The sequence below is a fragment of the Vitis vinifera genome, chromosome 19 (assembly GCF_030704535.1).
Source record: "Vitis vinifera cultivar Pinot Noir 40024 chromosome 19, ASM3070453v1".
Lineage (NCBI taxonomy): Eukaryota > Viridiplantae > Streptophyta > Magnoliopsida > Vitales > Vitaceae > Vitis > Vitis vinifera.
Genome location: NC_081823.1, coordinates 1,669,397 through 1,813,575, shown reverse-complemented (window position 1 = coordinate 1,813,575; position 144,179 = coordinate 1,669,397). Strand labels below are relative to the sequence as shown.

Genomic DNA, 144,179 nt, shown 5'->3' with positions numbered 1-144,179 from the left:
GTAGTCAGGTTTAAGATGACGTAGAATCTTGTTGAAATTCATGGTGGGGGAGTTTTATTTGATATTTGTATGGGTGAATTTAACTTGAAATTTAAATTGGGAGAGTTCAATTTGAAATTTGTCTAGGGTGAGTTTAACTTTGAAATTTGTTATAAGATTTGGATGCTGGACTTTCATCTTGGCAACAAGATCAGTTCATGGGAAAGTTTTCTTGGCTAAAGTGAGTCAAGTGCACATTTTTGGAAAAGTTAGCACTGTTCATCTTGAGGGTGTTTGGCAAATCAACTTAATGACTTAAAGTGACTTAATAACTTAATTAAAGTTATTAACTAGATTAAGCATGTTTAATAAAATAACTAAATATTACAACTTAAAGTTAAAAACAACTTTAAGTAATAAGTCAAAATAGTTAACTTATATTTAATCTCAATTTTTTTTTATCTTATTTGCCCACATCTGATGAGAATATATTTAACAATCACGACTTTGCATTCATAGGTCATTTTTTATGGTAATTTATTGCTTAAAATTAGTAAAAATAAATATTAGTTAAATTTTTTAATAATAAGTATTAATTATAACTAATGAGGGTAAATATGTCAATTTAATGATTTAAAATAAATTTGATCAAACAATCTTAATAGTTAAAGTAAAAAATAAGTAATAAGTTTTAAATTACGACTTGAGAACAATTTAACTTAAAGTTAACTTAAATCATTAAGTAATAAGTATTAAGTTTTACCAAACACCCACTTGGTCTAGATTCCCTTATAGTGTGACCCATACCACGCGATCTTGAAAATTTGCATTGACTGATTCAACTGTGCAGTAATGTGGTAATCCCAAGTCTTATTCTATGAAGTGCATATGAAGCCCTTTGGCTGCATTTTGAAGGTATTTAAAATATTGAGTGAAGGAAGTTATCAAAGGGTATTTTTGTGCAATAGTTACATGTTCTTATGAGTCCATCATTAGGAGTATATAAGGTCTTGGATATTGGTATGGGAGGTTGAGGTAAATGGGAGAAATGTTATAATTTGAGGCAATAAGTTATTCAATTGACTTCATCGCCTAGTTTGATCAGTTCACTAAGCAACCCAACTTATTGAAGAACAAATGCAAAAATCTCCCACACTGCCAAATCTGAAGCTTTCATTTGGTTGAGTGCTCATTACTGAGAATTGTGGACAGAGCTCTTCTCTTTATACCTGAAGTGCCAGTTGCCTCAGTTGCAACACAGAACACAACTTGGAAGGTACCATCCCTCATGCCACTTTGTGCTGTCATTATCATGTTGGCTCACCTTTTGCTGTTAATGATAGGCATATTTGGCTCTACTGGAACAATCATGTGTCTCATTGTATAAAAATCTCTGATTTCTACCATCTTGGCCCTATTCCTAGGCCCTTACCACTTATATAGATGTTGAAAAAATTAAGATCACAGTCACCCCTTGGAAACCTTGGAAAGACCTCTATTAGAGGTTTTCAAATTGACAAGGAAAATGTCCATATTGTTTTATATGGAAGTTGGGAGAAAGTACAAGATTTATTGCTAAACTTTGGGATCTTCTTGAAGGTTTAGACCTTATCAGACAGAAAGGCCCAGTAGTCACTATTTAGTATTTACAACTTATTATTTGATAGTTTCCAATCCTTGTTATTATTATAGTTGAATTACTGTCATCTCAATTTTCTTGGAAATAAGTTATCCATTTTGAAGAAAGTGGTGAAAGAGACCAAGCGCTTTCAACTTACTAGAACCTTGTATTACAGGTTGGTGACTTTGCCATTGATAACCGGGCAGGTATCAGCCGGACGTTACACCGCATAAGTGCTATAAGGAATCGGAAGGGTGCAATTATTGGTTTAACTTGTCGTGTTGGTCGGGCAATATCAGGAAGTGCCAACTTGTTGCAAGATTTGGTTAAAGATGGGGCTTCTTTGTTGCTCATTGGGCCTCCAGGAGTAGGAAAAACTACAATTATCAGGTTTGTTACTTTGATTTCTGATGGTTGCAATCTTGATGACAAGATTACACTTGTTTTCCCCTTGTGTTTTAAGTAAAGTAAATTATCCATGTCCCCAATGATGATACTTTCTTCATTCCTACACAAATGTTAAAAAAGGTCTATATTTCTATTTTTCTGTTCTAATTTCCATTTTTTTTTTTTCCTCCTGAATTGTCAAGGTGCAGTTTCATTATTATTATATTTGTTTGATAGTAAAATTGCATTCATCATGATTTTACTAGGATGTTGAAAGGACTGGGTTAGATTTCTGTTGTCACATTCTATTTTCACTTTTCTTAATTTGCATTGTCAGAGTTCTATTGCTATAACATCTGCTTGATGATTGGGTCCTTGTTACAACTTTTTCTATTTTTGACCATTGCTTGCTACCATGGAGATGTTTTTGTGAAACTACATATAGTTTATTTGTTCGTTTTGTTCATTGGGGCTAAATCTTTTAACTGCAGACATATCTCCCCATAATCTCATGTAAAGAGTTTCTCTAATTTAAATTCTAGAATCTTATTTTACATTCATATTTTTCATTGATTACAAAAGTTGATGCCATATGACATGGCTGAAGTGTCTTTGATTGACATTCTGATTCAGTTAATGCTCTTTCCATGTGACATCAACAGGATGAATGCTTCATGATGATGAAAATAGTATGGTCTATGTCGGCCAATGGATCCCTAGGACAAGGATCCTAGTGGTCTTTTGGGGAATAAATTATAGTTAATGCCTTTTTGTAGGTGGGTTGGCAAATAGAAGGAACCTTTGCTGCTTATGCAAACAGAAGAAAGAAATAACCAATCCCATCCTTATCATTATGAATGGACTAGTAGGTAGTGGTCTTTACTTTGCTCCCCTTTAGAAGTGAGTTGGGTCTGTCCTGGAATGGTCAAAGAGCTTTTGCTTGGTTGGCGTGGTAGCTCCCTGGGCAAGAAGCACAAAAAGATGTAGAGGGTGGCTCCTTTTATTCTAGTGTATATGGAAAGAGAGAATAGAAAGGAAGACCTTGAGTATTCAAATTTGGCCCCTAAAGACCACTTCCTCAAAATATTTTTCTTTTGGTCTAGGGAAGAGTGTGTGAATATCACTCTTCTTTTCTAGACCCCATCGATTGCTTGGGAATGGGTTAGGCTCTATTTGGGCATTGTAATTTTTCTTGTTCCTTTTCTTGTTTTCTGTGCTGTGTTATTGCGTGCCCCCTTTTTTTATCAGGCATTTTTTAAATAACATTTCAATTTGCAAAAAATAAAAAAATAAAAAAAATCATGTAACACCGGGTAGAGTATCATAGGTTGTACTTAGCTATTCTTTAAGATAACCTGCATTTCCCAACTTTGTAGGGAAGTAGCTAGGATGCTTGCAAATGATTACAAGAAACGTGTGATGATTGTTGATACCTCAAATGAGATTGGTGGGGATGGTGATATACCTCATGCAGGAATAGGTAATGCTCGTCGGATGCAAGTTCCCAACTCTGATATGCAACATAAGGTATGAGCTGTGCTTTACTAACAGTGTCCTTAATATGCTTAGGTTGAGATTCCTTGATAATGACTTTGATTATCAACTGAATATTACCCTAGTGGATGATTATATGCAATGCTTGTTGTCTCTGAAATACTATCCGAACAGATGAGTGTAAGTGACTATTATTGAAACCAAGTAATAAGAAATATTGGGAGTTTGCTATTGTGATTTTGGAAGTTGGATATGGCCTATACATATCCTATTAATATGAATAAGTATAGAATTCAGATAGTTATATCAGTGATTTTAATGGGACTGATATATAGAGTATTGGTATAGTATCTTTGTTTTTACTTGATTATTCAGTAGTAAATGAGCAAATGGTTAGATGAAGATGATTTTTCATGGTTTTTCCTTCTGATTATGTGGATTTTGTTATGACTAATGTTTGTAGATTATTGTATGTGTAAATACAAACTGCAAGCACCATTCAATTTATATGTTGTTCTATCCTAGCAATATCATAAATTCTACTAACAATATCATAAATTCAACACCTTTTCATTACACTTGATCGGAATGTGCCAACTATGTAGGAATTTTGAATATTAAAATGGTCTGAGATAGGGGATTTTCATTGTATTTAGTTCTGCATAGGATACATTATGTTTATATCCGATCATCTTTACTGATATTCTCTTATGATTGTTGCTTTTTCAACTAAAGGCAATTTGATCCATTGGACTTATTCTTATTTGTTTTGTTACATTTGATTTGAAACCTCTTACTTTTATTTCTTGCTAAGCATTTCTTGATTAGCCTCAATGAATAAATCAATTTCTTTGATTTCTTCTATAGAAAGTTTAACAATTCAGTCTTTTCTATAGAGACCAAAGCATCATGAATGTGGTCACTTTCCATAAGATTTTGCTCCTATCACCTAAAACCGAGCAAAACCAATCATCTGTGGGAATACCAAATAAGAAGATAATTCGAAGTTGGATAATGTTAAGAAGTCCCTTCTGGACTACATAAATTTGACACAATAACCAAAGCAACATTTTCTTTGGACACTCTGCTTTTGTATTTATTGCAGTGTGTTAGGAGCAAGATGAATCTGATAATTTCATTCTAAAATTTTCTTTTTGTGAAACAAGTTCTGTTTTGATTTTTTTTCCCTAGTCTCCATGAGATGTCAAGGTTAATATTTCTTACTGTACTTCCTTCATGAGAATTCTTACTGGTGCTTATTATGTGGGTATTGAAGATGTACTGCATCTTTCTCTCATTTTCTAGAATAATTTATGTCTTCTATTTATGAGAATCCTATTAAATTCAGTTTTAATTGGTAACTCTTGGAAATTTGTCCTTCAACAGGGTAACATTATCTTTAAAAATTTTGAAGGCCTTGCTGGTTGGTGGCAAGTTTGACATAATAAGGCTCAGGGCTTTAACGTTGAACTATGAATTTGTCGAAACCTAGTATTAAGAATCAACTTTGCAATTTGTTAATTTGTCTCTGATAAAAGGAAGGCTCATTAGAGGCTAAGTCCAATATTTTTGAAGTTTCACTAGTGGTAAACATGGTATGATTATTTTATAGGCTTTGATAAGCCTTTGGTTTTTATTTTTTGTTTTTCCCATTAATTTCCTCAATCATTCTTTTGTTTCTCCTTTACTTTTCATTTCCTTCCTCAAAAATGCTTTGCCATTTCCTAGCTAAAAGTTTAGGATCAATCCATCTAAATTGATCAGGTGTTCAAATTGTACCCTATAATTTGTGTGTTGAGCAGACAAAGTTTGATTGTTAGAACCATTTCCCTACCTCATATTAGAGTTTTTTCATTGATAATTTCCTATGTATAGACACACTGACACATTTAATAGTTGAGGTACTAATTTGAATAGACCATGACTTTGTTACAATAGTAGGTAACAAATACTTAATATCGTTTTGAATTTCCACTTGATTTTTAGTTTTATGCTACTTGGAACATGTGTATCTGTTGAAGAATGGTTGTTCTTGATAAAAATGTGAGAACTATGTTTCATTATATATATTTTGTACTCCATTGTCTACAAATTGGTATAGGATGCTCATGTTTTTAGTTCTACATTATCAGGTACTAATAGAAGCTGTTGAAAATCATATGCCTCAAGTGATTGTAATTGATGAAATTGGCACGAAGCTTGAAGCCATGGCTGCTAGCACAATTGCACAACGTGGGATTCAGCTGGTTGCCACTGCTCATGGAGTAACCATAGAGAATTTGATAATGAATCCTTCTTTAGAGATGCTTGTCGGAGGAATCCAGGTGAAATAGTATTGGATTTGAATTTTTTTGTTTTGTTTTATTTTTGCTTGTTTTGTTTTGTTTTTTTTTTTTCTTTCTGTTTGTTGAATCTAAAACATACGGGGAACCTGTTTTTCTTGTTATAATGTGGACATTGCCACAAGTATTGTTGTCTACTTACAAGCTTTTCACCATGACAACCTCAAAATAGTATTAATGGCCACTTGGGTGCTGCTGACAAAAATGGTGAATGATGCACATGGATCATTGTGATAGACATGGGAAAAATTGCTATGCTAGGTTTTTTAAATACTGGAGGCACTGTTGTTGATTATTTGGTAGTTTCAGATAAGAATCACATTTTAACATGTCAGCAACCTCTTAGTTGTCTTACAAGTCAAACAACATAGATCTATTGATACAGGGATTATTTTTACTTCATTCCAGTTCTTTAAATTTTTAGAAACCCTTTGTCAACTGTGTTCTGGGGAAGAATTTGTGCACGTTTATTCTGAATAATTGCACGAATGCCTGCATTTTTCAGAGTGTAACACTAGGGGATGAAGAGGCAAGCCGAAGGGGGGTACAGAAGACAGTGCTTGAGAGGAAAGGTCCCTCAACATTTAGTTGTGGTGTGGAGATAATTTCAAAAACTGAGTTGCAAGTTCATCCTAGCTTAGAAGCTACTGTGGATGCTATCCTTTCAGGTGTTTTCTTCTTGTTTAAGGGAAAAAGAAACACCAAAAAAAGAAAAATCTTCCTATTTTGTTCATATTCCAAATAAAAAATTTGTTGAATCTGTCCTTATGGTTTGATTTGCTATTACTGTTCTGTTTTTACAGGTCGATTCCCACATTTTGAAGTGAGGAAGATAAACTCTCAGGGAGTGGAAAACAAAGTACAAAGTGAAGCTTTTGTTCACAATTCATCTGATGAGAAAAATGAGGTGGTTGAAGATGGTCTGGAGATGAATGAGGAAAGCAGTACCCTTGATGAACTCATTTGTGAACCTCCTCCAGACATGGGGGGGAGTTCTGCTCAAGATACATCACCTGTCCGAGTATTTGCTTATGGGGTAAAATATTTTGATCTTGCAAGTCTGAAAAATTAATTGAATCTAGATTTTCATTATACTTCAAAGTTCATTTATCAGTTTCTGTGTTATCTGAAGGGGGAGCATGGAGATTACTGGTTCTGCTTCTCTCCCTAATTTTGCTTGACCTTCATAAATGTTAACCATTTGACCAAAAAGCTTAAACTGAATGGGCCCACTTTGCATATTAAATTGATTCGGGCTAAAGCCCGAACACCCTGCCTCACCAGCAATTTTCTTTGAATTTGCACACTGGCTCAGTAAATGGGAAAAAGTAAACATTGGTGAGGTTTGAACTCATCTTGTAAACCAAGACTGGTACCATGTTAAGCTACCAATTTGACCAAAGAACTTAAAGATGTTATATAATGAGCTTCTTCTATACATATCAAACTAACTTGGGCTAAAGCTCTAACAGTACGACTCCTTCTGAGCCAAAGTCTTCTAGATAGTCCACCTATGCTCACTAATATCACTACTTGGAAAACTATATAGGATATTGGCCAAGGAAGACATAATGAAGTACACTTAAGTTTCCAGAACAGAAAATTTGAAATTGTTCCACTGTTCATGTTTGAAGTTGAGTGACAATGTTTATGCATGGATATAAAGATTTGCAAGGATGATCATATTGGGGCTAAGAGTAGGAAACCGTCTTTTTCTTGGACTAAAGATACATACATGAAGATAGGAGTCCTTCCTTCCAATTTCTTGTTAGTATGCTCGGTCTTACCTACATTAGATTGTTTTACTTTTCATAAAATGCTAGCTTTAATGAGATTTCAGTATTTGTGAAGCTGTTTCACCTACATGGCATGCATAGACCTTTATGTTTTTATCAACTTATGCAGTCGAGCTGAAATATGCTGACAGGAATGGAAATATAAATGAACATTAACTGCTCCTGAATAATCCCCCTCTTTTGAATGCCTTTTCTGCTGATACTGTATTTGAAAATCTTTTCCTGCCAAAAGTTTAAATTTTGAATGTATTAAATCTAATCTTGCTTCAACTTCCTGGTTAAAATGAGTAAATCCTGAGTTTTAGAACTTAGTTGCTAATGCATAATAAGAAACTGTTGGATTTGGAACTTATAAGGTGAACAGTTTTTCTAGATCCTGGAGACAAGCGTGATTCAAGGGATTAAACAGTTGAAAATGAATGATAAAGTTGAATTAACTGATAATATCAGCGAAGCAGATGCTCTACTTGCCTTGCAGTCCAAACTCAAGAAGAATTCACGGATTCAAGCTGCTGCTAAGTCTCATGACATACCCATCTATGTGACAAAGGTAATTAATTGCTCTTTGCCTCAACAATCATTTTCACTTATTTTCATTGTGTAATCCCTTTCTTCTTTTGTAGACATGCTCATTAGTGCAGATAACAAAGGCTGTTAGAGCAATACTGAACGGTCATGCAGATGATTTAAAGGATTTTGGATCAGAAGACAAAATAAATTTGTCAGAGAGGATTGATGCCCTGGAGGTGAAAATGGATTTTCATTTTGGCTTGCATTTTTCTAGATTTTTTTCTTTTTCCTAAATGGAATGCTTTTAGAAGGGTACAACTCGCATTTTCTTTTTCTTTAGATTTTTCTAACAGGAATATCTTTAGAAGGCTATTGACTCCTATTGCGTTTAATGCCTTGCCCTATCTCCTCTAGGGCATCTAACAAGCCAAACATAGCAAACCTTTTCCAGGCTCTGCTAGGCACTCTTAACTCTAATTTTGAACAGGCTTGGGTTTGTTCTTGCTCTTCATGAGGCTCATTTTCAGCATGTTCATCAGTCATTTTGGGCTACGTTGGCCTTAGCCCAACTGTGTAGTTGAGTCAAAACCGGCCAATTACCTTAATGCCATGTGCTCAAACCTCCAACCAGAAAATAAGTTCACAGTTATAAAATATGGTTTCAGCAAAGAACAGAGACTTCCCAAGTTATGGTTTAGCCTGTTAAGCTAAACAAACTTCCACTGGAACTCTAGCCCAGTCAGGAGCCTTAAAATTTAACTCTGGCATGCATTCTTTAGGGCCAGTGACCTGACTTGGCTTGTTCTCAAAACTCTAATCCTTCAAATTTTGTCTGGAAGGTCTAATGAGCACAAAATAGGTTTAGGAACATCAAATATGGCTCTCAGAATATGTTTAAAATCATAGATAGTGTCCATGCTAGAATACGTAAAATAGGACTAGAACATGAAAAAATTCTGAAGTAAAACCACTACTCAGGACAGGGAAGGGTGTTGATAACCAGGATATCTCCTATAGCAGCCATTTTCACTATGCCAGCTTAATCGTTTGTGAGGAAGAGATGAAATTAGGCGTTTCTATAGCAGAGGTGTAGTTCTTTCTATAAACCAGTAGCAAAATCAATTACTTTTTTTGTCTCCAAAGGGTTAGTGAACTTTAAAATATAGTTGTTCATTAAACTGGCATATGATTCAACTCTAGTTGTTCTCCCTTTTACAGGAGGCTAGATTGGCAATTGAACAGGTAGTGATCCCCAAAGGGGAACCTGTGGAGCTACTCCCAAGGCCATCCCATATTATGCTTCTTCAGAGGGACCTTATCCGGAAATATAAGCTACAGTCAGAGAAAATTGGTACAGAGCCAGATGTGCGACTGCGCATACTTCCATTTCAAACTAGGACGGATGAAGATAGACACACCAGTGAATCAGATGGCCTAGATAGCGGGCTTGATGACTTCATCTGCAGCAAAAATGGCACAATTGGTACACCCAATACTGTTGATAGATTACCTCTCCTACCTGAATAGTCATTAGAATTTGTCTCGGTACATTATCTTGCTTGTAGTTGACATACCAGTCTTACAAAGCTCTTTCTATGCCTGGTTTTGTGTACTGCTGGGGCATTAGACTCTTGTAAATAGGCTTTCTCAAATTCATGAAATATTCACAATCCAGTAGGGGCTAAATTGGAAGACCCACCTACCAAATTGGTGTGGCATTTTACACTCTTTGTTGCAAAAGTTTTAAGCTCTACATCTGCTGTTGTTGTTTGATTGGCAAGAGAGTGCCCTGCCAAGGATAAAACAGCCAGAGGGAGAAAACTTCACCAGGATACCCACTTTGTATTGTGTTTATGTCTTGCCTTTTCAGTCTCTCATCAAAGGCAACCTTGTAAGATTGTGAAACTATCAAATTCTCACAGTTGTTAACGTTATCACTTGATCCATCTTCTATCGACTCATTTGTACCTATTGGTACTGCTTTAGCTGAAATTTTCGAAGTGTGATATTGATATTATAAAAGTTTCATTCCATAATTTTTTGCATAAATTAAATTGAAGTTTCAATAAAAGGGAATATTTTCTTCAATTTTATAATTGGTTTTTTTTTTCTAACCTTTTTAGTAAAATTATCTTAGCAGGTATTGAAGCTCATATCGAACTAAAAAAAGAATCTTTGATTTTAAACTAAATAGAGAAGTCAAGAGGTTTTTTTCTAACCTCAACTATAACTTCTGAATTAGATAATTTTATTAGATGGTTTTTAGCTTGAAAAAAATCTTAATATAAAAATTAAAAAATTGTTGTTACTTGTAAAATCCTTAATCATTTCTTCTAAATTATAATTTTTAAATTCAACTTCTTATTAAAATAAATTATTTTAAAAAGTTCATATTCATGGCCTTTCATTTCATACTATAGTTTTAGATAAAGTCTATTTTAATGTGCTTATGGTTAAGACATAACCACTTCCTAATTATAGCGTTTGCTTGTCAAGACATGTGTCTTATTGAAGAGGCATGTTGTGTTGAGTTTATTTTTTCTTTTTAAATATTTCTATCCTTGATATTTTTAATTGTCTATTGAAATTTGTATAATTTCATTATTTTTATTTTTATTTAATATTTCTTTTAAACGTTTGAAATCTTAAATTTTTTATTGATTGAATAATATTTTAAATTATATTTTATAAAATTGATATGCATCCCAAACCATATTTCACTTTACTCACAAGTAAGGCACAACACAAAGTTGCATAGTGTTATTTCACATAAATTTGCTTTCAAAAATAAATGAGAAAAAGTAATAGAAATATTTTTGTAAATTTATTTTTGGGGATTTTTTGTAAATTTATTTTTGTAAATCGTAATAGATTAATTTAAAAATAAATTAATAAAGGATGCAGTGTCTTTTACTTTATTCTCAGTACAATTATCCTTCCTTTAATACTCAAAACACTATCCACCCAAAAAAAGTGGTTCTCAATAATGCTTATTAAATATGGAAATCTAAGTACTCTAAAGCCAATATTCATATGAAAAAGCAAATTTCTATTAATTGGAGAAAAGTATACATTTGACAGATAGATTATGGAGAATCCACTAAATGCTTTCCTTTCCATTTTTTTTCTCTTAATTAATTCAAAATGCCACCCTAAAAGCAAGATGCATATTGGATATGGTTTTTTAATACGTATTGACCAACCATTGGAAATTGAATCGACCCATTTTTAATTTTATGATAATCATAAGATTAGTGGCTAAAAATCGTGTTTAATCACTAACAAATCAGGGGTGTTTAGAAATTAATTAATGAAAATCTTAAGATGTTCAAGTGCTTATCTTAAAAGCACTTCCCTAGAACTAAGATAAAAAATAATGAAGTCAAAACCTTAATATATATAGTAAGCATTCTGCTAACCCACACAGCTGAGTCACTGATGCACTCATGGTTGACCACACTTTCATAGTTTCAAAAAGTATAAAAAAGAAATCATCATAATAAGTTATCTTTAAAAAATTAATTAAAATCCAAAATAAGTAGGTTTAGATATAGAAAAGAACATAATAGAAAATTATATTAATGAAAATGAATTTATGTTATATATATATATATATATGATGAGAAGTAATGCTTATCTAGTTGCACAATCATGAGTCTATAAAATATAATAACTCTCGGTTTGGTTTATCCATTTTCTTGATGTCATGCTTCGCATAATTGAATCTTTGAAATAGGTCATGATATTGTTTTGTATCTAAAATTGATACTTTTCATTTAATCGTTATTTTTGTCCAACTTAATTGAAATCTTACTTGCAAATGAATGAAGTGTTAAAAATGGTATCAAAACTTGATTTGATGGGAGGTTGTAGATTTGATGGGAGCTCATAGGTCTACCTATAATTTGCATGTTCATTTCCCCATTTATGGCTCATCTCCCTCTAATTTGCAGTTCTTTGTTTAGTTTAGTATAGTATTAAAACTTTGGTAGGAAGTTGTGAGTTTGAACCATCTTTTTGTAATTTGCATGTTTATTTTCCGATTTAGTATCTTCCCTCAATTTACAATTCTATGACATATCTCCATGGGAGATCCTATACACTATCCATTGACGCCTAGTATGGGACCGCATGTCAAGGAAGGTGTTAGGGAGAGCATCATTAATGTATTGAACCTTAATCCTATAAGCTTAAATTTTTAGGAAAATGTGTAGTTTAATATAAACCATCATTATCATTATCATTATCTATGTGGTACCATTTGTCTTTGTTTTATTAATAATTTTGTTGTGATTATCCTCAACTTTTTGAGATAATCGACGAAGATTAACAATATGCATTGGTGATGCTTAGTTGGTTGAGGAAAAACTAATTGGATCCATGTGAAAAAAGTTATGGATGTCACTATCGTTCTATTTCCTACCTACAACCAATTAAAGGTCAAGAAAAAGATAAACTAAAATCTGGTTGCACTTTGAGAATTGGGTGGTTTGGACGGTTAAAGGGATAACCGAAATCTAGTTGGACTTTGAGAGTTTTTTCAATTTGTACTCCTTAAATAAGGCCCTAATTCCTTAGCACATTCATAGAGTGAAAAACAAATGAATTTAGATGGCTTTTAGAATTGGAGGGACGCCTCTAATTTTAAATCTTAAGTTACAATAGTGGTAATTATTCTTCTTTGAACACCCATGAAAAATGATAGAAAAATGAGGGGATAAGGTTTATGATTAAACTAATAGATTATCCTGCATTATTGACCTACTATTATTTATTGATTTAAACTTTTGTATCAAATTATAAACTTAATATAGTATTAGAGGTTTGGCCTTTAGAATCATGTACAAACCTAAAGAAAGTTATTCGAAACGATCGGGTGTCAAAACTGTTGTAAGCTCATGACGACAGGGTAGCTAAAGAACGGGAGTAGTTGAAAATGGAGGGAGAAGATCCTATTATAAATCAACACATATCTTGAAAATGGAAGGAGAAATTCCAATTATATTTATTGAAAATGATTTAAAAAAACGAATGAACTTTGTTGGAGGTATATGATTAGGCTAATAGATTATTAACTTGTGATACTAACCTACTATTACTGATTGATTTAGAATTTATTTGACAATGCTTTTAGAAAATACTTCTAACCTAAAAAAAATTCTTTAAACAAAAGTAAAACATTTAACAAATTTTAAAAAACATTTTTAAAAATTTGAAAAATCATCTATAGTGCTTCATAGGAAAGTACTCAATAAATAATTCTTTTAAAAACACTTCTAAATAAAGTACTTTCACCTAAAACATTTTTGATAAAAATATCATCAATTCGACACTCTTAATTTTTTTTTAAACTGAATTTATTAATAAATTAACATGGTATTAGAGGCTTGGTTTTCAGCACCACATGCAAACCCAAAGAAAATTACCGGAAGTGGCCGGTGCAAGGCCGCGTTAATTTAAATAAACTTATGCACTAACCCGGGGTCATGACTACACATGGTGGTTAGAGAAATTGGATTAGTTGGGAATGAGGGAGAAGCTCCTATTACAAATCAACACATAGTATGACACAATGGTGGGAACATTATCTTGGTGAGAAAGCGAAAATGGCGGCGAAAAGAGCCACGGTTAGCATTAAGAAAAATGTGGAAAAGGGCATTGGGACGCATGCGTCGACATTGAATCTTTTAGACAGTTTTTGTGGTCAGATTTGCATTACATAAAAGGTATGTCATTCCCATCTTGGCCCCTACCATAATTCATCTTGTCAACCTCCAAAAATCCCCATGGATCTTCATGGAATCTTCAACCCCCCCTTTTTTTTTTCTTTTGAAAGTTCAATTATCATTTTAGTTCACACTTAGAAGCAAAAACCCTAATGATATGTACAAAAAAAGTAGAGGAAAAAAAGAGGAAGATGGCTATGAAATATTTCATGATAAAAACATGGGGCAAAACTTGATCCTTGATCTTTGATCTTGAATGCATACATTCATGAACCAAAGTTGATTTATAATCTAAGTGCGGAACCTCCCACTACTATATAGGGCTGTCCCATATTGACTCCATTTTTATATATTTTTTAAGACTATGCTCTCTCTCTATATATATTACTATCCTTGGTTTGAATGTACACACTACACTCTCTGCACACTAAGTATGGCTAGTTCAAGATTCTTCTTCTTCTTCTTCTTCATCATGATGATCCTAGTTTTGTTTTGGCTTTCGAGTTCAGAGGCTCGGGTTTTAGGCGTAAACTCGAGCAAGATGAACATGAACACTAGCTTAAGTGAAAGTGCTAAAGAAGTATTCAAGGCGGGTATGCCAACCGGCCAGTGGCATTATGATCAGTCAAAGAGAGTGAGCCCTGGGGGCCCTGACCCCCAACATCACTAGTTCATCAATGGGCCGGGAGCTGTGACTGCATCTTCAGCGTTGAAGGTGGCCATTGATTGGGGCCATGGAGGAGAAGTTGAAGAAGAAGTATAATCTGGTTCTGTTTTTGGATCCATGTATGCTTGTTTGTTTGTGGATCTTATGGAGTGTAAACCATTGATGAACAATGGATGATGTTTTAGCATGTTAATTTCTTTATAGTTATGGAGCAAATTAAAAGAGTATTTTTTAGGAGAAAAGTGTTTAATTTTGTGTGGTAGGACTTAGAAGAGCTCATATATGCTTATGAGTATATCAATATAATGGCTTATCCTCCTAAGACTTTAAAGCAATCCCATCAACTTGAAGTGGGACTCCATGAGGACCCTGCATGTGTAGATAACTATAAAGAGAATAAGATATATATTTAAAATTGTTAACTTCAAGTTTAAAGCTGAAAAATAAAATGCCCTTTTGATTAATGAATCATGGAGATGCAGTAAGGTTTTTGGCAGAAAGAAAATTTAGTCAGCATGAGGAGCTCCATCCACACCATGTGGTGGCAACCACCATCATGGGGAACTCCATCCAAAAATTTTCAAAATGGTAGGACATGGAGTTTCATGTCCAACCTTATCCTCATCTATTCTGTCACCAACTATAGCCTATATATATATATATATATGAAACTAAAAAATTAACAATAATTAAAGCTTAAAATATTTTCATAATTGGATGGTAACAATTTTTTTTGGGCAAAAATCCTTTTAAAATAATTAAAAATAAACCTATGAAATACATTTGAGTTAGAGGTATGGTATCTTGTATGCATATGTAGGGCTCCGTAGTAGTCTGTATTTCACTTTAGATATCGTCCCTTTTGTTATTTTATCCTTCTTTCAAATTCTTGACGTAGATAAGACATTTTCTTTTTGACTCATGGATGATTAGATTCTGTATATTTTTTTCACTAGGGATTAGTTGTAATATCGATCATATCTATGATGACCCATTTAGATATATATTGTCTGACTTAGCATCTTTGTCTATTAATGCTGTTAAAATATTGATGAGCTTAAAGTGGATAATATTTATATAAATTGTTTAAATAACTTCTTTCTCATTTTTTATATTGTTGAAAGTTAATTATCACAACAAACCCCTCTAGCAATGTCACAGTTTTGCCGTACCATTATCTTTGTAGGAATCTAAGTGTGAATTCTATTTTCAAATTAAATTTATTTACAATTGCACTTGGGATTAGTGGCTTGGTTAAATTGATTAATAAATTAGAAAACCTCTCAATTAAAGAGGACTTTGGCTATTTCCAAGTGGCTTATTGGATTAATACAGGCCTTTAGCATAGCAAGGAAAGGGTCCTTTGCTAGTAACCATGACAGATATTCATAGGCATGGGCAAATTAGTTCATTTATAAGTCATCTCAAAGAGATTGGGAGTTCAACCAATCTAGTATTGGTAAATGCACAAGAATATATTAATATCTTAGAATCCAAAAATATTAGGCGTTAATTTATGGCACTTTAAGTATATTAGTCAAGTTTTCCAACATTTGTTATCACACTTGAAATCTATATCCTAAATTTAAGACAAATATAGGATTATTAGGAGGAGAGTATGAGAGTAAATATTCTAAAAGGCCAAAAAAGGGATGTCTATCACATCTAGGGTGAGTTTGATATATAGGAGTAGAGAATGAGAATTAAAAAAAATTATTTTATTTTTTATTCATTATTATATTTCAATTACATATTACAAAGGGAATAAAATTAAAAAATCAATATAATGAAAATTAAAACCTGCCCATTTTTTTAGGGATTTTGATTCATATCTTTTATATGATGTTTTAATTCACCTTTATTTTTATTTTTATTATTTTTACCATTTGTACTATTTTAATGTACCGATGCACCCTCTAAGAGGTCCCTCTCATCCAATCTCCCCATATAACCCCACATCATAATTGGTGTGTCCTCTCTAAAGTTCTAAACCAGCTAGCATGATTGTTGGCTTTGGGATAAAAAAGATTAATGATGGGAAACAAGACACCATGAAATCATCCTTTAAAAAGTCCAAAAGTAGACGTGCATGTCCAAAGTGAATATGCTGCACCCCCACATTTTCATTTGCAATTAACATGTCCTACGTGAATGAGACCTATGCTTAGTTCTTCGACAGCATCCAAGGCTGCGAATCACCTAATTAAGGCTAGGGTTAAGAGATACGAGTGTTTACATGCCCAAAATGAATGTGTAACGCAATTTTCTCCTTTTTAAATCATCTCCGAGTAGGTCCATGGTTAAGCTTGTCCCTCTTTCTCAATGGTGCTAGGTACAATGTATCATTCTGTTCCCATGACGCAAATGTTGGAGTGATGCACACATGCATGCTGTACGATATCTACTACAAACATGGTGGTGATGGCTCGTCCCCTACAAAACTACACTAGGATGAATGATTATGGGCTTGATGGCTACGCCACCCTAGCTATCTTTTGGTACCAAAAAATAAAGCATGCTTGATTAACTTGCATCATGAGTGTTTTGTGTCAGCTTTGATCTCATTATTTTGTATCTTGATCCTATTGTTTGTAATTGATTTCATTATTTTTGTATCGATCTTTGTTTTATTATTTCTACCTTTATTCAAATGCATAGATTGTTTTTAATGATTAAGATGTAAATTTTGATACCTATACAATCGATGCTTTAGATTTTTCCCTAGAATTATACATAAATAACCTTAGATGGTAAGTGAATGATTACTATTACAGTCGACAATGGTACAAATAGGTTTTGGGTTCCCACTTAATGTTCCCATGATAGAATGAATTTCAGAAAAACCTAAACAGGTTTGCATTAGGGGGCATAAATAACTTTAGATGGTAGGTGAATGATTACTATTGCGGACGACAATGGTACAAATAAAATAGGTTTTGGGTTTCCATTTAACGTTCCCATGATAGAATGAATTTAGAAAAAACCTTCATGAGTTTGCATTAGGAGTAGGTCCTTTTTTTTTTTTTTTCTTTTTTCATTAAGTTTAGTGAAAGTTTATATAAGTATATGATTTAAAAAAATGCTTAATATGAAAGTCTTATTTAATAAAAATTTTATAATATTGACCTTGTCCTTTAAAAAGTGACTTTGACTTCAAATTTAATTTTTAATTAAAGCTAAAAACTGGAAATTATTTCAAACGAGGTCTATATATATAATTAAATAAAACAATCTACTTTAGTTTTTTATATTTCTTTTTTAACACGATAAAAAATTATTTTTTCATACAAATAAATAATTTTTTTATAATATTTATTAATTAATAAATTATATTTATTTTAATACAATTTAAACTTTTTAAAAAAAAATAAACAAGTATGGAAAATTCCTAACCTATCTTGACTTGCAAGGATGAGAATGAGTCATGTTTTGTCATATTGAGGTACCAAATAGTAAAATTTACTTAACTTGAACACAATTCATTTAATAATTGTATCAAAATGCCTTGATATAAGTACAATATGTTTATTATATAAATAACATGACATGATCTGTTTAACCTTTTTAATAAATGAACTAAATTGAGCCATACATGAAATTGACAAATAACTCATTAAAGCAACTCTAATCCAAACTTAACTAAATAAACGATCATTTTGACATAACTAAGTAAATATGTTATTTTAGCATAAATGAGTAAACGAGTTATATGGGTTAAATAGTCAAACTTAAAAATGATTTGTTTATTAAACACATTATTTTAATTGATGTTATTATGATAATTAAGTATATAATTTATATTTAACCCAAACTCCCTATCATTTTCGAGTCTTAAAATTGCTACCTCTATTAACTCATCTTGCCTCATTTAAGGTTTTTTTAGATGGGGATGAGATTAATGACCTAAACAATGAGATGGATTTAAGGAGTGTGACTCATCCCATCGCCATTCCTACCTATTATGATCTCTTGTCTCTTGACGTCAGCACTTATTGACATTCATGTTAGGAAGTTCCTAACTCTTAAAAAGGATAATTTGATATCTTTTATATATTTGTATAGAAGCTTATATAGACAAGTTTAATGGTATTAAAGCTAATTTCAATTAAAAAAAAATATATAATTCAATCATTTATAAACTTAATGAATTATGATGGATGAGGACATTATGTCTATCTATACGAGAGGATAATGTATTATGACTCATTTAATATATATAAACACGTTCTAAAGACATAAGAATAAGCAAATTCAACACAAATAATATCTATATTTTAAAAACGCGTTTTTGATGCACATTGGTTGCATCTATTCATTTTAAACAAGGTTACTTTGAAAAAAGGGTAAACCTAATTTTGGAGCCATTAAGTTTATATATGGTGGCTTTTGCTTGTTCCCAATCAATATTTGACAACTATTATTCTAGGCCTATAGATATCATTGGTTCAAGCAACATCATGAGAACTATTAGTTGATGCCTACGAATGCTATTACTTCACATACGTTGCATTCTTGCAATCTTAGACAACACATCCTCCTTTAATTAGAAAAAGGAGATTGATAACCTATTAGATTCATTAAATGGCTCATGAAAGTAGTTTGCTTCTAGACAACCATTCCTTAGCACCCCCCAATGTTGTCATTGATGTTCAAAATATTTGAAATAATATGATACATATATAATTTGGTCTTATTGTTTTGTATCTTGATCAATTTTTTTTTATATGTTAATCTTATCATCGGTTTTATATCCCTATATCATCATTATTATTTAACTACTTAAATTTTGTTTTACATTTTCAGTTATGGAGATTGTAAGTTCAATAAGTATCTAAAATTTAATTGATTGATATAATGCTCGCATGATACATGCATATCATTTAGAGAAGACATCTTCTTTTAGTACTGATGCTTGACAATTGGAATGTACAATGGCAGAGCAAGAAATTTATTTTAGTCATCAGGGCAAAAGATATAAGAAACATATTTAAAGATAAGAAATATTTTCATGGTCCGGACAGGTTATGTGGCTTGCCACTGACTACATGATGCCCTATCATTTAATTATGTTCCTGTTGCGGCACAAACTACATTATATAATATTCCTTGAGAAAGGCTAGCCAATTGAGAAAAGAATTGAACTTGGAGAGACATGAACCTTAAAGGGAACGTGCCACATGGGAAAAAACTTTGAGAAAAGGAATTAAAATTCAATTCCCATGTCAATCCCTACCTTTCCAACGTCAACTTATGCATAGAGTCAAGGCTTATGACTAGACACTAGGAGCTAGATACAACCATATGTTTGCATTGTGGAAGGACTTGGCAAAGCATACGAGAGATGATTATATATTTGTTCAAATTGGAGGGAGAGGTCTTCAATAATAAATGATCTTAACACATAGTGGCCCTCCGGTGGAACATTATTTTGCTAAGAAAGCCAAAATGGTGGCGAAAAGGAGCCACATTGCTCATTAAGAAAAAGGGAAAAGGCCTTTGTCGACATTGGGTTTATTGTACACTAATGTCATAGTGATTAGATTATTATTATTGCATTATAGGTTGGTCATCCTTTGTCGGTCCGACCAATTTATTTAATTGGACAATCTTAATTCAACTCAATATTTCATTAAATAATTAATCATCCATTGAATTCTAAAGGTCAAACCAAGTACAAACTTGAACCTAACCACATGAAAAAATAAATTCAATATTGTTATATATGCTTCTTTTAAATTTTGTTCATTTTTATATTCTAAGAATTCATAATCATTTATAACAACTTAACAAGACAATAAGGAAGAGAGTGAGAAAATATTTCAATAGAAATATGTAATCACTACTGCTTGAGATTTTTCTTCTACCTAGTCCTAGTTTTGCTTTCATTTTCAAGCTTTGAAACTTGATTTTTAGCCCAATTTTCAAGAACCACGTATATATTCAGTGACGAAGCTAGGTATTGAATAGGAATAATAAAGAGGAAGAGATTAATTTCAAGAGAGCAATATTAAACTAAAAAAAAAACACTTTATCTTAATAATCGTCTTGTTTTACTATTAAATATAGGACATCGTGGTTGAGTCCCTTTATCTTTAATTGTTTTATTTCCATTCTTTAGGGGCACATGCATGTATTTGTGATCATATACATAGAATGTGAACCATTGATGAATAGTTAATGTTTTAAAATATTTCTTTACAAAATCATAGGGACAACAAAAGAGTACTTTTAAAGGAAAAGAGTGTTGAATTTTGTGTTTAATATGAGCCCATATGCATATGAGAATTCAATATAGTAGCACCCATCATTTTTAAGAAACCCCATATCAGGAAGTGGTGCTCCATACTACATGCATAGACAAAGCATAATAAGATATATTTTCCTGGTTTTTTCTCTTTTTATTCTTTTTATGAATCATAATGTACTAGTCTAGTGGGAATCTGAAAATGGGAAGAGAACATGGACTTAGCTATTGATTCATTGCTCCAATGCCAGACCATAGTCATGGTGTGATATTATACATTGATCAAGGGGAGAAGTTTCTATCATTGCGTATGTAATGAACTTTTTTTTAATTACATAGACGTGTTTTTAAATCATGAGGGTTATTAAGTCGAAAATGTATAATATTTATATGAGTAAGAGTGGATTATTACAAAATATATAGTAATAATTATCGACCTTAACATGCATGTGACTTTATCTATCTAACTTTATAAGGGGATTTGTTTGTTCTACATCGATTAGAGAAGAAGTTTGTGTTACTATATAAGATTGATTTGACACATGTGACTTTTTATTTTCACTCCAAAAATGCTACCAAAAACAACTAAACTAACATCATGGAATAGAAAAAGCCGCCTCAAATTACTAAATGCTACTTACTTGTCAATTAAAATAATGCATAAGAATATATCAATCCACAAAGGGTGCATCTGAAATTCCTCCACATGTCATAGATAGCATATGCAGAAATGGATGATGCTGACTACACATGAGCAATATTTACCAAATCCAGATCGACGTGGACACCAAATTATAGAAGTTCATAGAACATTCATATGGATAAGATATGACCATATAGGATTAAGTCTCGAATCGTCCATATACAAATTCGAAAGAACTGGATGAAGTCATTTTTTATTATTCCTATCTAAATCTTGCAAATTTTCAACGCACAAGTGATGAGAGTTTGACCTCATCAATCTCTCCATGTCATTTGTATTTATCCTGTTCTAAATTTCTCTTTAATTCTATTGTCATTCCTCTCTTTATCACTATCTAAATTCACACAAAATTTTGATCATTTTAAACAGAAAGCCCCAAGCAACATCAAATTAATGAATAAGAAAAATAAGTTGGGTACATAAAAATTAGTATATAAGGATCTTTTTTTTCTTTTTTAAGTCATACAGAAAGAGACTTCTCAAATTCCTATATTGACTAGGGATGATAATAAGATAGGACACCTCATCCCAACTCATTTCATTTATTTATATTTATTTTCGTACCAACAAAATAAACTATAATGGGGTAGGATGGGTTAGGAAATTTTCATATGACACACATTAACCTTATTAATTTTCTTTTACTTTTAAAATTTTAAATTGAATTAAAAATAAATATACTTTATAAATTAATAAATATTATAAATATTTATAATCTATTTTTAGGAAAAGTAATATGGTATAATCAAATAAAATAATTTTTATTTAATATTATATATAATTGGAACCGATGAATTTCTCGAACTTATTTATATTTATTTTAAAATCATCCTATTAGAAACAAGATGAGACATATACTCGAAAAATTCATACTGTTACCATCCCTCGTGTTGGCTAAACTCTTTTGAGATATAATACTTTTATGTAGATTAAAGGGCCTATTTCGTCCTTACGTGTTCTTCTGATGATTTCATGTTGGAACGGAAACAAAAGGTGACTAGATAATGAACTAAAAACCGCCGCCCATCCAACTGATCTTGAGAGAAAGGGAGAAGCACCAAATCATGGTATAGACAATATGGACAGAAAGGGACAGAAAAATTATTGTATCTAAGGTAATGGAGATGACAAAAAAGGCGAAAAGCTCCAAATTAATTAGCTAGGGACAAGACAAGCATATGTTGCATCAAAGTTATCTGCTTATACGATTTTCCAACATCGATCTATCTTTAGAATTGCACTAAAACCTTGTGAGACGACGCCCTTTTGTGGCCCTCCCACTGAAAGTATGAGTATATATAAGAGGGCTCTAGTTATACTCCAAGGTGCTCATACTTCAACTTGGTAAGCTTCTTATATATACATTCTATAATTGTTGTCATCTTTGGCCTTTTTCTCAACTATGGCTAGTGCATTTCGAGCATGTTTGTTCATTGTCGTTTTATCGATGTTGGGACCAAGTTTGGAGTCGCGTCTATACCATGTGCCTTCAATGGCGCAAAAAGGGATTGATAGTCACCTTATCTTACGTGAAATGGGGTTCGACACACCAAAGATGGAGTACTATAGGAAAAGGTCTTTACTCGATGCTGAAACAACAAGGCTCTCGCCCGGGGGACCTGATCCTGAACATCATCGTAAACCAACTGCATTGCCATAGATAGAAGCCAATCATACCATGCAGTACTTTGAGGGTATGCTTGGTAGCTGTTTCCAAGTTGTGAGAACTTTCGTTCTACTGTTTGTTTTGATCATTTTCTTTTTCTTGCTGAAAGGTTTGGGAAGGGCTATGTTGTAAGGAGGGAAACCTTGTTTATGGAAATGAAATGCATCTCCCTTTTTGGCTGTCAAGTGGCTCTAGCTTGCTAGCTATCGATGTGGCATAATTCAAATATAGTGGTATTAATTGTGCATTAATAATAATTTGGCAGACTCTGCTGCCTGAGGCAGATGGAGCCACTATAACCATCCATGTAATTTTGTAAGTAGTTTATTATAGAATTAATTAAATGCAACATTGGGCTTAAAAATGTTGTTGCGAGATGTGGTGAGTGATTATAGGATGGAACCTAGAAGATGGATTATAAGGTAGTGGAGGAATCATGATTCAAAGTATTGCTCGAGTTGTACTCATCTCTCAGTAATGGTTGTGACGAGTCTATATCTGAGTTGGTATAGTGCGATTCGACAATAACTCAATTTTAATTCAAATATGAATTACTTGACTCACTCACAATACAATTCAAAATTATAATATAAAAAATTCAAACCAATTCATTTTTAAAATGATTACTTTTACTAATCACCTTTATCATTTTTATTTTTCTTTTTAAGATTATACCATTATTAAAAATTTTAAAAATAAATATGGTAGTGTTTTAAATTTTTATAATTAGTAACATTATGTAAACTAATTCTAAGACATGTTTTTACAATTATTTAGATCATGTTAAATGTAATAACTTTTTTAGTTCATCTAGTTATAATTATTTATCTAAAATGTTTATTAGTCTTTTGGAAAATTTTTAATTAATATATTATGTGTATCATTCGATATTGATCCGACATACTGAGATTGATGTAACTCGGGGCTCGTCGAGTGAGCATGTGATACCGAGACTTTGAAACATGGTAGGAATAGAAGTCAAATGCAATTTACTTAAAAGAATCGGCTTTAACTTGGAGGTAGCTGCAGTTGGTGTTGAAATTGGTGGGCACGTCATGTAGAGGCAGCAACAAATATGCAAGGCTTAGATATAGATTCTAATTTATACATGTGTGGTATATGGTTTTAGCTATGGGTAGTAGAGGACACGTAGAGGTTTTGAGCTTTAGGTCGTTGGGAATCTTTGAGAATAATTTCTTGAATGAGAATGAGGATAGGTAATATATGCGATGAGTTTGAATGAAAATTAACCTTTTATATGTGAATTTTTTTTGTTTACTTAATTATTATTATTACTATTATTTTTGTATTTATTTGTTTTATTTATTTTTTAAATTTAGATGTAGAGATAATAATGTAGTTATTTAAAATAGACACTTCTTCTCAAAGTGTCATTTCTTATGTTATTATTGTAATAAACTTCTTTCAATCGTATAAAAATTGTCTATATAGAAATTGTTTATTTTGGGTTTTGGGCTTAAAGGGGTTCTTCCAATACAAACATAATGTTCTCATTGTATTTCACGAAATTGAAGGGTCAAATAGACAGATACTCCTCATGCATGAATGAAACAAACCCTCAAACCGAGGTTGGGTTTCAACTCTAATACTATTGGTAATGACCTGCTCTCAAGTCCTCATGGTTTTAAGACGCATTTATAATGTTTAAAAGAGTTTATACTTATATAACATTAAAAACTTTCTTTCATATCTAATGTGAGATATCACAATTACAATTTTTATTTTTATTTTTTCAAATAGACACTTTACTTTTTCATTTAAAAGAGAAATTTATTCCAATTAAAAGATAAAATTTTATTTTTATTCATTTAGCATTAGGAACTTATACTTTTATTTTTATTTTTTATCTTTTCTCTCATATATATTTATCTATTCTATTTTTTTGTCTATTATCAAAAAGTATAAGATTGCACAAAGCTTAGTGAAGAATAAAGATTGGAGTGTCAACTTCTTTATACTTGATCCATCTATGAGATAAAACTAAAGAAATGGGAGATAAGTTAATTATATAGTATTTTGCTTTAGAGTCTCTTCTTCTTACAATTATAAATCTTCCAAAATTCTATCTCATCTTGAGTTCTTCTTTTGTTTTCATTTACTTTTCACTATTTATAAATTCTATATATATTGTTTTTGCAAATCGTGCGTTATTCGAACAATCTAAAGATAGAAAATTTGAGTTGATTGAAAATGATAGAAGTCGCTAAAAACACCCATGAAAAGTTTGATGGAAAGCATTTTAAAAGATGACAATAGAAGATGTTATGTTACTTGCTAGCTCATCTTCTTAATGAGGTTCCTCTTATTCAAGATGGTGATAAAGCAAATAAAGACAGTTATGATAATAGAAGAATGGAAACATTTTATGACTTCTCATGCCGTGTTTATATTTCAATACATTGGACAATTCTTTACGCAATGTTTACTTGTAAGTTTTCAATACTGTAAAAGGTTTATGGATTTGACTTAACAAAAAATACAAAACAAAGGATACTCGCACAAAGAAATTTGTCATTGGTAAATTCCTTGACTTTAAATACCACACACAAAGTTCATTATAATGGTATATGATGATAAGTGAGTCTTTTCAAATTGTAGCTATTATTGAAAAATTGTCACCAAAGTGAAAAGACTTCAAGAGTTATCTTAAACATAAATAAAAGGAGATAAATATGAAGGATTTTCTTATAAGAATGACAATTTGAGGAAGATAGTTTTCTCCATGGAATGTAGCAAATATTGTTGAGGAGAACAAGTCCAAATTCTATTGTACAATTGCCACAAATACAATTATGATGGGAAGAACAAATCTCATGGTCTGGGAAAATTATAAAGAGAGACTAAGGAAAATTGAAACCTAGACATGATGCAAAGAATTGTCTTCATTGTAAAGGTCAAGATTCTTTAAAGTCCCACTACAATAAATCCAATCAAGATCATGTGACTTGAGTCTAAAAACCTTTTAGTAGTGATCTCAAAAGCAAACATAGTGAGTAATTCAAGTCAATAGTGGTTAGGTATACAAGTTCCACTAGGCACATTTGTACAAATCAAAATATGTCTACATCTTTCAACAAATTGCAGAACGAAGGAAGACCGTTCATGGGCAATTCATTTGCATCAACTATTGAAGGTCAATGAAGAGTACTTCTCAAATTCACTTCAACAAAGGAACTCACCTTGATTGATGTATAGAAATCTTGTATCCGGGTCACTCTTAAGTTAAAAAGGGTTCAAGTTAGTCTTGGGATTGAACAAATTTTGTTCTTATATATCAAAGGAGCACTCTTTGTTGGGAAAGGGTATGTGATGTTCAAATTGAATATAATTGCTAACTCTATAGATTTGGAAATGTTAATATTATAGATCTTCACATAGAATCATCAATCTAGGTTGTGGCCTTAGTAAAATTTTCTAGGAAATCATTTAATTTTATAAAAAAAAAAATCCAATAAATTTCTAGAATTAATTCACAATTTTGAAAATCAACCTAATGAAAAGACAAAAATTTAAGAATAAAGGAGGAAAATACGAGTCAAATTCATCGAGCCAATTTTGTGAATCTTGTAGATAATTCACCTTACAAAAGTCATTCTTAGCAAATACTTAGTTTAGAAGTTTACAACATTTCTTAGAGTTTGTTTCTTAAAAAAATCAATCTTGATTTTACATTGCTTTTAGATATACTTAACTATGTATTAACACCAATACATTGCTTTTAGACTTAAGTACTTTAATAAACCATATTTCTCTCGTGTATAAGAACTTGTGTCATAACCTAATCAACAAAATTTCACATACCCAACATCAATAATCAAATTCCAAGATGCCCCAAATCCTTATTGGAAATTTTGTCAAACACTATACACACTTTTCATCAATGACCCCACTACAGCCATATCTGCATGATACATGTGAATCAATATTGGGTTGCCCACATGCATTATTCCATCAACTCCATTTTTAATAGTCTGCCCCATCACACTTGCATCCCATTTATAGCTTGTCAAAACCAACTTATATATGCTCAATGCCTTATGGCTTATGACTGTACAGTACTGGACACAAATATATATATATATGCTTCTGAAGGACTTGGCATGCAAAGCATACTAGACATGGCCCTTTGCTCAGATTGGAGAGAGGCTTCCAATTTTAAATCTTAGTACATACCTTAAGGTATATGGGTGGAACATTATTTTGCAAATAAAGTGAAAACAGTGGCAAGAGAGAGAGCCACAACTATATATAGCACATTAAGGAAAAAAGTTGAGAAGACCTTTGTGACCCATATGTTGACATTGTATCTTTTGCACTATTAGTTTTTTTGGTCAGATTAGCATTACAATATTGTGTGTTAGTGATTCCATGTTGCCCCCACCAATTTAATTTGTCAACCCTCCAAAGACCAAAAAAAATTAAAAAAAAAATCCCATTACTTTTCATACGAGAGGGAGAGAGAGAGAACATCATTCGTTAAAATTAAGTTACAGCTTAAATAACCATAGCTACCATTTATACGAAGGAAAAAGAATAGTAAAGAAAAGAAGAGAGAAAGAAAAATAAAGTAAAATAGAAAATAAACTTAAATTCAATATATTATTTTAAACTCATTTTACATATTTAACTTTTTAATATAAAGATTAAATAATTTTAAAATATATAATTTTTTTAATGTTAATTATATTTAACTTTCTTTTGTATTTTCTATAATATAATTAAACATGAGAAAATAATTTTTCTTACCTTTTTTGTCTTTAATACTTTTTGAGAACTAAACGTAATCTAAATAAATTCATTATAAGACGTTGTTTTATGTTTTTTTGGAAAAAACAAGAAAATAAAAAAATTAAAAGTTTGAACAAATTTACAAAGAAGTCCTCGTATATAACAAGACAAAAGCAGAATTGAAAAGGAAGAGAACTAGTAAATATTTCAATCAAGTATGTTTCAGTATCCTTGAGGTTGAAGGCATACATGCACCATGTTGATCATAGTCAAAGTGGCAGCTCGATCCCACTAATAGCTGTCCCATATTGACATTTTGCATTTTAAATGGACTAGAAATAGTGGTAGCAATGGTGGTCTCAAGGCTATATATATCCAACCATCCATACTAAGAAAAACTACACTGTCCAGACTTAAACTTTTGAGTCCCGTGTATTAGAGCAGCAATATGGCTAGCTTCAGATCAGTTATATTGTTCTTCTTCCTAACCCTAGTTTTGCTTTCATTTTCAAGCTCAGAAGCTCGGTCTGTAGGCCTGTACTCAAGCAAGATGAAGCCTACATTGACTGATCAAAGAGCTCAAGAAGCACCCAAAGCAAATATCCAACAAGAAGACAAAACTGGGAGGCATTATGAGCCCACCAGGCAAAGCCCTGGAGGCCCCAACCCTCAACATCACTAGGCCATTCATGAAAGCTCCGGTATCGATCCTTCCATCGATTGATCACCATTGATTCAGGCCAAGAAGAGATCAGTTTACTCTGTCGTAGTTGCTTATGTCTTGTCATCAATAAAATTAATGTCTGGCATCATAAGGAATGTAGACCATTGGTGAATGGTGGATGTTTTTAGAATGTTTCTTTACAGTTATGGGGCAACAAAAGAGTACTTCTAAAGAGAAAGGGCTTTATGTTTATGTGTGATATGGGCTCATTTGCTATTGAGAATTCAATATAAAATAGCTTATCCTAACATTTTTAAGCAACCCCATCAACCTGAAGTGGTGCTCCATGAACATACTGCACCATACTTATATTCATGAAGGATAAAAATATAGTTTCTTTTCTCTTTTGTTCTTTATCTTTTGTCCTCAACCAGACATCACTGCAGCTAGTTTTATTGTTTAATTTTGATATATATGAAGATGCAGATGGAAGAGAAAGGACTTGGTAATTGGTTTCAATGTTAAACCCATAGACTTATATAGGCATTGTGGGACACTAGATGGCCACTTAATGAATAAAATTTGACTTGGAGAAGCACTCTGAATTCAACTTAATTATCTAGGTCAAAGGGCCATTTCCCCTATGCACAGGTCCATCCATATTATTTTTCTTGAGTTGTTCATTTACAATAAAGGGGGCTTTTTATTCATTTAATCTTTAGTACTCCCAAGTTTTTTTTTATAAATGAAATTGATTTACATTTTACTGCAAAATGCCACAAAGATATAATTAAGTTGCAGGTAACTTATAAGTGAACTACAAGCACTTGGTAGTAAAAGCCAACATATGTGGCATGAACCCATCTATTGAAATGCTGTTTTACATTCTGCTTTATACATGTTTTGTTTTAGAAGACCCCTTTCCTATCAACCATCTTGGTAGAATCTTAATAAATTAATAGTCTTGATAAAATAATGTGTTTTGTCAATCCCGATAATTGGGCTAATATACTAAATTAATAATTAGATAAATTTATAAAATAATATATATATATATATATATATATATATATATATATATATATATATATATATATGTGTGTGTGTGTGTGTGTGTGTTTTTGTTTTAGAACATCCCATTCCTATCAATCATCTAGGTAGAATTTCGACAAATTGACGGTCTTGATAAAATAATATGTTTTGTAGTTTCTTATAGAACCTACTTACAACATAAATTAATAATTTCCTAACATATAATTAAATTCATATGATTTTTTATAAGACCTTTATAAAATATGTGTCCCATATTATTTATTTCTTTTTAAATTGATGTTGACTTAGATTTGATCTTAACTTTTTATATTGTGGAAAGGTTTGGTGCAACATTTTCATATTATAACAAGAAATTATTCAATATCATTATTACTTTGAGTGTTTCTAGTTTTTAAGTGAGAGGAGCTCCATAATAGAATTATTCAAAATGTTTAGTCAATAAAGAATACTTTGATAAATTAATAATTTATAATTAATTAATTAACTATTAATTTATTGATTAATTAATATTCAATTAATTAATAGTTTTTTTATCCCAAGATTATCATTTGTTGAGGCTTGATTGCACTTGGATTCTACTCATCACAACATCTTTAAGGAAAAAAGAGAGAGAGAGAGAGGTTCCAAGCCATTCAAGCCTAAAATAAACTATCAAAAGAAGGTAGAAATTGATAGAATAAAGATAAGAAAAAAAGTTATTTGAAATGATTACAGTGAACAATTCATTAGGAGCAAAGAGTGATGATAAAAAAGGAGTTTCAATAACTCTTTATTATTTAATTTTTCTTCTTGGTGGAAAGAAAATTTAGAAATTTAGAATTAAAGGCTCCACTCATACATATTGAGTTGGCATCTTTCATAATGCACTCTATCCAAAATTCTCTAAATGGTAGGACAGAGTTTCCAATATTGACCTTATCCATATGTATTATATGGCCAACTAAAGCTTAGATATATTTATATATATAAATACTGCCACAAATTAATTTTTTATTTTGTACAATTGACCAAATTCCTTCACTTTTTGGGTGTGGGGAATTTTAATTCCCAAAGTGTCTTACATTATATCCCACTGGCACAACCACTTTAAAAGGCAAGGAAATTCAAAAACTAACTTCAACTATTTTTCAGCAAAATTATAACATATAGCCTAGTTTTGAAAAAATATTAAAGAACAAAGTAGTTGAACTTAAAATCATTTTTAACCTTTTTTTTTTCCAAAACTTATGTACTCAAATAAATAAGACTAATTTACAAGTAAACTAGATTAAGTACTAGATTTAGATTTGATAATTTGGTTCTAAATATTTCTAGATTAACTCTACATATATACTTTATTGAGAATTTGTTGGTCATTGAAAGGTCAAGCTCATGAATTCATGGAGTAGTTGATATATAAGTAAACATCTAAAAGCAATATTTAGTAAGTTTAATGATAAGTCAAAAGGTATGAAGCCGTGAGACATTTAATTTTGAAAAGTCTGATCAAAACAAGCTTAGCATGAGAATATGGCATAGCGCGCTCAAGTGTCTAGGACGCTCAGCACTTGAGGTGAATTTTGTTTTATTTGTTGTTTTTTAAATTTAAGAAAATTTGGGTATTTTGAAAAGCAGTGGTTTGACCAAGCCCACTAAGGCTTTTATCTTATACGTATGCCTTCATGTGTTGAAATTTTGTATGTGCCCTTAACATGTAATGGTCATTATTTTATCAAATATTCTCAAAACTTTCAAGAGCCGATTTAACATTCAAGGCAGATTGTGGTAGTTGATGGAAGGTAGGAGGACTTAAGGTATCCCCTAACGAGAGCAAAGTGCAGCTTTACAAACATTAAAGCAAATTATAGGTGTTAGCTAATATAAATCTATCACGAGAAGGTAGTTTGTGGATCCAATTAAGTAAAAAAGTGTACTTGTTTTTCATGTTTAGCGAATTTGCTCTATCATCAATTAGGCGTTTTATTTTTATATTTTCAGCTTTTCTATGAGTCTTTATAAGTGATTTTCCATGTATATCTTTTATTTTATAGTATGATCGAATTTATACTTATATTCATGGATACTTTGAAGTGATAAAGAAAATCACAAGTAGTATAAAAATAAAACTTTGGGCTTTAGAATTAGGACAACCTATCTAATCCCCCACCCAATCTTAATAGTTTCATGAATCAAGTTAAAAAGACTTTCAATTAGTATTGAGTAGGTTAAATGTTAAAAAAGGTAAAAAAAATAAAATTATTCCCCCTATTTTTATTGATGCATAGAACTATAATTAGTAAGATTATCAATTAATAGCTCACGAATGGAAATATTTATCTTCATTGGAAAGCCCATATGGAGTTTGTCTTAAAATGTAAAATTGGAATTTTGTTGAATTAGATGGGAACCTCCATTAAAGTTAGATGGGACTAGAAGATCAAATGGTAAACTTACGCCCAAGGATGAGTGGAACAAACTTGACAGCCATAGTAGTAAAGAGAATGCTAGCTAGAGCTGCTTATATCATTTTTTTAATGATGAAAGTCTTAATAAATTTTAGAGGATGATAACTTGTAAATATGCTAAAGAAACCTAATATATCTTATCTATTACAAGTGAGGACACTTAAGTTGTTCAAAATTCAAATTCTAACTGTTAAGTTTGAAAAAACATAAGAATGCAAGAACATGAAAACCTCTCTTATTTCTATTTATGCAAACTTGAGTGACATTGTTAACTTTGATTTCAATTTGGGTGAGAAATCCCCAAATCTAAGATGTTTAAAAAAAAAATCCTTAAATCTCTTCTTGGGGGAGTTTGACCTAAGGTAACCACTATAAAAGGCAAAAACATTGATTTTATAAGAGTTAATGAACTTATTAGGTCCTTACAAACCTATGAGATGTCTCTGTCTAATTCAAGAAAGTTTAAGGAGTAACCTTAAAAGCTTTTACTAATAAAGATAATGAGTTTGAACTAAAAAAAAATGATCAATATTGTTTAAAAAGTTTTATAGGTTTTTTTTATTTGCAAGAAAAATTAAGAAAATAATGCAAACTCATACAAAATTTCTTACAAAATTAGACTGAAAGAAGGAAAAAAAAAATCTTAAACCAAGGAAAGAGAAAAAGAATTAAGGGTCATCTAAACATAAGAAAATTGAATAGTATAAGACATACAATATTTGATTGCTCAAGTTCTAAAATTAGTTAGAAAGCAATAAAGGCAACTTGAAATAATACCAAGTCCAATGAATGTACATGAGTTAGATGACTCTTGTAAAATTAAAGATGATTTTAATCTAGCTGCTTTTGTTCCTTCTATCACTAAATCTATTTATTATACTTTGAACGAAATAAATCAAAACGATGAAAAAGAATTTGGCTTTCATAATATACATGTTGATTATATATGATGCCCTATATGAAGAAAGTTTACAAATTAAGACTAAAAATTTTAAAATGAATATGAAAGCATTGAAAATTAAATAACTTTATAATGCATTAAAATGTAAAATGCTAACCTACTAAATGAAATTGACACCTCAAAATCTCAAAAAGAAAATTTGCTTAATAAGGTCAAATTCCTAGAGAGTAAGTAGAATGTGGCACTTGATAAGAATAATACTTTAAAACTTGAACTAGATGATATAACTAAGGACATAGATATGATTAAAGAAATGTTTCATAGGATCTAAAATCTTGAATGACATAATTAGGTAATTAATTAGTTAAAAAAAATATAGTTGATAACAAACATGGGCTTGCTTATATTAGTAAGGATGAGACCCTCACTAGTGGAAAACAACTTTTGTAAAGGCCAAGAAGGTTGCTCCATCTATGGAAACATTCAATACTACTTCTTTTGCACTATTTTCAATAAGTCCATATATGAACAAAATAGATATTATATATAGCACCTTCTTCTAGATTTCAATCTCATGTAAATGAACTAGTGAATGAGTCTAACTCTCTAAACAACTAAATTCTAAATATAAAAAAGAGTAAAAGATCTCTAAGAATGGGAGGAGTCAAGTAAGCATACCTTTGAAAGTTAAGCAAGTTTAGGTTAGGAAAAGGTGATATTAGTTGTAATGTAGTGTTCACTTTACTTAGGGGCTAGAATACTTGGTGGTTAGTACTTCAATAGTAGTTGTTCTAAGCATAGAGGATAAGCCATTTTTTACTACCTTCAAGGAGTTCAATGATGGTAATGTGATTTTTGGTGATAAAAGGTTGCCTATATTAGAAGAAGAGATTCTATTTACACACTAGGTTGTCCTTACCTTAACAAGATCCTTTATATTGAAGGATGGGAGGTGAATTTGATTAGTATTAGTTAAATATGCATGTGACAATAATTTCAATGTTAATTAGATTCCCAAAATAGATATGATGTTTTGGATGACAATGGGGAAGTATATTTACACTATATATAGGATGGATTATTGCTATACAATTAATCGTAGTCCTAGATTTTATGTAGTATTTAGAAGTGTTAAAGTATACTCAATGGAGTTATGGCACAAGATTTTAGGATACATAAACTTTAGGGATATGGTCAAAATTGACAATAGAAATCAAGTTAGAGATGTACCTAAGTGGATGCCCCTAGCAACTTAATCTATGGTGGATGTTTAAAGGGAAAGAAAATAAGAAGATCACATAATTGAGGACATTGGTACTTCTACGTTACCTATTACACATGGATCTTATAGGTCTTACGTTCATCCTTTGCATAGGTGGTAAAAAGAATGTCCTACTTATAGTCGGTGACTTCTCTAAATACACCTTTGTTGTATTCCTTAGAGAAAAGTCAAAAGTTATAAAACACCTTAATGCTATTTCAATAGAGCATCAAATGAGATAAGGATACCCGTTATAAGGATTAAGATTGGTAAGGGAAGAGAATTTGAGAATATTATGTTTGAACATTATCCCAAAAATAAAGGTCTTAAACATGGATTTTCAACCCCCATTACATTTTAACAAAATAGGGTAGTTGAAAGAAAGAACCAAATCCCTTAAGAGATTGATTGTGTTATGCTTCATATCATGATTTTCCCACTCACTTCTAGGATGAAGCTAATTAACACTATTTGTTGCAATACTAATACTTTTTTCTTTGGGACAATGATAGTGAAGTGGGTTCATGACTGTTTGAAAGTCAAACTCATGGTCATGGTGACTGCATGTGTGACACAGCTTAATCCAATGAAGAGTAAGACTTGACTAGGGAAAGCACTTTCAATTGAACTTATCTACATGAAATGGCTATCAGCATGGACAGGTGTATCATTCCTTTTGCTCAGGCCATTTACTTGGATTCTGCTTGTCACCTCATCCCCAAAAAGTGCGTCTCTAGTGAAGAGAACTTCAGAAAATAAACTTCCAAAATAAGCCGTGAATTGAAAGACTAGATGGCACAAAAGAGTTAGCTAGCTCAAGTGAGATGAGGGTGGATTTTGTTAATTGACCCTAGAAAAGGCCAATTTCTCAAACTAGAACATTGTATGTAAGAACATATATTAATAAGCCACTGCTTTGCTTTGGGGCATTTTAATTTAATTGTAGCTTTCTTCCATTAAATTCATTTATAGTTGCCTTAATTGTTGTTTATATATTGGCCTATATGATAATGTAATAATACAACTCTTAAGCATGGAGATGAATCATTTAAATAATGATTATTATAAAACAAATACGAGATTTGTGACATTGAAAGTTATAAAAAGCTTGAATTCATCTCATTGAATACCAATTAATTTTTACATAAGATGGTTAGAACCTAATCCAAAAATTAATATCAATGTCAATAAAATTAATGCCACTTTAATAGTCTTGGGAACATCCTAATTAGTCCAAGGTCATTATCATTGGACATAGGAACCCCTCCATGTACATTCATATTCACTTATTCACGTTTTAATGGAAGTAATTGGAAGTTGCAGTTAAGTTGCTTCAAGTTTGGCTCATTTGCTAGTGATTAATTCTATCATATGGGTGAATGTTACAGTTTTTGTCAAGTTCAGTTTGATGTGTTTCTAGTTTGGCTCATTTGCTAGTGATTCTATCGTATGGGTAAACGTTACAACTTTCGCCAAATTCAATTGGTTTGATATATTTCGAGTTTGGTTTATTTGTTAGTGATTTTATCATATGGGTGAATGTTACAATTCTCGACAAATTCAATTGGTTTGATGCATTTTGATAGTCCATCACTTAACAACTTAAACATTTTGAATCAAATTGATAGCTTAACATACATACATAGCATCAAAATCTCAATCTATGGAAGGTTAAAAGTATGAATTTCATTGATGTTTGTTTCACTCGTTTATTGAACCCATGTGCCTGATTGTGAGAAAGTGTACATGCAAACCCTAATAAAAGAAAAGTCGACCGTGAGTAAGGTTTCACTTTCTAATTCATTTGGCTCCTACTAGAGCTACTATTATCTAGCTATCTCAAACAGACCATACCTACAATGGCTCCATCCATTCTAAAAGTTTACTTGGAAAAATTGTCATGGAAAGTCCAACTTCCACACTCTTTAGTCAGGGATGCTAATGCTAATGCTATCAACTTATAATGGAAAAAGTAATAATTCAGGTACCATGTTAAGCAATCTTGGTGACAACATATTGGCATTTTCCCAATCCCAATCCACGTGGATGCCAAATCCAAATTGACAGAAGAGTCATATATGGATAAGATATGTTCATGAAAGTATGATTAGATTCCAAATTTGACAAATATTTACAAATTGGCAACAACTAGACAAAGAAAATTCTGACTTGTACTCAGATATATGCTACAAACTTTCTATGAAGAAGTGATGACATTTTGACCTCAATCCCCTCCCATTAATTTTCATCTGTCTTTATCCTCTTAATTTCTCTTCAATTCTATTGCCATTTCCCTATAGAAGAAGTTGGACATGTAGAAAAACCTGCCATCTCCCTATAGAAGAAGTTGGACTTGTAGAAAAACCACTTAATTAAGGCTTCATTAATTAAGGCTTCAATATATGTACAATTTTTTCTTGAATTCATGCCATAGGACAATTCTCAAAATCCCCATGTGGGCTAAACCCTTTCTTTTGATATAAACCTTTCATGTAGAACAAAGGTTATCATGCCTTAATGCAATTTTCTCGGGTTAATTATGAGTTAGTTTAAGAGTGGAATAGAAACAAAAGGTCACGAGATAATGAACTAAAAACACCCACTTGATTCTATTTAAAGTAATGGTGATGACTTAAAAATTAAGGCAGAAAACTCCAATCTAGAGAGAAGACAAACATCTGCTAAATACATCAAAGTTATCTGCTGATACGATTCTCCAATACCGATCTTTCCTATAGGGCCCTCCCACTGAAACTGCACGTATATATAAGAGGGCAGCTCTTGTTAATTGTTACAGTACTGCAAACTGCTTCTACTTCAATTTTGTTATAAGCTTCTTACATATAAAAATATCTACAATTTTTATCATTTTCAACCTTAGGGACAATGGCTAGGGCATTTCGACCGAATTTTCCACTGCTGTTTGTAGTCATTTTACTGACAGTAGTAGTGAGTTTGGAGGCGGGTCGAAACCATGGCCCTTCAATGGTGCAGAAGAGGGTTGAGAGTCAATTTATTTTACGCCAAATGGGGTTGGATGCAGCAAAGTTGGAGTATCACCGGAAAAGGTCGATGATGGATGCAGAAACAACTAGGGCTTCGCCTGGAGGGCCTGATCCTCAACATCATTATGAACTAACTGCATTGCCCTAGATACCTTGTGTGCCTTTTGAGGGTGGTCCAAACTCCCTGTTTGTCATTTTCATTTATTAGCAGGTTGTGATTTGTTACTGAAATCACATCCATGGTTGCAAAAAGCACTTGATAAGTACTTGTCCGAGTGTTTTGAGAACTTAAGTTCTACTGTTAGGATTTGATTTTATCTTTCTTTTTTTTCTTTTTCTTTTTTCCTTGAATTAGGGTTTGAGAAGTGCTTTCTCAATTATAAGCCGGGAAGTTTTGTTTTTGGAATAAAATGCTTCTTTGTTTGTGTGTCAAGTAGCTCTACTTAGCTATTTGCATGTAGGAGTAGAAGTAGGTGGGCCCCAAGCTCATCGGGGAATTGGGCTCGACCCAATTATTGTTGTGGGCTCGATTGATACGGCCTAGTCCTTTTGCGTTGGGCTAGGCCAAGTTCACGACACGAGCGCTTGACACTTGATGACATGGCATGTCAAGTGACTACTTTTTCAATTTTTCTTCTTTGAATGTATTGAAAAGTAAAAAATATCACCTTCATAAACTATATAACAACTAATTTGAAAGTAATCGTTTAAATGATTATAACATACTAAAATTAGACTATTCATAATATATTAAGAATAGGAAGAAAAAAAAAGTGAAAACAAGTGTACCTAATGAGAATGTGAATTATTATGACTTGTATTTAAGAATATTTTTTTTTTTTCTAACAAGTTCTTTATTTCATTTTCCCCTTTGTTTTCTTATTTTTTTTCTTTCATTTTCAAGATTCAAATAGAGTTAAAGAGTTTTAACTTAAATAAAAATTTAGTACTTGTATCATAGATAACCTTCCAAAGAAGTAGGTTAAGCCAATGACCCCATAAAAAAAATGATTATCTTAGTAAGTTGTTTTACTTGGTTCTTCAAATGAGCCACTTAATGAGGGTGAGTGTTAACAATAATAATGGTACATGAATAACCAAATTTTTTATCATGGTTAGAGTTCAACAAATTTAAGGCCTTGATTACTCAAAATTCAATTCTTAAATGTTTTCTTTCCTTTCAGAAGTGGATGTCCCAAGTGCGTATGTCTCAAGTTTAAGTATTAGGATTAACCAATACATATAATTCTCAAGAAAAGTATCTATGTTCTTAGCCAAACCTTCTCATATTAATTGATATCCTTTTTCATTGATGACAAATATAACTCATGCCTAAGTTGAAAGCAACATTGACATATCTTGATATTAACCTCTAGAACATCCAACACATGCTTAAAAAGGAAGGGTATTGCAAATATCCTCACAACTTGAGTCACAACATATCCAAATTGATTGATCACACTTTGGTATGCATGAGTCACACCCTTCTCTCACCTTAGGACTAAAAGAAGGCAATCTAAGATATTGACTTGTCACATGCCAACTATAAGCATAGCACTCATAAATCATCCCATGTAACATTGATCTAAGGCTAAGAGCATCTTCCTCTCACTTTAGGATATAAAAGTTGGAGTAATAAGTAAACATTAAATGACTCATAAAGAGCAAATATTCACAATCAAGGACATCCTTCTCTTACATAAGGATAAGGATTAAGCAACTTTAAATCTTGACTTATGACATGTCAAATATAAACATGGTTGTTTCGAATCATCCTCCAAGGCTAAAGTTACCTTCCTTTTAAGTCAAGGTATGATATTTCTTCTCTTACCTTAGTATATGAAAGTTAGAGTAATATACACATTAATGACTTATAAAAAGTGCAAACCCAAATAAAAGAGAAACTAGGTTATGAAGTAACCATTTCTACAAATAAAGACGTGATTACTCTTAAAAAAGACATACCAAAAGCAAACACCATTCACCTTAAGATTGCCCTTGAAACATATAAAGTCGATAACACATCCAAATATTTATCCTCCAAAATATTCAAGCTCAAGACCTCCTCTTACCTCAACGTATGTTATTCCTCTTCTCATCTCAAGATATAAAAGTTAGAGTAATATGCACACAAAGGACTAAGTAAATGACTTACGGGAGCTATTGTCATCTTCTACACCATAACCAACTACCTCAATTTAAAAATGCAATATTTATCAAGGGACCTACAAATCTCTAGTCATGACATGCCAAAAAAAAAGAATATCACATGTCTAAGAATTATCCTAAAGAATATCCAAAATGATATCATCATTTTCTAACCTAAGGATGAGGATAAGGCATATTCAAATCTCAACTCATAATATGTTAAATATGAACATGATACTCTGAAATCATCTTCAAGGACGTTCGAGATTGAGACTACCTTTTTCTTACCTTAAGGCATGGCATTTCTTCTCTCGCCTTAAATACAAAAATTGAACTAGTTAGTATGCATGCATTAAATGACCTACAAGGTATAATTGTTGCCTACCACCCAACAACCCACTACTTCAAAGTAAAGATATACGATGATTATCATTGTCCTCTCAAGTTGACTCATCATGACATAAAAAATGATCATGGTGCTTTCATATATATCATCCTCAATAACATTTAAGGCTAAGGTTATTCTTTTCTTACCTTAAAATATAATATCCATTCTCCCACCTTAGACAAAATGGTCAAACTAATATAAATCCCTTAAGTGACTTGTAAAAAGAAACTATTACTTATTTCCTACGCTTAAGAATCCATTACCTTTAATGTAAACACATGATAGTTATCACCTTTCACTCAAAAACCCTTACCTCAAATCCATTACCTTAATGTAAACACATGATAGTTTTTCACTTGAAAACCCTTACCTCTGGCTACTTATCTCACATGAGGAAGGATTAGTAGATTAATATAAACATATCAAACAACTTAAAAAGGGCAACTATTGCTTGCCATCGAACAATTACTATTGATGCCTACTCATATCATCAGTAAAAGTAAATCACACTATGACTTCAAACAAAACATCTACTCTACAAGGGAAAAAAATGCTCAACACTATGGAACACATTGAATGACTTGTAAAGGATTATTGTTGTTTATTGATTTGACAACCCTTATTTAACGGTTAACACTTAAGAATATTATTATTGATGCATGTAAACTACATCTATTTCATTTTAGACAAAACACATCCTTTAGGAGAAAAGAAGACTCAATCTTAAGAGTATTGTTAAATACATCCGCAAAAATATCTTTACACTATATTTATTTATTTATCATTTTTTATTATTTTTAAGTGAAACTTAAATGTGAAAGGGTAAAAATGTATTCTTCTTCACTATGATACCCACATCCTCAAAACCCTAAAGGAAATTATTTTTGTATTCACCAAATTGATCTTTGCATCCATCCTATTTATACATCCACTTAAAAATAATAATGTTATTAATATATCCACTAACATTTTTAAAAATACCTAAAAGACCTTTCTCATTCATCTCTTTCACCCCATCTATTTCTTCCTTTTTTTTTTAAAGAGAAAATCATTTTCTCTAATGTTCATTTGATAACAGAAGAGTATTCGAAGGACGTTCATAGTCAATTCTAATTTTTTTATATATAGACATTTTATTTGAATTCATATAACATACCACATGAATATCTTTTAGGGTTTATTTTTTATGAAAAACAATTAGAAAGAATTTAGAAATGATATAAAAATGAGAAATCAAGAAAAAGTACAATAAGAAAAAACTCATTTTGTGGTTTACGAACCTAAAAGACCAAACACCTTGGAAAGGTTTGAACTTGAAAGTCTAGAAACTAAAGAAATATCTATAATTGGAAAATCAGATACACTAGAAATGTCAGAATGCATAAAGTCGGACAAAGTTCAATTGTTTGACAAATAAAATATCTGAAGGTATAGTTCTAGACACCTATAAGAGTGTTTGATATATAATTCTAAACATTCTAAGTATGTTTGAAAGTACAGTGTCAAATATTTATAAAACTTCTGACTCTGCGACATCGAACTTCATTCATGATGTCTCATTCTTCCAGCTCCAAAAATACGAAAAGAAATGTAAATAAGAAAAAGAAATAAAAAAGCACATTATAAAAGACATTTACATATACCATCATTGGAAATAATTCTTGTTTATAAATTGGTGAAAAATACAACTTTCTTAATAAATTTTGTTATAGTACTTAAGAAGTAGAATGAAAATGATGATTTAGGAATTTTATCAAGAGATATTTTTATCCTAGAAAAATCCTTAAAAGAGTGGATGTCAAGATCAAGGATGCAAATATAATATCCTAAACTCTAACTTAACTTTCATTTACTTTTCCATTTTCGTCTTTCATATTTTTTCCTTATTTCCTTCCTTTCTCTTCCCTACCATCTTCCTTCTCAAATGCTTCCGCACAATCATTGCACCAATGGCATCAATGCATGTAAAACACAACCATGTTATTTCAAACAAAAATTACTCAACACATTAAATTAATCTTCATTGTCTTCCTTTCTACTTGGTAACACCCATGAGACTTTAGTGATTTTTGGTTGGAAATTTTGGTAATATTTAATCCCAATTTAAATATGTCCATGTGAAAAAAAAAAAAAAATGGTCCAAGTAAAAACTTGAAAGTTTTTGGAAAAATTATAAAAGAATTTTTCTAAATACACCTTTTTTTTTCCTTATAACTTTTCTTAATAAAAACTATCCCTTTATTGCAAAAGATTTTTCTACAAAAAAAAAATAAAAATAAAAATTGATTTCTGTTTTTTCCTTCAGTTTCTCGTCAACCAAACACAGTCGTTTGCAAACTCGTTGCACCCGGCGTTTCATTCCTTAAATAATCCAATAACCCCCACCCGCAATTACAACGCGTGGGGCAAGGCTCAATGCTCAACATGGCGCGTGTTATCAAAATCTCAGTACCTCGAGTGAACTTAGCCTGAAAGCTGAGAGCAGTTCGGATCAACTCTGTGTTTTGCCTTGCTGTCGCTTTCTAGGGTTTCTCTGCCAAATTCGAAACCCTAACCCTAGATTCCAGAAGCCGTAGTGCCGTACACCTCCAACGCAGGTTTTCGAAGAATACACGCTAGTGTTTTTCTGTCTTTTTGGGGTATCTGGGAAGCGTTGATTCGATTCAAAACCCTGGTTTTTTAGGAGATCTAGCTAGGGTTTTTGATCGGTACATGTATGGCTTCAGAGCCATTAGGCGGTGGGGGCGGCGATTCGAGAGAGAAACAGAAGTGGGCAGAGAGCGGCAAAGTCTATAAGCGCAAAAACCATAACAAAGGCATCAAAATCAACAACGAGAGCAGCATCATTAACAACAACGTGGCTCAACAATCCTCACAAACCCTAGCGACTACCACCGAAGACGCGAACTCATTGCAGCCGCAGGCTCTATCGCGGTTCGATGCGGCGTCGGACGACTCGTCGAGCCACACCCCTCCTGCGGAAAACGGGCGGGAGAATATGAACGGGAACGGAGTGAAACCGGAGGATCCTAATGTTGAAAAGATCAGGTTTCGTTCGATTTCGATGAGATCGAAAGTGGAGAAAAGGGATTTGAGGAGGAAACTTTTGGGTGAGCTTGATCAAGTGAGAAGTTTGGCGAAGAAACTAGACACTAACGACGGTCAGCTTAGTGGGTATGCGCATTCGCAGGTGTCGGGTAACGATGGGCTTGATAGAGGTGGAGGTGCATTGAGGGTGAATTCGGAGGTGGGTTCTGTGGGGGTTCAAGATTCACGGCCGTTTCGAGGGCTCAGTGTCTCAGTGATGGGGAACAGTCATGGGATTGGTGAATTTGTGGAGAAGGAGAAGAGGACACCCAAGGCCAATAAGTATTATCAGAATCCAGATTTTGTCCTTGGGAAAGACAAATTGCCACCTCCGGAGAGTAACAAGAAGCCCAAATCCAACGGGGTAGGAATCGACAAGTATGTGGCTCAAGCATTCAAGAATTGTAGTAATTTGCTTGCAAAGTTGATGAAGCACAAGCATGGTTGGGTGTTTAACAATCCGGTTGACGTGAAGGGGCTCGGATTACATGATTATTATTCAATTATAAAACACCCGATGGATTTTGGTACAGTGAAGAGTAGGTTAAGCAAGAATTGGTATAAGTCCCCAAGGGAATTTGCCGAGGATGTCAGACTCACATTGCAAAATGCCATGACTTATAACCCCAAAGGACAGGATGTTCACTGCATGGCAGAGGAGTTGCTGAAAATATTTGAGGAGAAGTGGGCGGCTATTGAGGCCGACCTTTACTGGAGGTTTGGGATGGGCCATGATGCTGGAACACCCACGCCCACTTCAAGGAAGGCTCCTTATCTTCATCATCATCATTCTCCAGAAATGAGGACTGTGGATAGGTCCGGGTCTATGGCAATGCCTATTGATTCCAATTTGAAACCTGGAAATTTTGCTCATATGAGGATGCCAGTCCCAAAGAAACCCAAAGCAAAGGATCCCCATAAGAGGGATATGACATATGAGGAGAAGCAGAAGCTTAGCTCAAACCTCCAAAGCTTGCCATCAGAAAAGCTGGATCATATTGTTCAGATTATCAAGAAGAGGAATTCAGCTGTTAGTCAACAAGATGATGAGATTGAAGTGGACATAGACAGTGTTGATGCTGAAACACTTTGGGAACTTGATAGGTATGTAACTAATTATAAGAAGAGTTTGAGCAAGAACAAGAGAAAAGCTGAACTTGCTTTCCAGGCAAGAGCAAATAGTGACCACAATATCCAGGAAATGGTGAGTCATTGAACTGTTATTTTTACTGAGTTTTTGCGATTCATTCCCACTTGGATGGTGTTGGCTAACACAGGATTTGGCTTCTTGTCTTTACAGTACTCGTCCTCAGCCACAGCAGGAGCACCAAAAGAAACTAAATCAGGTAAGTGGGGGGTTGATGGCATTTTGGTTTATATCCTCTTGATCAGTCTGAAACTGAATGGTAACTTAATCATTCCCATTGATTTTCTTTGTCAAGCAGATGGAGAACATGTTTCCGCTTCTCCCATTCAAGCAGAAAAGCAAGGTGATAATGCAGGGGGAGGATCAAGTAGTTCGAGTTCAAGCAGTGATTCTGGATCTTCTTCAAGTGGTAATTTGACTTTATTTTTTTGTTAACTATTATGGTTTGGTTGCAATGCATTATTTTTTTTAGATTATTGCAGTGCATCGAAATCCCCTCATTGAAGTGGACATAAATATACTCTATATGCAGATTCTGACAGTGAAAGTTCTTCTGCATATGGATCAGATGCAGGTCATTCACCTAAGAATTGATCAGACTTAATTTAGGTAGGAAGCCTTATCTATCACTTGTTTTTGACATGCCTTGTTTTAATATCGTCATCCAATCTTTGAATATTTTGACTTTTACCTCCCAAGCTTCAAATTTGTGCACCTCTGTTGTTGAGTTCTTTGAACTGCACTTACATAGCTTATAAAGTAACATGACATCACATGCTACATTCTAGCATGCAGTTTATTGAGTTTCATGATGACTTAATTGAAACTTCATTAAGTTAGGGACAATTTTTGTGCACTTGTCATAGAGTAAGTAGATGTAGTTTATTTAACTTGGAATGGACTTATTTAATGCAGATTGACTGACAGTATTAAGTAATACATTAGTTACCATGCATCTTACCAACCTAAAGACAAAATTGACATTTATCTTTTAGGGGAAAAAATTGAAGAGAAACGATGAAAAGAAAAATAAAAAACTCACATGTAACATGAAGATCGAATTTACCCAACTGAAGCATAATATTTTCTTTTAGTATATCTACAGGTTTTTTTTTTTTCCAAAAAAGGCCAATTTTTTTCTTAGTTATTGGGATATTTCCCAAGAATTAATTTTAGGAATGTGACAGAATACCCATCTTCTCTCTCAAGTGAAGGATAATTAGAAAGCAACCACCAAAGATCTTTTGTTATCATTTATTCTTAGCCTAATTTGATTTGTGATGTTAATACTTACCTCTTGATCGACCCTTGTCTAACCAAATTGAACTATATGGCATTCATTGCATGATTTGAAGTGCCATCTGGATATGAGACTGCTGCCCAATGTGTACAGGGCTATTGGGGTCCTATCTGAATTTATGTTTAATACACAAACTAAGTAAACATCAATATTTTGGGTAAATTTTCTCTATTATCTGATTCTTTGTATTTCATAATAGCAAGCTCTTATTTACTTATGGTTCTTTCTATGTTATAACTGGCAATTCAATAATTAGTGGGAGATACTTACAATGCAAAAGTGATATTTTGGTTACGTTTGGTTTAGAATACACTTCCTAGTTTTAATTTTCTATTTACTTTCTCTTTCTAAAAACAGCTTTCATTTCCTATTTTTTCTTTCTTGAAAAAAAAAGTGAAAACTGTTTTTAAAAAACGAAATCTGTAAAATCTTATTTGATGTTAAGTTTGTTCTGATATGAAAATGTTAAAAGTATATAATATATTATGGGTTATATTACTATACAGGATGATATTACTACCCTCTCATTAAAAAAAAATGTTATTATCTTCTCTTTTTGTGCATACATGGTGTATTATATTTAATATATCATAGGGAAAACTACACAAACACCCCTTAAGGTTACTAACAATTACACTACCAGTACCTCAGTTCTCTGAAATCCCATTGATATCCATTGTCAGAGTTTGTCCCCTAACCGTGGTCAACTGAGATAAAATTGCAAAAGTACCCTCACGGGTTCAAAGACAAAACATCATCATTTAGCAATTCTATTTTAATCAAAAAGCCATTCAAAGACTAAACCTAATTAATTATCATTAAAGCATCATTGTTTCTTTATTTTCTTTTTTTTTTGTCCTTTTTTTCCTTCCTTAATTTTCCTTCCTTATTCTTCTTTGTATTGTTTATCATCTTTTTTTTTTTTTTTTTGTAGTTTTCTCAAATCCTCCATTATTCATCTTCTTCAGTCTCAGTCAAAAAAGAAAAAAAAATCTGTTTTTTTCTAGTCAAAAAAATTTTATATTGTTTTCTCAAAATCCAAAGTGTTTTTTGTAAGATCCCAGTTACTCTGTTTCTTCACAATCCCAGTCCATAACCCTGTCTAGTTTCTAAGAAATTAGACAAGAATATCTAACAAAACCATATAACTTTAAATTCTGTTCAAACACTAAAAAAAATATAAAATCCATCAGATCCACAATCCGAATCTCTTTTCTCCCTAAACCCAACTTATTCCAACTTATTCCCATATTTTATCCTCGAGATACCAGATGGAAAAATACACAAAGCACATAATTTGAGCTTTTTCAAACACAAACAAGAAAACATAAAACTCCAACCCAAGATACCCCCTCCAATCTATGATTTCAAGAAAACATAAAACTCCACCAACCCTAGACTTCCCTTTTAACATCTGCGAGAAATCATAGAGAAAACTACTCAAACAATGAGTGTTTCAATCCAAATTTCATAGTCATTTATTACATGCTATATATTACTATATGTTGTATATAATTTTTCTGGGCCTTATTTTTGCCCGTTATTTCCTCTTTTAATGATGTATATTTTTCTACTAATAAACAATTACTGTCTACATCTTATGCAAGAATGTAATAAACTGACATAAGTTGAAGGTTTTTACCATGTTATATATAGCAATTGACCTAGTGCATTTACTGTTGCAACTTGTGTTTCCTGCTGTCAAAATATATTAATCGATGCTGAGTTCAATCGGTTTCAGTTGTACTTTGACATGCAGATACTTAAAATGTTCGTGGTTGTGATTCTTCCCTTTTCCCTTGTATCTCTAGTTTCCTTTTTTCATTTTTTATTTTTTTTTAATAATCAAACCTTTAGGATATACTTTTCTTGACTGTTTGCCTCCTATCTCTATCTGGTGATATTGTGTAAGACATTATATGAAGTTTGAGAATGCCCTTTGAGGCCTGGTTCAAGTGGTAAAGGATTGGGGTGGGTTTGTGGGTACTTACTGGTTATATGTTCAAGTCCCAATGGGGCCCAAAAAAAACAGTAATTCAAAAAAATTATATGAAGCTTGAGAATGATAATTCCCTTTGCTCACTGATCATCTTATAAAACTACCAGTATTAGTGACCTGCCACGCTGAGGTCCAAGGCAGTAATTATGTACTAGATTGTTGAAGTACATAAAAAAAATAATGAATAAATAAGTGAATATGAATATAAATAAAAATTACTGGTATTAACAAAATGCCATACAGTATGCCATGGAAGACAACAAATTAGTTTGAATTACATTCAACAAGGAAACGGATGACGGATGACTTTGCCGCTCTAAATTATGCCATGATTGTAGTTAGCTAGAAGTTGTGCAGTTGGTCAGAACTGTGACAAAATTGAGAGCTAGAATGTAGTTAAAGCTTGAGTAGTTCCACTTGTCTGCATTAATTCTTGCCTATCATACACATTGAGCACATGGCAATCTTAAGATGTGAAAGTTTCTCTTTGTTAGTCTCAGTTTTATTGTGGTTGTAAGATGTTGCTTAAAAGCACCATTGATGCTATGCTTAAGGTTGTGTTATCTTTAAGCCACATGATATATGTTGGAGTGCTTACTGAAATGTTAATATGATGATTTTTGTCTCGGTATTCTAATGTTTACATAATGGTTATATCTTAGCCTAGGATTGGATGAGACTGTAAAACTGACTACATGTGCACGCACAATGAGCATGCACATCATTCCCCACTACAGACCTGGTGAAGGAAGAATTCTACTGTCCAACATTTGTCAGACTAGCAATGACCTAAATCAACTAAGGATCTGCATTGCATTGATACTAATACTAGGGTGCATTTCTTCTCATTAAAAGCATCTACTCTTATTAATGAATCACCTGCAGTTTCCAAATTCCATGCATCTTTCTTGTTCACCATTTGTCATCCAACTCTAAGAGCAGTGTATTCGGCTGCCTTCCTTGATTCCACTGCATGACCTTCAATCTTCTCATCAACTGCTCTGGTTGTGGTTTTCCTACAGTTTTAACACAAAGTGAAATTCCACTCAAAATTTCCCTTCTTTTCCTGTTTAACCTTTGCATTGATGGTTCTTTTATATAAAAGCTAACTTGTGCTGTTTGCTCTTTCTAGGGCGTCCTGAACCTCAAATTTCTGGGGCACGTTTGGACGAGGGCTAGAGTATTGATAAGCTTCTTCAAATGGCAGCATGTCATATCTACACGACATCAGTTAAAAGTTGAACTACAAATGTTGATGGCAGGAAGATATATATGTGCTGACTGGTAAATGCCCCCGCATTCTAAGGGGTGGTTGTCAGAAACCATCTGATGGGGCTCACCTTTCGGTAAGGACTGTGGAATGTAGTATACCATCTTTCCATGGTTACTCTGAAAGATGTACAAACTGCAACCCTAATTCTCAGCGAGATAGGAACTAGTTAGATCATAGTTAAAAGGTGGTTTGCTTTTCATTGAAACAAGCTTGAAGTTTGTAGTGTAAATGGTTAGAAATAGTGGTGGTGGTGGTGGTGGGGATAATGTTTCTTTTGTGCAGCAAATGTTTATGACGGAACTGCCCTTCTAACTTATTAGGTCATATTTAAAGGTGGTTAGCCTTTTATTTGAACTTCTAAGTTTGTAGTGTAAATGGTTAGAAATGGGTTTGGTGGGGATGATGTACTCTTTTTTGCAGCAAATGTTTATTATCAAATTGCCATTGTCTCATTGGTAACCTTGTGAACAACAGTATGCTAATCTTATTCTCAATTTATTTGCCAAATGGGTATATTTTACATCTTGAAAAGAATTAGTCCATAAAAGGGTATAGAAGGGTATTTGGTAAATTAATTTAATGATTTATTATGATTTAATAATTTAAATTAAACAATTAAGTAGATTAAATATATTTAATAAAATAACTTAATATTATAATTTAAAGTTATTTTTAATTTTAAGTATTAAGTTAAAATAATTAATTTTTTTATTTGTTTATCATGTTAATAAAAGTATATTTTAGAGTGTTGATTCTATATTCATGATTTACCTTTTTATAATAAATATTTTATAGTTATTTTATATCTTTATGATGTCTTAAATATGAATGTTTTATAAATAAATTTATTATTTAAAATTAATACAAATAAATATGAGTTTAAACTAATAAATATTAGTTAAAATCATTAAGGATGAATGTGTTAATTTGATAATTTAGAGTAAATTTTTAATTAATTTTATCAAACAATTTTATTACTTAAAAGTAAAAAAAAAAGGTAAAAAATTACAAGCTAACAACTTAGAAAATTTTAATTTAAAGTCTACTTAATCTGTTAAGTAATAAGTATTAAATTTAATAAGTTATTAAATAATAAATATTAAATTTTATTTAACACCTACACCGTGTGTTTAACCACCCACTGAATATATATGTCATACATTTGGCCGCTCTTTCCTGTTTCTGTTGCAACGGTTTGGTCTTTGGCATCTACAAAGACTATTTCTCGGAATCATTTTTAATGCCCCGTCTCTCAAGTTCAGCCAACTTTGGTCCTCTTTGGAAGTATAAAGCAGAGGCCCTTGCACAGTTGCATAGCGTGTATCAGATGAGGTCAATAATGGCATCCGCGGAAACAGGAATCTGTTGATTACTTTGCCTGCAGCCGCGGCATTGGAATGATAAGACCATCCTCTAAATGGAACCAAGAAGTAAGCCATCGAGACAGATACTAACCCCATTTGGAGGGGGGTGGGTTTGTTGCGGGCGAAGCTTGGGAATTCTCTAATCTCGGTAGGGGAGACTCTGCCATTATATGCAAGACTCCTGGAACACTCAAATAAGGTTAACGAGACCAAGCCAACGTTGGAAGGTAGAATGCCCCTGCCACAATATTGTAGGCTTCGGTCGATCCAGCTTAAGCCCAAAATTTTGGTGCAGGGCACAGCCGGAGGTAGCTGCCTCCAGACAATATGTATATAAACCAACCCCTTTGTTTATCGGAGGCAAAGGATGAGTACCACCATGCCACCACAAATTATTTTTATTTCTGCAAAATGTGTTTATTTAAATCAAAAGCCCTACTCTATGAGAAAAAAAAACTACTGTGGTTTTGCTGCTGAAAAATAAATAAATAAAATCTGCAAATTGTGATGTATTTTCTGATTAACTTTGGGCGGCAAACTTGATTCCCTTCTCAATAGAGGCTTTGAGGTCTGGCTTGAGCTTTTCCAAACCTTCCTTTTCATAGTCAGAGAGCGGCCCCAATCCCAACACTTCCTCCACGCCATTCTTCCCAAGTCTTACCTGCAGTCCATATACATGCAGCAGCAAGCAAACATTTTAGAAAAATTACCTACTAACAACATACCACTCTATGCCATAACTACGGTTGTGCCACAAATAAAAAATCAAGTGTGGACACAATGATGGTTTAGTGGAATACAAAAATTGGAAATTATGACACCAAGAATCTAGACAAGGATAGCATAATCTTCATACTACAAATTTAGTATGTGGATAATCCTACTCGAGTAACCACCTATCTGAAGATTGAACAAAACATGGCCTGCCTTTTTGACAAGAGCAAAAAAAATTTCTCCATGGTTTTAGTTGTAACCCAAATAGGCACCTTAAATCAAATGGCCTAAAAATGGGTCATGCATTCAGAAACTTGGCCAGACCATGGGAAAAATCATTTAAATATTGTTTTATTAGGCATACAAAAATGACATTTAGAAACAACTCAAAATGCTGACACCACTTAACCTATAAAAGAAAATGAGCTGTCTAAAGCCATCTTAAATTGGAAAAAGAAAAAGGGAAATTTTGTCCAAAATTTATTTGGATCTAAAAATTGGTCTATCCAAAATTTGATGCCATAGTTCAAAAAACAAAAAGCTAAACCATCCGCACAAGAAATTTTGTGAATTTTAATAATGAACATCCCAAGCTTATGACAAGTTCAATCTTATATAGTCTCAGCGAGGGTAAAATAGGAAAGAGAAGTCAAAAATAAGGAAAGGCATATGCAATCAAAGAAGAAAGCAAACACAAGAGTGATGTCAGAAACATTTAAAATAATCCCATATATACCAAGGCAACTTTCACATAAGAGTGAATTCTAGTAACATAACATGTCTGGAAAATCCAGTGCATTGTGGTTGTGAGTGGATTACTCTTTAAGGTTGGGACGGAAGGTGGGAATGGCAACTTCTCAAGCTGGGGTGGTGTTTCCTTTGCAAACACAATGAGGAATTAGCCAATCATGTTATCCTTCATAGAAGAGTGGCTTACAGTTTCTGAACCTGGGTGTCTCCCTAGTTTCGCCCATTGTGGATGCTCCCTTATATATTGAACAAATTGCTAGGTTCAGATAGGAGTTTTATGAGTTAAGGGCAGCTTTAGAGTATCATTCCACTTTGCCTTGAAGGAAAGAATATAGAAATAGTTTTGAGGATGTGGATGTGAAATCAACATTAATACCTTGTTCTCTTGATCATATATTTCAGATTGTAACTTTGGCTTGATTTCTGATTCTTCAATTGTTAAAGGGGCTAAGGTGTTTTTTTTAATTCTCACTTTTGGCACCTTTTTTATACATCCTGTGGTTACGCTTCCTTTTTGTTAAGGGCTCTTTTAATAAAATTTCAGTTGCTTAAAAAAAGAGCATGGTCGTTATGGTAGTTCTAAGCATATAGATTGTATTCGCAAAAATTCAGTCAGAGAGTATGCAGCAGAATTCACAAATAACAATGCCAAACAGATAAAACAAATCAAAACATGACAATATAAAGAAGATAAAGGAGATTTTTCCTAACAACCTACAACAATCAACATAAATAAATTGGGCATATCCCTTGCAAAAATATTCTCACAATAAAGATAAGATCAATCACCTTAGAAGAAAAGAAGGGTAGTTCAGTGATGCTTGATTGCACGTATGAACATTCCACAACCTCTGGAACCCCATTGAGTCCCTTCAGGCAAGCATCAGCAAAAATGGCTCCTGCATAGCTGTAGTGTGAAAGAAACATGGCAGAGTAATCAGGAACCATTTTTATAGTTCTATACTGGATACCTTCTAGTGATGAAACAAACTCAGGTAACACAAGGGAGTTGAAGAGAATGGAAGACAAAAATGTATGAACAGACAAACAAAAACATAGGAAAACTCGCTTGCAGGAAAATTTATTCACAGAAAATAAGGAAGGCGCCACTGAATGTTTGGTGAGCACTTGACACAATATATCTCAATAGAAATAGTAAGTGTTCAACAAAAATTTTACACGATTGTTAATTATCATGAATCCCATCCAACAAATGAGACATGCATACCCCAAGATTACTCATTTTATTGTAAAAAATAACATCCTTTGGCAACATTAGATGGGTAAGATTCCAACAGGGAAAAAAAATATAATTGTTGGATGCAAGAAACAGGAAAAAAAAAAAAGCCTAAGTGCACTCAAAACAACTACCTAACATCTATGATATAGTAGAATCAAAGATTCCAACCATCTTCTGCTCTTTGATCATAATCAGAAAGAGATCCATGGGCAACACATGGGAGGGTTAATCATAGCAAGAGGCATGGAAGGGGAAGGAGAGGCAGATTTATAGCAGTCGACTGTGGGTGGTCAAGTGCAGTTGCTAAAATATGAAAAATATGAATATATACATATTTTAGCAGGGCACATTATACATTCAACATCCTAAAAATTTGTAAGTCGAAATCGAAGAGAAGACCAAAAGGTGCCTCACTTGATAATATCATAATATGTTATTTCACTCTCCAATCTATCCAAGCACGCACCATCTTTCAGGAAGAAAAATCCAGAAAATAGCTACTACAGCACAAGAATATTTGTTTAACTTCTATAAGGTTCCAGTTTTTTCTACAAAGAAACAAAATCTACATATTTATACATCAGTCAACTTAAGAAAGTTTATGTAAGAAACCATGGGCAATGAAGTCTCTTTACAGACTTACGCCATTGATAAAGTTGCAGAGCCCTTTCCAGCCTTTGCTTCCACAACTTCCGTCCCCCCATCTTGTGTTCGCTTTGTAAGAGCTTGAATATCTTCATCCGACAAATTATTGGATTTTGGAGTGGTCTATTAATATATTCAAAACAGAAATTGGCAACCATGCAAAATGTAACAAAAGGAACGTCAAAGTAAGATATCTAATTCAATATTAGACACAAAAGGAAATACTTGAGAAAATAGAGGCAGAATGGTTATGCCAGCATGGCCGCCAACAACGGGTACATTAACCTCTGTAAACAAAAGAAGAAAATTCAAGTCAATGATGTGACTTCATAAATAAATAAATAAATATACACACGTGCGTGTGTGTGTATCATGCCCCTTTAGCTGCTGGGAAAAGAAATGAGGACAGATGTGCTATGCATGTGGCATAAAATGCATCATGCAGGATGTACATGAAAAAAAAATATCTATCTACAACATCTCTACCACCAATGTAAAAAGGAAATAATGTAGCATTCATTATTTCACCGTCATTTTCTTTCCTGTCGTGAAGACAGTACTCACAAACAGCTCTGGCTTTTCCTTCAAAAGTCTAAAAACACTAATGCCAATAGCAATTTTAGTTTAAAACTGAAAACATTATCCCCTTAGCTTTTTAAAGCATTTTGTATAAAAACCTAAAAAAGCTAATAAAAATAACAATTTCAATTTTACACTAAAACCACTACTCTCGATATTTTTTTTGGCTTTTAAAATGCCTTCAAAACCTAAAGGTGGTAGTATCTTCCAGGTAAAACAAAAAATGTTATCCTCATTGTTCATAATCATTTTTCCAGTGCAGTAAAAGAAATAGATATCCAACTAAGTGCTTCAAACAAAGTGGACACTTTTTTAGACATTGAGCCTTTTTTCAGCGATATTAACAGCGCTTAGGCATGAAGCTTTTTATGCAGCATACATACCACATTTATCCTGAACTCTGAAAGACGAAGAAATTTAAAACTAAAACTTAATGCTTTCCATCATTTAGGATTTAGAAAAAATGGAGAATAACATCAGATTATCAAGTCCTTGATAAGGAGCCATGGACTCATGAGATGAAAGTCATAATAGCATAGAGCCTAGAGTTAAGCAGAGCCACCTAACCAGAGTCCTTTAATAAAGCCAGTCAAACCATTTCAGAAATCTATGAATCCTTGTAACAAACCCAAGTCTATGAATCATTTGATGAAAAAGAGAGGAAGAAGAAGAAATTCCTCCCAATGAAGCTTAATACCAAAATACAGTTTACTTGAGGGAGTTTCATTTTTTCAGAATCCTATGAGAAAGAAAAAAATAAGATTCAAAATTCAGTAATGCTATACAAACTAACAGTGTTTACTAAAATTCCATGGCAAAGACTTAGGAATGGCACATAATGTTGTATGGAATTAGTAAAAATGGTTAGTAAAGAAAAGCATGTTACTTCAAAATTTTATTTTCCTCTATTCTCACAGTTCTCCCAGAAACCAAATGGAGCATCCAGAAGAAGATTTATATATACATTCCTGCATAAGTGAAAGGAATACCTGAAACTGGTACTTTTGCCTTTGCAGCATAGAAAGTCTTAGCCCTAACCACATCAAGTGTGGTCACACCAAAAAGTTTCTTCTCATCAAAAGTCCCTGCTTTCTTAAAAACTTCAGCAGCAATTGGCACCGTTGAGTTCACGGGATTGCTTATCACGTTAACAAGAGCCTGATTGAATAAATCATTTCCAAATAAAATAATCAGACGAAACATTATCGAAATTCCAAAAATAAACTAAATAGAGTCACAATTTAAATGCTTAGAAGCACACTCACATTCGGGCAATACTTGGCGATAGCAATGCAAAGAGATTTAACAATGCCGGCATTGATGTTAAAGAGATCATCACGAGTCATACCCGGCTTTCTCGGGACACCAGCCGGAATTATGACCACGTCCGATCCCTCTAGAGCTTTTCCTAGCTGATCTTCACCCATGAATCCAGCAACCTAAATAAAAACAAGTTGAATCAAACCGGAGACAGATGAGATAAAAGTAGGTAGGGAGAAACAAAACCAACTAATCAACCAATCACAATGAACATAGAAAATAAAAACGGCAAGAAAAGGCAATTGAACTGATAAACCTAAAGAGAGAAACACAAGCGACATTTTTCAATCAAGAGAAGACGGATCATAACGCTAAAAAAACCTAGATAGAGAGAGAGGAGGATCGGACCTGAGATATGGTGTTGACGTGGCTGACGTCGGCGGCGACTCCGGGGGTTCCAGCGATATCGTAGAGTGCGAGATTAGAGACCAGAGGGTTGATCTTCATAAGCAGTGCAAGAGGCTGGCCGATTCCGCCGGCGGCACCGAGAATGGTTACCTTTCGTTCAGGAACTGACTCTGAGCAGTAGCAACGGCGAAGGAAATGAGAAGGCGAAGAAGAAGAGCCACTCCTCAACGCCGATCGTACGGATCTCATCGCCATTGATGCCTTCATTTTTTTCTAGAGAGAAAATGGCAATGGAAAAAAAAGGCGTTTGGGAGGTTAGAAACGCAAGATGGTTTGTTGGAGGGTTTTATAGAGATGGTGATGGGAGAGAGAACGAGTGTTTGACTAAAACTGGGGTTTAAGGAACCATCTAGATTATGAATACAAAATATCAAAAATAAAATCTACCAAGGCCACGTGGATGCCTACATGGCCTCAATCATTGCCAAGTAGATTATAAAGAAAAAAAATATCTTTAAATTACTCCTCATTTCAAGACGAACTCACAAATTGATTTGATTTTAAAAAAAATAAGCTAGAAATATTTCCATGAAAATAAATTAAAATTTTTTTCTTAATTATTATAGGCCAAAAATTTTAATTCTAGGCAATTCAATTAATATGATAAACTTATCCTTACAAAATAAAATTGATCTTAATCTTCGATGTTCAAATGATAAAAAATAAAATAATAATAATTAAAAAAAACTAAATTAAATTAAGATTTTATTGGTAAATTTTTTGTTCCCTAAAATATTATTTCATATATTAAAAATTCTCATTATATCTTATTCTCTTGAAATTTTATTTCCATATTTCTTTATTATTTAATACATATATATTACTTTTTACAAAAAAAAGAATTAAATAATTTATTTATTTGCTTATTTTTCTATTTCTATTTAAATAATTTATTCACTAAACCTTGCTTTTTCATATTCTTTATTTTTTAATATATATTTTCATAACATTTATATAAAAAAATTATATAACTTATTTACTAAAAATTCTTTATATGTGCAATGCATCCTTTCCCATATTTACTTTATTATTAAAAAAAATTAAATAATTTATTTATTAAAAATTCTTAACATTATCTTTACCATTCTCTTAACGTTTTTTTTTATAGTTTAATATATATTATTATTTTTAATATATATATATATATATATATATTTAACATGTTAATATATATTTTTATCAATTTTTTATAAAAAATAAATAGTAAAAAATTCCTAATATAATATGTTCCATGTGTTCTTTTTAAACCTTGGGATGAGTCAAAGCCTAGAGATAAGGTGTGTTTGAGACTGGTCAAAACCCTACTATGATGGTTAGCCCCGTTATACCAAAGTCGCACTCTAGGTTAAAGTGATGTTTGTTTTTTTTACTTTTTTTATTTTTAAAATTTAAATGGTTAGTTTTTCTACTTTTTTTTTTTTTTATTTATTATAAATTTTTTATTAAATAAAAAAATCAAAATATATAATTTTTTTCTAAATAAAAAAAATAACATATTAATTTTTCTTTACTTTTTAATACTTAATAAAAATAAAATACTATAAAAACAAACAACCTAATATTTAACACTATTGAGCATTAAGATTCTATTTAAAATTAAGTGAAAAAACAAACACCACCTAAGTCCTGAAACGACTCCATGAGCATGAATATGACATCGGAACCTCCTACCAATAAATAGCTTCGACAAGAAGACCATATCTAAAGTTTATTTCTGTCAGTATCATGTATGCTACAGTAATTGAGCCAATACTGTTGTTTCTGAAGTGCCCAGAGAATGAGATTAATAAGAAAGCATGTTTACATGTTGCAAAGTAATCCTTCAAATCTAAAGACACCCAATCTTCAGCTAGACCTCAAAACCATGCCTTTTTTCCCAAATCTTTCCTAGTTTAGTCTTAATCTCTCTCTCAACCGAGACTAAAATCCCGCATAAATACACTAATTTCATAAGCAAAATCCTGTTATTGCAGTGAGTAATCAAACAAGGCTTCAGATAACGAACGCTTAACGAATGATTAACACCAGATGCAGTGAGTCTCGCTGCAGACATGTATCGGTGTGACCTCAGTTTGTAGCTGGCCGACGCAACGACCTTAGACCTTTGAATCTATCTGTTGAAGGAGATGGTGCCAGTTCTGCAAGGTTGAAACTTAGCCCAGTAAAATTGATTAACTCATCAATCAGTTCACTGTTGTGTTCTCCATATCCAGTCTAGAATATCAGAGCAATCTTCACGGTTGATGAAATGCCTTCAAATGTATTTAAAAAAAAAAATTCAATTAGCAATTGGCAATTAAAAGAAAAAAAATAAAGCCAAAAGTATGTCCTAAATTGTACCTATTTTTAGTGCGGTAAGCTTTAAGTTCTTTAATTTCACGGTTGTTTGACATATCTTTCTTCATGCTAAGAGATTTAGGCACGACCAATTTTCCAGTTTGGTCGTAGTATGCATCGTGTATGAAATTAAGCACCATTTCCTGCAAAATTTGTTATTTTCAAAGATGAGCAGAAAGGGAAGAGGCTGCATCAGGAAATGAAATAAAGAACTTCCATGAACTTATCCAAAGCATGCCAATTTTGTTAATGAGTAATGAAAAGGCCTACTTTCAATGCTTTTGCATTGCTGGTTCCAAGCCCAGACAGAGATCATGTTAGGCTCACAAGCCACAAACCACATAAAACCGTCATGCAGACTATCGGTCCTTCCCCTGGTACTGTTAGTAAGGAGTTTGAATTATTTACTTGAAAAAAAAATGAGAATGCCGGACCATGTAACCCCCGAGAGAGAGAGAGAGATGCTCACATCCATCCTAACATCTAGATGGCAAAACTTATCACATATCCAATTCTATGGACATAAGCACCGATACAGACTCTGGGAAGCAATTGTTAAAGGATCAATTCCCTCAGGTGAAGTGAAAATTTTCCAGTTGGATGATATTTACCCAGTAAAGGCACTCATAGACAAGATAAATTTAGCAACCTAAAGAGAAAAAGGTGCAAAAGACATACCAGGGGTCTAGAAGCATCAAGCCAGTGATAAATAAGCTCATTACGGAACCATGTCATTTGCCTTTTTGCAAAGTTTCTGCACAAAAATTAAGCAATATCTGGATAAGAATTTAACCGAGAGCATCACAACTCCATGGAATTAAAAAGGGAGAAAATTCACACTATAATGTAAACGAACTGCATATGTGACCCACAAGTAACATAATGAATTCAATGGTCATCACTGAGAAAACCAATCCTGTAAAGGGATAGATGTAGGAACTAAGAGGAATGAAGCACGGTATTTCACAGGTGATTGTTTCTTAAAACCATCCCTGTGCTATGCATTTGACAAAAAACTTGGAAGTACATAAATATTAAACACAACATAGCCTATCATCACAAACTTGAGTCTGGCAAAATAGATCATATAAATATCATTAGAACAGAAAATGCCTTACCTAGATGCTTTTTGAAATTCAGATAAAAAAGCATAAAATTCTTGGGGTGAACTCCTACCCCCTTGCTCTCTGCACGTTACAAGGTACTCCATAGCCTGAGAGTAAGAAATTGTAAGTACCAAGTCAACCTTACCTTCATGCCTAAAATTTGAATATCACATTTTGGACCAAGAGAGGACAAAAGTATATCAAATCAAGTAAGAGAGAGAAAGAGAGAGAGAGAGAGAGAAAGATGAAACAACCAGGCCAAAATCAACATGAAGCAACATTAGTCGATTTCCTGCAACAGATAATGACCCGCACAAGGGATGCAACTTTCGTTACCCCACTTTGACCATTTTTACATTACTATAATGTTCTCCAAAGCACCAAATTATAGGATTGAAAGGTGTAACAGCATTTATGCTTGAACAGACCCATGGAGCGACAGATATCTAGAGGGTGAAAAACAACTTGAAGAACAAGAAATTTATCTTAAAATATGCTATGAGAAAACTTGGTCCAATGGGATCTCAGAACAGGTTTTGCCAAAAAGACTAGAACAATTGACTATAATGAGCACAATATCCAGAAAGCCTTAAGTGCAGGTAATGTTTGGTCTTCACTTGTAAGCTTCATTGATTGGTTAGGCTCTAACGGCAGGTGATGTTTTTTTATCCCTTCCCCTTCGGTTTGAGCCTTTTGGCTTCTTTTGTATACTCCCTATATACTCTGAGGGCACTGTTTTTGGTGCTTCCTCTTTCAATAAATACATCATTTTTATCTATCAAAAATAAAATATCCAGAAAGCCTTAATCCAACTATTTGGGAAAGAAAAGATCCCTCCATTCATATTTCCCCCTTTTTAATAGGCAAACAGAAGATATATTAATCATCATCAAACAAAAGTGTTGCACCCTATGTACACAGGTTGTACACAACAGGCACCAAGATACGAAGGGAAAAGATCGTTTAGACTAGATTTAATGAAGATCTCCTTCAATCTTTAATCAGGCAGCTCCTCCTTATTGAAAATTCTTCTATTGTGCTCTTTCCATATGCATCAAAACAGGACCTAAATGGTACGAGTTAAATGTCATTCCTTTTTACTTTTGATAAGCAACACTTCTTTTTCTACCAGGAATCAAACCTTGAATCTTTCACATTACCACCCCCATCCTCTGTCACTTGGCAATGCCTTAAGGACTAAGCAATCCAAAATTTTACATTTTTGAAATGTGAATAGCAGAGAAAAGCAAACTCATACTTTTCTTTCACAATAAATTCTTATTTCACAACAAGTGACAGTCTTAATCTTTATGACAGACCTTCTAAGTGGTAGCTTTTTAGATTGCCCCTCCACTCATATTGCCACTAAGTGTTGTTTGGACATATTGGACTTTCCCTGTCTTTTTCTGGTTCATGTAGTTCCTTTCATAAAAAGGTTTAGACCATTTCTTTATTTCTGCTGTCATCTTTTGGCAAGGTAATACAAGTCTACTCTATATCATCCAAAAATATCAAATATCACTGAATAAGATTCAAGAAAACCATCATTATGAAAGGGTTCCATTTCCAGAAAAAACAGGGGATATCCAATCAGATTCCCATTTTATTGTGCCATCCAAAATCAGTTGTTCCTACCTTCAGCTGTAAATTCAAAAGATTTACTTTAACTGCTATAATTGTCCTCTTGAATCTTTTCATAGTTATCAGAAACTCCAAGAGCTGAGTAAGGTAATTATGCAAAACAATAGTTGTGTTATATTTTTCATTCTTATTTGTAGAATAACAGTCTCCCTATTCAGACACATGCTCAGATTTCCAAGCAAAGATGTCAGGATAGCTTCAAAAAGTTTTCCAACAGATATTGGTCTCGTTGAGTCTAAGGTCAAAATGGACTCTTTGGCAGCAAAAAATTATATCCTATAGGTTCTTCCCAAACTATTATTCACTATGGACCCTTTTAGCCACGCTAACATTAAAAATTTTTTGAACTCTTTAAATATTAAGTTCTAGCAGCACCTTCATCCTATAGCTTTAGTGTTTTGCTTACCCCAAAAGAGTCATAGTCAATTTGAGAAGAAGCCTATACTGCCCATTATTTTGCTCAACTTGGTCTCCTTGGGTGCCAAGAAGTAAAAATGGCATTTGTCTCTTTCTTTTTTTTGCCCCCTTCTTTCCCTAAAGCTCTTCATAAACCTTACAGGTTCGTCAAACAGTTTTTCATCATAACTAATAAGGGAATACCTGAGAATAACTAATGTAGTACAATCACATTTTACAACCTAGCATAAGGGGGTAATGTAATTAGATGTTGGAAAGTGGAGATTAATAGAGATAACTGTGTCACAGAACAAAGTTAAACAAAATAAAAAGACAATTAAAGTTTGTAAATATATGCAATAAATAGATATAGAACAGAAAGAATGGATCAGGAAAATATCCAACTACCTGTCTGTAACCAATTGCTCGAGTTGCAGAATTTGAATTTGGAAGAAGACCATTATCGAGAAGCCATCTGGCCTCAGACAGAATCCCATCACTTCCTACACTAAAGAACACATCAGAAAATGCACATACCACACTTTGAACTAGTTGACCCAAACTCAAACAAAAATTTACGAATGTGATAATATGTATAGGACTTTGTTTTATAGGCCACTCTGAGTGAGTATTATCGCCCAGCATCTTGTTTTAACTCATCCAATAAACATGAGGATTAGGAATTAGAAACTTGATGGTTCTAATCAAAGCTTTACTTGGCATAGTTTTGGAGGCTTGCTAGGGTATTTGGAAGTAAAGAAATGGGTGCCTGTTTGGGTTAGAGTTATCCTCGTTAAATCCAGACTCTTTCTGAAGTTTTGGTTTTTCTTCGTCCAAGGCACCTTTAGGGTGATGTTGGTTTGTCTGCATTTGACTTTATTGATAGTTTAGGGATCAATTGAGGAGTTAGCCTCAGTACTCTTATTTTTGTGGAAGTGCTTCCATCTTTTTATTTTGTGTGTTCCTTGTGTGCTTTCTTTCTTTTATTGCTCATTAATATACTATCTCACTATTTATAAAATAAAAGTAAAAAATAGTAAATAAAGGGCCAATTAATCAAATCTTCATCTTTACATAATGTCCTAACTCGGATTCCAAACAAAAATAAATAAATATTCAGCTTGGAGAGGAGGATTCTGCACAATAAATAAATAAATAAGAAAAAAAGGAGTGGTAAATCAAAGCTTTGTACAAAAAAAATATCACTTCAATAACATAAAAGGTTTCCCATGGAGTTCAAATTCAAGATGATTGAAGAGAACATTTTTTGCCAAACATTGCATAACTTATATCATTACATAGGGTAAAGGAAACCTGAAGTAATATCATGGTTCACAAGTAAATGATCATCTAAAAGTAAAACCAAGTACTTTAGCTAAAGACAAAAGGGAATGTTTAATTCAAGCAACGAGATCTTTAATAAAGAAATAAAATCATGCCAATGTCCAATGACATGGCTTACCTAAAAGCATATCTTCACACCGGAGATCAATCGATCTATAGAGTTCAAGTCTTTGGCTGGAAAGGAAAAAACAAATGAACTCAAAGTCCAACTCCTTTGATTTATTTTCCTTGGATCCATCAGAAGAGGAGTTGACATCATGAGAGTGATCTACACTTGAGGGCTGTTCCCTGAAAGAATCATATGGCACATGAAAGGCAGATGGAGGTGACCCACTAGACTGCCATCATGCCAAAAGACACATCCATAAGCAATGAATTTAACAACTTATGTATATTTCCTATCTTTACAATTTAGAGAAAGCAAACAGTTAGAACACTAATAAAGGTCACAAATATTCTCTTACCATCAATCAGATAGTGAGCCACTAAGACCCTAATGGAGAAGAACTCTAAATTAAGCATCTCCCAAAAAGGCAAACAATGCCAGGGCAATTTATCATTAGCCTTTCAAATTTAAATTCATTGTGAGTTAATGTGCCACACACCAACGACAACACCCCCACACCCCCCAACCCGAGGCACAGATGGGTTTTCCAAAATCCATTAAAGCTACAGAACTCAGAAATTAACCTTAATAATCTCAAGGCTGCGACGTAAACGATACCAATCGTTGGCAGCCAAAGATTGGGCCTTCGAGTCACCTGCTTTGACCACCAATTGCACAGCTGCATCCCAGTCCCCGTTTCTCTGTAAATCCATGAGCTCCGAATATACTTCAGATGCGATTTCTCGAGAAGCTTTTGGAACATCTGGTTTTCCATATATGAACCTGATATTTTGCAGAAAATCAATATGTTCTTAGAAAGAGTGCACCTTTTGTCATTGCTCAAATGTGTTCCTATACGCACATTGTGCTACTATGCCACATGGACTTGAGTGCAGTACTAGTCCAGATGCTCAATCTTTCAAAGCCCTAAATTTTAGTATATTGGACTCAACTAGAAAGCATCTAAATAGCAAGTACAGGAAATTTTCTTTGTTTTATTTTACTATCCCTATTTTCAAAAACTCATAGCACAATAGTATAACTGTGTTATTTGAACCCAGTAAAAGATTGATGTGATCAAGTTTTCTTTAGTTGTCATTTCTTAATTTATAAATTTAATTAGGTATTTGACTTGAGTAAAAAACACAAGAGTAGAGAGAAAATCAGGTGTCTACTTTCTTTTTAAATAGATGATAGGTGTTTCCTTAGCTAATTTGGTGACATATGACTTCAAATTCAATCTAAGCTTAATGAGAACTGCAACATCCAAAAAATTATTGTGAAGCTAATTATATTTTTATTTTTTATAATTTTATTTCTCTTTCTTGTGCATTTAATGCATGCATGTTTGTATATATATGTGGGCATATGTGTGTGTGTGTGCATGCTACAAAATAGTCAATAGCTAGATCATAAAATTAAGGTGGGAAAAATCACAAAATTACGGGGGGAAACCCCCTAGATTCAAATTTTAATATCATAATCCTCTCAATATTTAAACTCATCTATAGATCAATTAGATAAAAATAACATGGACTATTGTTTTACAAAAAAATAAAAAATAAACAAGCAATTGAAAATTAGACTGCTAAAAAGATAATAAGAGAGTATGAAATATGATAGAAATATTATATTATAAAATTCTTTATGTAACAACAGTTAAAAAAATTATCAAAATATCAAATATAAACCCATTTCGTAAACTATATAAATGTGCGTGTGAGCGCACACAAAATATAAAGCATTACATTGCTTATTCTCTACATTAATTACTCAAAATCCTAGTAGAAATTGAAACTACCAATAAGGCTGTTAATACTTTCAACTTCTGTAAATTAATATATGAGAGACTGCTCTAATGCTTTGGATTAGCCACAGTGAATCCAAAAGGTGTGCTCTTCAGAAATTTTTTAAAATCCATCTGAACAAGTTATTCCCATGGGTGCCAAGGCAGTGAATGAACTTCCAAAATCTTGCCCGGCTATTAGGTAATAGCATGCAGTTGTTGCACTCAGAAGAGGTTGTGCATGTGCAGTTTTTTCCCCCTATTTCTGAGGGGGGAAAATAAAGTAAATCATGAACAAATGAAACTATTTTATGCAATAGGATATGTAGGAACATACCACCGCAAGTACAATCCAGTCCCTCCAGCTACTATTGGGACACGTTCACTGTTAAGAATGTCTCTTGTCTTTTCTCGTGCATCCTCAAAAAATTGTCCAACAGAATAATCTACAGGAAATTAATGATTTTTTTTTAAATAATAATAATAAGCATCCTAAAAATGTTACAATTTGAGATTGATAGAAAGTAAAGTAATTTGAAGGCATAGTATCCTAAAAATAGCCTGAAGCCAAAATCAAATATGCAACCAGAAGTGGAAAAAAATCTGTAGGCACCAAGCGAGGAAGAAAAAAAAAGGAAACCACTTTTCAATTGATCTTAGCAACTTGCATAATTTCATCAAAAAACCCATGTCCTATATTCTTAACTGAAATTTGCCGCACAAATGGACATATTTTCTTTTTCTTTTTTTTTTTTCCTTTTTTTTCATCTACTCTTTCTTCTCTAATGTGGAAACATTTCTTACAAACAGAGCTCCAATTTAAGTAGAAATAACACAAGAGCTACCTTTTGGTGTAAACTTTTGCACATTGAACTGGTTAGAGATTGGGCTGAGTTGAGAGATTGCTAAAATTCACCTGAAATCCGTCCCCGCCCTCCCCCCCCTCCTTTTTGACATTTCTATCCTCCCCTAACTTACAAGTTCATCACTCACTGCTATCTGCTCTCAGCTAATGTGCCCCTTTCTTTACAAAAAGAAAGTGTTTATGCAAGTTTCTAAGTAATTGAGCTTCAAAAGAAATTTCTTGCTTCTTTTATTTTTAACATCAGTCAAAGGTAACTTGAAGATCAATCAACTCAATCCAACAAATGACACCCAGAGGAGCTTGCACAAAGTGCTCAGGTATCAGGCTTGAGCTAAGCAAGTTCCATTATTTTAGCAATTGTGTTGAGTTTTTACTAATGTCTACCCCAGTTAGCTCAGTCTAACTTACACCCCTACTTACCAATACTCTGAATATAAACTAAAAATAATTATAATTATGTGCACGTGTGAAAATATAGGAATGGGTATAATAACAACATGAAAATGGAAGAGATTGAGAGAGAGAGAGAAAGAAGAAAAGGAAACAAGGCAGTTCTTTATCAGCAGAAGTGCACAAATACATGAGATTCAATGTGGGATATATTTATACCTACACCCCTACCCTCTTGAAAATGGGGATGGTTATACAAACACACCACTACATCAAGAAATATGTTGCTTGTCAAAGAGTTGGGGAACATTGGAGAAAAGTTCCAGAATTTTTTGGAACTTCAGTAAAAGAGACAACCAGGTACATGTTTACACAAAATAAATTCAGATGTTGCCCAAAAAGAAGATATATAAGAAATATCTAAAAAGAAAACATTTAAATTTTGATAGACACTTTATACCATAGTTTTTGTTTGGCTATCAAAAAATTGAGACCATTTAAATTTTGAGGAATATCACAACAAGAATAATTACATTGAGGAGAGATCCAAATACCAGAAAAAGCCCTATGGACAAATAAAAATATAGGTATGGAAGCCACAGATTGTCAAAAATTAGAAGACACATTAAAAATTTAGAAAGAGGACTGATGAGGATGAATATTCAAGATATATATCAAGAAAGGGAATTAGTATTAGTTGTAATTAAAGTAAGATTATTATTACTTGGAATTAAATTAGGATTAATATTTGTTGGAGTCTAATTAGGATTAGCTAGTTGATTTATAATATAATTAGAATTTGAGTCATGATAGGTTATTAGAGTCCTAGTAGAATAAGTTATTAGAGTCCTAGTAGACTTTGGATTTCTTAGAGAAGCCTATAAATAGGCTAATCAATGTAAATCAAAGGAATGAATTTTGATGAATAATATTATACTTTCTTTCATTGCAAGGTTGCAACCCTCAATGGTGAGACTCCATTGATTTTCTTCTAGGTGAGACTCCTAGAAGGCCTTAGTGAGACTCTAAGGTTTTCCATCTTTTCTTCATTATTTATTCTTTCTCTCTATTTCTTATCTTATAACTTTCTTTACCATAAAGTTTATTCCTTGTTCCTCTCCTTACACCCTAAAAATAAAACCCTAGCCCACCTACCCTTGAGTGTAGACAACCATCCTAGGGTTGTCCTACATCAATTTTGGTATCAGAGCCAAAATTCTTGGCATGAAGGCATATGTAACTGAGGAGTAGAGCAACGTATGCAAACATGGTTGAAGGCTACAACTTTTTTATGCAGCCATTGGTGAACATACCAAGGCTAAATGAAGAGGAGGATTGGCGACGTACTAGCATCTTCCAAACTCGTGTTGCTTGTCAAGGGAGACTATGTACTTTGATTATTGATGGAGGTAGTTGTTCCAATCTAGCTTCAGAGGAGCTTGTTGAAAAGCTTAATCTAAAGACAGAAGATCATCCAAATCCCTATCAAATAGCATGGGTAAATGACGCATCTATTTTGGTGAGTTCTCGTTGTCTAGTGACGTTTAATTTCAGTAATGATTTTGAGTTATCAGCATGGTGTGATGTTTTGCCGATGAAAGTTGCCCATATTATGCTTGGAAGACCATGGCTTTTTGATGAAAGAGTCCAACATGATGGCTATGAGAACACTTACACACTTGTGCGCAATGGGCGAAAGAAGATCCTTCGTCCAATGAAGGAAATTCCACCACATAAGCAACCAGAGGAAAAAGTAGCACCCTTGAAACTAGAAGAGCCATCAAATATTCTTATTAAAAAGCAAGTCGAAGTTACTAGAAAAGACGAAGAAATCATCAATGATGAATCTAGAAAGCAAGAGGTGATGAAACTAATCTTAGATCAACCAATAGAAGAGCTCAAAGAAGTTGAAGAAGTTTCAGAAGAATTGATGTTTGACTTCCCAAGGCCAAACATTATCGTGAGTGGTGGCAAACATGAAGAATCTGCTGAAATTTCTTTTGAATATAGGGAATTCAAGAATCTTATTCTTCCACAAAACAATTTACAAGAACAGTGTGGGAAACAACTTCCCACAAGTTTGTTGAAGACACATAATTATTTCAAGAATTATCAACTTGTTGTACAACATCAAAAAGTTTTTCGAAGTCCAGTATTTGTCTTGCATGAAATTGAACAAGTTCAAGAGATCTTGAGATCTTGTCTTACCGTGGGAAAGAGACGATGAAGAAAGAAAGGGTGGAAGGCATTGCTCGGAATTTCAATTGATCATGGAAAATCACTAAAACTCGAGGTCGAGTTTTTTTCAAGTCAGGGGGAATTGATGAGGATGAATATTCAAGATATATATCAAGAAAGGGAATTAGTATTAGTTGTAATTAAAGTAAGATTATTATTACTTGGAATTAAATTAGGATTAATATTTGTTGAAGTCTAATTAGGATTAGCTAGTTGAGTTATAATATAATTAGAATTTGAGTCATGATAGGTTATTAGAGTCCTAGTAGAATAAGTTATTAGAGTCCTAGTAGACTTTGGATTTCTTAGAGAAGCCTATAAATAGGCTAATCAATGTAAATCAAAGGAATGAATTTTGATGAATAATATTATACTTTCTTTCATTGCAAGGTTGCAACCCTCAATGGTGAGACTCCATTGATTTTCTTCTAGGTGAGACTCCTAGAAGGCCTTAGTGAGACTCTAAGGTTTTCCATCTTTTCTTCATTATTTATTCTTTCTCTCTATTTCTTATCTTATAACTTTCTTTACCATAAAGTTTATTCCTTGTTCCTCTCCTTACACCCTAAAAATAAAACCCTAGCCCACCTACCCTTGAGTGTAGACAACCATCCTAGGGTTGTCCTACATCAAGGACCCAAGATATAATTCAAACATCAAAAAAAGAAAAACATAACAAGACTTATAGTATAGACGTTAAGCTTTTTTTGGTAAATATATAAATGTTAACCTTAGTGGCGAAGCCAGAAATTTTGGTTGGGGGGCAAGTAAAAAAAAAATTAGATTATAATAAACATGGATAAATTTTCATATTTTAGAGATAGTGCTCACACTATCATTCAATAAAGTGAGAAATATTGAATGATGTATATACATATACATATATATATAATGTATCGAATTAAACAACAAAAAACCAGCAGCAATGGGGCTTGCCAACAGACTGTACGCTTTCTTGACTCTAAACTGCCCGTTTCTTCCTTCCTTCCAAAAAAACCGAGTCTTCCTCCAAATTAATCCTATGACCCCTCGAAACAAGAAGCAAATTGCCTACCATATCCAATTCCCAATCATTAAAGTCCTTAAGAAACCTTAAATTTCAGCCGTCTTGGCCGAAGTTTTGGTCCCACATCTCTTCCACTATGGCATTCTTATGCACAGCCATAGCAAAAAGATGCGGGAATCTTTGGGACAGCTCTGTACAACCACACCAAAGATCAGTTCAGAATCTGATTTTGGTGCCTTTTCTCACTTTAAACGCCATATTTTCCCAGCACCAAATAGATTCCTTCAAAATCTCCTTCCATACCCCTACTCCAAACGCCCCATTTGCCTTTTTTGTCCTCCAACCAAGATCCTCTTGCCCATACTTCGCCACAAGCACCTGCTTCCAAAGTTCCTCCTTAACACAAGCAAATCTCCATAACCATTTGCCAAGCAAGGCTTTGTTCAAGAGGGCTAGCTTTCTTAAGCCAAGCCCCCCATTTTCCTTATCCGCACAAATCACCTCCCAATTGACTAAGTGGACTTTCTTTTCCAGATTACCCCCTCCCCATAAAAAATCTCTTTGCAACTTTTCTAACCTTTTTGCCACTGTTTTTGGCATGCGGAAAAGTGACATTTGATACAAGGGCATAATAGCCATCGTGGTCTTTATAAGTGTAATTCTCCCACCTTTGGATATATATTGACGTTTCCAAAGGGCAAGTCTCCTCCTCACTCTCTCTTCCACCCCATCCCACACGGAAGAGGCCTTATTAGGCAGCCCCAAGTAGACTACAGGCAACTATCCCACCCTACACCCTAATTCCGCTGCCATCTCGTCCACCTCCCCAACCGGTAAAATTTCACTCTTGGCCAAATTAATCCTTAACCTGAAGCAGCTTCAAACCAAAAGAGAATCCAGCTCAAGTGCGTTATGTGCTCTTTCTTTGCCTCACAAAAAACGACTGTATCATCAGCAAAGAGTAAGTGTGAAATATTGACAGCCTGTCTTCTACCTCGCCATATGCTACACCCAGAGATAAAACCCCCTTCAACAGCCCTCCTAATTAGAACACTCAACACTTCCATTCCCATAACAAATAGATAGGAGGAAAGAGGGTCCCCTCGGCGCAACCCCTTAGAACTTGAAAAGAACCCGGCTGGCACTCCGTTCACCAAGACTGAAAACTTGGTTGTAGATATACAACTCCACATCCATCCCAACCACTTCAGACCAAACCCCATTTTTTGCAAAACCTTCAGCAAAAACTGATAATTAATGTTGTCATACGCCTTTCACAATATCCAATTTGAAAATTAGGCCTTTCTCACCCCCTTTTTTGCCATGAATCAATCACCTCATTTGCAATTAAAGAGGCATCTAGAATTTGTCTCCCTATGACAAATGCATTTTGATCGGGGGAAACCACTTTTCCTATCACTTTCTTAAGTCTATTGGCCAGCACCTTAGCCAACAATTTATACAGCCCCCCTAACAGGCCGATGGGTCTATAATCCCCAAGGTCCTCAGCCCCCCCTTTCTTCGGTAACAAGACCAGAAACGTATTGTTAAGGCTCCTAAGGAAAGAATTTTGCTCATGGAACTCCTTAAACAGATCCAATATCTCCTCCTTTATGAAATCCTAGCAGCTTTACCAAAAAGCCACAGTGAAACCGTCCGGTTCTGGGGCTTTGTCCCCATTCATATCCATTAAAGCAGCATGGACCGCAGACTCAGAAAAAGGGAGCTCCAGCAACTCCGCTTCTTATTGGCTGATTTGCTTTAACTGCAGTTCCCCTATGTCCGCCTTCCAATCCGAACTTTCTGAGAGCATTTGCTGAAAGGCGTTCGCTACCCCTTCCCTCACTTCTTGCTCCTCTGATAACCACACCCCATTTATCTTGACTCTGTCCAGGGAACTAACTCTTCGATGAGCAGTTGCCATACGATGGAAATAACTCGTATTTCTATCCCCTTCCCTTAGCCATAATTCCCTTGATAGCTGTCTCCAATGGGTTTCTTCCATGGACACCCACTTTGCGTATCCCTCCTTGGCTTCCTTTTTTACAGATTGCTTCCTCCTCCGTCAAACTTCTCTCCCTTTCCACCAGATCCCAGAGCTCCACTTGTTGGAGAGTTGCAGCTTTATTGCACTCCAGTCTCCCGAACACCTCCTTATTCCAAATTTTTAGGTTTTATTTCATCTCCTTCAGCTTAGCAGCCAGTCTATAGCTAGCACTGCCTCTAACCACCATCCCCTGCCACCAACAACGAAGTAGATCTTTAAACCCCTCAACTTTGAGCCACATATTTTCGAACCTAAATGGGGAGGGTCCTCTTCTTAGTCCACCACCCTCAAGAAGGACTGGGAAATGATCCGAGGTAGGCCGAGGTAATCTTCTTTGGAAAACACTACTGAACTGATTGAGCCAATTGGGAGTCACGAGAAATCTATCCAGTCTGGCCCAGGACTAATTATTAAGGCCCCCGCTCCAAGTAAATAATCCCCCTTGCAACGGGAGGTCAACAAGCCCTAAGTCGTCTATAATCTGAATTTTCAAAATCATTCTTAAAAACAGTAAGAAATCTCTCTAGAAATTTTTTTAATATTTTAGAAATTTTTTGCTACTGGATTTTTAGAAAAATTCAATAGTTTCACTAATGAACTTTTTGGACTTTTTCAAATAACTAAATATAGATCACTTGAGAGTCATAAAAATTTTCTGTAAGGGGGGTTATCTATAATATGCTGATATAAATGTTGCACCATTGATAGAGATTTGGTGAAGTCATAAGTCTCCTCAAATAAAACATAAATGGTAATTAAAAATCAATTTATTGTTTGTAATTCAAAGTAACCTACTTTTAAGCTATATAATCTCCTATAATTAAAATTAAACACAAACTCCATATGAATCATTAAATAAAATTATATTTATCAATAATTAGATAACATATAATTTAAATAATTATGTAGCCCTTATAAAATAATAACTACTTCATTAAACCTAAAAACTCTAATTTAAACATTTTAAAAATCTCAAAATCAAACTGAAGACCACTAAAAAATATTTAATAATATCAAATATAAAGTTAAAAAAAAGGTCAATTTATTAGAATTTATTTTGTGATGTATATTAGGATTAAAACAAAATTAATAATTTATAAAATTAAAAATAAAAACAAACAAATATTTCATAAACTCTTATTTAATATTCATTCTTATCTATTTTTTCTTTTTTTATTCTTTCCCACACAAAATCATTTTCTTTAGGGGGGATGGTTGGGGCAACTTGCATTTTTGCTTTTTAAAATTTTTAAAATTCTTAATTAAATAAGACCCTAGATGTTTTATTGATGAAATCTGAATATATACAAGTACGAGTGTGCTTGTCTTTGTATCATGGGATGCATAATGAAGACCATGGAACACATTGCTCACCAGAAAAGCATCTAAGATGCAATGGTAACCCAAAACTCTTTAAAGCATCATGAAATGAGAACTCTACCTATCAAAAAATAAAAAAAATAAAAATTGAGCACTCTACCTGTGCTCGTGTTTTATTAGTAAGACCTCTTTTCCATTAAAGTATGACAGCAATCAGAAATAAGATGGGCCAAGTTACATGCACGATCACAAGTAAAACCATTTTTACTGAGACTCATTTAAGATTCCTTGATGTGTAAACCATTCATGCATTTCTAGGTGTCCTTTCTTTTTTTGGACTGAAATATAAAGAAACCAGAAAAAAAAAAAAAGGACCAACATATCTTCAAAAACCGGTACAATCCCATATCTTTAAACAATGCAGAAGGTTGTAGCAAAATTAACATCATGGCCACAAAAGGTAGCTAATTGTCTCAGATTTAAATTGAAACAAGGTTTGCACTCCCTTTTTTTATATTCATATACTGCGTACTTCCTAGAAAACAAAGCTTACAGTAGAGTCCAAAAAACCAGTTAAAGTATGTCAAGCAACAATTTGGCAAGTATGAGCTGAAGCCAAAAAGTACAGATGCAGATACCCTTATCATAATCTGGACGTCTAGCATTTGTGCATGGTCAGAATATTAAATAAATAATTTATTTTGAAGGAAGCATAATTTAGCATAATCCCACCTAATTTGATGAAAAGAACCGATTATAATACTCATGCTTTCAACGTGTATTGGTCTGGCAGGTAATATACCTTCGGATGGATGCAGTATATCAACCAAATGATGTGGCACTTCCTGCAAAAAGATCAAAAGAGGAAAAGATGAAATAGTTATCTCAAGTTTATGCATGAATTAGACAAACTACATTTTTGTCAAAGTAATTTTTTTAAGGGTCAAGTCTGAGTTACGGAATCAAGCAAGATAAGATGGGCAACAAAAGAGCTCAGTTCAATCAGAATCAGCTTATTTTACTGGTACTGCTATATTTAAATAATAATCCATATGCTTTTCTGTTAAAAATATTGTTGAGCTGAACAGGAAACTATAAACAGCCATACCAAAATTTTCACTAGACACTTTCAATCACAAGGGGTTTATTTCGCTGAGACTGCTTTATTAATGTTACCTCTGACAAGTTTCACATCTTAGTTAAAATGATTCATTTTGTTCAATCGTTCCCATGAATATCTACAACATATATAAGCAACAAATTTTCATCAAAGATTTTATATCTCCCAGGGCCAAATTATCTGATAGAAAATTGAAATTAATACCTTCACAGTGACCATTCAATTGCAACCAATACAAGAAACACTATGCTATCATGAAATATAATATGATACCTAGTACCATTCATTGGATTAATAATAAGCTATGTAATCATGTTGTAAGCAAATGATGAGAAACAGAATCTCAAAATGCACAAAGACAGCAGATTATAGTCACCTTACGATCCATCAGTGAAGGCTTTGCAGATCCCACATCAAGACCCCGATATACCTGTGAACAAGCCATGTCGAATCAGTCAATAGAAAAAAAGTATGAACATTCATTATAAGTATCGATGGAGGAAATTACAATTAGGCGATGATATGTAGCTTTCAATGACAATGTAGATAAAAGACAAGCTAAATTAATAACAATCTTATAACTATATTAAAGACCTTCATTTCAGCATGATGCTAAAGTACAGGGAGAACATAAACTCGTTTCATCCTGTTCTTGGAGTTCTTTTTTGTTTCTATGTTGATTATAATTTTTTTTCCTAGAAATTGGGTTCTTAATGAGTTTCTAAACTAAAGATATATCTTCCTAAGCCATTGTTAGTCCTTGTTTTCAATTAAGCTAGTTCTTGAGTAGCAAAAAATCTTGATTATGGACCTTTATTGATTGGATGCAGACAATAGGTAATAATTAATTGAAGCCTTTATTTTCTAGTCCAACAAAAAGAGATCATAAGCATATCTTAATGATAACTTATTTCCTTTTTTTTCTGTTTTTTTTTTTTAAAAAAAAAATTGCTAGGCATACCTTAATGATAACTCCATACCATCCATACCTTTCTAAGGGAGACTTACCTTGATAAAAGCACATTATTAAGCCTTCCAATTTATATATCCTTTTTGTCGTTTCAAGAAAGGTCAGTTCAAGACTCAGGAAGATCCAAAGAAACTTTTTATGGGGAGGAGGTGCACTAGAGAAAAGACCTCATTTTATTGATTAGACTACAGTCTACTTGGCAAGGAAGGAAGGGGATCTTGGTATTCACAATCTTTCAACCTTTAACAAGGCCTTGCTTGGTAAGTAGGATTGAAGATTTGTTACTAACAAGGAGTCCTTGTCAAAACAAATCATAATAGGAAAATTCGGAGAAGAGGAAGCAGGTGGTCTTCAAGAAGGATGAGAGAAGGGTATGGAGTGGGGGTGTGGAAAACCATAAAAAATGAGTGGAAGGGAATAAAAAGCAAGTCTTCCCTAACTTATTCTCTATTGCATCCAACAGAGATGGATGGGTAGCGGAGGAGTGGGACCAGGTTGGGAAAGAGGGTGGATGGAGCCACCACTTTTCAAGACAGTTTAATGATTGAGAGCTTGACAAAGTGGAGATTTTCCAATTGAATTTGCAATCATTGTCAATTAAAAAGGAAAAGGAGGGCGAATTGAGATGAAATGAGTCCAAGAGCAGCAATTTTTCAATTAGACCCCTTTAATCTTCCTTGGCCAAGGGAGATAGAGAGCTTTCCCAGCAGGTGTAGTGTGGAGCACATGGGCACCAAAAAGATGGTATGGACTCTGCTTAATAAGTTTATTTGTGCAAATGCGAGGAAGAAATGACAGATTACTTGCTTCTCTACTGTGCCAAAGCAATTATGTTTGGTAGTTGATCCTTTTCTCTTTGGAGTGGTTTTGGGGATGTGTTTTTCAGTAGAAGGATCCTTTTGGGTTTGCATGGCTCTTCCATGGGGAAGAAATGAAAAAAATGCTGGAGGACTATACCCTTGTGCTTTTTTTCTACTCTTTGGAAGAAAAAAAAAAGGGAGAGCTTTGAATGAAGCTAAGCAGTCAAACCAAGCAATCAAATCCGACTTTATATATACTTTGTAAATTGTGTTAGAATGTACAAGGAGGACCACTCAATGTCTATGATAGACTTTGTAGATTGGATAAGTTTTGAGTAAGGAGAGGATTTTTTTTTTGTTTATCTTCTTCTTGACTAAACTATGTGACTACTGTATACATCATCTGTAAGTTGTTGCAGCTCCTTTTAGGAGCTTTTAAATATTTTCTCATTTGCCTATCACCAAAAAATAAAATGCAAATTGTCATTTTCTTCCCCCTTAAAAAATTACCTTTTTGAGTAACTAACCAACAAAATACTTGGGAGAAATTGTTGCTAAAGGTTTAGTCCCTTGAGTAACTTTGCCCGAAGTTTTGAAATTTCTGTATAGATTATCTACTTTTCTCCAACATTATCATATCTCCATGAGCCCCTCGTCACAATTTTCATAAACATTAGCTTCCTACTGAAAAACAGAAGCATAGAACATTCTAAAGAAGACTGAATCCTCTATTTTCTCAGCAACCAAACAAATGAAAGAGAAGAAAAAAAAAAAAAACAAGAAAACAAAAAACAAAACCTAAACACCCAAATCAACAACACAAGACATAATTCCCTTCCCATTGTCCTTCCCTTTCTTTCTCGGCAACCAAACAGAGGGCAATCCAAGAGGAAAACGGTAAAAGAACTCGGTGCCTTACCTGAACCGAGTCCGCACTGATAATTTCTCCATTGAGGCGCTTCGCCAGCTCCAATGCAAGCCTACTCTTTCCGGCGCCGGTGGGACCGGATATCACTATCACCTTCTCCTTGTTCTTCTTCTTAGTGCCCGAAACGGAGCACGTGGTACCGAACAGTCGGCGGCTTCGAACAAAGAAGAACGGAGGTGATCGGAGAAGAGGCATCTCCGGCGCGTAAAGACTCCGGAGCGAACACACTCCCCAACTCATCTACTCTTTGGCGGTGAGGGTGCAGAGAATAGATAGGCGCCTTCTAATAGATTTATTTTGTATTTTTTTTTTTTTTTTTTTTTAGATATTTCATATTTGTGTCTTTGGAACCTTCAACATTAAATATTTTAATATTTTAAGGATAAAATTATTTTTAGATATCGGAGTAAAATTCTTAGGCTATGTTTGGTTCCCGGAAAGTACAAAGGAAAGAAAAAAAATGTTAAGGAAAATGATTTTCTCATTTTTGGTTGTCCTATGAAAAATATAAAAGAAAATCAAATATAATTAAAACTAATTAAAAACTTATGAATTTTTAAATTATTTAATCTTTATATTGATAAGTTAAAATAAATAAAATGAGTTTGAAGTAACAAAAAAAATAATTTATCAACTTTTAATTTATTTTTTTTTTCTTTCACTTTTTCTTTCCTTCTACTTTTCCTTTGTATTTTATTTCCCTCGCATTTTCCCTTAAATTTTCCGGGAACCAAACATAGCCTTAAGGTTTAAGAAAAACTGAAATAAGATGTATATAATCAAGAAAAATAGCCCAGAGAAAAAAAATTATATAAATTTTCTTATTTTATTATAAAAAAATTAAATTATTCTAAATATATTTTTTCAACTTGTTTTTTTTTTTTCAAAAATTTGAGATTTTTTAGATAACTCGTTAATAAAAATAAATTAATTTTTAATCTTTCTTAAATAAAGCCAAACTCTAATGTTAGTATTTTGTTTTATATATATATAAAATATAAACTTTAATAATTTTTATGACTAAGTAAAAACTTTGTTACTCTTATTTTTCCTGAGCATTGATTGAATAACAAACACTTATATTAATTTATGGAATAATTTTTTTGTTTTTTATTTTTTAAAACAACTCATTGCACACCCTTATTTTTAGTTTTTAGTTGAGTTCCTGACATCTATACATGAAATATTTTTATTTTTAAATTAAAGAAAATAAAAATATAATTAGCTGCACAATATATATTTGGATGTTGCAGTTCTCTACTCTATGTTTTTTACTCAATTCAAATACCTAATTAATTTAATAAATTAAAAAATGAATCTTTCACTAGGTTCAAATAACACATAGTTACGCTCTCATGCTATGGGTTAGGGATGGTAAAATAAAGGGTTATTTGATTAAAAGGGCTTCTCAAAACCCAATTTTTAAAATTTAACCTTCACCTTTTTTTAGCATCATTCGGATAAAAATACTTTTATTATGTTATTATAAAAATAATTATTTCTTTTAAAATCTATATGTAAATAATTGAAATAAAAAAAGATATTTATGTTAAAAGTGGTAAACTTTTCAAAAAAAAAAAAATGGGATGGATTAGATTTTCGATTTGAAGATTATTTCATCATTTTTAAACCGAATATTTCTAAAATAAAATAAAGAAAATTTCCTATACTTCCTATTTGGATGCTTTTTAGTTGAGTTCCTGACTTGCTATATACTAGAATATAGGGATTTGAAAGATTGAGCATCTGGACTAGTGGCTGCACTCAAGTCCATGTGGCATAGTAGCCCACAATGCGCCTATCGGAACAAATTTTGGATTGCTTACTCCTTAAGGCATGGCCAAGTGAGAGAGGATGGGGGTGGTGTAATGTGTAATATGTCATTGTTGGTCAGCAAGTCGGCGAAATCCAACATAAACTCAGACTCATCACCACCGCCTTCTGCTTCTCCAAATGACCCAATCCCCATTTCACTCTGTCCGTCAAACAAAACTATTTTGTGGGACCCATGGAAAAAGAAAGCCAGGATGATGTGTTGTCTGATTATTTTATTTGGGAAATGATTTCTGGGAGCCCGTGAATTCAAGGGTGCCAATTGCTGCTGAAGCTTCCAAGAAAGCTGAGACCTTCGAGAAACCTTTATCTAGTCTATGTTCCTCTCTACCTACCTTTGTCTACGTTCCGCCTGGTTCAACTTATTTTATTTTAGATTTATTGGAATCTTGTATGACTCGTGATGATGTCTTTAACATCATCAGAGCCGGCATTGTTACATCTCTTTGCACCCTATCACCTGTGGGAATTTTTGGAATTTCGATAACATGTTGTCTGATTATTTTATTTGGACTGAGGCCTCCAAGAAAGGGCCGATGGGGAGACTTTCGATGGCCCAAGGCGGACTTTGAAAATTGTAAAGTGAAGGTACTATCTTGAAACACAGTTTTTTGAAAGATCGAACATGTCAGCGAAAGACTCTATAAAAACAAACGCACAGATCAACCAAACACTGTCCCTTGAAAAGAGACTTTACGCACAGGCCAACCGGACATATTGTAAAAGACATCTTCCCCGTTATTTTTATATTAATGATATAAGATAAATAAATAAAAAGATTCAAGTCGGTTGAGGAACCTCATATCATGTTCTATTCCATTTGGCCTATTAATCTCCCAATCAATAAAGTAGGCGAAACGGTACTCTACATATGGGTGAATATCAAAATAGGCATTAGTACACCGCGCGTTCCTTCTTCGTCATTCACTCTTTTTCCTTTTCCTAGTCCACTTCATCACCATTGCACGTGGATCCGAGAGCCCTATATAATGAGGAAGCCGGTAGCTTCCCGTTCAAGGTTTTGTCTCAGAGATTTTCTCCATACCTTGTTCTTTTCTCTGTGACAAAGGCATGTCCAATATTTTCCTTACCAACATAAATTCCGTAGAGCCCATGCTCGATGAGCCAACCACCGTTAGCAAACCCAGCAAGAGATGGCGCTTGGCCTCAGCTACTACTCCTTCCTCTGTTGTCCTCAATGTTCAGCCCGATGCCTTCTCAGACATTGATAAGACAAGTCTCAATGCAATGGTGAGGGAGAAAAACGTAGACCAGCTTCTTGAAGCTGGGGGAGTAGTAGGTGTGGCTGGTGCTTTAAAAACAGACATAAAAAATGGAATCGGTGGTGCTGTTGACGATGTTGCTCTCAGACAGGCAGCTTTCGGTTCAAACACATACCAGAGGCAGCCTGCTAAAAGCCTAATCCACTTCGCGGTGGAAGCTTGTAAGGATCTCACCAATCTCGTACTTCTACTTTGTGCAACACTCTCTCTCGGTTTTGGAATTAAAGAGCAGGGGCTGAAGGAAGGGTGGTACGATAGTGCAAGCATATTTGTTGCCGTCCTTCTAGTCATTTCTGTGTCTGCTGTGAGTAACTTCTGGCAGAACAGACAGTCCCAAAGGTTGTCTAAAGTCAGCAACAACATCAAAGTTGATGTCGTCCGAAATGGGCGCAGTGATCAGCAGACCTCTATATTTGACATAGTAGTTGGAGATGTCGTTTGCGTGAAGAGTGGTGACCAAGTTCCCGCCGATGGCTTGTTCTTGAACGGGCATTCACTGCAAGTGGATGAATCCAGCATGACCGGAAAGGGTGGCTGCGTGGAAGTTAATAGCGACAAGAATCCATTTTTGTTGTCTGGAACCAAAGTGGCTGATGGATATGCTCGAATGCTTGTAACGTCGGTTGGTATGAACACAACATCGGGCCAGATGATGAGCACAATCAGCGGCTACACTAATGAGCATACACCCTTACAAGCCAGGCTTCATAAACTTACCTCATCAATAGGTAAGGTTGGTTTGGCGGTTGCTTTTCTAGTGCTTGTAGTGTTGCTGGTTCGCTATTTTACCGGGAATACAGAAGATGAGAATGGAAATCAGGAGTTCATTGGCAGCAAGACAAAGGTTGTTGATATGGTGAATTCCGTGGTAAGAATCATTGAGGCCGCAGTTACCATTGTGATTGCGGCAATCCCAGAAGGCTTATCTTTGGCTGTCACACTCATTCTTGCCTCTTCAATGGAGGGAATGATGGCTGACCAGGCTATGGTTCGGAAGCTCTCTGCCTGTGAGACCATGGGCTCTGCCACCACCATTTGTACTGACAAAACAGGCATTCTTACTCTGAACCAGATGGAGGTGACAAAGTTTTGGCTTGGCCAAGATCCTGTTGGAGTTTCCTCTTCAATTTCTACAAATCTTCTCAACCTCATCCACCAAGGAGTTGCTCTGAACACATTTGGTAGCGTTTACAGGGCTACTTCAGGATCTAAGTTCGAGTTCTCTGATAGCCCAATAGAAAAAGCAATTCTTTCATGGGCTGTACGGAAACTTGATATGGACATGGAGACAACGAAGCTGAGTTGTACCATTCTCCATGTTGAACCCTTTAATTCGGAGAAGAAAAGAAGTGGGGTTTCAATGAGGAGCAACGCTGATAACACAATCCACGTGCACTGGAAAGGAGCTGCGGAGATGATACTTGCAATCTGTTCGAGTTACTATGACGCTTCTGGAAGCATGAAAGATCTGGATGATGGTGAACGGATGAAATTTGAGCAAATAATTGAAGGCATGGCCGCTAGAAGCCTCCGCTGCATTGCTTTTGCACATAAACAAATTCCAGAGGAAGACCATGGAATTGGGGCAGGCCTGCAAAAGCTGAAAGAAGACAACCTGACCCTTATAGGACTGGTGGGGATAGAGGACCCATGTAGACCAGGAGTGAGAGAGGCTGTGGAAACTTGCAGATGCGCTGGAGTGGACGTCAAAATGATAACCGGTGATAATATATTCATTGCAAGAGCCATAGCCACTGATTGTGGAATACTAAGACCTGATCAAGGCACGACCAGTGAAGTAGTGGTCGAAGGTGAGGTATTTCGGAAGTACACCCCAGAGGAGAGAATGGAGAAAGTTGGTAAAATTCGTGTGATGGCTAGATCCTCTCCCTTTGATAAACATCTTATGGTACAGTGCTTGAAACAGAAAGGTCATGTGGTTGCAGTGACAGGCGACGGCACATACGATGCACCAGCATTAATGGAAGCCAACATAGGACTTTGTATGGGCATACAGGGCACTCAAGTTGCAAAGGAGAGCTCAGATATCATCATATTGGATGATAATTTTGATTCTATTGCCAGGGTTTTCATGTGGGGAAGGTTTGTTCATTACAATGTCCAGAAATTCATCCAGCTCCAACTCACGGTGACTCTTGCAGCCCTTGTAATCAATGTTGTGGCAGTAGTTTCAGCCCATGAAGTTCTCTTTGATGTGCTGAGCTTATTGTGGCTGACTTTGATCCTGGACACGTTATGTGCTCTAGCTCTTGCTACACAGCAGCCCACCAAGGATCTCAATGAGGGGCCACCTGTGAGCCAGACTCAGCCACTTATTACCAACATAATGTGGAGGAATATATTAGCTCAAGCAGTATATCAGATAGCTGTCGGCCTGACCCTAAAGTTCATAGGAGAATCAATCTTCCATGTTAACGAGAAGGTAAAGAACACCTTGATACTCAATATCTCTGCGCTATGCCAGGTTTTCAATCTGGTCAATGCAAAGAAGCTGGAGAAAAAGAACAAGTTGTTTTGGGGGATCACTGGGATAGCCATTGTCCTTGAGGTCGTTGCGGTAGAGTTTTTGAAGAAATTTGGGGATACGAAGAGGTTGAGCTGGGGACAATGGGCTGCATGTATCGGGGTCGCAGCCGTATCTTGGCCGATCGGATTCCTCGTCGAGTACATTCCTGTTTGAGACCAACAATTCCGCGTTATATCTAAATTATTCCAGAGTTGCAGTACAGCTGGAAAAGTACTTCTTGGCTGGTATCTGCACACGTCAACCTAATCTTGACGTGGGCTAAAAAGCCTTGTCCTGCAGCACATAGAGGCTGAGACAAGTCATTGGATGTCTATGTTGTATTAATAACTGTTGTTCATCATTAATAAAAAGAATGTATGCTTTCCTATTGGAGCTTGTTTAATGAAAAAGTCTTATTTCCTGAAAGGAGACTTGTCTGGTGGCCACAAGCCAGAAGGTCGAGGCTGTACCTGTATTTTCTCTGGATGGTGGTCCCCAGCGACGGGGTGGCCTTTGACTTTCAGGCCTATCCATTTACGAAATGTGTGGCTCCCACGCTTGGACATGACCTTCTGGGGATGGGGGTGCATGAGGCCTTTGTGCCACCCTGGCCAATGAGGAGCGTGACCACGAGGGAGAGAGGCACAGCCACGGCACATGGAAAGCATGGTGAGTCAGAATTGGGTGAGAGAAAAGAACGTGGGGCACATGTGAAATATGGAGAAGTTTTGGACCCGGTCATGTTTTCTAAATTTATTTTTAAAAATTGTTTTTAAGCTAAAAAAAAATAAAAATATTTTTTTTAAATGTTTGATAAATTGTTTTAAAAATTAATTTTTTTGCTTTCATTTTATAAAAACATTACAAATTCAATTTATATAAAATAAGTTAAATTTAATTGAAGTTTTTTTTAATAAAAAAATGAAACTACTTTTGCAATTACAAATAAATTAAAAAATAAATATTTTTTTAGTAAAACATGAATAATAATATTATCATAAAGTCTATTTTTTTATAAATAAATAAATATATATATATATATATATATATATATACTATTTTAATATATGTTAAAAACATAAAAATATTAACATCTTTGTAAATTTTTTTATTAAAAAAGAATAATAATAATTTTTAATAATATTTTATTTAAAATTAATAATGAATAAAATTTACCTTTTTAAACATGTAAATGGGTCAAAATTTTCATTTCTTATACATATTTAGTACTGAATTATGAATATAATATTGGAAAATATTAAAAATTTGTTGTGTAATTAATTACATTGGTTTTTTGAATTCAAAATTATTCTTAAAAATTAAAAAATTCATTAAAAATTTAAATTATTATGACTTACTTAATTTGTAATTTATTTAATTCAAAAAATATAATTATTGTTAGTCCAAGGGTTTTCCTAAATGGGTTTTGATGATAACAAACTATGATTAAGTGACTAATTGGTTTAATGTTTAAGAATCTCAGGTATAAACTCGAAAATTCATCAAATGACCAAATGGATACAAGATCGAGACGCTTGGAAGACTTGTGATCATAGGAAGCTAATGTAAGCTGAATACATTAGTGCACTTAGGATTTTCATACGTTTCATGCATCTTAGAAAACTCGGTTTATTTTTTAAAACGTCGATTTCATTAAAACCCGAGTTTTTAACTAATGTACCTTAGGTAGAATGTTTTATAATTGACTTAATAATTTACCTAAAGATCTTGTCTAAGTGTTAAAAAAGAAATGAATAAAAAAAATAGGTTTTTGGGGCCAAAAAGGCTCAATCGGTTGAGACTATAGCCAATCGGTCAACCGGTTGAGGAACCAGTCAACCGGTTGAGGAACCAGTCGACCGGTTGTGGTCGTCCGGTCAAAGACCGGTCGAGGAAGGTCAAAAACCTTCTCTCTCTCCCAGTAGCCTTCTTTTCCCGGTCAAGGTGATTCCCTTACCGGTCGAGGAACTGTTGAAACAACGGTAACCTGTCATGCATTAAATGTTCCAACAGCTAGTGAACCGGTCGACCCCTAGCTCGACCAGACAAGGTTACCTTTTGCTGTTTTTGACTCCCGAGCTTAGAAACCTATAAATTGAGAGCTCCACTTCATTTATTGACAAGAGAACACTTGCATTCAAAGCCTACCTACCTGTTCTTGATCAAAAAGCTCTCATTTCTTTCATAGTGCATTAAATCACCACTTGCATATCCTTTAGTGCACTCTTGTTTGTCATCCTAGCTTGGTCTTGTATTTGAGTCATCCTTAAGCTAGGTTGAGTGATTATATTTTGTAACAATCTGAGTGTTCAAGCCTTCAAGAGGGTTGAATCTTGAAGAGGTTGGGTAAGAGCCCATTGGAGCCGAAATCCAAGTGTAAGAAGATTGGAAGCTTAGTTGAAGCTTCAAGTTAGTGGAACCCTCACTCAGCTAGGAGGTTGAGGAGAGTGGACGTAGGCAAGGAAGTGCCGAACCACTATAAACCTAAGTTTGAATTCTCTAAACTTTATCTCTTTACTCTGCTTATATTTTGTTTAAATTTGTTGTGATTGAAAAGATTTGAAAAACCCAATTCACCCTCCATTTTGGGTGTTTTTCTTAACTAAGCATAGTCTTTGTTTTCTCAATTGGTATTAGAGCTAGACTTCTTTTTTTTTAAGACTTAATCGTCTAAGAGGAAATGGTTATTCCATCAAGCTCATCCCAAGCTGAAAATGTTTCAAAACATAGAGCTTCATTCTTTACGAGAACCAACTATCCCTATTGGAAAACTAGAATGACTTGGTATTTGCAATCTACTGATTTAGATGTATGAGATGTCATTGAAGAGGGCCCAACTTTTCCCACTAAACTAGTTGATGGAGTTTTGGTTCCAAAACCCAAACAAGAATGGAATGAGCTTGATAGAAGAAACTTTCAATTAAATGCTAAAACTGTTTTTACTTTGCAATGTGCTATGGATAGAAATGAATATAATAAAATATGTCAATGCAAATCGGCTAAAGAAATTTAGAGGTTGCTAGAAATAACTCATGAAGGAACTAATCAAGTGAAAGAGACAAAAATCAATTTTCTTGTTCATAACTATGAATTGTTTTCAATGAAAGAAATTGAGACTATTGTTGAGATGATTACTACGTTCACCGACATTGTCAATGGTCTTGAAGTTTTGGGAAAAACCTACAAGGAATCCGAAAAGGGGATGAAGATATTGAGGTCTCTCCCATCAAAGTGGCACACCAAAGTCACCGCAATTCAATAAGCAAAAGACTTGACTAAGCTACCTATGGAAGAGCTCATAGGGTCATTAATGACATATGAGATCAATTTGACAAAGAAACTACAAGAGGGTGAAGACAAAAAGAAGAAAAACATAGCCCTCAAAGCTACAACCAAGAAAGAAGAAGATGTTGAAGAAGAAAAGCTAAGTGATGAAGATGGTGATCTAACCCTCATCACAAGAAAACTCAACAAATACATGAGAGGTGAAAGGTTTAGAGGAAGAAAATTCACTTTTAGAAGGGATCCTTCTAAAAATGAATCTTCATCCCATGGTGACAAGGAGAAATGGGAAGAGAAAAGAGATTTGACATGCTTCAAGTGCAAAAAACCGGGACACATCAAATATGATTGTCCTCTTTACAAGAGTGAAGCCAAGAGAAGAATGAAAAAGGCAATGATGGCCACTTGGAATGAAAGTGAAGAATCTTCCGAAAAAGAAAATGAGAAGGAAGTGACAAACATGTGCTTCATGACAATAGATGATCTAGATGAAGTAAACTCTAACTTTAATGATGAAGATATGCATGATGTTTTTGAAGAATTATATGAGGACTTTGAAAAACTTAGTTTGAAAAATAATTCTCTTAAAAAGAAAATTCAAGAATGTTAGCCCAAGGGTTCTCCTAATCAGGTTTTAATGATAACAAACCATGGTTAAGTGACTAATTGTTTTAAATTATTAAGAATCTTAGGCATAATCTCAAAAATTCATCAAGGACCAAACGAATACGGGATCGAGATCATTTGGAAGACTTGTGATCATAGGAAATGAATGTAAGATGATAGCATGAGTGCACTTGGGATGTTCATACCTTTTCATGCATCTTAGAAAACTCGGTTTATTCTTTAAAACTTGATCTTCTTTAAAACCCGAGTTTTATCAAATATACCTTAGGAAAATTGATTCAAAATTGGCATATTAACTCACCTAAAGACCTTGCCTAAGTATTGGAAAAGAAAGAAATAAAAAAGGATAGGTTTTCAAGGCCAAAAGGCTCATCCGGTCGAGGCTATGGCCAATCGGCTCAACCGGTTGAGGAACCGGTCGACCGGTTTCCCTTGTCTTGTCGAGGTCCGGTCGAGGCAACGGTAACCTGCCATGCATTAAATGCTCTAACGGCTAGTGATCCGATCGACCCTTTGCTCGTCCGGTCGAGGCTATTTTCTGTTGTTTTTGTCTCCCGAGCTTAGAAACCTATAAATTGAGAGCTCCTCTTCATTTATGACTAAGAGAACAATTGCATTCAAAGCCTACCTACCTGTTCTTGATCCAAAAAGCTCTCTTTTTTCTTTCTTAGTGCATTAAACCATCACTTGCATATTCTTAGTGCACTCTTGCAATTCATCCTAGCTTTCTCTTGCACTTGAGCCTTCCTTAAGCTAGGTTGAGAGTTTCATCCTTGTGTAAACTGAGTGTGAAAGCCTTCAAGTGGTTCAAATCTTGAAGAGATTGTGTAAGAGCCCATTGGAGCCGGAATCCAAGTGTAAGACGATTGAAAGCTTGATTGAAGCTTCAAGTTAGTGGAACCCTCACTCGGTTAGGAGATTGAGGAGAGTGGACGTAGGCAAGGGAGTGTCGAACCACTATAAACCTGAGTTTGAATTCTCTAACTTTATCTATTTCCTTTATTTATTTTGTGCATATATTATTGTGTGGAAAAAGATTTTGAAAAACCCAATTCACCCCCCCTTTTGGGTATTTTCCTTAATTATTCATAGTCTTTGTTTTATCAAAGAACTTGAAAAGGAACTTGAAGAAGTGAAAGAAAAATTTTCAATTGTTGAAATATATAAAACTCATCTTGAAAAAGAAAATGAGATTTTGAGGAGTGAAAATGAGATTTTGAAAAAGAAAAATGAATGGTTGACCTCCTCTCTTTCAATTTTCTCTTGTGGACAAAAATCTCTTGAAATGGTCTTAGCTAGCCAAAAATGTGTCTTTGACAAACAAGGGCTAGGATTCAAATCATAAAAAAATCAAAAGTATTTTAAAAACTACTTTGTAAAAGAATTCGCAAGTGCAAGTCCTTCCACCACTTGCAACTTTTGTGGAAGAGGAGGACACATTAATAGTACATGTCCCTTAAGAAATGGTTCTCAAAAGAATTCAAATGCTAAAGCTAAAAAGGTTTGGGTTAAGAAATCCAAGGTCACTAACCCTCAAGGACCCAAAAAGATATGGGTACCTAAATCAACTTAAATTTTATTTTGTAGGAATCAAAGAAGGATAAGTGGTTCTTGGATAGTGGATGCTCAAGACACATGACCGAGGATGAATCAAAGTTCGCTTTGCTTACAAAAAAAAATGGAGGATACGTTACATTTGGAGACAATTCAAAAGGAAGGATCATTGGTCAAGGCAACATTGGTAATGACACATCCTCTCTTATTGAAAGTGTTTTATTAGTTGATGGTTTAAAACATAATCTTTTGAGCATAAGTCAACTTTGTGACAAAGGTTTTAAAGTGAATTTTGAAGTATCTCATTGCATTATCAAAGATATTCAAAATGATAAAACCATCTTCATGGGCCATAGATGTGATAATGTTTATGCAATAAATATTTCAAAATATGATGGTCATGATAGATGTTTTTCAAGCATGCATAATCAAAGTTGGTTGTGGCATAGGAGGTTGGGACATGCTAACATGAACCTCATTTCCCAACTCAACAAAGATGAACTTGTTAGAGGCCTTCCCAAAATAAATTTTCAAAAAGACAAAGTTTGTGAAGCTTGTCAAATGAGAAAGCAAATAAAAAACTCTTTTAAAAACAAAAATTTCATTTCAACAACTAGGCCTCTTGAATTGTTGCATATGGATTTATTTCGTCCCTCTAGGACACCAAGCCTTGGAGGAAAATCTTATGCTTTTGTTATTGTGGATGACTTCTCTAGATACACTTAGGTCTTATTTTTAAGTCAAAAGAATGAAGCATTTTATGAGTTTTCAAAGTTTTGCAACAAAGTTCAAAATGAAAAAGATTTTACAATTACTTGTATAAGAAGTGATCATGGGAGAGAATTTGAAAATATTGATTTTGAAGACTATTGCAATGAGCATGGTATTAACCACAACTTTTCGGCTCCTATAACTCTTCAAGAAATGGCTATAACCATGCTAAATGAAAACAATTTACCAAAATACTTTTGAGCCGAAGCGGTTAACACTTCTTGTTATGTTTTAAATAAAATTTTATTAAGGCCTATTCTTAAGAAAACTCCCTATGAGCTTTGGAAAAACAAGAAACCCAACATTAGCTATTTCAAAGTCTTTGGGTGCAAATGCTTTATATTAAACACCAAAGACAATCTTGGAAAATTTGATGCAAAATCGAATGTTGGAATTTTTCTTGGTTACTCAACTTCAAGTAAAGCCTTTAGAGTTTTTAACAAAAGACCATGGTAGTTGAGGAGTCCATCCAAGTTATTTTTTATGAATCTAACAATTCTCTCCAAGAAAGAAAGAGCTTTGATGATGATTTAGGCTTGGAGACCTCCATGGGAAAATTACAAATTGAAGATAGAAGGCAACAAGAAGAAGTTGTAGAGGATCCCAAGAAAGAAGAATCACCTTTGGCACTACCTCCTCCTCAATAAGTGTAAGGTGAATTAAGTCAAGACCTCCCTAAAGATTAGAAGTTTGTCATCAACCACCCACAATATCAAATTATAGGTAATCCATCTAATGGGGTAAGAACTAGATCATCCCTTAGAAATATTTGCAATAATCTTGCTTTTATCTCTCAAATTGAACCTAAAAATATAAAATATGCTCTAGTTGATGAAAATTGGATGATTGGCATGCAAGAAGAGTTAAACCAGTTTGAAAGAAGTGAAGTATGAGATTTAATGTCAAGACCTCAAAATCAAAGTGTTATTGGAACTAGATGGGTCTTTAGAAACAAAATGGATGAAAATGGCATAATTATAAGGAACAAAGCAAGATTGGTAGCTCAAGGTTTTAATCAAGAATAAGTGATAGATTATGAAGAAACCTTTGCTCTCGTAGCTAGATTGGAAGCCATTAGGATGCTACTTGCCTTTACATGTTTTAAAGACTTTGTTTTATATCAAATGGATGTAAAAAGTGTCTTCTTAAATGACTTTATAAATGAAGAGGTATATGTTGAACAACCACCCGGTTTTCAAAGTTTTAACTTTCCTAATCATGTTTTTAGACTTAAAAAGGCACTTTATGGTTTGAAACAAGCACCTAGAGCATGGTATGAAAGATTGAGTAAATTTCTTTTGAAAAAGGGTTTTAAAATGGGAAAAATTGACACAACTCTTTTCATAAAAACCAAAGAAAATGACATGCTCTTAGTACAAATATACGTTGATGATATCATTTTTGGAGCTACTAATGTCTCTCTTTATGAAGAATTCTCTAAATGCATGCATAGTGAGTTCGAAATGAGCATGATGGGAGAACTTAACTTCTTCCCTGGATTTCAAATCAAGCAACTAAAGAAAAGAACCTTCATCAATCAAGCAAAGTATATAAGAGATCTCCTCAAAAGGTTCAATATGGAGGAAGCCAAAACAATGAAGACTCCAATGAGTTCATCCATCAAGCTTGACATGGATGAGAAAGGTAAGCCCGTCAACTCAACTATGTATAGAGGCATGATAGGTTCTTTACTATATTTGACCGCTAGTAGACCCGACATCATGTATAGTGTATGCTTGTGTGCTAGATTTCAATCTTGTCCTAAGAAATCTCATTTAAGTGCTGTAAAACAAATTCTTAGATATTTAAAAGGGACTATGGACATAGGCCTATGGTATCCTAAGGATGATAACTTTGAATTAATTGGATACTCGGATGCCGACTTTGCCGGTTGTAAAGTTGAGAGGAAAAGCACTAGTGGCACTTGTCATTTCCTAGGACACTCACTTGTTTCATTGCATAGTAAGAAGCAAAATTCGGTAGCTTTGTCTACGGCGAAAGCCAAATACATAGCAACCGGTTTATGTTGTGCACAAATCCTTTGGATGAAACAAACACTTAGTGATTTCAATTTGATTTTTGAGCATGTTCCTATAAAATGTGATAACACTAGTGCCATAAATATTTAAAAAAATCTGATACAACACTCTAGAACTAAGCATATAGAGATAAGACATCATTTTCTTAGAGACCATGCACAAAAGGGTGACATTACACTTGAATTTGTAAGCACAAAAGATCAACTTGCCGATATTTTTACAAAACCTCTAAGTGAAAAGCAATTTGTTGATATTAGAAGACAACTATGGGTGATTTCTTTATGATCAAATGATTGCTTGATGAATTCTTATTGATATTACACTTGAATGTACCCTATGATTGCGTGAAATTCATATCATATGCATCATATAGAAATAATCCTAGGAAAGAGGTTAAATTTTGACCAAAAATCAAAATTCTCATGGCATTGGACATAAAAAATTGGGGATTTCAACTGAAAATGGCAGAGGGAGGATCACGAGACAAGAAAAAACAACAAAAATTTGGAAAATTAACCGTTGACCAGGCGGTCGACCGGTTCGTCAGGGCTGGGAATTTAAAAAGGCCCCCCCCCCCCCCCCTCCCTCCTCCGCGCTTCATTTTCTCACATTTTCTCCTCCAGAGCTTGCCGCCCTTTCACATACCTGCTTTCAGAGGCCATTTTAGGTTGGATTTTGGCCTGATTGAAGGCTTGGACTTGTTTTTGGGACGGATTTGAGCTAGGGCTTTGATTTGAAACCCAGGGTTTCAGCTTTTGGGAGCGTCTTCTCTCTGCACCGTGCGCCTCAAGGTTGTTTCAGTTTCTTCTCCGTGCGCCTAGGGCTTCAGGTTTGTGATTGCTCATTCTCATTTCATTTCATTCTCTCTTTTTGGACTTCTTCTTCTCCTTTCCGTTCATTGATGGCACCAAGGCGAGAGACGGACACCTCCAGGGCTCAGGGCAAGCGCCCTGCTGAGCCATCTCAGCCCGAGCAGACAGAGGCTCGCCGAAAGGCGAGGTATGACACGACATTCTTCGGTTCGAATGAAGACTATCAGCATTACAAGCAAAAATTTGCCCAGAGGAAAGTCGTCCTAGGGAGAAGTGTCAATTTCTCCCAACTTCAGCACTTCGGGTTTGAGAGACTATTCAGACGGATGGGATGGCTGCCAGTAGTGATGATTTATGAGCCGATCTTCCCAACTCTGGAGCGGGCTTTTTATTCCCGGGCGACCTACTGGCTTGGAGGACCCGTATTGTCCACTGTGAGGGGAGTTGAGATCAGATTGAGTCCCGAGAGTATCTACTACATTCTCGACATCCCTTCGATTGGACTCCGAGTGTATGAGGCCAAAGCGTGGTCCACTGTGCCGGGATTTAAGCCTAGAAAGGTTGTTCAGAGGTTGTGCGGACTCGCCGATCCCCGAGGGATGGGCAAACCATCTGCTCACAACCTGACCATGACCAGCCAAATCCTTCACCACATGATCTGCTCTATTCTCTTGTCACATGGAGGACATCGAGACGAGGTCTCCTACCTCGAGGCTTTTATTGTGGACTCGATCCTCACTAGGAGACGGATTCACGTGGGATACCTGATGATGATGCATATGATCTCCTGCGTTAAGAGCACGACATGAGTACTCCCTTATGGCCGCTTCCTTACCCGAGTTTTCAAGGATGCTGGGGTCGACTTGAGTAGAGAGACGGATTTCGAGACCTCCACCAGCTATGACACGTATGATGAGCAGTCTTTGGGGCGCATGAAGTTCGAGAAGGCACCCGATGGCTCTTGGGTTAGGAAAGTCGAGCGACAGGCCCAGGAACAGGATCATATACATCCCGGAGTAGAGGAGGAGGCCGAGATTAGAGAGATGGAGGATGGGTTGGACCCTCAAAGGGACTTTGAGTAGAGAGGGCCCGAGCTTGACATTCCGCTTCCACCTTAATCAGAGGGCATTCATGTTGAGGCTACCTTCTCAGAGCCTATGATAATTGAGTCATCTTTCACAATAGGACTATCATCACATCCATCATTTACCGAGATACCATTTCAGGCACCTCACGCTCCTGATCATGCGCCTTGGATGGATGTCTCCACTCAGATCAGCTCTCTTAGGACTCGTATGGAGGAGCTTGCCTTAGTCCATGATTCTCGCTTCTACTCTATGGAGAAGCACCTGGATTAGTATCAAACTAGAGTCACTTCTCGGTTTGATCACTTCCAGCAACGATTTGAGCGCATAGAGGAGCGTATGGATCAACAGCAGACTACATTCGATCATCTCCAGCAGCGCATTGATTGTATTAAGAGTCGTCAAGCGAGTCAGCATGAGGAGATGATGGCTTACCTTCGCTCTGTGTTTCCTTCTCCCCCCCTCAGCCTTGAGACTATCTAGACCTCCCCCTCCGTTTCTTTTTTATGTTGCCAAAGGGGGAGAAATTTATAGGATCTAGGAAACCCTCATGCATGTCGTTGTTATCATTGTCATATCTATATTATTGTACATCTGAGGTTTCCATATATATATGATATGATATTTTTATGATCCACTGTTCATTTTACGTGTTTTACATTGCTTCCTATTAAAAATCATTTGATTGATCCATGATTGATTTGAGGGGGAGATTTTTTTTGCTCCTAAATAACCAAGGTTTGTCATCATAAAAAAAGGGAGATTGTTAGCCCAAGAGTTCTCCTAATCGGGTTTTGATGATAACAAACCATGGTTAAGTGACTAATTGGTTTAATGTTTAAGAATCTCAGGTATAAACTCGAAAATTCATCAAAGGACCAAATGGATACAAGATCGAGACGCTTGGAAGACTTGTGATCATAGGAAACTAATGTAAGCTAAATACATGAGTGCACTTAGGATTTTCATACGTTTCATGCATCTTAGAAAACTCGGTTTATTCTTTAAAACGTCGATTTCATTAAAACCCGAGTTTTTAACTAATGTACCTTAGGCAAAATGTTTTATAATTGGCTTAATAATTTACCTAAAGACCTTGCCTAAGTGTTAGAAAAGAAAGGAATAAAAAAAAATAGGTTTTCGGGGCCAAAAAGGCTCAACCAGTCGAGGCTATGGCCAACCGGTCAACTGGTCGAGGAAGGTCAAAAACCTTCTCTCTCTCCCAGTAGCCTTCTCTTCCCGGTCAAGGTGATTCTCTTACCGGTCGGGGACCGGTCAAGGTCCGGTCGAGGTCTAGTTGAGGCAACGGTAACCTGTCATACATTAAATGTTCCAACAGCTAGTGAATCGGTCAACCCTAACTCGACCGGACGAGGTTACCTTTTGCTGTTTTTGACTCTCGAGCTTAGAAACCTATAAATTGAGAGCTTCACTTCATTTATTGACAAGAGAACACTTGCATTCAAAGCCTACCTACCTGTTCTTGATCAAAAAGCTCTCATTTCTTTCATAGTGCATTAAATCACCACTTGCATATCCTTTAGTGCGCTCTTGTTTGTCATTCTAGCTTAGTCTTGTATTTGAGTCATCCTTAAGCTAAGTTGAGTGATTATATTTTGTAACAATCTGAGTGTTAAAGCCTTCAAGAGGGTTGAATCTTGAAGAGGTTGTGTAAGAGCCCATTGGAGCTGAAATCCAAGTGTAAGAAGATTGGAAGATTGGTTGAAGCTTCAAGTTAGTGGAACCCTCACTCGGTTAGGAGGTTGAGGAGAGTGGACGTAGGCAAGAAAGTGTCAAACCACTATAAACCCGAGTTTGAATTCTCTAAACTCTATCTCTTTACTCTGCTTATATTTTGTTTAAATTTGTTGTGATTGAAAAGATTTGAAAAACTCAATTCACCCCCCATTTTGGGTGTTTTTCTTAACTAAGCATAGCCTTTGTTTTCTCAATTATGGGTATAGAATAAACAACAAAGTCTTGACTCATAATATATCAATTTTGATTTATTATTTTTTTAATGATTATGGCCTTTTTTTTAGTTTCAAATTATTTTAAATGATTTTTAAATTCATTAATAAATTCAATATAGAGTGCCACTTGATTTGAAGTTCATTTTTACAGTGAGAAAATCTATATGCAAGGAAAAAAAATAAAGGCATTACAAACCAATTTTTATTCATAAATTTCCGGTATTAAATAGTTTATTATTTGAGTTTTAAAAATTAATAAATTTGTTAATAAATCCAATACATTGAGTCTTGTTTAATTCGAAACTTATTTATTTGGTTAAAAAAATTTTAAAAATAATAATTTTATATATATATATATATATAACAATAGAATCATTTTATACCAATTTTTATTCATAATTTTTTTGTGTTGATTGGATCATTATTTAAGTTTTAAATTATTTTTATTAAAAATTAGTAGACTCATTAATGAATCTAATACATTATGTTTCAAGTTTTATTGCGTTAAACTCATTTTACTTATTTTAACTCACTGTGGACCCCGCATTTTCGGCTCAATGCGTTTCCCACTCGATGACGAGCTTGATTTTTATTTGAAAAATTGATTTGTTGATTAAAAATGACTTGGAGTCGCCACTTATTTTTGTTTTATTTTTAAAGGGTAAACAAAATAAGAAAGAAAAACCCTAAGTGCGACTCCTTATTTTGGAAAAGGTGATCTACGAAAAACCGGATCGGGCTCGAGGGTCAGGTTACTTATCGGGAAAGGTACGGTAAAATACCATAGCACCCCTCTAAGTCCCTAAAGTCGGGTCTCTACTAATAAAATGAAACAGTCAATGGCAATTGATGAGGGAATCAATGAATACTCAGAGTGATCGTGTACATGTGGGAATCTAAACATGCATACAAAAAATGACCCAAGCGGGTGTGGACGCGTACCTGGACAGTGATCCATAAAGCGCTATCAAGAAGTGAGGTTAGCGTACAATTAAGGAATAATTTCGAAGCATGTCATAGAACAAATAAAATCGATCATGCATGGCAATTAAATCAAACAAACAATCAATCCATCATAAGGAAATCGCATATGTCGGGCCCCCGCCAAAGCCCGATTTATATTGCATGAATTAATCTCACGAATCCCATTATTTCGGAATCATGAAGATTCATCATTTTTGCTTGTGTAAAAATCAAAAGAAATAGAACATTATTTAAAAATCGGAGTGGAATTAAAACTATTCGAGAGAAAAACTGGGTTTTTGAGATTTATTTGGAAATTGGAGTCTCGAAAATTATTTGAAGATTGGAGTCTTGAGAATTAAATTTAAGAGTTGGAATTTTAGGATGTCAAACTTGAAGGAAATTAGAATTTTAGAAATCGGAAATTAAGTTCGAAAATTGGGATTCAAAAAAAATGTTTAAAAATGGAATTTTGAAATAAATAAATGGACTAATAATAATAAGGACGAAAATAATGATTAAATAAATGAATGGGAATGTTGGAATTTTTGAAATTGGAAATTAGATTTAGAAGTCAGAAAGTTTCAAGAATTGTTTAAAATAGAATTTTAAGATAAATAAACAAACTATTAGTGATTAAATTAATGTGAATATGAGAATTTTCAAGATTAGGAATTTAATTTGTAAATTTGAAGTTTTAAAGAATTGATTTAAAAGGGAAATAAAATACTAATGATTAAATAAATTAATGAGAATATGAGAATTTTCGGGATTAGGAATTTAATTTGGAAATCAGCGATTTTAAAGAATTTGATTTAAAACGGAGTTTTGAAATAAATAAATAAATAAAATACTAATGATCAAATAATTTAGTGGGAACATGAGAATTTTTTGGATTAGGAATTTAATACGGAAATCAGAAGTTTTAGAGAATTTAATTTAAAATGGAGTTTTGAAATAAATAATCAAAATAATAATAATTAAATAGATTAATGTGAATATTGGAATTTTGGAATTAGAAATTAAATTTGAAAGTCGGAAATTTTAAAGAATTGTTTAAAGTGGAATTTTATAATACATAAAATAATAATAATTAAATAGATTAAAGTGAGTATGAGAATTTTCGGAAATTGGAATTGAATTTTAAAGATCGGAATTTTGAAATATTATTTGAAGGTTGAATTTTTATAAATTGGGCTTGGAAATTGGAAGTTAGAAAGTTTGAATTAATAATAATAATAAGGTTTTGAAAGTTTGAATTAATAATAATAATAATAATAATAAGGTTTTGAAAGTTGAGTCAATAATAATAATAATAATGAGATTTTTGAAAGTTGAGGTAATAATAACAATAATAATGAGATTTTTGAAAGTTTGGATTAATGATGATAATAATAATAATAAATAGATGTTGAAAGTTGAGTTAATAATAATAATAATAATGAGATTTTTGAAAGTTTGGATTAATGATGATAATAATAATAATAAATAGACTTTGAAAGTTGAGTTAATAATAATAATAATAATGAGATTTTTGGAAGTTTGGATTAATGATAATAATAATAATAAATAGACTTTGAAAGTTGAGTTAATAATAATAATAATAATAATAATAATGAGATTTTTGGAAGTTTGGATTAATGATAATAATAATAATAATAAATAGACTTTGAAAGTTGAGTTAATAATAATAATAATAATGAGATTTTTGAAAGTTTGGGTTAATGAGAATAATAATAATAATAAATAGACTTTGAAAGTTGAGTTAATAATAATAATAATAATGAGATTTTTGAAAGTTTGGGTTAGTAATAATAATAATAGGGTTTTGAAAGTTTGGATTAATGATAGTAATAATAATAATAAGGTTTTGAAAGTTTGAATTAATGATAGTAATAATAATAATAAATAGATTTTGAAAGTTGAGGTAATAATAATAATAATAATGAGATTTTTGAAAGTTTGGGTTAATGATGATAATAATAATAATAAATAGATGGTGATTGCGTGAAATGATAAAAATGATAATAATAATTAACAATAATAATAATAATAGTAACCATAATAATAATAATAAACTATAATAATAATAATAATAACAATAATAATAATAACAATGATAATAATAGTTAATAATAATAATAATAATAACAACAATAATAATAATAGTAATAATAATAATGATAATAATAACAGTAACAATCATAATAACAACAATAATAATAATAACAGTAACAATGATAATAAGTAACAATAATAATAATAATAATAATAATAGAGATAATATCATAAACCCCATACCCTTGAGCCCAAGCCCACGTCCAACATAAAGAAAACCCAATCCACAAGCCCAAGCCCGAATCCAAAACTAAACACAAAATTAGGTCTGGGCTGCAACTCAAATCTGAGCCCAAAGTCTTCATGGGCTAGCCCAATACAAAACACCAACCCAAAACCTATCTCCATCACAAAATTGGGCCTAGTGCCCCAACTCAAGCCCAAGCCCAAACTTCATCTTCTCCACAGCTCCTTCTCCACCCGAATATCATCCTCAAAGGGAGCTCCCACCACCGGCGGCAAGATGGAGAGAGAAGTCGTGGCGGTGGTCCGGCGGCATCCAGAAGGTGCCGCCGTCACGGTGGCTGGTGCAAGTGCCCACATGGCTGGAGCGGTGATGGCGGCTGGTGAGGAGCAGTGGCGACAGTCCCGGGGTGCTTGCAGCAAAGAAAAAAAATGAAGGATAGGGCGGCTCGCGTGCATGGGGCACTGCTTGCATGGGAATCCAAGATGGTGAAACAAATGGGTATGAAGATGGGTGGCGACATTATTGATAGCATGGACGACTGGTGATAATGGAGATATGAATCACAAAGTGGTGGGATGGGTATGAGGAGTTTAATGAGAGAAAACGGGTGTGAGAAGTTCAGTAAGTGCAAGTGAGAAGTGCATGAAGATTTTTGAGAGGATGGGAGGTGGATGAACGACCTGGTTCACTGAACCTCAGCAGGTTGGTTAGTGAAGGCATTGTTCCACCAATCAGACAAAAACAGAGTGATAAAGAGATGGAGAAAAGCATGGAAATATAGAGTGAACCTAGCTATATTTCATGGGTAGTCAATAGAGCTGGGGGCAGGCATCATAAACATGGGACAAGAGCATGATTCTTTTATCCATATCAAGTTCGTGAATGAAGTCACGCGTCAAATGTTCGCAGGGGAAGCCCAGGAAGCCAAAGAAAAATTAAACAGAGCATACATACACATAAACAGCTTTAGCAAAACAAATCAGTATTTTTTTTGTGCCCAAACCGATCAACAGAAAATAAATCATACCTATGAACCCAGAGAGTTTCTTCTGTGTGGCAGCCCAGGCCCCCCTGTAGCCTCCTGCTCCTCAGATATCTCCTCTTTCTTCTTTTCTCTTTTTCCTGTTTTCAGTCTTCCTCCGCAAGTCATGTCCGTATCCCGTCCCATCTGCCGCCCGAGAGCTATCCTCATCAGTCCCCTTTCACTTCTAGCCGTCCTCCGGTCTATCTTTCTCCCCTCCCTCTTCTCGCTTCCAGCCATCCTCGGGTGGATCAAGAAAGCAGAAAAGAAGAAGAAAAAAAGAAAATGGAAAATAATAATAAAAAAAACCCACTAATGCCCCCCCAGTTGAGGGGGTCTACACTCCCCTATATAATGATTAAATAATTTTAAAATATATAAATTTATAACTAATTTAAATTATATTTGATTTTTAATATATTTTATAATAAAACTAAATATTCACTTTCCTTTAACATTTTTTCTTTTTTAGATTTTTTATATACTATTTTAAACTCATTTAACTCTTTTATATAACAATTAAATAATTTAAAAATACGTAAATTTGTAACTATTTTAAATTATATTTGATTTTTTTTATAATAAAATTAAACATAAATAAATCATTTTCCTTTAACTTTTTTTTCTTCTGAGTAATTTCCTTGCAACCAAACACTGGAGGAAAAATGAAGGAACTTCTTTGTTCCTCGTCTATAGTAGCTTTGAAAAGAAAAGAAACTTTCATTTGCAGACAAGAGTCGACATATCCTCAATTTTTCACAAAAGTCTGCATGCCATCAAGCCAGACAGAAAGGCAAATCAAAGCATAGAGAATGGAATATCAGGTATAGATTTCAACAGACAATTAACCATCAAGACCATACTTAAAACTCAATCTATAACATGGCACCTAACTTCACCTATCACCAACTGGTGGGTGCATGGAGACCACTCCCCTCCTCATATGCTTAGGACTCAAGACTAGTCCTCTCAAAACAAAGCACACACATCCCAATCTTTCATCTTCTTCTTCTTCTTCTTCATGCCCACCTGCAGCCCTAAATAATCATGGCACTACCCTCCATCGATCGTCGGATTCAGTCCCTCTTTCCTGTGGCACTGGCCTCTTTTCTCATCCTAGGGACCGCGCAGCTGGTCCTTGATGCCATGAAGAGCAACCACAGCCAAATTCAGCAGCTGTTTTACTCAGTTGGGAGGGAAGAGCACAGGAGGTTGCCTGTTGTTCTTTCTAAGGAAGATAGGATGGATGAAGGGTGCAATGTGTTTGAAGGGCAATGGGTGTGGGACAATAAGTCATATCCCCTCTATACAGAGGAGAGCTGCCCTTACTTGGTGAAGCAGGTGACTTGCCAGAGGAACGGAAGGCCTGATTCTTTGTATAAGAATTGGAGGTGGCAGCCTAGAGCTTGTAAACTCCCAAGGTATACACTTGCATTTCAACATTGCATTGCATGGAATTTCAAATCTCAAAGATACAAATGATGGATATGTTTAATCACCTTGTGTGTCTAACCGATTTGATTTTAGTTGACTTTTGGGTTAAATCGAAGATAGTTTAACAAAGTATCATGCCTTAATTTAAGGGCATAAACTTGAGTCTTGTGCATAAATGAAGTTAGACTTTAGGGTTTTGGCTTAATGGGCTTGATATGTATTATTAATTCATTATTTAATAACTTAAGCAATTCAGATGTTCCCTAAAATATAACATTTTTGGAGATACCTACTTTAAGTTTAGTTAAATAAAAGGTAATTTTGTCCAAATGAGGTTATATTCAAAGTATTCAGATTGCGGGATTATCTCATCACTTTAACAAAACATTCCATTAGAAAAAATGAAGAGATTGTTTCAAGAATTTTCATGAAATGATGCCATTTTTCCGCTCTTTTGTGTGACATGAAGATCTTGAAATATTTTAGGTTCAATCCAAAGAAATTATTGGAGATTTTGAGGGGGAAAAGGCTGATGTTTGTTGGAGACTCAATACAGAGAGGCCAGTTCGAATCACTGGTCTGTTTGGTACAGTCTGTGATTCCTGATGGAAAGAAATCACTTGAAAGAATACCTCCCATGAAGATCTTCAAAGCCAAGGTACTCAAAACTTTGCCTCTCTCCTCTATAGAGTTTTATCCGATTCTTAGCTAATTTTAGTAACTTTTCGGGTTTTACTGGGATTCATTCTAGGAATACAATGCCTCGATTGAATATTACTGGGCTCCCTTCATCACTGAGTCCATCTCCGATCACGCAACGAATCACACTGTCCTAAAGCGGCTAGTCAGGCTAGACTCCATAGCAAAACACGGCGAAGAATGGAAGAAAGCTGACATTTTGGTGTTTGAGAGCTACGTATGGTGGATGTACAAGCCTACAATCAATGCGACGTAAGTAGATTTCCTCATTTTGTACCATTTTGACCTGTTCGAAGAAGCAGTTCAACAGAACTCGCCATGTTTCGGCTTTTTGTTCTAGGTATGGATCAAATGCCAATGTCAAAGAATACAATGTGACAGCTGCATACAGAATGGCATTGGAAACTTGGGCAAATTGGATAGACTCCAACATCAACCCTCAGACTCAGAAAGTCCTTTTCATGAGCATGTCTCCTACACATCTATGGTGAGTTTTACCCAAAGTTGCTATGAACAAACCCGTCAAAACAGCAAAAGATATGAAACCCTAGAACATGATCTATGTTTTCAATTGTAGGAGCTGGGAATGGAAGCCTGGAAGCGATGAGAACTGCTTCAATGAGACGAAACCCATCCAGGGTCCATACTGGGGAACAGGTTCTAATCTTGAAATAATGAAAATAGTTGGAGATGTGTTACGAGATCTAAAGATTGATGTGAAGTTTTTGAACATTACCCAGTTGTCAGAATTCAGGAAAGATGCTCATACCTCGGTTTTTACTGAACGGAAGGGCAAGCTCCTAACGAAGGAGCAGAGATCTGATCCGAAAACTTATGCAGACTGCATCCACTGGTGCTTACCTGGAGTTCCTGATACATGGAATGAAATTTTGTATGCATATCTATTACAAGATTACCGAAAATTTTCACCACCCCAATGACAATGAAGAGCAGAGCATGTATAAAAGCAAGAGGATCTAATGGCCATACTGCGAATTTTAGGGATCAAAACTCCCCAACATGAGCGAGTCTTCAACATGCAAATAAGAGAGGAATGGTATCATCACAACAATCAAATTTATTATCTGTAGCATCCCTTCATGAGCTTAGGCCTTTGGCATCGAGGATTCTATATCCAGGAGCAATATGAACAGATACGAAGAATAGTATACGAGGAAGAACACGAAGCAAAAGTCTGTAACTGGGTCCATACTGATATTGCTAACTTATAAAAACATTCATGCAGGGAATTGCTTTGCAATTTAGAAAAAAATAATACCGCTCATTGTCAGTTTAACTAACTTATTATATCTACCCTAAAAAGGGACTTCAACAATAACTTATTAACATCAAGTGGCATCGTCATCAAAATGTTCATCTGCACAGGCAAGGGGCTGCAAAACCAGTAGGTCGCAAGGTTATCTACAGGTGCCTCTTGTCTTATTTACAGAAGCTCCCATTCGGAGTCACATGAATCATGGGTAGGAGGTTTCTTTATGTGCACCTGCTCGGTGGTGGAAGGTGGTAAAAGATTTTGTGTGTTTTGGCTGGACCCTCCATCCACATCTCCATACCAAATTGCTAGCTGTTCGTACTCCTTTGCTCTCCTCTTCTTTGAAGTAAAAGCATCCTGGATTCTTTTCTGGTAAAGAGGAGATTCACTTAGACTAGATTATCAAAATGACAAAAAATTTATACAAAAGAGTGAGGAATATAACATTCTAATGAAATGCCATTATTCATACACAAGAATTAGGTCATTTTACTTTTTTGGAACCAAACGCCATTAGCATGTATCAATTTCTCGCCATATATCCAAAAGCATTTTTTTTAGAAACATTTTTTTAATATACCTTTTTAGTAGTGCCCAAGGTAGTAGAACTTCAGGCTTCTATGATATGTTGATTGGGACAAGCCATTACATTTACATAGCACCATCAACGGCCTTGATACAGATAGATAAATAGAGAGAGAGAGAGAGTACCCTGTATGATCTGAGCTCTCGCAGTCTGCGAGAGACAGCATAAAGTTCTTTGTTGTCCACGAAGACACATTCATCTTCAGGCCCCACCTTGTCAAACAATTCAATAGTATCCATGCCAGAAATATCATCACCAGAGTCACCTGACTGTCCTGCTACAACTTTCTTACATCAGTTTTATACATCTAAAATGCAACATAGATATTTGCGAAAGGTCAACTATGGAGAAAACCATCTAATACCAGACAGTAGCATGCCCCACCACACACTATGGTGAATCAAGATCGCAAAGGTGCAATAACACTAGTAGTACTAGATGTTTTTCCCACCTCCAGTTTTTCATTCAATCAAAGTAGCAGAACCAATGAATGAATATACTACCATCACTTCTTTGACATGACAAGCACATTCACATGCATAAAGTGAGCTGAACAAACATTAGGCTTGCCTACTGAAGGTCACCCCAGCCCTACACAATGATATCTCAACCTTCACTTTAAGAACCATATCCTCGCCCAAATCTTCAACACAAATCCAGCATTAAGGGGCATTTAGAGTGGTAAAAACTAAGATGTAAAAAATGAATGTTTGCTTTAATAACATCTATAATATGTAGATTCTTGTAAAGTGATGCATTCCAGTTTACTAGGCATTCATAGGTTTCTGGCATGTCCAATGGGACTATCTCCACCTCTATAGCTTCCTTCCCCTTGTACAAGATTTACAAGATGGAGAATTCTATCTAGCAACCAAGGAGTCAAACCTGTCTGGTACTGTCATGCCAATTTCCTATCCTTACATTAAGCTTTGACACTTAACACTTTGGTCCCATAACTTGAATCAAGGAAAAAGCTGCTTCTTAGAAGCAACATAAAGACCATGACCTCTAGTCCAAGCTAGCTTTGGTTTCAAAAACTGCATCCAAGAATCATATTACTTCCTTAGCCTTCATGAATGCACCAAAGAGTTACATGATTGAAAATTTGTTACTGCACCTAAACACATCTTAAGAAACATGACCAAGCCACAACATGGTCAAGCCACAAGTCCCCATCCACTCAAGAAGACACAAGTCTAGCAGCAAATTTTATTTAAATAATTTTTGCAATTTCTTGCTTTTAAGAGGTGAAGTGAGCATTTGGTTGCATTGCAATTTCTTTTCTTTCCAAAAACAGTAAATGATCAGTTGAATCCATTTTTTTTCTCATTTTTTAAGCAAAAGAAACATGGTTGGTAAACTATAATTATTTTTTATTTACAAAATCTAAACACAGTAAAAATGCACTTGGATAAGTTACCAAATTCCCATTTTTTATTGGGGGAAGAGGGCTGAAGGGCAGCAATTGCAACAGTGACAGTTATGCCAGTGTCGCACAATGGTATATGTTTAACAATTAGCACTGCTGCAACTGCAAGACTTCAGAATAAACTTTGGAACACAAATTTCTTTTCTCCAGAAGTTTTGGAATTTTAGAGAATAATAATAAAGGTTCACCAAACACATTTTTGCAGTTGGTACTTTTTTTTCAGAAAACAAAATCAGAAAATGGCAGCACAACCAAACCAGACTGGAAAACAGTTATTTTTATCCAAATACCAGCACAAGATTTAATCAAGGTGAAATAACCCATTTTTTGGAACCAAACAGCAGAAATATGGGTCTCACATTTAATCTTCTTTTCCACAGATTTCTCAACAATCAAACAGAACATAAATATGACATCTAATAGTTCTAAGTAAAAAAAAGAAAATATAGAAAGAAAAGATGAGTTCACATCATATATTTCCATCACATACCAAGTTGAAAAGAAATAAAAGCCTCTAATTGAGTAGACTCCCAGCTCTGATCACACTTATTTCCAGTAGACCCAGACTGAGGTGCTGTGTCATTAATTTTGGAGGTGTCTAAACCTGCCAAAACATAAATTAAGAAAGAAAACTATGATAGGAAGAAAAGTGAAACTGTAATTTTAGAAGATTCACATAATACCCACCATTTGATTCCACACCACAGAGGGAAGCATGTCCTGTCTCAGCCGACCCATTCAGGTAGGGTGCAATAGGGACTGAGTTGAAAGATGGGAGATTGCTGGGGACATCAGGAACACAAAGAGCATCCCCAACTGGATTACAAATTTTCTCTTCTTTAATGAGAAAGTTTGCTGGTGAAAGTTTGGACAGATCATAAGCTTCTGTTGCCAGGGAATTACTGGAGTAAACAAGTTCCATGTTGGCTATTTTGCTCTCACTAGAGTGTTCAGAGGACAAAAGAGTGCTCAAACGATCAGAAACACAATCAGTTTCATCTTCAGAATCACTACATGTTGTTCCCAATTTTTTGGAGGATTGGAACCCTCCATCATGAACTGATAAAGTAGCTGCCTTGTTTTCACAAGTTTCAACTGAAAGGACTTGTTCAGCAGATGGGAGAGGATTCAAAGGATCAGATGCACAGCCAGTTTCATCTGCAGAGTCACTACAAGTTTTTCCCAATTTTTCAGGGGATTGGAACCCCTCACCATGAACTGAACAAGCAGGTGCTTTGTTCTCATTAGTTTCAACTGGAAGGACTTGTTCAGTCGACAGGAGAGGATTCAATGGATCAGATGCAGAGTCAGTTTCATCTGCAGAGTTACTACAACTTGTTCCCAATTTTTCCAGGGGTTGGAACCCTTCACAATGAACTGAACAAGCAGGTGCTTTGTTCTCACAAGTTTCAACTGGAAGGACTTGTTCAGCAGACAGGAGAGGGTTCAAAGGATCAGACGCACAGTCAGTTTCATCTGCGGAGTTACTACAACTTGTTCCCAATTTTTGGGGAGATTGGAACCCTTCACCATGAACTGAACAAGCAGGTGTTTTGATCTCACAAGTTTCAACTAAAAGGACTTGTTCAGCATACAGGGGAGGATTCGAAGGATCAGATGCACAGTCAGTTTCATCTGCAGAGTTACTACAACTTGTTCCCAATTTTTGGGGCAATTGGAACCCTTCACCATGAACCGAACAAGCAGGTGCTTTGTTCTCACAAGTTTCAACTAAAAGGACTTGTTCAGCAGACAGGAGAGGATTCAAAGGATCAGATGCACAGTCAGTTTCATCTGCAGATTTAATACAAGTTGTTCCAAATTTTTGAGGGGATTGGAACCCTTCACCATGAGCTGAACACACAAGGGCTTTGTTGCCACAAGTTTCAACTGAAAGGACTTGTTCAGCAGATAGGAGAGGATTTGAAGGATCAGATGCAGAGTCAGTTTCATCTGCAGAGTTGCTACAAGTTGTTCCCAATTTTTGGGGGGATTGGAACCCTTCACCATGAACTGAACAACCAGGTGTTTTTTTCTCACAAGATTCAACTGAAAAGGCTAATTCAGAAGACCAGAGAGTACTCAAATGATCAGAAATAGACTCAGTTTCATCAGCAGAGTTACTACAAATCTTTCCCACACTTTGGAGGGATTGAAACTCTTCACCATGAACAGAACAAGTAGGCGTTTTGATCTCACAAGACTCAACTGAAGAGGCCAGTCCAGAAGACCAGACCATACTCAAATGATCAGAAATGCACTTAGTTTCATTTGTAGGGTTATCAGAAGTTGTTCCTATTTTTTGGAGGGATCGGAACCTTTCACCATAAACTGAACAAGCAGATGCTTTGTCCTCGCAAGATTCAACCGAACAGGCTAGTTCAGAAGACAAGGGAGCATTCAAATAGTCAGAAACAAACTCAGTTTCAACTGCACAGTTACTTCCCAATTCTTCATGTGATTTCAACCCTTCACCATGAACCAAACAAACAGGTGAAACCTCAGATAGAATCACCTGCGTATTTTCATGATTTTTGTCCACAGATTCACTGGAAAATGATGGTTCATACAAATCTTTCTCACCACATGATTTTAACCCCAAAACTTGATGTGAAAATGGCTTCTCCTTCTTGAAATTTTCTTCAACACCCACATCTGGGTTTTCATATTTTGGAACATCACCATTCTCAACTAAAGACAAGCTGAACTCTTCTCCTTCAATGGAATTCATAGAAAGTTCAGGCATCAGTTCAACTATAAGGTGAAGCTCACTGAAAGATAATCCATCAGCCCATGCGTTCTCCATGGGACCAATTGCATCCAGATCCACAGGTAGCTCTTTAGCATCAGTATCTACAAGATTTTCCTCAATACCTGTCAATGACTTAATATAGGTTCTGTTCTCATCATTTTGTTTCAGAGGCACTGCTTCAGCTTCATGTTCTACAGGATCCACTGAAGGAGTAAGTAACTCTTGCACAACATCAGAACAGAACTTTTTCATACTTTCACCTCCTGTCTGGACCTGGTTTTCAACATGCTTAACTGGATCCTATAAACAGAAACAATTAAAATAAAGAAGGAATTGATAGCTTCAGTGAATGAATTATATTTTCTGGAATGAATCTAAATTAACAGGTACTGCACAAACCCAGCCAAGAGCTGTCAGTGTGCATGGCATTCCAAACATCTATTAAAATGGGAAAGTAATTTACCTGTGCATTTTCATGATTTTTGTCCACATATTCACTGGACAATGATGGTTCACACAAATCTTTCTCACCACATGAGTTTAACCCCAAAACTTGATGTGAAGATGGCTTCTCCTTCTTGAAATTTTCTTCAACATCCACATCTGGGTTTTCATTTATTGGAACATCGCCATTTTCTCCTAAAGACAAGCTGAACTCTTCTCCTTCAATGGAATTCATAGAAAGTTCAGGCATCAGTTCATCTACAACAAGGTGAAGCCCACTGAAAGATAATCCATCAGCCCATACTTTCTCCATGGGACCAAATGCATCCAGACCCACAGATAACTCTTTAAAATCAATATCTACAAGATTTTCCTCAATACCTGTCAATGACTTTATATAGGTTCTGTTCTCATCATTTTGTTTCAGAGGCACTGCTTCATCTTCATGTTCTACAGGATCCACTGAAGAAGGAAGTAACTCTTGCACAACATCAGAACAGAACTTTTTCATACTTTCACAACCTGTCTGGACCTGGTTTTCAACATACTTAACTGGATCCTGTAAATGGAAACAATTTAAATAAAGAAGGAATTGATAGCTTCAGTGAAAGAATTATATTTTCTGCAATGAACCTAAATTAACAGGTACTGCACAAACTCAGCCAAGAGCTGTCAGCGTGCATGGCATTCCAAACATCTATTAAAATGGGTAAGTAATTTACCCCCACCCACACATGACACCAAATCATATCCCATGGAACTAGTAGAAAATGATAAAAGAAGTTAAAGCCATGATAGTGAACACTTAGAAAAATAAAAAGAAAAGAATTATACCTGACTCACTATATTATCAACCTCCTGGCATATAGCCTCAAACTTCTGATATATGTTCCCAACCCAGGCTATACCTTTAAATTTTAAATCCATGGCAGACATTTATTATATTGCTGGAATCGATGTCTTGGAAACCTCAACCTTTGCAAAATGTAAAAGAACAGCACAATTCCAAGTCTAGGATGATGCTGTAAAACTGCAGAACAAAAGTTTTGTCAAGACCCAGACAAATTAGATTTTCTGAATACCAATTATGTCATATTTTTCTAGCTAGAAAAATGTATGAAAGCTAAAATAAAGAAGAATCCCCACAAAAGATGCCATATGAACTAGATAAATAAACATTTCACAATGCTTAAAAATGCTACAAAATCCAATATTCAAAAGGAGATATCTGGATCCATCATTCCAATCTTCCCAAACCTATGAAATAAGAAAGGCAAGTGTATTTCCAATTTGTACCAACTACTTTCAAGATGAAATTTGTGGGAAGGAAACAATAGGAAGGATTTATTTATCCTCTAAAGCGCCTCTATAGCATTTCCCTTGTCAGTCTAGTGCAATAAAACTTGATAACTTGTAAAGGTGATGAAGCAGAATTTACAGATAAAACAAGAAAATGAAGTGTGTGCAAGACACATTAAATTGGGCTAAGCCTAGGGCTTAAATGGAAAAAAAAAAAAAAAAGAAAACAAAAAAAAAAGGAAAGAAAGAAAAAAGAAAGCACCCTGAGTTGTCAAACTAAGAAGAAAAAGGACCAAACAGTGTAAACCAATATAAGTTGAGGTGGTTATAAAAGTGAACCAACAGGGCATAAGAACATAGGCTTAAAATCAAAATAACTTTGACCGAAAAATAAGTTTCCTGACAGAAATCAATAACAATTATCACTCAAGAATGGAGCTATCAAAGATATATTTGTTAAGCCTAGAAGACCTTACCTGTGTAACCGGAAAGTCAGAGCTGGCTGGATATGATAGTAAAACCATGGTTCAGTTAAAGCACAGAATCCAGCTTACCCCAGCAAAGTCTGACAGAGCAAGATTAATTCATCATCTTGTTGCAAATGCACAAATAAACTTATTGACTTTCAACGACATGGCAGCAAGATTCCAAAAATGATGTAAATTAATAAACTGGTATAAACAGAAACATCTTGGAGGTGACGTGAGGTTCAATCCAAGAAAACAGATAAAGAACAGATCCCACAAACATCAACAACAATAGTAAAGAACAGCCACAGTGGCTTTTAAGGACTCCAGTACTAGATTATAAGTGGTTGACATTCATGTCTTTAACTTAATAATTCATTATCACAATAAAATAGGCAATTTTAATTCTGATTTCCTAGCTAACAGAACGTGATCTTATGTCAACATACCAAGTTTATTGGAACCCATCATCATACAGAGAGCCCAAGTTCACAAAATTATATACACACGAGCACAACATAGACAAAAACACACTCACAAACATTTTTCTACTCTTGAACATCAAGTTAAAATTGTAATGAACCCAAATGCTAGGCACCCAACAACATATACAATCCAAAAACTTTCATACTTTGCTTCTTCATATGATGAAAAAAAACAGTACACAAGACTAACATATTGTATCTTTCCAATAATTGAACATTATGCATATGAGCATACAAACAAAAGATTTTCTTCAGCCTCAAATGATAAAAAGAAAATTAATAATAATAAAAAATTTTGAACTAAATGCAACCAAAATGAATTCCCGAACACATAAACCTCGTGAACATGTACAATTAAAAGATGTTATCAAACTCCATAAACCCAGAAACTCAAAAAACATCAAAATTCAAAACTTTACATCGTTTTCTCAGTCCAAATAACCAAAACCAAAAACAAGCGAGAGTACTACATTATTATCATCCCCAATCATCACCAAACAGTACACACCCATATCCTCACAAGCGCAAATTTCCAAGTCACAACATTATGAAAAAAATAAAAATAATCTTATAAAAAAAAAAAGATATACCCGACTGTGAAAAATTTAAAAACCTGCATTGTTTTCATAGTATACCATAAGAATTATGCAAAAAGGTGCTGAATTTCACCATTCCATTTTCTTACAGTACTATATTTATGCGAATTGACAGTGGAAAAAACACAATGTTACCAAGAACTGAGTCAACACGACGGAAAAGCCTCTCCAACATTGCAAAAAAAACAAAGAAAATTGAACCATAAACCCTACACAAACTGAACATAAAAGCCCCAAATTCAACGCAAATAAGCCGAGTAAGAAGGACGGCGAAGAAGTGATGGGCTTACCAGTGACCTTAGATCGCCGTCGACGACGACGGAGACGCGATCGTCGCCGGTGAGGGCTCGACGCGAGAGGTTTTAGAAGACACAGGAGGTTTATGAGAGTGGGCTTCAGGCATACAAGGAGTTTCGGTTATGTCATTATGTTTAGCACTATATAAAACGACGTCGTTTCGATAATCTCCAAACGGTGTCACTTTCCGCAACCACTGTTAACCTCCCACTTGATCGGCTCTAGATGCAAATACCTAACGCTAAATTTGGGAAGGCAAGTGGGTTTTCTCTTTAATTTTTTCAAAAAAAAATATTTTTCTTAATTTGTAATTTTTTCTAAACTTACATAAAAATTTAAACAAATTTATCCCACAGTTATTATTTTGCTAAATTGTCCCATTATTAGGGATGTTTGGTTAGAGGGAAAGTATCAATAGGGTTAGAAATTAAAAGAGCAATATATTGATAATTGGATTGAAAAGAAGAAAATTTGAGAGAATTTTTTTGGAATAAAGTAAAGAACTTTCCATAATTCATTTAATAATTTTGTTTCCTTCATATCTAAAAGATAATTTTTTTTCTCATCCATTTTTTTAATTTTTTTTTTAAAAAGTGAAGTTAATGATTAAAAAAATTTAAAAATTATTTTTCCATACTTATTTAAACCTATTTTATTTATTATTTTTCTTAGTTTAAAATTTTATAAATTACTAATTAATTTTCATTACATTTACTGTGATGATAATTTTTTTAATTAAATTTTAATGTTAAGTAATCGAAAATAAATTTCATTATTTCATAATTAATATTTTTATGATTGGAGTTTACACTTACACACTTAATGACTATTTAGTATGTATTTTTGAAAGGCATCCAGAGAAAAGTTTATTTAGAAGGATCTCCCCATATATTAGTTAAATTTATATATAATTTTTTTTATTTTTGAAAAAGTAAGATTTGATTCACTGATATAAAAATATATAGAAAATAATTTTCAAATATTTTAAATTAATATTATCTTCAACTATTTAAAAATAATTTATATTACATATAACTTTTACCAAATCATCCCATTATTCCCAAAAATACCTTTCAACTATCTTCCAATTCTAATCCTAAATATTCTATTTAAGTTTTAAATAATTTCTGTCATTTTACATATTTATATAATTATTTCTTAAAATAATCATTAAAAAATCAAATTAAAACAATAAAAAATAACTAAAAGAATTTCTTCAAAACCCCATATTTTCTATTATTAATAAAAAAATACATTATTAAAAACAGAAAATAAAAAACAATTTTTCATCACGTGTTTTCTATACTTTTTATTGTGGAGAACAAAAAGTTATTATAAAAAAAATTCCCAAAATTGTCTAATTTTCATCCCACTCTTGTGTTGATTCATTTGTTTAACAATAACCAATGAACTAATTTTACAACTAAAATTAAAAAATATAGGCTTTGATTGCCAACTATTTTTTAAACCAGTATTTTTGTTTCACAAAAAAAAAAACCAAAAGAACAAAAAAACAAAAAGCAAAATACATTTAACAACTTCTAGTAGTTTTTGAGAATCATTTTGAAAAATAATTATATACATGAAAAATAATCAAATTAAAAACAAGGCACCAGTTGGTAAAACACATTTAAAAACATAAAAATCATGTTAAAAGGCATTTCAATTCTCAATTAGACATTGAAAATCAGTTTTCAAAAACAATCAAAACTATTTTCAAAAACACTTCTCGAAAAAGATAGTTAACATATTTGATAGTGATTTTAGAAAATGTTTCTACTCCTTTTAACACTTAAATTTTTTTTATTTTTTAAGCATAAAAAATACTAGAAACACTTCTTAAAATCACTACCAAACGCACTTTAAATCATTAGATTATTCATCTAATGGAAAAGTGGACCCAATTTTCTTCCAATAAAAATCTTCTACATTTTCTATTTCCCGTCTCTTCCAATACGAGTCTATGGAGCCTCATGATGCTTCAATTTCAAACTAATAAAATTATAAGGGAAAAAAGGAAAAGTGAACAATAGGTCACAAAAAATGGACTTAAATTAAAAACCAAAAAAAAAAAAAAGTAAAGTTACATACAAAGGTTTCCTCCATGTCATGGGTTTTTCCAAAATGCAGTAAAATATTATCTGCCTACACATTTCAGAAAACTCAGAACCAATTTGAACTGCAATTGCTGGGGGGACCGGTTTGAATTTCTGCAAATGTTAGTATGTGAAATAATTCACATATGAACACATGTTCACATCATTGTTCTGTCATGCCCAGCGGACTCAGAGACAAGACACCAGAGGTTTTCCGGCACAAAATTCACAGAAATTTGAACAATTGATGAGAGGAGGAATATTAACATTAATCCGAATCAACGTGAAAACACAATTACTTAGAATAAGAAGGAAACAACTAAAACTGATGATCAATGTCACATGAACCTAAACAGTCACTTGAATGAAAAAGGTAACCCAGATTGATCCAAGAATACACAAATGGTCATACTAATAGATGCAAGGTTTGGCCTATTTGACAAGGGACTTTAAGGAGAGGAAGCAGAACAGTCTGGCCTTCTTAACCTACAGAACAGTCTCCTACAAGACATTGAGCTTCTGGCACACTAATCTTGAGTACTAGGGATACAACAGGTCATTCAATAACAAAGCCACTACATTTTGGGAATTCAACAGTTTTCATACACACTCAACTTCATAATAAATCAGAAACAAAAGTCTGGACAAGGCAACCAAAAGGGAACAGAAGTGTAGGACAGGCAATAACACCATTTCTGCACAATCCAAATTTCCCACAGAATCATCACTGGTACAAATACAAGGTACAAACTCATGGAATCTTTTCAATGAAACAAAAACACCCACTAAAAAAACTCCAAACCTCATGACCCTATGAATTTAGGCACATCTAGAAAAATGGACAAACCAGAACAGGGAGCATAATCAAATATGCATCAAGAAGCCAAAAGGAAAGCAAAACCACCAAAGACCATACCAAATATTCCACCACATCGCCCATCAACATCTATACCATTATCTTCTTTTTTTTCCTTGATAAGCACACAAACATCCATAGCATTATGAATAGTCGATTCTCATGTACAGAGCCCTTGGCAGATTTCATATTAGATTTTACAAAGCAAGAAAGGTGTTTAAAACTGGATTGTATTTTAAATGGAAATTGAAAGGTAAAGGAAGAAGGGCAAATAAAGGAAATTACACAAAAGGAAAGAAAATAAATACAAGGGGCATAGTTGTTAAGAACTTATTATGCACAACATAATTAATAAAATCTAGCATATCTTAACCTTAAGATACATAAATGATACATGATATGATGCATGATACAAAACAATACATACATCTTTTAACTATTTTTCAGTTCCTAAGAAAAATCATATTCAAAATTTTTTTTTCCTTAAAAGAATCCTATTTTTTTTTTTATAGATAAACGCACAAGGATAAATTAGACAAAGGGTGCTTGAAAGGCGACCCAGAGCATATAGGGAGTATACAAGCGTCATCTAAAAACAGGAAACAAAAGGGACAAGCACTCACCAGCCCTCAACAAGAACCCAACCAGTCCACAAAGTTAAACAAAGTTAAGGGGCCCACAACTATAGAAGATTTAGCCCAAGAAAAGAGATTACAAATAAAGGAATTTTTCAATCTTTGAACCAACAGGACCTCATTATCAAAAACTATCATATTTCTTTCCTTCCAAATCGTCCAAAATAAGCAAAGAGGAGCTGCCCGCCAAACCTTTCTTGCTTCTTGTCCTTAAAAGAATCATAATATTACTTGTTAAACAACTGTACCCAAAAAGCTACATTCCTATTGTGGAGTGCAAGTGCATGAAATGTTCAAAGTGAATTTATTCTTGCAATGAACATTATAGAATTGTCATGTAAATTGAATATTAACATTGAAAAAATGGTAATTGTCGAATAAATTTTTTACTATATATATATATCAACAATACTAAGACATATATATCAACAATACATATAAGTATACATGTGATTAATCTATGCTTTAAACTCATTTTATTAAATTAAAATCTTCAAAACTCCATTGATCAATGTTTTTAAATGGTACAGCATAATTTAACTCCTTAGATCCAATTATCTCTCTTGAAATTGATTCTATATTATTCTACACTTCATGCTTCCGATATATATGAATTTCACCCATGTAAGCATTTATTTATTTTGTTTTTTGCATGAAGAACTACACGTGGATACAATATAAGATACAAAAAAAAAAAAAAAAAAGAGGATGTGTTTCACAAGGCAACAACTATGACAAGGAATTATCTACAACACAATAGTATGTGTGAATATAATATAATATATATTATTTGTGTGATGACATGCATAGGAGCGATGGTTTAGTTGTGCATATCAAGAAGACCCTATCCTTTTTCACACCCCCCCCTTTTCTCTCTCTCTCTCTCTCTCTCTCTCTCTCATATTGAGGGGGAGATTAAGAAGCACCACACTGAACAAAAGTCATGCCATTCCCTAGGCATAGGGTTTGTGAAGATATTAGCTATTTGATTATGAGGGAGACAAGGCATAGGAGAATATTTTGCAAAAGAATGGATATGGTGTAGATCTACTTCAACATACTTGATAAACTCATGATAGAGAGTATTCAAGGCAAGGATAGTACCAATGTTGTTTGCTTAAAATGGTGTAGTTGATATAACAAGAACCTTTGGGTCTTGAATAAGTTCTTGAAACCAAACATTTTCAAAACTATCTCAATACAAAATCGTACTTAGACTTCATCAATGATTTTGATAGCCAACCTTACTTCTTACACTTCCAAGATATTAAAAAGTCCCCTCTAAAAACATACACCAATGGCCCCTGAAACATCAAGTGTCTAGGCACCTTGCCCGACAACGTAGCTGATGAGGAAAAAAGAGGAGTATGGATGCAATGAACGCTAATGAATGACACTATGGTAAGGACAAGTTGTCAAGTATGTGACACAAATAAATGAATGCTGTGGAACACCAGGTCTAGTAATGGTAACAAATATCATATATGAGATTCCTACCTAAGGCATTGGTATAACGAAAGATTAAAAATAGAAGCACCATAGTCACATTAGATTGGTCAATTGGATCAAATCTAGAGTAATGTTATTGGCTAATAATAATACCAATATTGGAATAGGACACTTCTAATACTAAAGGAATCTGTACCAAGAATTTTCATACAAAAAGATGAATGAAGAAATTGTTTCAACTCTTTAATGCCTTTGCTATCACCGCCCATAATGTTTATACCATCACGTATATTAACAAAACAATGAGGTCATTTAAAGTTTTCCTTGAAATCCAATGATGAAATGAGGTTCCATTGAAATCTAATTCAGCTATAATTGATTGAATCTTAGCAATCAAGCATAAGGAGCTTGTTTCCATTCATGAAGTGATTTTTTAAGTTGGCAAACATGATTTTGTGTCATCTATGGATATTAAGGAGGAACCTCATGTAAACAATTTCTTTAAGATTGTGTTGAAGAAATGCATTCTTTACATCTATTTGGCGTGAAGAAAAATGGTTGACAGATGCTAATAGCCAAAAAGGTTCACACATTAATACAAAAGACCCATTGAATTTTCTCTCAACAGAAAAACAAAAAATCCATTAACTCAAGTGATTGAAGAATCTAGAGGACCAACAACCAAACACCAAGCATGATTATCTTCTAACACCCAAAGTTTTGCCCCCATTGTCATACCCTAACATTCATGTACCACCTTGCTTATAGTCAATTCAAACTTGTCAAACCATGCATTGGGAGTTCATTTTAATCCATAAAGATATTTTTTGATAAACATGATTATGGTTTGAAAATGGTTATCCAAGGGATTATTTCCTGTACACAATTTCTTTAAGATTGGTTAAGAGAAATGCATTCTTTACATCCATTTGGTATAAAGACAAATGGTTGACACATGCAATAGGTAAAATCATTCACCCCATCATCATTTAGGCAACTAGTATTGAAGTCTCTTCATGGTCAATTTTGTACCCTCATTCACAATTGTGGTCCATTAATTGAGTCATACCCAAAGAGCCACTTTAACTTAAAATATCAAAATCCATGTAATCCTAATAATTGAAGAATTTGGAGGTATAGGAACAAAACCCTTCCCAAGTATTATTACCTTGCAAGGCTTGGAATTTCACTTCTATTCAATATTCATGTTCCATTGCTTGCTTATAGTGTGTAGGAATATGAACTTTGGAGACTAATGATGTTATGGTATGGTTGCCTACAAAGGATGGTACTTTTTCTATTAAGTCCTACTTCTCTTTGGCAAATAGGAAAGCAGAGTAGCTACCTTATGGAATTGTTTGGAATTCTTGGGTGCCTCTGAGAATCAACTTTGTTGCTTGGGAAGCAACTTGAGACAAGATTCTAGATCAACTCACAAGGAGGGGCTGGAAGATTCTTAATAGATGCTTCTTGTGTAAGGAAGAAGAAGAAACAAGTGACTATATCCTCATTCATTATTCAAAAACTTGTCTTCTGTAGCAACTAATCTCTGCACTTTTCAATATTTAATGGGTGATGCACTGTTCAGTTAGAGAGATCCTTCTGAGCTGGCATGGGTCCTTTGTTGGTAAAAAAGAGGAAAAAGACTTGGAAGGTTGTTCTATTGTATTTGTTTCAGACTTTATGGCAGGAGAGGAATAAAAGGGCTATTGACAACTATGAAAGCATAGACCACACAATTAAAAATTCTTTTTGGTATCTTTTTTAGGATTGGATTAGATTGTATATTGACGATGGTTCTTTATCGTTGTTAAACTTTGTTGATTGGATAGATTTTTGGTAAGAGCGCGATAGCAAGTTTTTATGTCTTCGCACCCTTTTTGGTCTTTTATCTATTTTGTATACATTGTGTATACTCTCCTTTTCTTAATACAAATCTTCTTTACCTATATATATATAAATAAAGGAGTATGGACTTTCTCCAAAGAAGAAATACCATATTGTTAAGGTGAATAGTTGTATGTTGTTGGAGGTCTTATTAGGAGTGTAGATTGACCAAAGTGCTTCCTAGGTTATGTATCTCAATAGGAGGTTCAAAGGTTGATGACGGATTTAAACTTTTAAGGGTCTTTAGAAATCTAGATGAGGTGTTGGTACACAAAAATTAGTAGTAGGCAAGAAAAAGAGGACTCTTGATTCCTCAATTGGAATGGAAGATGAGCCAATGAATTCATAGCTTTAAGAGTTATTGAAGAAGAGCAGCATAGCACTTGATATGAGGGATCATAACAAATAAATTGAATTTGATCTTCCACATACAAGGTTTTAAAAGAAGCAACAAAGGTATGTACAGCTGGATTGTACCTCACATAAGAACTATATGAGTGAGAGAATAACAATAAGGGAAATCACACCCAAGGAAGGAATACACAAATACAATGAACTACATGCAAGACCAGAAATCCATATGAAAAACCTATGCTAGTCATATCTAGGAGTAATGATCTAGTATTTCATTGGATTAACAAGATGGCCCTATTCTAGTTCACATGGTCAATCTCAATTGGCATGAACTTGGATTCCATAAGAAAGGATAGGCAACAAAGGGATAAAATTGATTTTAGTTTAAGCAAGTGCATTCAAATTCCTTACTTTATTAGCTACAGACTACAGTGTCAACCATCAAACAATCCAACTAAACAAAACCTTTACAAATCATATATGGGCATGAAATGAAAATACTAAAGGAAGACAAAATCCAACACAACTAAAAAAGTTGAATCGTTTTTTTAATAAGAAAATAAAAGTTGTATCAAGAAGGGGGAGTGGATGTTGGATATTTAGGAAGTGAATTGCGTGCACTAAAAAAAAATATATCAACAACAACAAAGACAAAGGCCCTCTTACAATCTAGCCCTGTCACCAAGAAATTGACACACTTCCAACCAAACCCCACAACCCACCCTATAGAAAACCCCAAGAAAGAAAAGTTAAAAAAAAAGGCTTAGCCCCTCAAACAATCAAACAAGACCTTTACAAAGAACTCCTTTAAAGCCTCAGCCAAGCATTCAATGTCCTCAAAAATTCTATGAGCATTAAATTCTTGACCAACAAAGGTATCACACAAGAAAACCAAAAGAAGGAGAATACAAGATGCTAAAAAATGTGACCCCTGCAATGTATGAGATAAAGGTTAGCCAAGTCCTCCTTCCACTTACACAAGCCACAATAGCAAACCAAGGACTGACAAACCCCCTCATCATTTATCACTATAGTTATTTACCTTGAGCTTTACTCCTTCCACTACTATCCATAGCATACTTACTTCTTACATTATCCATTTGTTGGTAATTTAAATTTTAGACGGATCATTTCTTATGAAAAAATGCTGACAGCCATAAGGTATACAAAATTATAAATACATATTTTACCCATATGCAACCATAGCTATAGCTCTTCTCACACCAAACCACATGAGCACCACCCAAATTAAGAGAGAGCCAAACAAACCACCACACAGGGAAAATTGCAAGAATGTAAAAGAACAGTTTTAATATCAACCACCATACACTTAGGCAGTAAAACTTAAATCCAATACTTATAATATGAAAATTATATTATTTATAATATAAAAGCCAAAAGGCACATTGGTTTCAGATAAGAAGTACAGAAACTAGTCTAACTCAGTAACTGACTACCATCATCACTCAGAAATGATCCACATGTCAAAGGTGCAGATGAACTGAAGAAGTGGCCTTTAATGCACAGGTAATAAACTCATCAAACGAGAATTTATACGGTCTCCATTCACGCAATCACCAGAACCACTAAAAGCATCTGCGCCCAAAAAGCTGTCAAACACCTGAATCAAACATCCATTCACAATTCAATCCATCATTTCACATTCATCATGCAAAACAGAGCTCATGCTAACTTAAAGCAAATTATAAAAAAAGCAAACAACTACTGCACCTTCTTATAGAAGCAGCTGAATACATGATATACTAAATTTCTTCCCAACCAACCAATAAGTGCAAAATGATTTCATATAATTCAAGGCATTGATAATCTAATTTCTACATTTAAATCTTAAAAACAAGACCAGCATGCAAACAAGCAGCCAGATACATATGGTCCTAATTCCTATCCACTTCATGTTTATTACTCAGTCAGAAAGGGACAGCTTCTTATTCAGAATTAAAACAATAACTTTTATTAAAAAAAGTTCCAAGTCCGATTTTGAATCATAGCAATTTGAATAGAAGTTCTAAATCTAATTTCAAATTATATTAAAATAATTCAAACCAATAACAATTTTCTTTCTTTAACGCACAGAGATTAGCAGAAACCTATGACAAAAATATATTCAAGGAGAACAAAGTGGAGCAAAAAAAAATTACATAGCATTCACAGGACATGTATATCAAGTTTCCTTCCTATTTTTGGTGCACCTGTTTGTGGGGTGGGAGTAGAGGGGGAAGGGGGTATGGGGGGTACTACTGAAAAGGTCATTTGAACTGCCAAGCCAACAAGCAGGACCTGGATGTCACCTCTATAAAGGCCCAAACATACAGCTCAGCAACAACCATAGATAACTCCAGATCCCTAACCTAATATACATCTATCCTTACGTAAGCAGGCTCTGAACCAAGCAAGATCCAACCTAGATGCACCTACAGATAAAACAGCCATATAAAACAGCACTAAATACAACTGGAGCCATATACTAACATCCCAACAACAATCACTTATTAACGGGATCCAGAGGCAACAAGAAGATGCTAGCTTTAGGTTCTTGGAGTTGAGAATTGCAGGAGCAAGAGATTTCCATGAACAGGATCTATATGGGAATTCTCCCAGGCAGCCACAAATCTGAAAATATTGAGGTGGGAAACTCAAGTCCTTTGTTTTTACTCAAGTTCTGTAAATTTGTATTGAGTCCTTGATGTGGGAAACTCATATACAGTATACTAACTTAAATCTAAAAGCCTCAAGTTTATTTCATGGCTATTTTAAGTATTCTAACAAAGCGCAGAAAATGTATTGTAACTCATTCAGTACATCTAAAGCATAAACATGCAACATGATCAAGCAACATAGATAACAAGAAGCAGAGACTAACTACAAGAAGTTTCCATGCTTAATAATACCCATGCAAAGAATTCTTAATTTAATGCAAACGAATGGTAATAAATAGAAGAAACCCCAACAAAACTAATGATGTAAAATCAATACTGGATGCCAAACCCAACTGCCCCCCCCCCCCCTCCTCCTTCATTTTCCCTCTTGTTAAAGCTCATTCATAATCAGTAAGAATGCCACATACACCATTTTGATTTTACCTCCTTAAAAGACATTTTGCTGTGTAAAGATTCTGCTCCTTAAAGGTCAATATTTGTGTTTATTTTAATTCTGAACTTCACCATAAATATTGGCAAAGAAAATTCTTATTAAAGTGAGTTCTCCACAACATTCTATTTAGTGTTCACCGCTTCCTCACAGGTGCTAAAGTGATATACAACAAAATGAGACACAAAATAAAATAAAATAAACTAAAGAGGTTATAAAAACAAGTACAGTGCCCCCAGCGCTCTCTTATAATTATTCTCTTGTTAGAATTCATTCCATGTTATGACCTTGCAAGAGTGCCCCAAACCATATTTATTTTTAACTCCCTAACAACATCTAGGTTGGAGAGATTGTGCTCCTTTAAGATAGTTGTATGCTGTATTCAACCAGAAAAAAACAAGAACAAATTAAGGCAACATCTAGGCTGCCCATAGAATGAATATAAAGCACTACATAACTCATCTGTGAAGACAATTCTTCAAACCAAATTCCTCTTTCTGAAGACAAATTCAAGTAATTTTCAATACTCAACTTCCCCATGCTGTGGGTGGCTGAGATGCCATACAACAGCCCTACCATTAATCAAGCTAGAATGGAAGCAATATCAATGGAAGATTTTTATGCACAAATGTCAAACCAAAAACAACACTAATTTCTGGAAGGGTATCATTAAAAAGAAAAAAATATATATATTACTGCTTTCTGGAAAAGAAGAGAAAAAAATGTAGTAGTGGAAACCAAGACACCAAGAAGTCCTCCCACAATGCAGTAGAAACAAAATACCTTCCCATGTAACATTTAAAAGTAATAAATCCTACAACGCATGACTAACAACTCACTCAGCTAACACTTTGGCTTTAACTTCCTAACATCTACACTACAAGCTAACCCACAATTGAAACATTGAAATAACCATACACCCGGTTAAAACCACAAACTAAGCAACAGCAAAGAATGGTTTTCCATATATACAATCTTTGTAGGGTTCCCTGAGGCCTAGCTCAGGTGGCCAAGGGTTAGGGTGAGGATGAGGAAGGTTTCAGATTTGATTCCATATTTCTTTTTTAAGAAGGAAAAAAATACCCAAAAAAAAAAAAGGAACCCAACAAAAAAATTTGTACAGTTCATAGTTTTCCAAACAAGTTCACCAAAAAGGATTCTTGTCTAAAACTTGTTTAGAAAAGCCAGGTTATTAAAAGTCCAATCCCCTTTGTCATCTGCATTTACAACTCAACTATGGAATACATACACCACAGTATAATAGCTAAATTATATATCACTAAATGAAAAACCTGATAAAATTTTGGTAAGACCATATTTGAGCACCTAACCTAGTCAAATTTCAGGCAGAACTAAGTGTTCAACCCAAATTTTGTCATCCAAAAGAAACCATTAGAATGCCATGTATCAGATTAATCAAGCACTCATAACCCCCAACAAACCCACCAACACCTCCAAAGTCGCATCACTATCTGCTCTGCTCAGGTATAAAACACCCATCCTTACAAATTCAATTAATTCATGTCTAAAGATATGAAAGAGACAAAAGGAATGACAAGAATTGATGAATACCGCAAAACATACATTCCTGTACAGGAAGAAATCATCAGAAAGCAACATGCATAGCAAGTAATTTGACAATAAATTACAAGACAACAATGAAAATTGAAACAAAGCCTTGAATTGTCCCTTAGAAAGCTAGCCATATAAAACAATTATAAAAATAAGAGAAAGCAAAGGCAAAAAACACAAATCAAGCACAAAAGGAAACACAGACACACGGACAAGCAATGCAAAGAAGGCACAAGGATCACCATACAAGATCCATGGAGAGGAGAAGACAAAGAAAAGAAATAATCAACTAGGACATTTACAAAGTCAGAAGAGTGGGAGGTCTTCACATATCAAGCACAAACATAGCAAGACAGTCAAACTAATCATCAAAGCACGCAAAATTCCTACTTCTCCCAAGTGACAGACAAAATCATAAAAACCAATCTGAAACCTGAAAACATAAAAATGCAGAAACTACCTCAATAGTAAGGGGGGCCGCTTGGGTACATTCCCCCTGGTGGAACCCTAGGCACCGGAGACGTCCCTGCTGGCTGATGGATCTGGCTAGGATAGGCCGAGGAAGATGACAGGCTATAGTGCCCACTATCAGGATACCCACCTGAAGGCATTCCAACAGTACTCGGTGGCAACCTATACAATGAAGACCCACCTCCAGCAACGCCCAGTGCACCACCAGCCACTCCTAATGCCCCAGCAGCACCTCCCAATCCTCCAGCTCCGCCCAACCCGCTATAGCCTGCTGAATTGGGCCCTCCATAGTGGGCAGAACCATAAGGACCACCCAACCCAGCACCATACCCAGCACTGCCACCCAAAGATGATGGAACCTGACTTGACAACCCCGGCCCACCACCGAGCGATGATGGCAAGGATGAGTTCAAAGGATGGTGATGACCCAACGGTGGAGGGCCACCGGAAAACCCACCATACGCAGAAATCCCACCTGGCCCACCAGGATACTGCGAACCAAGAGAACCGGGCATAGACCCCTGCGGTGGCACTCCAAGCCCGTCACCGTGTCCCGCTTCTCCAGGAACCCCAGTTGGCGCCTGAGCAGGACCTCCGGTCTTCCCCTTCTTCCCCTCTATCGCCAATTTGCAAACCAGTTGCCTCCCATCGATCATCTTCGTTGGATCGACTAAAGCGGCCTGCGCCGCCTCAGCAGTCTTGTACACAAAAAGAGCGAAGCCCCTCGACTTCCCTGTCTGCTTATCAAACCCTAACGGCCCCTCCTCAATTTCCCCATAGGACGAAAAGTGCGCCAACAGCCTATCCGCTGGCATATCCACCGGCACGTTCGCCACATAAATCTTCCGCATGGACACATCCACCGCCGACGCGTTCGAGGCCGGACCCGACAACCCGGAAGCCGCAAGCTGCGTAACCGTCATCCTCCCATCAATTTTCTTGCTGGGCTCCTTCAAAGCCAGCAAAGCCCCATCCACGTGCTTGAACGTCACAAACCCGTAACCCTTACTCTTTGCCGTGACCTTATCGAGAATCACCACGGCCTCTTCGAGCTCGCCGTAGGCAGAAAAGAGCTGGCGAAGCCCTTCAGTGGTGGTGTCCCAGCCGAGGCCGCGGATGAACAACTTGCGCTGGGTGAGGTCGCGGTCGGCGATAGATCGGATGGCGTCGAGGACGTCGAGGTGGCGGACGGCGGCGTTCTGGAGGATCTCGAGAAGTTGATCGTGACCGAAGGGCTCGATTATTTTGCGGGCGTCTTCGGGAGCAAGCTTGGTGAGGGAGTCGCCGTCGGTGGATACGAGGCCGTTTTCGTCCATCTTCCTCTTCTTGGTGGCGTCCATGGTAGTGAAAACCCTAACCCTAGAGAGATCCTCGGTTAAACCCTAACCCTAGTGGAGAACTCAGACAGTTGTTGAAGAGTAAAGACTTGGGAATGTGAGCAGCGTGTTCGGAAGGTGCCGTTTATAGGACTTGGAGTTGGGCTTGGAATTGGGCTTGGGCCGGCCAGAATTAGTCCTAATTAGTATTCAGGGTCCGTTTGATTTTCCCACCTATAATCTTTAAAGTAAAATAAAATAAAATAAAACAAAGTTATATTTTTTTAAACTGATTTGATTTGTTCTTAAAGGCCACCAAATCTTAAGATGGTTTGTTTGAGAATGTTTTTTATTTGAAAAAAAATGTTTTCAAAAACAGTTTTATAATAATTTATAAAATAAAAGTCTATTTAAGAACTTTAAATGCTTTCAATTTGTTTTTTATGTTTTCAAATATTTTTTAAAAATAAATTTTATTTGTATTGAATCAATTGATTTATTTTCAATTATTTTTCATATTTATCCTATATTATCTTTTAAAATAATTAAAATTTATTCTTAGAAAACACTTTTTCTTTAATTTTAGAAATAAAAAAATTGTTTTATGTTTTATGTTTTCTTATTATTAGACATATATCTTTTTATTATTTTGCTCTCAAAAATTATAAATTATTATTTAAAACCATTAACAAACGAGCCCTTAGCATCAAATTGAGAATTCAAGCACATATTGTTCATAATAGAATATAAGGTTAAGGGTTTTTGACAGGTATGCTTCTAATTCTTGTAATAAAATTATATATTTTAAAAAATGTTAAGAAAAAATATTATTTATTTATTTTATTTAAAAAAAATAACAAGGAAAAAAATTAAGAAAAATTATGCATCATAGCAAAAAACTAAAAGAAAATCAAATATAATTAAAATTAAATAAAAATTTATATATTTTTAAATTATTTAATTTTTATATCAATAAATTAAAATAAGTGAAAATAAATTTGAAATTACTTATAAAAATAATTTTTTTACTTTAATTTTTTTCTTTTTCTCTTTATTTTTTTTCTTATATTTTCTTTCAAAAATTTTATGAAAGTCAAACCTAACCTAACTTTTTAATTAATCATAAATCAAATTCCACCATATCAAAAATTGAATGATTCGTATCATTTCGGTATAAAAAAATTTTGCATTTAGATTCATTACAACAAAAACTCATATCATAAAACACATAAATTTTCATTACACCAAAACCCGTATAATTCGATATACATACGATCTTTATTACATGTAAACAAAACCCATAACTCCTTAATACACAATATTTCCCAATATTCATCGTATTTGCACACTCTCCGTATCCACCCCACCACCGCCGCCGCCACCCTTGATCTCTTGATTATCTTCCACATCAGAGTCATACTCCACGTTTGCACAGCACACAAGGGCATTCTCCAGACCAGACCCACCACCTTTCTTGGCCCCTCTGGGCCCAAGCTCTACAGTAGATCAGCATATGACTCTGGAGTGAACCGACAGCAACCTTCACCACTTTTCTGGGTCTTGATGGGCTGGTCTTGTGGGGTGGCTCCGGCGAGGGCTGGTGGTGCGGTGTCTTCGTTTTCAGTGGTACCCATGGCTGACTGCAACAGATGGAGGTTTTGGGAGGAGGGGATTAGAGAAGTTGACTTGAGAGACTTTGATTTGATTGAATTGGGCTGACCAAATCATACCTTAATTCAATAATAAGAAAGTTTATGTAACTTCACAAATTTCAAGTTGATCATCTCGATTCATGCCATAATTGCTTGGGTTCCAAAAAAAAAGGAAAATTGATCACCTTGTTTGGTTATTAACACGTAGGCTTCTAATTTTTGTAAAAATGCTAGGAAAAATTATTTTTTATAATTAAAATTAAGTAAAAATTTATGTATTTTTAAATTATTTAATATTTATATCAATGAGTTCAAAAAAAATGAAATTAAATTTAAAATAATATATAAAAATTAATTTTTAAATTTTAAATCTAATTTTTATTTTATTTTAAATTTTCTTTTTTTCTATTATTTATCCCTATTTTCTTTCTTTATATGTTTTTTTCTTAAAATTTTTTAAGAACCAAATATAACCTAATTTTTTAACTATTAATAAATCAAATTCCAACATGTAAGAATATTGGATGACTGAGCATTCGGGTATAAAAACTTTGCATTTAGATTCATTACAACAAAAACTCATATCACAAAACACAAATTTTCATTTCACCAAAACCTATCATACAATGTGCGTAGGATTTTTACTACATATGCCTAAAACTCGTAACTCCTTAATACACAATATTCATAATTTTTTTTTATAAGAAGAGACTATAAAACAAAATACTTATAAATTCAATTGGAAGATAAATCACAATAATTTTCGAAACCAAACTTTGTAACATGTTTAAGAAAATTTGACTTCTAAATGATCACGTGTTTTATATCACAAATACCTTTTTTAGCTAAACAACTTATTTACTTTAATGGATTCATCTTATTTATAACACCTAACAAACCAAAAAGAAAGAAGAAAAAATAAACCAAAAAACAACGTATTTGAACACCACACACAATAATAATTCACTGTTGATAAGCAAATCAAACCACCACGATTGTTCTCCTACTTCTTCTTCAAATCCACACTTAAGCGAGTTTAAGTCCAAAATAATCCATTAGTAGAAAAAAATTGTAAGAATACTACTCATTTCAAAATATTTATCAAAATAATCTTTTGTATCCATGTAAGCATCCACATGGTTTTTTTTTTTTTTTTGTAAAAAATCACCTTTGGTAATTGTGATTTTAAAAGTTTCAGAAATATCCTTAAAATCATAGTCTGTGACCGTGGTTTTATAATTTTCCTTATAACCACAGTTACTAACCGTGGTTTCAAAATTATTTCTAATCCACCCCCGTTTTAATGGTATTGTGATTTTAATATTATTTTTAAAATATTATTTATCATAATAATCATAAAACCACAGTTAATAATTGTGGTTTTAAAAATATCTTAAAAATCATAGTTACAAACTATGATTTTACAAATATCTTTAAAGGGAACTCATATAACCATGCATCGATTAAAAAAAAAATGAGATTTTAGAATTTTGTTTTTTTATTTTTAATTTTAGTGTAAATTATGGATGTACCAAATTTTCTTAAAGTTTGTTTTGGAGTGGAGAAAATTTCTTACAATTTTCCATTGTCAGTTTAAAACTATTTTTTTTTTACAAATTATCCTTAATAAATTTTTTCTTTACGACTGTTTTAAAATTATATATATATCTTTAATTTTTCATATTTTTCTTGAAATTTTGAGAAAATAATTTCGCCTACATGCATTCCCATAAAAATTTATATATTTATGGTAAACAAAATATTTATTTGTTTTATGAATTTTATCACATATGAATTAAAAAAAATTATTTTATCATATTATTTTTAAATTTTAAAATAACTAAACAAATTATTTATATTATTTAAAATTTTATATTTTCATATAAAAAATAATGTCAATGATTATGATATTTTTAAATTTTAAAATAACTAAACAAATTGTTTATATTATTTAAAATTTAAAATTTTCATATAAAAAATAATGTAAATGATTATGATTTTAGGTTATTCCTTACTAATTGTGATTTTATGGTTATTATGATAAAAAAATATTTTATTCTTACCATTTTTTTTCTACAAATTGATTATTTTGGACTTAAACTCCACTTGAACAGCAAAATTACACACTATCAACCCCACCACCACCCCACCGCCGCCACCACCCATGATCTCTTGATTATCTTCCACATCAGAGTCATACTCCACGTTTGAACAGCACACATGGGCATTCTCCAGACGAGACAAGCGACCTTTCTTGGCCTCCCGACCCCAAGCTCTATATTAGAGCAGCATATGACTCTGGAGACAGCATGCATGAAGGCGAACCGACGGCAACCTCCCCCTTTTTTCTGGGTCTTGATGGGCTGCTCTTGTGGGGTGGCTCCGGCGAAGGTTGGTGGTGCGGTGTCTTCCTTTTCAGTGGCACCCCTGGCTGACTACAACAGATGGAGGTTTGGGAGGAGAGGACGAGAGAGGTTGACTTGAGGCTCAGAGGCAAATCCCCTAATCTACACGTATATATGGATGATCGTACTCGTTGGCTAAGTATGTTCGAAGTATTTTAATTCTATAGGAAAAAAAATTCTTGTTAAAAAAATGGGGTGGACTTTGAATTTTGATGATTTTCTTCCATGAAACTTCAACTGATTGAGTCAGGCTGACCTGATCAACCTTAGTTGATTGCCCGATTCATACTATAATAGATTGGATTCAATATTAGAGTTGAACTTGAATTAAGTTTTTTTATTTTTTGATTCTGAATGCAACTTGAATTGAGTTGAAGTCGAGGGGTTAAGCCATATAGCCTAACTCAAATGTTATTTAATTTTTTTTTTAATTTATATTGTGTATATTATTGAGATATTAGGAATGATTTCCGTATATCATTCTTTCCTTATATTATTTAGTGTTGAGATATTAGGAATGTTTAAATATTAGGAAAGTTGAGATATTAAGAATATTGAGATATTAGGAATATTGAGATATTAGGAAAGTTGAGATATTAGGATATTAGTTGTTATTTCCTTATATCATTCTTTCCTTATATCATTCCTTCCCATTCTTAGAATGGTGATTACTCTCTATATATTCTCTGTACATGAACGAATGAAAGTATGAATGGAAAAAATACCATTTATCAATTTGAAGATGGTATTAAAGCCATGGAACTGAAATCCTGGATATTTTGTCGCTATAGTAGTCCGACAGTGATCATCCATCCTAAGACAAGCCCTAATATTGATAAGTCAACCTTCAAATGCACTCATTGCAATAAGATTGATCCCACCAATCTGAATATCCCACAATTTCAAAGCAACGACTCTTGGTATGACCAGGAAAACAATGAGGAACCGAGGGTTTGAACCATGGACCTTTAGATCATGTTTAGGCTATCAACACTTTGTTATTAATGATAATAATCGTGATCAACGGAAGAAGGATTCCAAGAAAACTTCGATTGCAATTGTTGCTGAAATAAAAATAGAGGCTAATGTTGCTGAGAAAGCCTCTGCATTGATAGCCGCTACAGATCATGGTGGTAAGTTTTTAAATACTTTTACACCTGTTATTAATAGTGCATGAATAATTGATTCTGGTGCTACAAATCATATGATTTTTTATTCTAAACAGGTTTCACCCTTTAGACCTTCCTCACAAAAAATTGTTTCCACAGCCAATGGTAACATAACCCCAGTCATTGGGGAAAGATCCTTAACTCTTACTGATACTTTGAATTTGGATTTTGTTTTAGTTGTTCCATCTTTAGATTACAATCTTTTGTCAGTTTCTCAAATTACCGCAGTCTTATCTTGTATTGTCATTTTTTGGCCTGAATTTTGTGTGATTAAGGACATCCAAACAAGACAGACGATTGGTTGTGGTATTAAGCGGGGAAAACTCTATTACTTGGATTTGCAGTCAAAGGATTCAAATAAGTTGCAACAAGCCTTGATGGTAGATGGATATGAGGGGAAGAAGAAAAAGTCTGAAATTTGGTTGTGGCATTGACGTCTAGGACATGTTTCCTTTGGTTATTTAAAAAAATTGTTTCCTAGTTTGTTTGCAAAGAGTGATATTTCTGGTTTCCGTTGTGATATTTGTGAATTGGCTAAAAGCCATCGTGTTTCGTTTCCGTTAATTTTGAACAAAAGTCCGTTTCCTTTTATGGTTATATATTCTGATGTTTGGGGCTCATCCAAAGTCCCAACTTTGAGTGACTCACGTTGGTTTGTTACTTTTATTGATGATTATACCAGAATGACATGGTTATGCTTGATGAAGACCAAAGATGAAGTGAACTTGTTGTTTCAAAATTTTCATAAAATGATTGAAACTCAGTACAATGCAAAGGTTCGGGTTCTGTGTAGTGATAATGGTGGAGAATATCAAAGTTCTGATCTTCAAAAGTATATGGAAGGACATGGCATCATTCATCAGACTACTTATTCCAATACACCCCAGCAAAATGGAGTCGCTGAACGGAAAAATCGGCACTTGTTAGAGGTTGTTCGTGCTTTCTTGATAGCAGCAAAAACACCGATATCTTATTGGGGAGAAGCAATCACATCTGTCGCATACTTGATCAATCGGGTACCTTCCAGCTCAATTAACTTCCAAACACCTCTCCAAGCTCTTACTAATGTCGTCGTTGCCCCAACTGTCCCAAATCTACCTCCTCCTGTTTTTGGTTGTGTGGCATTTGTGCATCTACACAAACACCAACGCACCAAGTTAACTTCCCATGCATTGCAATGTGTGTTTGTTGGATATGCATTGCACAAAAAGGGATATCGATGTTACCATCCTCCAACTCGACAAATGTATATTACAATGGATGTGGTGTTTCATGAAGATTCGATGTATTTTTCATTTGAATCTGAACTTCAGGGGGAGTACCATAAGGAAATTCAGACTCTCGATTATGATTATCATATCTCTAAGGAGAATGAATCTGGACAATCTGAACTAGTGAACCAAGAAGCAGGTGAATTGGATATGAGTGGTCAACAATTTGGGTCCGAAGATGTCTTCACTGAAATACCAAACCAATCGTCGTCTGTTGAAGGTGTTCTTAATTTGGAACCTGATCCATTTATGAAACGGTTACCACACCGTCATAATAGAGGTATTCCTAAACCCACATATGAACCTGAATTGTCTACCAAAGTCAAATATCCCATGAGCAACTATGTGTCTAACCATCGTTTGTCTGAATCAAATAAGTCATTTGTAAATCAATTATCTACTGTAGCTATTCCTAACAGTGTGTAGAAAACCTTAGCTGATCCAAGGTGGAAAGCAGTCATGAATGAAGAGATGAAATCATTGCAGAAGAATGAAACATGGGAACTCGTAGAATGTCCACCAGGAAAGAAGCCAATTGGGTGTCGTTGGATCTATACTGTGAAGTACAAGGCAGATGGTAGTATTGAACGATTTAAAGCAAGACTGGTAGCAAAAGGGTACACTCAAACTTATGGAATTGACTACACAGAGACATTTGCACCTGTAGCTAAGATCAACACAGTTTGAGTATTACTGTCTTTAGCTGCAAACCTAGATTGGCCATTACAACAGTTCGATGTGAAAAATGTCTTTCTACATAGCGAGTTATCTGAATAAGTATATATGAATCTTCCACCAGGATGCATGGTGTCAGAAAAGCAATGTCAGAAGGTGTGCAAATTGAAGAAGTCATTGTATGGGTTGAAGCAATCCCCAAGAGCATGGTTTGGAAGGTTCACAAAGTCAATGAGAGCTTTTGGCTATCGTCAAAGTAATTCAGATCATACTTTGTTCCTGAAAAAGCAACATGGTAAGATTACTGCACTCATCGTATATGTGGATGACATGGTAGTTACAGGAAATGATCCTGAAGAAAGAAAAGCTCTGCAAAATTATCTATCTAGAGAATTCAAAATGAAAAATCTAGGTCCTCTGAAATACTTTCTTAGGATTGAAGTTTCTCGATCAAGTGAAGGAATTTTTCTGTCTCAAAGAAAGTATGTCTTATATCTTTTACAGGAGACTGAAATGTCGGGATGTCAACCTGTTAATACACCAATAGAAGAAGGTCTGAAATTGTGTGTTGAGCCTAATCAAGTATCAATCGATAAGGGAAGATACCAGAGACTTGTGGGGAGATTAATATACTTAGCTCATACAAGACTAGATCTTGCTTATACATTGAGTGTAGTGAGTCAATACATGCATAATCTTGGAGAGCAACATATGAATGCAATTATGCGTATTTTGAGGTATTTGAAGAATGCTCATGGGAAGGGAATTTTGTTCGCTAAAAATGTTAATCATCAAAGTATAGAAGTATATACTGATGCTGATTGGGCCGGTGCAGTGGATGATAGACGATCTACATCTAGTTACTTTACCTTTGTAGGTGGTAATCTTGTGACATGGAAAAATAAGAAGTAGAATGTTGTCGCTCGTTCAAGTGCAGAAGCATAATTTAGAGGTATGACTCTAAGACTTTGTGAGGCATTATGGCTAAGACTTCTCTTACAGGATTTAGGTTACCTATCTAGGCAACCAATTCGATTGTTTTGTGACAATAAAGCTGTATGTGACATTGCTCATAATCCAGTACAACATGATCGTACAAAGCATGTCGAGGTGGATAGATTCTTTATTAAGGAAAAGTTGGATGATAAGATTATGAAATTGCCTAAGATTCGATCAGAAGATCAATTGGCCGATATCCTCACCAAAACTATCTCAAGTCAAGTGTTCTCAAAATTTTTAGACAAGTTGGGCATGTGTGACATCTATGCACCAACTTGAGGGGGAGTGTTGAGATATTAGGAATGTTTTCCGTATATCATTCTTTCCTTATATTATTTAGTGTTGAGATATTAGGAATGTTTAAATATTAGGAAAGTTGAGATATTAAGAATATTGAGATATTAGGAAAGTTAAGATATTAGGATATTAGTTGTTATTTCCTTATATCATTCTTTCCATGTATCATTCCTTCCCATTCTTAGAATGGTGATTACCCTCTATATATTTTCTGTATATGAACGAATGAAAGTATGAATGGAAAAAACTACCATTTATCAATTTGAAGATATATAATATTTTAAATTTTACATATTTTTAAATAAGTAAAAAATATTAAAATTATAATTACATTTTAGTGAAAGATAAATAATTTTTTTTTATGCTATCATCTTTTGATTTTTTTTTAATATAAATATATAAAAATAAAAATCTTCAAAGTCAACTCCACTCAAAATAAAAATCTTCAAAGTCAACTCCACTCAACTGAATTATATATGCAATGTTTTATTTTTTATTTTTAAAACACGAATATATATATTCATGGGTTTGGATTTCTTTGGAAACTTTTTCTTACCCTGAAAACGTCTGGCCCTTGTAAAATCCCTCTCTCCCCCTCTGTTTGTTTGCAGAAGAAGAGAATCCACGACTCATCATCCTCTCTGAAATGCCATTCTTTCATTTGTAAGTTCCTCCTTTTCTCTCTCCCGAGGTTGCTCAGTAGAGTTTACCCATTTACAGAAATGGGTTTCCCTGCAATTTCTACTCTCTTCTCTAGTGAACTTTCTGTTTGGGTGCTTAGAAAATTCGAGGAAAAGAAGTTTTTTTTTTTGTGTTTTTTATTGTTTTGGGTCCTCACATAATGGATAAAGAAAACGTGGGTCGGGAATATTACCAAGCACCTGGCCTTATCTTATCCTGTTTGGGAGTAAATGGATTGAGTTTATGCATCGATTGAGAAAAAATTGTGGAAATTTAGTACCAAAAGTTGGAAAATTTTGGATGAAAACTTTGGAAAATGTATATGGGTGTTCATAACCATAGATATTGGACATAGATTTATTGCACGGATGCTTTGATGGATAGGTAAATATATTTTGGATGCTAGTTTGAATGCTGAAAAAAATTGGCTTCAGCAAGTGGTTAGCTCCATTATTCCTATGAGAAGGTTGTTTCTAATCATAAATTTGGGTTTTTATCAGGAGCTTGTCTGTTCCGGAATGTGTATATTGTGGATAATAGTTAGAATGCTGAAAAATTGGTTTCTGCAAGTGGTTAGCTCCATTATTCCTATGAGAAGGTTGTTTCTAATCATAAATTTGGGTTTTTATCAGGAGATTGTCTGTTCCGGAATGTGTATATTGTGGATAATAGTTAGAATGCTGAAAAATTGGTTTCTGCAAGTGGGTGGCTCCATTATTCCTATGAGAAGGTTGTTTCTAATCATAAATTTGGATTTCTACCAGGAGATTGTCTGTTCCGGAATGTGTTCCGGGCACCCTTTTGTGGCCGCTGTTTGGCTATGTGGTGGACTGCACACATTTGCAACCAAGCACAATGCAGTCAATTTTTCGGGTTTCTGTCATGAAGAATGTGCCACCCTCTCTTGGGTTTAGTAGTTCCTTCTCAAGACTCCACTCTCTTGGAGCACTGCCAATGAGCATCAATGCAGGAGAAACACTTGATTCTGATGAGTGTGGGGAGTCAAAACTTGGGGCAGATTCATCTAAGAAGCATACTTTGAATGGGGTGGTTCAGTTGGATAGTTATTCCAACTCGGGTGAAATTTATATCAATGATCATTGTAAGGAAAGCCAAAGAAGAAGAAAGATAGGTCTAGCAAACAAAGGTAGAGTTCCATGGAATAAAGGCAGAAAACATAGTGCAGGTATCCCTTTGTGGAATTTAATCCTCTATTCAACTTTGGGATTTTTAAGAAAGGTTAGGATTTACTCCAGTGTTAATTAATTCTGAAGTTGTTATTGTGTATTTTCAGAGACTCGTGAGAAGATCAGACAGAGAACAATACAAGCCTTGAGAGATCCCAAGGTGAAGTCATGTAAGAACCACTCAGTTTTAGGACTTTTTTTTTTCATTAATTTTTCGGTTGTGTTCATATGGATTTTTTGAGAAATATATACAAAAAGCAGGATTGATTTTGCCAAATATGGATTTTCATTTGTTTACAATGTCTGTGTAGCTCTTCTTACTGTAGGCTTTGGTTCTTTCCTATTGTAACTTGACAAACAAAACCTAAACTTTTATGCTCACTTTCCTTGTTTACCTTTTGTCTTGTCATGACCATTCACACAGCATAAGCAAAGTCAAAATCTTTAAGATTCCATAAAAATTTCTAATGTTTTGCTTCATAACTTTCAGGTTAGACAGAAGATGTCTGAATGTCCCCGTACTCACAGGTACTTTTTCCCTCATCCACCAAGGAAATGTAAAGTTGAATTACTTGTATGATCTCTGATCTGGAAATAATCATGCAGTCCTTACTCTTTAAAAACCCTATATTTGACATTAAGGTTTTCTACTCCAAAATGGTGAAATTTATTCATTCCACCTCAGAGATGCTATAAGCTGCTAAAACTAGAAACAAGAAATTTAAGAAACTGGTGAGATGACTTAAGGTTTTTTAATACTAGTTTGGGCTAAGCTTTGGTTACATCCGGGTGAAGGAAATTAGTGGAAGTTTGTGTGAATCTGAAACTCAAAATATGTAGAACAAGAATTGAGAAGGTAAACTTTTGAATCAAATATCAGTCATTCCAGAAGCGGTATTGACACATGCAGGTTGATAAAAATATAAGAGCGTGCTTGGGTCCAATGCCATTGAAAAATGACATCTTATGGTCATGAAATGATTATTTCTAATGGACTACAATTGTTTCTGTGGGAATCTTAGTTCTTTTGTAGTATTTGCAATAACAATTATAGTCAGTGCATGTCCTGTAACCGTGGCTTTTTTTTTTTTTATCTTTCAAATGAGGTAGAAGCATAATTCTGTTTGACATTGTGGAATTTGATTCGAAATTATGAGATTGTAAGTAGCAACCATCAAGTGTTTCCATAGGTTGCAGCAGTCTCATTTTGAGAACACTAGCCAGGACTAAAGGATGGTGCTTGGCTATGGTGATTTCTTAAGGACACTTGCATCCTCTGAGATGAACCTTTTAACTCTTTTCTGATGGTGGTTCGCATGCAAATTGTATGGAGACTCAAGGTTCACCAATCTTTTTCATTACTTCATTTCTGTGGCTAGCATCCATTCTTCTTGAATTTGGTTTCAAATGCAGTTCACCTTTGGACTTGTTTATTGATATGAGATTACGAAGATCAGCATAGCTTGAAAAGTGCATTATCTAGTTTTTTTTTTTTTTTTCCTTTCCAATTTTCATCATGGATATTTGACTCATTGAACTTTATGCTACCATCTCCAACAAGTTTGCCTAACCTGATTCTCTTTTACAGCGAACAAAGCAAGGCAAAAATACGGTCTTCACTCCGCCGGGTCTGGGGAAAGCGCTTGAAATGGAAACGGTCAAGGGAGAAATTTTATCTGTCATGGGCAGAAAGCATAGCAAAGGCGGCTAAGAAAGGTGGGAGTGACCAAGAAGAACTAGATTGGGATAGCTATGATAAGATAAAAGAAGAGATAGCTCTTCAACAGCTTCAGTGGGCTGAAAACAAGAAAAAGGCAAAGGAACTTGCAAAGATGAGAGCAGAGAGAGCTGCACGGGCCAGAGCAGAAAAGATGGCAATGCTTGCTGAAAAGAGAAGAGAGCGGGAACGGCAAGCAGAAGCAAGAGGAGAAATAAAGAGAGAGACAACTAGGAAATCAAAGGAAGACAAAGAAGAGTTAGCAGTTGCCAAGGGCTTAAAACTCAAAGAGAGATTAACAAAGGTAAAAAGGCCCTGAAATCCTGATGGCCTTAAACCCTGTAGCTTGTGGAAATTATGGAAATCATCCTGTTTGTAGATGACCTATACATGAACTTTCCATACATTGCAGATGGGCAAGTGAGTAGATCAGAGCAGTCTTTTCCAAGGGGATTCAGTTGGTCAAAATTGTAGAAGGTTGGTTCAACTGTTGAACCATGATTAGGAAGTAGGAATAGGCCAGAGGAAAGGGAAATTCAGTGAAATAAAGAGGTGGAGAATTGAAACTTTCATCCCTAGGACTGGGGAAAGAATTTGGACTGTGAAGTTTGTCGTTGAGTTGATACTGAGCCCGTTGGATGTTTCCTCTTTTTGGCGTTTATCTTTGAAACCCAAGACTCATATTGGCCTAACCGCTTTATCAAAAAGTGTGGTGTAGAATACCTTAGAGGTTGGGTTCCTTTTAGGAGATAACACATGCCATAAGGTTTCTACATGGAACTATTACAAAATTTTCTGCTTAATTTCTTTATTCTTTAAGCCCCTGATAAAATTGCCAATTTTTCTAGTATAATGTACCTGTGCATCTGATTATACACATTCCCCTTTCTCGCGTTTGTGCATAGGTTAGGGCCTCCCCCCGGATGGAACTGTCTATAGGTCCCATACCATACAACATACAGAAATCATGTTGAAATTCTTCCATTATTTTCCAATGTCACTACTATGCTCTAATGATCCTATTTTCTGATTTGTTTTAGCTTCACAAGAAGAAATCCATAAATGGTCAAGTTGCAAGTCTAAGGGAGATGGTTATCTCTCAGATCCCAGCTTGTGAGAAATTGGATCTGGAGTTCATAAAAAGAGAGAGAATGCAAAGAGAAGTCTCTCTTGCAGATCAGATTCGTGCTGCCAAGAGCAAAAGGGCACAATCAGCAATGAGGGAAGCTCTGACTGAGCTATCCCCCAGTTACCCGTCCAGTGCAAGATCGAGTTAAATGAGCTTAGGATCCACTACTTTGCAGCAATGGGAAACATAACATGTCTGAAGGTCAAGGAGACAGTTTCTTTATATGTTGTTCATTTGCTTCTTAGTTCCTTACTGCTATTCCTTTCTGCACTTTGATTTCTGTCCATTGGGAGGGACTGAAAAATCACAGCATCTTGCAACAGAAATTCCATTCCCAACTTGGTATGGAGTTCCAAATTTTCATTCATTTCAAGGATGTATCATTTCATGACTGAATTATCATCACTCCATATCATGGATATTTGCTACTGTTTAAACTTGGGAACTGGGGATTAAATGTGATGAAGTTGTCAACTTGACTCGAAAATTCAACCATGATGCTTAGAAATGGACTGACTTTTATCATTTCTGTAATCAAATGAACATTGTTCTGCTTCTTCTTTTAGTCCAGATTTTGTTGTTCTTTATTTACTTTGCTTTTATTCTCCATGGCATGGAGAAGACTGATGAACCTTTTTCCTGAAAACAGATGGTGAAAGAAGTAAATCAGTTGTACAACACCCCCATTTCGGGTATCAGTTTGAACCAAAGCAAATTTCGATCTACAGTGAAAATCTTCCAGGGAGCAGTTCAGAACAAGCTGTTCATCATAGCTCTTCCTCATGTGACTAACAGACTAGAGGATGAAGGAGTTGAAATAAGTAAGAACTTAGTTGTCCTTGATCATTCTACCTGATCAGTTTTGGGAACCTTTTAAGAGTATTTTTATTGACCCTTTTACATAAATCAAAGGCTCTGATTGATTTTTAGTTCATGGGAACTCAATGGTGGAGGATATGCAAGCATGATTTATATGCTGTTTTATATCTCCATCAATCTAAAACTTTTTGCTTGCATTGTCTTACTTGGTGTGTATTGGAAATGATGACATTCGAGATTTTGCAAATTATATATGGGAACGTTTAAGAAAATAGTTCTAAAAAAATAGTTTTTTTGAGAATAGTTTTAAAACACAGATCTTATATGAGTTATATCTTCTCTATGATAATAGTTTGTTTGTTTAACCTCTTTTTTATGTTTTCAAATATTTTTTAAAAATAACTTTTATTTATAATGTATTATATTTAATTATTCTTTGTATTTATATAATAATTATTTTTAAATAATTCTTAAAAAACAAATGAAAATAATTAAAATATATTCTAAGAAAATTTTCAGAAAATGTTTTCAAAAAAATGGTTTTTTTATAAAATAAAAAAAAATAAAAAACCTAAGTACGAATTTTTTTTTTTTAAGAGCAGAAAATTATTTTGAAAAATGTTTTCAAGAAAATTAATTAATATTTGGATACAATTGAAAAAAAAAAAAAAGTTTTCATAATGCCTTTGATAATGTATTAGATCATGTAAAAAATGACTTTCAGAAAATGCAACTTTGGTCTTGAAATTTTTCTTTAAATTTTTAAAAATAATTTCTAAAACTTTATCAAATATCTAATTTTTGGAACAGAAACATCCCAATACAATTTTTTTCCTTTCCAAAATTAGTCTGGAACCAGCTCCAATGGCCAAGGATAATCTCACATTCCACAATGAGCATGTAAGGCAGTTAAAAGGAAAATGTCACTCCCATTTCCATCGCTAAGGGAAAGCTCACATTTTCCATCCAAGTGATGGTTTCCTTGGGCATTTTCCATTTATACCAAGCCTTCATTTCAATCACAAAAATACTAAATAAAAGGGGAAAAAAAAATTGTTGGAATCTCTTGAGTTCTAGTTAGCTTTGTGGTATAAAATGTGAAGAATAATTTAATTTAGGTAGCCCTTGAGGCCTGGCTCAAGTGGTAAAGGATGGGGAGGGTTTGTGGGAATTCAAGTTCAAGTCCCGATTGGGACAAAAATTTACCTATTAGAAGAAAAGGGCAAAATTAATTTAGGGGAATAAAAAGTATTGAAAAAACATAAAAACATTTTCAAATAAAAGATAACTGAGAAATAAATTTGCCAAAAAAACATAAGGAAATTACTCTTTCTACAAACCCTAAAAGGAACTCATCTGTGCCATCCCCTCAAGCAAAAGCCACCATGGCATTCCAACTTGCCCTATTTCATCCAAACTTAGGTGCCAAGGTTTTCTTAGCCAGGAGAGCAGCTTCCAACATATGACACGAACCAAATCATGGATTGACCTTCCTGCTAACCCTTTACAACATTTGAAAATCAAGCAACAGGGCTTAAATCTTAATGGGCAATCGCACCCAAGAACAGATCAAAACTAGGGAGTTAGGATCCGACTCCCTACTGTTTAAACTTGTGTTCACAAACCCCAGTAGCTCTCAATGGGATCGGCATTTTACCTGTCCCTAAGACTGCCCTGAACACCTTAAGATCAGATATAGGCAGTTTTACAAACCATAGATTCAAATTTAATTTGTAAAATATTTAATTCAAACTAGCTCATAACTCCTTATGATGCCTTGGATGCTGTTTAAATATAATGCATTCGAGAGAATATATTGGAGGAAGGATTTCAAACCCAATGAACAAAGTAATATGAAGTGTGTTATAGCTAAAGAAAGACATTTATGTTAATCTCGGTGCTAACAGGAACCTCTAGATTGGTTGGAACAAAAATACAGAGAACTGATGGAAACACCACCATTCATGATTGAAAATATTTACCCTCTGCATTTGGTGCAGTAACTCTATTGGGAATTTCTCCCAGGTTGCTGATCAGCATTCCACCATTGTTGTTGAGAAGCATTCCCCCCAGCGTTGTTAGGTGGCATTCCCCCTCCAAAATTGCTCTGTGGCATACCTCCACCATAGTTGTTTGGTGGTGCTCCTCCCCCATAGTTGCTTGGTGGGGCTCCTCCCCCATAGTTACTTGGTGGCGCACCTCCCCCATAGTTGCTTGGTGGCGCTCCTCCCCCAATGTTGCTTGGTGGTGCTCCTCCTCCATAATTGCTTGGTGGCGCTCCTCCTCCATAGTTGCCTGGTGGTGTTCCCCCTCCATAGTTGCTTGGTGGCGCTCCCCCTCCATAGTTGCTTGGTGGTGCTCCTCCATAGTTGTTGGGTGGCCCTCCTCGAAAGTTGTTCTGCGGCCCTCCAAAGTTGTTCGACGGTGGTCCTCCACCCATGCCCATGTTCGGAGGCGGCCCTCCACCCATGTTTGGAGGTGGCCCTCCACCCATGTTTGGAGGAGGCCCTCCACCCATGTTGGGAGGTGAGTTTTGCATAGGAGCTTGAAAATCTCTGTTCTGCATATTTTCCCTTCTTCTTTCGAAGTTCCTTGATCTATCAAAATTACGAGGCCTGTCATTCCGCCTATTCCTTTCATTTGCTCGAGCATTATTTCTTATCCATTCCTCGTGGTATTTAGGGTCATATGGAACAGCTTTTCCATCAATAAAAGGTTCCCCTGCCAAATGAATAGGAGAAAATTAGAAAATAATCATATGCAATATCATACTGAGTTGCTAATTTCAGCACAATGACAACTCAAGGTTCATATTATAGAATAGAGAGTGAGGAAGGAGGGGTCAGCCCCCAGCCCACATGGCTCTGTAGCAATTTGCAAGCAACAGATTCACAGCTTTCAGAAATTACAGCATTATTTTAAGTTTGATTTCACAACCACTGTCATCAGCCAAATATATGTGTATCAATATTTATAGGTAAGTGAAGATTGTATTATCAACAAAAAAAGAAAAAAATTGTCATGTGATCTTGTCCATACACAAAATTATCAACATTCAAAACTCAATGGCTTATAAATACAGGCTTTGAAAGATCAAGAAAATCCCCCCTTCAACAGAAGCAAAAGACTAGGGCTGAAGTTTCATTAATCCAAGATAATCCTTCAAGGTTTTGTTCAGACCTCAACTAATGTTGCATTCTATAAGGTACGTTGCTCTCAGGTTTTGATTTAACCCATGAGTTCTTCAATTTTCAAAATTTTCCAAGTATAGGTTTTTAGTTTACACTAACCTGTTTATTCATCATTATGGTGCTGATATAGCGGTGATTAGCTTCTTTTGGGAACATGAAGTGTCAGTCAATAGGAAAAGTGTGTAACTGCAGACCCTTTTCTAGTCCCAACCAAAGCCACACTCAAAAGGGTGTTTTGTTTCATTAGAAAACAGTCAAGGATTGTTTCTTAATCACACGATCTCTGCCAGCTATTCATGAACTGTTACTCTTCATACATAATATATGTTCTGCTTTCAGTTGAAATTAGCACATAAGGTCAAAATTGGAGACAAATAATGTGTTGAATAGTATTACTAAAAAAAGAAAATATAACAACAATAAATAAATAAATAAAGCACTAAAAAAAAAAACCGTACAAAACAGAGGTTCACACAAAACTAAATTAAGAGAGAGGATTCAGAAAGGCCTCTAATCAATAAAAAGAAATTTTTGTGACACATAGGCTAAGAACATATGTAGTAATCAAAAGAGTAAAAACAAAAGCATGCACAATTACAATTTTAAGCAACAGAATCATACTGGGAAAAAAAAAATCCATGAATGGTAATAAGAAGCATTGAACCTGCAGAGGAAATAAAAATCTAGACAACATTCTCCACGAACCCAAGCCATAGGGGTTAGAAAGAGCCAGAAAAGGATGGACACTGGACAAATAAAAAAGGTTTTAACATTTGCTCAGCACACTCTATATAAGAGATGTTTAAGCTATGTAAGTAAGGTTCTCCCCCCTTCAAGAAACATATTTCACGCACAAACAATGGTATAACCTTGTATTGCACCATCTTCTAAAAACTGTTTTAAAAAAAATAAGTGTAAATAAAACACGGTGTTCTGACAGGGAAGGTTGGAAATCCACCATGAACTGGGGTTGAAAGGACTATTCTAACCTAAACTCAGTTGTGAGCACATAAACTAATTCCATTAATCTCAATAAATGGATTTTGTATCTGAAAGCCCAATCAAAATTTATCACCTTCTGTTTCTCATGACCTTTCAAGACATAACAAATTGGAGAAGTAACAAACAATAAACAAGAAAGAAGTAACCATTCTGTCCAGAATCAGAGAAATATGAATAGAATAAATTCAAATGCTATACAGCCGAAGGGAAAAACCTCATCCAAAACCCTACAATTATCATACCTCCATAATCTTTATTCTTAACATCCAAGTATGAATCTGGAAGAACCCAACGGACTCGAGGTAATTCTGAAATAACAAATTTCAAGAGATTAAAATCCTCATCATCTCGGGCAACACTAGAAATCAATCATATGGGAAAAATGAGCCCACCTTTGATCTTCAAGGAAAGCTCTTCTGATACAAGGGCACCAAATGCAAAGTAGCATCTAGTTGAAACTGAATATATCTTCATCCTTGCTTCTTCCTCACTGTAAAAGATCATAAACAGAAAACATAACAAAAAAAAAAAAGAAGTGATGAATCATTGCATAAAATAATGCTACTTTCTACCGCAATAAGAAGTAAATAGAAAAATAAAATAAGGGCCTGTTTGGTAGCGGAAATGATAACCGTTTCCTGTATTTCCACCCTTCAAAAACCCTAATATTCGGAAACTGTTTTCGAAAATTGTTCAATTTTCTTAGAAACCAATACAATACTACAAAGCCTTTAACCATTGAAAAATCGAAGAGACTTTGGAAAAAAAAAAAAAAAAACAAGTTCATTGGTTTTTTTTTTTTTTTCTGCAACCAAACCCTAAATATCTCACCTTCCGACAATCATAGCAAGGGTTTTGATATAGCTGTCAATGATCTCATCTCTGGTAGGGTCACCCTCCGGCTTCTCCATCACCACAAGCCAGTGCTCGAAATCGCAACCGTCGAGCAAGATCGTCTCCTTCGGGGGCCGGTTGGACCAGTTCGGATTTGGATCATTGAGCGAGGAGGAGGTTTGGCGAGTGGAAAAGCTCCGTGCACTGGTCGATTGAGGGAGGTGGCGGAGGACGGAGACGGCGGCTGCGGAGAGAGGGCGGAGGCGGAGAAGTGAGAAAGTGGAACAAGAGGCGGTGGAGAGGGAGAGAGAAGGAGTGGAGCGAGAAATGAGAGAGGAGAAAGCGGGCAGCGACCGAGCCAGACACCGAGTCAGAGTCGCCATGGTTTTCTGTAAAACCCTGAGATACAGAGATAGGAAGTGATGGAGGAGATGAGGGTTTTGAGGGTTTTTGTAGGGCTTTATCAACAGAGAAGTTTTCAGAGTTGCCCTCCAATTCATAGTTATTGCACAGATGCCCTTTTCAATTTCAGGTGCCCATCATGGCCGTTAAAAATTTAATCACATATTTAAAAAATAATTAATAAAAATAAAATAGATTCCTGACTATTTTTAATAAATTCGAAAAGGAAAAATGTTTTAATCAACGTATTTGAAAATATTTATATCAATTTCTATAATTTTATTCAAAATGTAGAGTATTTATTCATTATATCAATTTTAAGAAGTATTTTATAAAAATTATATTTAACTTTTTAAAAAAATTATATAATATCATTTATTTTATTATAATCAAAGCAAAATTTTAAAACCTTTAATATCTTTAAAATAAAATATAACATATTTAACTAAAAGTATGTTTTACGATGTTTTTAAAAAATATTTTTAGTCTTAAAAATGTTTTTTAAGAAAAATAATATGTTAGAGTAAAATTTAAAAAATATTTTTAAATTTTTGAAAAATCATTTATACCATTAAAAAAAACTCATAATATTTTATGAAAAAAACACATGATTCTTGTGAGAAAACGCTTCATATGAAAAACATTGACAAAAAAAAAAAGATTAAAAATTAAAATTAATAAATTATTTTTATACTCTATTTCAATTTTTTGACTTATTTAATTATTTTATATAAAAAAATAAATAATTTAAAATTTTACAAATTTCTTAATAATTTTAATTATATTTCACTTTTTTCATATTTTTTTTTATAAAAAAAATAAAAATAAAGGGCATATGAATATTATAAATATTAATATGAATAAAATATTAGACCATACATATTTCAAATCAATGCTGTCTTAAAAGTACATTGTAAGTATTTTGTTTATTTATTAAACTATAAAATATTATAATTGAATTTTGATTAATTATATTTTATTAAATGATTTTAAATTAAAAAATAAAACATAAAAATATTATTTTTGTAACAATATATCTTATAACATAATATGTGTATCATATAAAAAAATTAATTGTACTTTTATTACCATATTTTATGTTAATAAAAACTCAAAAATCAAATAAAATTTTATAAATTTTATTTTCTAAAAATAATTTTCACTTTACTTAATCAAACCCAACCACCAAACACTT

At 34.2% G+C, this 144,179-nt stretch overlaps 10 protein-coding genes across 19 annotated transcripts in view; 5 read left to right on the top strand and 5 right to left on the bottom strand.

Moving 5' to 3' along the window:
• The window catches only part of LOC100243620 (protein SEEDLING PLASTID DEVELOPMENT 1), a 10,922-nt gene extending 757 nt beyond the window's left edge, over positions 1–10,165 (top strand). Inside the window, exons 2-9 of the mRNA XM_002282951.5 lie at positions 1,776–1,990; positions 3,364–3,514; positions 5,614–5,805; positions 6,329–6,491; positions 6,627–6,859; positions 7,993–8,169; positions 8,243–8,365; positions 9,348–10,165. Coding sequence (XP_002282987.1) covers positions 1,776–1,990; positions 3,364–3,514; positions 5,614–5,805; positions 6,329–6,491; positions 6,627–6,859; positions 7,993–8,169; positions 8,243–8,365; positions 9,348–9,656 — 1,563 coding nt within the window. The 3' untranslated portion in view covers positions 9,657–10,165. The remainder of the gene's footprint in view (positions 1–1,775; positions 1,991–3,363; positions 3,515–5,613; positions 5,806–6,328; positions 6,492–6,626; positions 6,860–7,992; positions 8,170–8,242; positions 8,366–9,347) is intronic.
• Positions 10,166–41,993: 31,828 nt separating this feature from the next.
• On the top strand, positions 41,994–49,006 carry LOC100255658 (transcription factor GTE4). The gene is made up of 5 exons (XM_002282966.5): positions 41,994–44,039; positions 44,136–44,181; positions 44,281–44,391; positions 44,515–44,591; positions 48,414–49,006. Exons 1-4 carry the CDS (start codon positions 42,465–42,467, stop codon positions 44,574–44,576), a joined length of 1,794 nt encoding a protein of 597 aa, XP_002283002.1. The 5' UTR covers positions 41,994–42,464; the 3' UTR covers positions 44,577–44,591; positions 48,414–49,006.
• Positions 49,007–50,264: 1,258 nt separating this feature from the next.
• LOC100253724 (malate dehydrogenase, mitochondrial-like) lies at positions 50,265–55,920 on the bottom strand. The gene is made up of 7 exons (XM_002285320.5): positions 55,515–55,920; positions 55,112–55,285; positions 54,836–55,004; positions 53,493–53,554; positions 53,266–53,390; positions 52,172–52,289; positions 50,265–50,579 (listed from the first exon to the last, which is right to left on the bottom strand). Exons 1-7 carry the CDS (start codon positions 55,779–55,781, stop codon positions 50,439–50,441), a joined length of 1,056 nt encoding a protein of 351 aa, XP_002285356.1. The 5' UTR covers positions 55,782–55,920; the 3' UTR covers positions 50,265–50,438.
• A 1,336-nt stretch (positions 55,921–57,256) lies between these two features.
• LOC100245121 (tRNA dimethylallyltransferase 9) lies at positions 57,257–76,254 on the bottom strand. Its single transcript, XM_002282976.5, has 11 exons — positions 75,966–76,254; positions 73,653–73,706; positions 72,959–73,001; positions 64,628–64,736; positions 63,089–63,287; positions 62,517–62,736; positions 61,463–61,557; positions 59,030–59,124; positions 58,590–58,665; positions 57,915–58,054; positions 57,257–57,826 (listed from the first exon to the last, which is right to left on the bottom strand). Exons 1-11 carry the CDS (start codon positions 76,212–76,214, stop codon positions 57,763–57,765), a joined length of 1,344 nt encoding a protein of 447 aa, XP_002283012.1. The 5' UTR covers positions 76,215–76,254; the 3' UTR covers positions 57,257–57,762.
• A 2,624-nt stretch (positions 76,255–78,878) lies between these two features.
• On the top strand, positions 78,879–81,791 carry LOC100262268 (putative calcium-transporting ATPase 13, plasma membrane-type). The gene has a single exon (XM_010645838.2). It carries the CDS (start codon positions 78,879–78,881, stop codon positions 81,789–81,791), a length of 2,913 nt encoding a protein of 970 aa, XP_010644140.2.
• Positions 81,792–99,013: 17,222 nt separating this feature from the next.
• LOC100252035 (protein trichome birefringence-like 31) lies at positions 99,014–101,269 on the top strand. The gene is made up of 5 exons (XM_010645837.3): positions 99,014–99,470; positions 99,970–100,141; positions 100,235–100,434; positions 100,523–100,669; positions 100,760–101,269. The coding sequence occupies exons 1-5, from the start codon at positions 99,097–99,099 to the stop codon at positions 101,121–101,123; spliced, it is 1,257 nt and encodes a 418-aa protein (XP_010644139.1). The 5' UTR covers positions 99,014–99,096; the 3' UTR covers positions 101,124–101,269.
• Positions 101,270–101,374: 105 nt separating this feature from the next.
• LOC100246901 (uncharacterized) lies at positions 101,375–109,931 on the bottom strand. 4 transcript variants are annotated; one of them, XM_010645836.3, is made up of 9 exons: positions 109,804–109,931; positions 108,442–108,530; positions 107,501–107,696; positions 107,048–107,225; positions 106,686–106,885; positions 104,158–106,522; positions 103,961–104,074; positions 102,167–102,318; positions 101,375–101,824 (listed from the first exon to the last, which is right to left on the bottom strand). In XM_010645836.3, the coding sequence occupies exons 3-9, from the start codon at positions 107,600–107,602 to the stop codon at positions 101,627–101,629; spliced, it is 3,309 nt and encodes a 1,102-aa protein (XP_010644138.2). In that variant the 5' UTR covers positions 107,603–107,696; positions 108,442–108,530; positions 109,804–109,931; the 3' UTR covers positions 101,375–101,626. The 4 variants fall into 4 exon arrangements, with proteins under 4 accessions (XP_010644138.2, XP_059591348.1, XP_010644135.2 ...); XM_059735365.1 differs by having other exon boundaries at positions 102,167–102,315; XM_010645833.3 differs by having other exon boundaries at positions 106,686–107,225.
• Positions 109,932–111,840: 1,909 nt separating this feature from the next.
• On the bottom strand, positions 111,841–123,685 carry LOC100248626 (uncharacterized). Of its 3 annotated transcripts, none has more exons than XM_019217177.2 (2): positions 122,228–123,685; positions 111,841–113,606 (listed from the first exon to the last, which is right to left on the bottom strand). In XM_019217177.2, the coding sequence occupies exon 1, from the start codon at positions 123,576–123,578 to the stop codon at positions 122,229–122,231; it is 1,350 nt and encodes a 449-aa protein (XP_019072722.1). In that variant the 5' UTR covers positions 123,579–123,685; the 3' UTR covers positions 111,841–113,606; position 122,228. The 3 variants fall into 3 exon arrangements, with proteins under 3 accessions (XP_019072722.1, XP_010644134.1, XP_002285377.1); XM_010645832.3 differs by lacking the exon at positions 111,841–113,606 and adding an exon at positions 118,426–118,708; XM_002285341.4 differs by lacking the exon at positions 111,841–113,606 and adding an exon at positions 118,426–118,697.
• Positions 123,686–132,540: 8,855 nt separating this feature from the next.
• LOC100264054 (uncharacterized) lies at positions 132,541–137,665 on the top strand. Of its 5 annotated transcripts, XR_009465270.1 has the most exons (8): positions 132,547–132,685; positions 133,336–133,433; positions 133,468–133,889; positions 133,998–134,050; positions 134,381–134,418; positions 135,479–135,911; positions 136,020–136,084; positions 136,648–136,733. XR_009465270.1 is itself a non-coding variant. In XM_059735398.1 (7 exons), exons 2-7 carry the CDS (start codon positions 133,354–133,356, stop codon positions 137,590–137,592), a joined length of 1,233 nt encoding a protein of 410 aa, XP_059591381.1. In that variant the 5' UTR covers positions 132,547–132,685; positions 133,336–133,353; the 3' UTR covers positions 137,593–137,665. The 5 variants fall into 5 exon arrangements, 4 of the variants coding, with proteins under 4 accessions (XP_059591382.1, XP_059591381.1, XP_059591380.1 ...); XM_059735398.1 differs by lacking the exons at positions 136,020–136,084; positions 136,648–136,733 and adding an exon at positions 137,386–137,665; XM_059735397.1 differs by lacking the exon at positions 136,020–136,084 and having other exon boundaries at positions 136,648–137,665.
• Positions 137,666–139,337: 1,672 nt separating this feature from the next.
• Positions 139,338–143,096, bottom strand: LOC100265808 (multiple organellar RNA editing factor 8, chloroplastic/mitochondrial). Its single transcript, XM_002285352.3, has 4 exons — positions 142,580–143,096; positions 142,141–142,238; positions 141,991–142,056; positions 139,338–140,276 (listed from the first exon to the last, which is right to left on the bottom strand). Exons 1-4 carry the CDS (start codon positions 143,080–143,082, stop codon positions 139,561–139,563), a joined length of 1,383 nt encoding a protein of 460 aa, XP_002285388.2. The 5' UTR covers positions 143,083–143,096; the 3' UTR covers positions 139,338–139,560.
• Between the last annotated feature and the right edge of the window lie 1,083 nt (positions 143,097–144,179).

What these genes read in the sequence shown, in the direction of transcription:
- LOC100252035 (XM_010645837.3), top strand. Translation starts at nt 99,097, where the DNA reads ATGGCACTACCCTCCATCGATCGTCGGATTCAGTCCCTCTTTCCTGTG. An exon ending in AGAGCTTGTAAACTCCCAAG is followed by an intron (nt 99,471 to 99,969) that starts GTATACACTTGC and finishes GAAATATTTTAG; the next exon opens with GTTCAATCCAAAGAAATTAT. An exon ending in AAGCCTACAATCAATGCGAC is followed by an intron (nt 100,435 to 100,522) that starts GTAAGTAGATTT and finishes TTTTTGTTCTAG; the next exon opens with GTATGGATCAAATGCCAATG.
- LOC100265808 (XM_002285352.3), bottom strand. Translation starts at nt 143,082, where the DNA reads ATGAATTGGAGGGCAACTCTGAAAACTTCTCTGTTGATAAAGCCCTAC. An exon ending in CTTGCTATGATTGTCGGAAG is followed by an intron (nt 142,239 to 142,579) that starts GTGAGATATTTA and finishes GATCTTTTACAG; the next exon opens with TGAGGAAGAAGCAAGGATGA. An exon ending in GCTTTCCTTGAAGATCAAAG is followed by an intron (nt 142,057 to 142,140) that starts GTGGGCTCATTT and finishes TTGTTATTTCAG; the next exon opens with AATTACCTCGAGTCCGTTGG.
- LOC100246901 (XM_010645833.3), bottom strand. Translation starts at nt 107,602, where the DNA reads ATGTCTGCCATGGATTTAAAATTTAAAGGTATAGCCTGGGTTGGGAAC. An exon ending in TTGATAATATAGTGAGTCAG is followed by an intron (nt 107,226 to 107,500) that starts GTATAATTCTTT and finishes TTCCATTTACAG; the next exon opens with GATCCAGTTAAGTATGTTGA. An exon ending in CTGTGGTGTGGAATCAAATG is followed by an intron (nt 104,075 to 104,157) that starts GTGGGTATTATG and finishes ATGTTTTGGCAG; the next exon opens with GTTTAGACACCTCCAAAATT.
- LOC100245121 (XM_002282976.5), bottom strand. Translation starts at nt 76,214, where the DNA reads ATGAGTTGGGGAGTGTGTTCGCTCCGGAGTCTTTACGCGCCGGAGATG. An exon ending in ACTGGATTGTACTTGCGGTG is followed by an intron (nt 63,288 to 64,627) that starts GTATGTTCCTAC and finishes GCAAAATATCAG; the next exon opens with GTTCATATATGGAAAACCAG. An exon ending in GCAGCCTTGAGATTATTAAG is followed by an intron (nt 62,737 to 63,088) that starts GTTAATTTCTGA and finishes GCATGATGGCAG; the next exon opens with TCTAGTGGGTCACCTCCATC.
- LOC100248626 (XM_019217177.2), bottom strand. Translation starts at nt 123,578, where the DNA reads ATGGACGCCACCAAGAAGAGGAAGATGGACGAAAACGGCCTCGTATCC.
- LOC100255658 (XM_002282966.5), top strand. Translation starts at nt 42,465, where the DNA reads ATGGCTTCAGAGCCATTAGGCGGTGGGGGCGGCGATTCGAGAGAGAAA. An exon ending in ACCACAATATCCAGGAAATG is followed by an intron (nt 44,040 to 44,135) that starts GTGAGTCATTGA and finishes TTGTCTTTACAG; the next exon opens with TACTCGTCCTCAGCCACAGC. An exon ending in TTCTGGATCTTCTTCAAGTG is followed by an intron (nt 44,392 to 44,514) that starts GTAATTTGACTT and finishes CTCTATATGCAG; the next exon opens with ATTCTGACAGTGAAAGTTCT.
- LOC100264054 (XM_059735397.1), top strand. Translation starts at nt 133,354, where the DNA reads ATGTGTATATTGTGGATAATAGTTAGAATGCTGAAAAATTGGTTTCTG. An exon ending in TCCATTATTCCTATGAGAAG is followed by an intron (nt 133,434 to 133,467) that starts GTTGTTTCTAAT and finishes GATTTCTACCAG; the next exon opens with GAGATTGTCTGTTCCGGAAT. An exon ending in TCAAAGAGAGATTAACAAAG is followed by an intron (nt 135,912 to 136,647) that starts GTAAAAAGGCCC and finishes GATTTGTTTTAG; the next exon opens with CTTCACAAGAAGAAATCCAT.
- LOC100253724 (XM_002285320.5), bottom strand. Translation starts at nt 55,781, where the DNA reads ATGAAGGCATCAATGGCGATGAGATCCGTACGATCGGCGTTGAGGAGT. An exon ending in TCGCCAAGTATTGCCCGAAT is followed by an intron (nt 55,005 to 55,111) that starts GTGAGTGTGCTT and finishes TTATTCAATCAG; the next exon opens with GCTCTTGTTAACGTGATAAG. An exon ending in TCTGCAACTTTATCAATGGC is followed by an intron (nt 52,290 to 53,265) that starts GTAAGTCTGTAA and finishes TTCACACTACAG; the next exon opens with CTATGCAGGAGCCATTTTTG.
- LOC100262268 (XM_010645838.2), top strand. Translation starts at nt 78,879, where the DNA reads ATGTCCAATATTTTCCTTACCAACATAAATTCCGTAGAGCCCATGCTC.